This window comes from Pogoniulus pusillus, chromosome 24, assembly GCF_015220805.1.
Source record: "Pogoniulus pusillus isolate bPogPus1 chromosome 24, bPogPus1.pri, whole genome shotgun sequence".
Taxonomy (NCBI): Eukaryota; Metazoa; Chordata; class Aves; order Piciformes; family Lybiidae; genus Pogoniulus; species Pogoniulus pusillus.
In genome coordinates, this window is record NC_087287.1 from 2,640,749 (window position 1) to 2,784,407 (window position 143,659).

General features: G+C 44.6%; 2 protein-coding genes across 2 annotated transcripts; both read left to right on the top strand.

Moving 5' to 3' along the window:
- Positions 1–6,752: 6,752 nt before the first annotated feature.
- On the top strand, positions 6,753–64,755 carry ANO5 (anoctamin 5). Its single transcript, XM_064163066.1, has 22 exons — positions 6,753–7,006; positions 18,214–18,258; positions 20,005–20,075; positions 25,186–25,233; positions 31,352–31,465; positions 37,463–37,531; positions 39,072–39,356; positions 39,701–39,814; positions 43,431–43,546; positions 44,314–44,448; positions 44,689–44,794; positions 44,884–44,944; positions 47,250–47,401; positions 51,485–51,559; positions 52,230–52,452; positions 53,018–53,187; positions 53,659–53,756; positions 55,405–55,535; positions 57,196–57,401; positions 58,167–58,348; positions 59,389–59,494; positions 61,222–64,755. Exons 1-22 carry the CDS (start codon positions 6,946–6,948, stop codon positions 61,441–61,443), a joined length of 2,790 nt encoding a protein of 929 aa, XP_064019136.1. The 5' UTR covers positions 6,753–6,945; the 3' UTR covers positions 61,444–64,755.
- Positions 64,756–83,402: 18,647 nt separating this feature from the next.
- SLC17A6 (solute carrier family 17 member 6) lies at positions 83,403–117,857 on the top strand. The gene is made up of 12 exons (XM_064163067.1): positions 83,403–84,113; positions 86,984–87,236; positions 88,252–88,370; positions 105,137–105,251; positions 106,892–106,979; positions 107,077–107,163; positions 108,946–109,088; positions 111,134–111,283; positions 112,457–112,589; positions 113,018–113,128; positions 115,136–115,263; positions 115,598–117,857. The coding sequence occupies exons 1-12, from the start codon at positions 84,028–84,030 to the stop codon at positions 115,922–115,924; spliced, it is 1,740 nt and encodes a 579-aa protein (XP_064019137.1). The 5' UTR covers positions 83,403–84,027; the 3' UTR covers positions 115,925–117,857.
- The last annotated feature ends 25,802 nt before the right edge of the window (positions 117,858–143,659 follow it).

The window sequence follows — 143,659 nt, forward strand, 5'->3', positions numbered from 1 at the left end:
GGCTTCCACACATCACAGAATCATAGAACCAGAGAATGGTTTGGGTTGGAAGGGACCTCTAAAGGTCAGCCAGTCCAACCCCCTCTGCAGTCAGCAGGGACTCCACTAGAGCAGGTTGCTCAGAGCCTTGAATATCTCCAGGGGTGAGGCCTCAACTACTTCTCTGAGCAACCTGTTGCAGCGTTCCACTACCCTCATGGTGCAGAACTTGCTCCTAATATCCAAGCTAAATCTTCTCTCATTTCAAACTATTGTCCGTCATTCTATCACTGCAGGTCTTTGGAAACAGTCCCTCTTCAGCCTTCTTGTAGCTCACTTCAGCTACTGAAAGGATGCTATTAGGTCTCCCTGTAGCCTTCTCTTCTCCAGGCTGGACAATCTCAGTTCCCTCAGCCTGTGCTCATAGCCTTATTTACTCACTCTGTGATCCTGTTTACAAAAAAAACCAAACACAACACACACCCCAAAGAAAACCCCAACAACCCCAAGCCCACAACACACACACCAAAAAACCACAACACACACACACAAAAACCCACAACCAACAAAAAACTAAAAAAACCCCAACTGATATATATACATATATACAAGTATATATAAAAATAGATATAAATATATACAAGTATATATAAATATATATATACAAGTATCTATACGTAAATATATATAAATAAATGTATACAAGTATGTATATTTACATATATCATAGAATCATAGAAGTAGCCAGGTTGGAAGAGACCTCCAAGCTCATCCAGTCCAACCTAGCACCCAGCCCCAGCCAATGAACGAGACCATGACACTAAGTGTCTCATCCAGGCTTCTCTTCAACACCTCCAGGGACAGTGACTCCACCACCTCCCTGGGCAGCCCATTCCAATGCCAATCACTCTCTCTGCCAACAGCTTCCTCAAAACATCCAGCCTAGACCTCCCCTGGCACAACTTGAGACTGTGTCCCCTTGTTCTGTTGCTGCTTGCCTGGGAAAAGAGCCCAACCCCAGCTGGCTACAGCCTCCCTTCAGGTAGTTGTAGACAGCAATGAGCTCTGCCCTGAGCCTCCTCTGCTGCAGGCTGCACACCCCCAGCTCCCTCAGCCTCTCCTCACAGGGCTGTGCTCCAGGCCCCTCCCCAGCCTTGCTGCCGTTCTCCAAACACCTTCCAGTACTTCAACATCTCTCTCGAATTGAGTGCCCCAGAACTGGACACAATACTCAAGGTCAACATCAGCACCTAGGCAGTGCTGAGCACAGGAGCAGAATAACCTCCCGTGTCCTGCTGGCCAGACTGTTCCTGATGCAGACCAGGATGCCATTGGCTCTGCTTGCCAGCTGGGCACACTGCTGCCTCATCTTCAGCTCCTCTCTCCCAGCACCCCCAGGTCCCTTTCTGCCACTCTGTCCCCAGCCTGTAGTGCTGCTTGAGTTGTAGACAAAGTGCAGAACCCTACACTCGGCCTTGTTAAATCTCATCCCATTAGGCTCTGCCCACCCGCCCAGCCTGGCAAGGTCCCTCTGCAGGGCTCTCCTACCTATATATATTTATATATCTATATCTATCTATGGATTGAACTTTATTCATCCATTTTCACTCTGGGATACTCTACAGACCCCCGGTAAAAGACCCCGCAGGAAGACGAGGTTGCGCAGGGGGAAGCAGTCACCAGCAGAGGGCGCTAGGCGCTGGGAAACGGCCACGAAAGGCCACGGGAGGACATGGAGGTTGCAGCAGCCGCAGCCAGGAGCTCACAGCGATGCAGCTTCTTACCCTAACATAGTCATTTAAGTGGCAGAACTGATGAAGTGGCTTTATCCCAAACCTGCCGCACTCAATAACGGGTGCAGAAGCCATCAGGATTAAATACTGATCGTCGCTCATGCTGGGTAGGGGCAGTTTAGCGAAATGAATGAAACAAAATCCCTGGGGACGTAAGTGCGGGAGCAGAGGGTGGGATTCGTGCCCTCCACATTGCTGGGGAATACATTTTGCACATATCCAAGCAGCCGTTAAAAATGCCTGTGCAAGCAGGAAAGCAACGAATTCTCTCTTCTCCCCAAACCACACCAAAGTATTCTTTCTTGTAGCTTTGTTTTTTTTGCCCCTGTGGTTTCTTTGCATTATCTTTTTCCAGGACGGCTTTGGTGGCAGCTGTAAACCAGGCAACCCAGGCATGGGAGTGCGACTGCAAGAGTGCAGGACTAAAATGTCTGCTTGTGCTTGGAATGGGATACAGGCTTCTGGGAAGATTACCTTCATCTCTAGCAGCTGGCTCAGAAGTGCTGCTGCTCACGCAGGGGGCACGGAGCTGATGTCCCTGCCTCCGGCTTGCCTTCTCCGGCAGCCAGCACTGCTGGGACGTGGCTGAGTTTAGCTGGGACCGCACCCATGCTGTTTCCTTGCCCCGAGGACAGCTGATTTTAGTCGTGGTGTTGGAAATGTATAATAACTCTGGCCAAGAAAAAGGTTAGATGACAGTCTGCAAAGCCATCTGTTTGCTTAGCCATCGTAGGCACTGCCGCTGCAGGCAGCTGGCTGGAAAGTGACGGAGGAGACAAAAATGCAGTGAGTAATGCTGAACTCTTGCATGCTACGTTACTTCCCCTGGGAAGCACTTGCACTCTGCTGCCTTGCACCACAACCCTTCGTGACGTTGGTTTCATTTCCTGGCAGCTTGAGGGCTGTGTGGCACTGTGCAAAAGGCACCAGCTCTCTTGAGATACAAATCCAAGTGCCCATCTCATCAGAAAGTGCTGCTGGAGTGGCAGTGCCTGACTCTGCAGTGTATTCGAGCAGCTAGGTTTAGCGTTGGGAACCGCGTACAGCAAGAGGGGGAAAGCTGGATGTCAGAGTCTCTGGGGAAAATGCAGAGAGTTCAGGGGGCCCAGACTGAATCTTCAGGTAACTCTGATCTCCCTTGGGCTTTCTCCTCGGCCAGTGGCTACTACATTCCTTTCTTTACAGTGGCAACCTTCACAGAGGGCATGCAGGACATCCTCATCATCCATGTCTCCTGCCGCGCTGCTCACTCCCACCTATCCCAGCCTGCAGGCTGGTGGAGCAGCCTTACATCAGGAGAGCTGATCACTCGTGAGAATTGGCCTGTGATTTTCCATACTCGAGGAATGTGATGGAACTGTAACTGATGTTATCACCTGGGATACAGAAGCTGCGCTCCCTTGCTGGTGCATTTTAAGAAGGCAAACAAACAAAAGCCTGTGATAACTGAATGGGCTATCATAATGCTGAATTTGGGCACCTCACTTTCACCTGAGTCCCACTTTACCTTTCTAAACCTGTTTGGTGTCTGCCTCTACTGGTCTCCAAAAGAATCATTTGTTAGGATAAGTGACACCACTGCTTGTATTCTCAAGGTCTAATTCAAAGGGAAAGAACTGGATCAGCTCTTCAACCAGGAAGCCTCAGTGACCTTCAGCTGGTTGACCAAAGCACACCCCTTGCTGGGTTGATCAGAGGGCTGGAGCACCTCTCCTATGAGGTCAGACTGAGGGAGTTGGGGCTGTTCAGTCTGGAGAGGAGAAGGCTCCCAGGTGACCTTATTGTGGCCTTGCAGTATCTGAAGGGGAGCTACAAAAAAGCTGGGGAAGGACTTTTCAGGATATCAGGGAGTGGCAGGACTAGGGGTAAAGAAGCGAAGCTGGAGGTGGGGAGGTTCAGGCTGGACGTGAGGAGGAAGTTGTTGAGCATGAGAGTGGTGAAAGCCTGGAATGGATTGCCCAGGGAGGTGGTTGAGGCTCCGTCCCTGGAGGTGTTTAAGGTTAGGCTGGATAAGGCTCTGGACAGCCTGATCTAGGGTAAGGTGTCCCTGCCCATGGCAGGGGGATTGTAACTAGATGATTCTTGTGGTCCCTTTCAACCCTGACTGATTCTATGATTCCTGAAGATGTGAGAAGCAGCAACATTCATTTTTGGGATGCAACTCCTACATGCTGAAATCCCACAGTGAAGCCACTCTCGGTGGGGTTGTTCACTCATCAGAGGAGAAAGAGCAGGGTGAAGAGGCTGAAAAGGAGACACCCTGCTTCCCTTCTGCTCCTGCATCTGGCCCAGGCTTGTGCTCTCTTATTTCTAACTTGTGCTCACAGTCTGATTTGAAGGATCAGAAAATAAAATGGATCAGTCAGTTTAACAGGTTGACCTGAGTCATTTCATCACTTTCTGGTCAATCAGCAGTGAAAATGCAAGGTAGGAGAGGAAAAAGCCTGTGCTTTTTGAAGGAAGTGTGGTCATGGATCACTTAGGTGTGCTGTGAAACCCCCAAGCCAGTGTCTGCTCCCACTCTGAACATCCAAGAATCCGAATCCTCAAGGCTGGGTATTGCCAGGACCTTCTGTGCACCTCCCATGGGCAAAAGACCTTCCATACATAGTCCCTCCTGGGAAAGCAGACTTCTGTGCTGTCCTTTACACAGGCCACTGTGTAATTTACACAAATTCAGTGCCTCAGCCAACCATGAGGCCACCCAATTACAGAGATCTGCAAATGATCTTTGGCATGCTGGATGTGTTATGTACACAGCTTTAGGTATGGTTGGCACATGCTGGGTGGAGCTGGGAAGAGCAAGCGTGTAATTAGGAGGCAAAACCCAGTGATGGCCACTGCAGTTCTTGCTGTTCTGGCTCCTCTTGAATACTGTCTCTAATTGCATCTTCTATGGGCATAAAAGCACTTATCTGAGATATATAATGCTGAGAGGAAATTAAAGGCTTAGCAAATGCAGCTTTTGAACAGAACCTTGTGACCTGGGGCCTTGCGTGCAGCTACAAGCTGTTTAAAGGCATGTTTTGGTGTGTCCTGCCCATCATCTTTGTGCCCACCGTCCTGCATCGGGAGATTAAAAAGCAAACGAAACATTGCAGACTTTGGAAAGCAACCATACCCATTTTTAGGTCTTGCTCCTGACTAAAAATACACTTCTCAAAGCGGTAATGCCACACAGCACACATAAAGGTCCAATACTGCACACAGACCTGAGCAGGAGCCCAGCACCTTAACTGACTCACTTGACTTGATTACCTTTACGACTAAAGAAATTGCTGTGAGACCACTGTTGTGTTGCAACTGCCCAGTGAAAAGAAATGACAAACCTGCTACCATTTTGGGTCTATAAAATGGTTACATGGGCAGTGAAAAGCTGGATACATTAAAAAAGTCAACCTGAAGGCAGTCCTGAGATTATATTAATGAACAAAATGTAGGTAAAATATAGATGCTGAGCGAAGTCTGTTGGAAACTACCTCAGATTATTGTGGGAAGCAGTGAGGAGGTAGGACTGAGACACAGGAATGGTATCACGGCAGCAGCTCCAGGAGAAGAGACAGCAGCTGAAGTCAGAGCTGCTGGGCTCTGGTTCTAGGAGATACTCTGTGCTTCAGACATCCTGAGGGAGCCTAGACTAGATTTGGCTGGACTGAGAGAAGAATTCTTTCCTGATCCAATGCCTGGAATGAAAGTGTTTTTCACTCTTCCTCAGGATTTATTCTTATTTTCCAGATACTGCTTTAGAAGACCCTAGAATCATTAGCCAAAACAATGGTTTTGATAGCTCTGAATCTGTAACCATTACACTGAACAGTAGTATGCTTTATGGCCTGACTCTAGCTTGAACTTGCCCTGTTGGTGGGAGAGCTGTGTGCTCTTCTTAACATCCCTGAGAGTGAGAGGGTATTTGCCCTTAGCACAGACGAATCAGTGACTCTGCTGCCTTTGGCTGGGATGGAGTTAAATTTCTTCATAGCAGATTGCATGGGGCTGTGTTCAGGGTTTGTGATAAAATAGAGCTGATAACACCAGCATGCTTTAGTTCTTGCTGAGCAGTGTCTGCGTAGCCTCCAGGCTTTCTCTGCTCCTCAGACAGCTCTGGCAGCACAGGTCAGGGGTGAACAAGAAGCTGGGAGAGGACACAGCAGGGACAGCTGACCAGAGGGATATCCCATGGCGTGTGACATCATGCCCAGAAATAAACCTGGTGAGGGGGAAGGCTGGCACAGGCTGCAGTTGCTGAGACTGTCTGGGCATCAGCCAGGCTGTGGGGAGCAATTCTCTTTCGCATTCGTTTTTCCTAGGGTTTATTTTCCTGTTATTCTCTTTCCCCCTTTTTTAAGAGTAATTAAACTGTGTTTATGTCATGGAATCACTTAGGTTGGGAAATGCCTTTAAGATCAAGTCCAATAACCCAGCAGTGCCACATCCACCACTGAACCGTGTCCCCACCTTTTAAATCTCTCTAGGGATGGGGATTCAGCACCTTTATTGCCCCAGGTAGATTTCTGTTTATTATCAAACTGTCTTTATGTCAACCCGTGAGTTTTCTCAGTTTTGTCCTTCACATTCTCTGCCCATTCCACTGTGGCGAGGGCAGGGAGCAACCTGGGGACTGTGTGGGGCTTCGTCATGAGAAATGAACTACAGGCAAAGAGGGGAAAAAATAGAGAGAAACTTTGCAGTACGTAAAAACAAAGCAGTACAAAGAGGTTGTTCGTCCAAAACCTCACTAAAGGAAGTCAGATTAAATCAATTATTCACATCCTGGATCTTTTCCCAGTTCAGCTCTCACCACGTAGGAGAAAAGCAAAGGGTTTAACGGAGATACTAGCGAAGCAAGGACCTTCCTCTCCGCCCCTCAGCGGCGGAACTGAACCGCTCCCCTGCCGGGCGCGGTGCCCACTCGGGGAGGCCAGCGAGCACATACCCACCCGCGGCCCGCCCCGAGCGGCACCACGCCCGGTGATGGGGCGGCCGCCGCTCGGCGCTGCTTCAGTTTCCCGTCCCTCCTTCGTTGCCCCCCCTCCCGTTACCTCCAACTCCGCGCTCCGCCTCTGCGGGCAGTGCGCATGTATGGGGCGGCAGCCCAGCCCCTGAGTCACCCCCGGCTGCTCCCGTCAGCTCCCGGGAGGAATTCCCCCCTGGAGGAGACGGAAAGGCGGCCACCATGAATCGTTTGGGGAAGAAAGGGGACGAGACCCTTATCGAGATGGCTCTGTCTGCAGATGGTAGGAGGCAGGGGAGAGACGGGGGGAGATGGCTGTGTCTTTCCGCCTGCCCGCTGATGAGGAGGCTGCCGCGGTGCTTCTTGCCCGGCGGGGGCTGCTGAGAGCCCACTGGAGCCTGGGGTGGGTGTTTGGGGGGGTCCTGTGTCGTCTTGGAGTTCTGCAGATGGCTGAGATGACGCCTGGTGCCCCCTGCTTCTGTCTGTTATTCGCTGGCTCTCACTGAGCACAGCAAAGGAGAAGGCGTTCGGACGAGCCTAAGCGTAGTTTGGGAAGGTCTTTGTTGACCCTAAAGAAGCCCTGACAGCAGTGGGTCCTCCATCAGCACGCAGCTGGCACCCCTGCTGTGCCTACGGGGAGGAGGAAGACCCTCTTTGCAAGGAGTCCCATGGAAAAGATGAGGGACAACAGACGCGAGTTACGTCTGGGGGGTTCTGATTAGACAGGAGAGGAGTTTTTTTTTTGCAGGGATAATCAGGCATTGGATGATCTCCCCAGGGAAGTGGAGGAGTTCCCAACACTGGACACTTGTAAGGTCCAACTGGACAGGGTGCTGGACCATCTTGCTTAGACCACGCATTTACCCAGAGAAGTGGGACCAGATGATCCTCGAGGTCCTTTCCAACCTAGTGTTCTATGGGTCAGTATTGAATCCTGTTGATTCAGTGGCAGCCCTTACTTTTAAACACACATCAAGAGCAAAAGCCCCTTTGCCTAGCAGCAAACTCGCAGGCTTTCACGGAGCAGCAGCGAGGCTCAGGCTGGAGCTGGCTGCCAGTAGCTGAGCTCATTACAAGAAAGGTTAGATGGAGCCAGGTCGTCTCTCTGCGGAAGGTGGGAGCAGCCCTCCCTGCCTCGCCCCATCCGAGCTGCAGCATGGCGCTGGCGGCTCCGTGCAAGGCCTGTGAGCAGTTGCTGGCGGTGGGTTTGTGCTGGGGCCTTGCTGTTTTGGAGTAGGCAGGTTACAGTTCGCAGCTCACGTCGAGAGGCCAGCATCGGATGTGGTAAGGCGGTGACTGCCGAGGGGAGCGTGGCGCAAGTGCTGCGGTGGGTGTTCGGCAGCACCGAGCCTGGCGACGCGCAGCAGCAGTCAGGTGCAAAGCAGCCTGCTGATACTTTCAGAGAGGCTCTCTAGGTATTGCAAACCAAAAGGAGAGAGCTGGCCTAGAAACACTTCCTTCGGGGAGCTATGCCTTGCCAGAAGCACTAGGCGTGAAGACCTTAAAGCAGCAGAGCCGCTAAGAGCTCCTCTGGGCTGGCTGCTTGGGTTGGATGTTTTCTCGAGCACCAGTGTAAGATGATGATGTCAAAGCAGCTTCCTCAGTCTCGTTTCAGTGAGATAGTGCAGTAGGTGATGACCATGGACGTTATCCAAAGGAAGCTGTTCACAGTGACAGCGTGGAGCGGCGTCTGACCGTGGCAAGGCAGGAGCCCTCAGCGAGTGCCAGACAGACTCTGTGGTGTCTGAGTGGAGCTCGGTGGAGCTGGCAGGCTTGCTCAGCGCTGGACAGATGGGTGTTACAGCCTCTCGGCCAGCAATGCCTCTCCAGGCCCTGTAGGGAAGCCTGAGTCATTGCCCATCCCGCCGCCTGTGAGCGATGGAAAAGTGCTGAAGGCTGAGCTGCTCTGACCAGAGGCTGTTCTCCTGAAGTAGCTTGTGACTGAAAAATACTTACGAAATAGGCAATGGCAGTTTGGGGAATGATGTTAGGTCAGGTCTGTAAACTAAATTCCGCAGCACTCAGTTTTCCCACGAGTGTCTTGTGGGTTTTTTATAGCCGCAAGCAGTGAATATAAGGAGGTTTGAGTGGGTTCAGTGAAGGAGGATGAGTTAGGAGGACTTACACAGTTGCTCATAACTGTGATACAGAAATCTTGTGCCAGTTCTTTGGTTTTAATCAACCACTTTTCTAAACCAGAGTTAAATTGAAGGTGGTGGTGGAGTTCCTGTCCCTGGAAATGTACAAGAAAAGCCTGGATGGGTCACTTAGTGCCATGGTCTAGTTAATTGGATAGAGCTGGGTGATAGGTTGGGCTGGATGATTTTGGAGGTCTCTTCCAACCTGGTTGATTGTATGCTACAATGAATATGGGGTACAGTGAATAGACCTTTTAAAGCTGGGGTTTTTTGGTTAATTCATTGCTCAAAAATCTTTCATGGTTGGGAAAAAAAAAACAACCTACCTTAAATTGTGGCTTGGAAAAGTTAACAGCATGCTTCTATTGCCACTGGAACTTCTCTTAGATCTAAACATCTGCTTTTAAGGAAAAGATAGCCTCTTAAGGAGGCTCCAGGCTATGATGTCTGACTGCACAAGCAGGGTCTGTGTGAGTCAATAGGAAGAAAGCAGAAGGGAAAACATCTGTTGCTTATTTTCCTTTAAAGACAAGTTGGTGTTTGGGTAGTGTGTGTGCGTGTGTATTTCATTCAGGCTTACTATTGCTTTTCATTAAACTTAAATGCTGAGGAGCAGGTTGTGGGGGATGAAAAAAAAACTATTCACCAGCAGCAGCACAAAGTTTAACTTGCAGGGTCTGTGTTTAGAGATTGTGCACCAAAACTTCTACCTCGAAGGAAACCTTCTGGCTTCCTGTTGAATTACACCCACATGAGCTAATAACTTCCATTTCTGTGGTGTGATTTGTGCTTTCTGTTGGAAGATGGGAGCTGTTTGCTTCAAATATTAAAAACAAAGCAAAGGGAACTTGCAGAATTGAAGTACCAAAGGAAGTAGACCACAGTATGTTGTTAGGAATATTTCTTCCTGCCTTCACTTTCAGCATATTGTTTTTTCAGCATGAATTGCTAATGCTGCAATTAGCAGTTGGGTTGTGGGAGGTGTCCCTCAAGCCCTTGGATCTTCTGGAAAACAGGCCATTCTTTGAAATGTGCTACCTTTATACATATCTCTTATGAGGATTGGATCAGGTAGCTGGAATTGGTTAGTCTGGAGAGGAGAAGGCTGAGGGGAGACCTTGCTGGTCTCAGAACTACCTGTATGGAGGCTGTAGTGAGGTCTCTTCTCCCAGGTAACTGGTGATAGGACAAGAGGAAACGGCCTCAAGTTGTGCCAGAAGAGATTTAGATTGGGTATTAGGAAAAGAGTGATCAGACATTGGAACAGGTACCCCAAAGAGGTGGTGGAGTCACCATCCCTGGAGATGCTCAGAAAATGTCATGTCAGTGGGGAGTGTCGAGTTGATGGTTGGACTTGAGCTTAGAAGTCTTTTTCAGTCTTAGTAGATTCTATGGTTTCTCTTCCAAAACTTCCAGGAGTCTGGTTTGAAATGAGTGCTCCAAGACTGATTTAAGTTCAAACCTTGGTTGTCATCTTCCTCATGGTCCCTCTGAGAAAGGCAGCACAACACCAGGCAAAGCTAACGACTTGCAGATGTCACTTGTAGTGCTGTGATGTCACTTGTAGCGGTGTGTTGGCTTCTCATAGTGCCTCAGCATTCAGGGCCAAATGCTTGTGTTGTTTAATAGAGTGACACTTCACTGGTTAACTCCTGCTAGTACCACAAAATGCATCTCTCTCTAATTGCTGGAGCAATGCTGTAATTTCTGATCTATTTGTGGAAGCGCCGGGGGGGATATCCTATTCCCACAGGGCTAAAGCAGGGGGGTTGTTAACCCTAGATTATTATTCCTGGACAACAAAAGAAAAGCTCCAAGAAGCATAGCCGTTGTTCAGAATAGAAAAGGCAGAGGAGCAAATACTCCTTCACACCAAGCAAGGTGTAGCAGCTGAGTGGAATTTCTTTGCTGGCTTCGATGCGTCACTGCGGGGGCACAGCGTAAATACAGACTTGGTTGTTGGAAGGTAAACCTGCTTGTAATGGAAAACTCCAGTGTGCAGTAGGGAAACCTGCCTTGGGGAGCTGATCCCAACAGCTTGCATAATGTTGCTTTATATATCTTCTTTGTGTACGTGTTACGTTGCTTTTAGTGAGAAGATAAACACGAAGCTCTTCCCCCACAGCTGTTAAATGTGGATTCTTCTCCAGAGGTTGTCTCAGTTAAAGAGTAATAAAACCCAAATTGCCCTTGGGCTGGTGACTGAGACTTGCTTTCCTTCAGATAAGGACCCTGCCTGTGACGTTAAAGTCACTCTGGCTCAGCAGCCTGGCAAAGCAGAGTGGCTCCCAAGGAGGGATTAGATCTCTCAGAGCCTTCATAACCCAGTAGCAATTATGTGGGAAGTTCAGACCACACTTCAGAGAGATGGGCAACCAGTTGAATTCCCTCAGGTGAAGGATGGAGTGCCTGTCCTGCCCAGCCTAGCCAAATGGCCTTTTTGCTCACAGAATGAAAGAGCTGTTTCTCCCTTGCAGAGTTCCTGGAGGAAGGGCTTGGTTCCAGCTGGGTACACAGGTTCTGGGCTGGGAAAGCTGAGTGAGTGCTAAGGAAGCAGCTGAAGCTCTACTGCAGTGCAAGACAGGGAGATGTTATCTTGGTGTTCCCCTGTCAGGCAGTTTGCAGCCTTAGCAAAAGCAAGTGCTGTCTGGTGTGGTGTCCAGTTCTGGGCCCCTCATTTAAGAAAGATGTTGAGGTGCTGGAAGGTGTCCAGAGAAGGGCAGCAAGGCTGGTGAGGGACCTGGAGCAGAGCCTTGTGAGCAGAGGCTTGAGGGAGCTGGGGGTGTGCAGCCTGCAGCAGAGGAGGCTCAGGGCAGAGCTCATTGCTGTCTGCAGCTCCCTGAAGGGAGGCTGTAGCCAGGTGGGGTTGGGCTCTGCTGCCAGGCACCCAGAAACAGAACAAGGGGACACAGTCTCAAGCTGTGCCAGGGGAGGTCTAGGCTGGATGTTAGGAGGAAGTTGTTGTCAGAGAGAGTGATTGGCATTGGAATGGGCTGCCCAGGGAGGTGGTGGAGTCACTGTCCCTGGAGGTGTTGAAGAGAAGCCTGGCTGGGGCACTTAGTGCCATGGTTGAATTAATTAGAAAGCTTAGGTGATAATTTGGACTTGATGATCTTGGAGGTCTATTCCAACCTGGTAAGTTCTGTGGTTCTGTGTCCCATTCTGGGAGGTTAATAGGCCCAAAGCAGGCTTACAATGCATAAGGGTTTGGTTTCCTTTCTTAAAATAAAACTTTGTCTTTGGACCTGAGTAGAACTCAAGATTTTTAAAAGCATAGCTACAGCTGGAAAGTTTCCAGGCTGCTGCTGGTCCCTGAAAGTGTGCCAGAAGTACAGCGTCACACCCTGGAAGGTTTTGGAACGTGATTCTCTCTTCACAACCCAAATTGTAGTTACCAAGTGCAATAGTAGCACGTGTGGAGAACTGAAAGCTGTGCTGATATGTGAGGTTTTTGCACTCTGGACAAGCCTCTACAGAAATGTGATAATGCTATCATAAACCAGAGCGGCACTTTAACATCTGTGTACAAATGCTTAATAACTACTACGACCAAAGATAACCCTGGCATAAGACACAAGGGCAGCCCTGAAGCTGTGTTTAAAAAACTATGCCCAGAACTGCTGGCAGATATTTTGTAAACAAAAAGCCACCACACCACCCCCCAACCACAACACACAGCCAGGAAAGCCAACGGCACTGTCTTCGTATTTGGTATCTGCAGACTAATTCATGACAACAAGCACTGGCACCCAATACGTGGGGCTTGGTCTCTTCTCCAGGCAAACAGCAATAGAACAAGGGGACACAGTCTTAAGCTGTGCCAGGGGAGGTTCAGGCTGGATGTTAGGAGGAAGTTGTTGGCAGAGAGAGTGATTGGCATTGGAATGGGCTGCCCAGGGAGGTGGTGGAGTCACCATCCCTGGAGGTATTGAAGCCAAGCCTGGCTGGGGCACTTACTGCCATGGTCTGGTTGACTGGCTAGGGCTGGGTGCTAGGTTGGACTGGATAAGCTTGGAGGTCTCTTCCAACCTGGTTGATTCTATGATTCTGTGAACATTAAGAAGGTAGAAATGTGGCAAGGTAAGAAGGCAGTGAACTTTTCCGCCTGTTATTGGGGGGTTGGACTGAAGAGCAGTGTCTTTTCCAGCCTGTGCTTTGTTACCCAGCAGGCATTTCATTACATTTGGTAGCAGCTTCTTGTGTGCATGTGACAATACTTTTGTGTGCATTTGGATCACTCTCCACACCACACTAAGGCAGAACTAACCCCTCTTCTTACGTGATGTAGGCTTGCCTCTTTAGCCTGCTTCATTGCTAAGGTAGAGTTTCTGCTGTAGTTGTAACTGGTGTCCAAAAAATGGGGAGAGAAATTGTGTTGGGTCTGCTTTGCAGAGTTCTGACATGGAAGTTTCAATAGATCCTTTAAAGATTTAGGGCATTTACTACTTTTTTGTTGTTGCTTTTGTAGAGCAGGAGGCTGTTACAGGCCTGGCCATGAAGAACAGACCAATGTTTGATATTATTTGTGTTAAAAGATGTAGTTCTAAGGTACTATTTCAAATCAGACCTTTTTTTTCCAGTGCACATGGACCACACAGTTACACATAGCAGTACAGTACAGGCAACTCATTATTTCATCCTGTTGGGTTGCCTGCTGCAGTCAGAACCATTCTGCTTGGCTTCTCACTGAGGACCAGTGGAGGTGATGAAGTTCCAAATGCTGGGTTTTTAGGAAGTGGGAATGTCTTTGGGTGAAATGCAGTCATATAAATGGGAATTCCAAGTGTTCCCCCTGACTTCCCTAGCAGGCTCCCAAGGGTAAATGTGAAATCTGAGGCCTTTGGCAAGACAGCAGAACCTCAGCAAACCATGTGGGTAGAGTTCATGGTGCAGATGGCTGGCCTTTCATTTTCTCTTCTAGCCCTAAATTAGAAAGGGCTCTGTGCTTTGTTATTCAGAAGGGTTTTCTTAACTATCAGGTAGGAAATCAGAGAGTCTCTGTTTGCACAATTTATGGTGTGCTGAAAATACACCATGCTAAGGAGCAGCGATGAGCAGATGTGGTTCTGAGGCCATTGGCAAGTTGGATGCCTTTAGGCTGGTTTCAGCAGGGATCACAGTATGGCAGGAGTTGGAAGGGACCTCTAGAGATCATTCAGTCCAACCCCCACTGCCAAAAAGCAGGATCAGCTAGGGCAGGTCACACAGGAATGAGTCCAGGCAGGTTTTGGAAGTTTCCAGAGGAGGCTCCTCAAACTGAGCAGCCTGGCTCCAGGGCTCTGTCACCGTGACTGTAAAGAAGTTTATCCTCGTGTTGAGGTGGAAGGTCCTGTACTGGAGCTTGTACCCGTTGTTCCTTGGCCTATCACTGGCTACTACCACAGAGTCTAACACTTTCATCTTTACACTCACCCCTCAGGTATCTATAGACACTGGTAAGATTCCATCTCAGCCTTCCAAATTCTCTCTGCCTTTCTTCATAGGAGAGCTACACATTCATAGAAAGAACTAAAAGCTGTGGATGAAATTGGCCACCTGAGATCAAATACCCAAGTGGCATGAAACTGAGGAATAACAGTGCCAGGGTCAGTAAATGTGAGGGGCAAGGGTTTTAATATATTGCTTTTCACTTTCTTCCTGACAGTGCAAGTTAGAGGTGTTCCTGGTTCATGCTAAACCTCATGCCACCTTTCTGTCACTCTTTCCCCTTTGTTAGTTCCCCATTCATGTCTTGCTTCTCTCTTAGAGTGTCTCATAGAAGGGAAGAGTGCCCCTAGGATGACTGGCACCCTGGGCCCTGCCCTGCATGTGCCAACGTGTGTGTCTTGCCAATGCTGACAGACCTCAGAGACTGTGTTTCGTCAGGGTTCCAGCAGTGATTTTGGTGGAAGTTAGGCAGTGATGAAAAGCAGCACAGTGGTTCCCCTTTCCTCATCTTGAAGGAGCCAGGAGAGCAGCTGGCATTGTCCTGTGTCTGTGCAGGGCCATTGCCAGAGCTGTTTGTCTGCCTCTGCAGCTGAGTAGTGCTGCTGACATCTGGCCCCACACGTAAACGCAGATGAGCAGAGCAACTCAGCCATGCAGCTCCGGGAGGATGTACTTGATACACACATAAATTTAGTTAATAAGTCATCTTAAAGATGTGTTTTTCTTAGATATGGGAGTACTCACAATAGCCATTCTGAAGCTTCCTTGGAGTGAGTGACCTCGCTTTGGAGAGGTCTTTGTTCAGGATGTAGTTTTGTGAGTGACTCACAGCTTTATCAGACTGCTTATCAGGGGAGATCCTATCACAGCAGTAAGCCTTTGGTGAGCTTTTGGGGAGCAAAGGACACAGAACTTTAAAGAGCACATTGATGTACTGATAAATAATCATGGTTTGCATTGATTTCTCTTTGTCAGGCAGGCCAGGCTATTGAATAATGGCAGGGCTTCATTAAGGTAGTAACTTGAAGACCTCTAGGAAGAAAAATTTCATTCATTGCTTGTTAAGCATGAATAGCAGGGATTTTGTTTTGCAGTACAAAGTTGCCACAACTGCAGTGGGAGTCTTGGTGTTTGATTTGGGTGTTGTGTTCTGGGGGGTTTTTTGGTGATTTAGGTATGGTCTGAGGTATATTTTCTTACTACCTGCATCATCAACATTTATTTTGTGGTGCTTATTTTCTTGCAGATGGATTTAATTTTTCATTTTATAAAGTTTGCTGCAGCCATCCAGTGGAACTGGTAGGCAGGTTGTGCATTTGGGCTCCAATCCACTTACTTGCTGGAGAGCAGCCCTGAGGAAAAGGACTTGGGAGTCTGGGCTGATGAAAAGCTCAACAGGAGCCTGCAGTGTGAGTGCAGCCCAGACACAACCCTGTGCTGGGCTGCAGCAAGAGCAGTGTGGGCAGCAGGGCAAGGGAGGGGATTCTGCCCCTTGGCTCTGCTCTCCTCAGACCCCACCTGCAGTCCTGTGTGCAGTTCTGGAGCCCCCATCACAAGAAGGACATGGAAGTGTTGGAGCCAGTCCAGAGGAGGCCACCAAGATGCTCATAGCTCTGCTGTGAGGACAGGCTGAGAGAGTTGGGGCTCTGCAGCCTGGAGAAGAGAAGGCTTCAAGGAAACCTTATAATGGCCTTCCAGTATCTGAAGGTGGCTACAGAAAGGCTGGGGAGGGACTGCTGGAAAGATCTTGTAATGACAGGACAAAGAGTAAAGGGTTTAAACTGGCAGAGAGGAGATTCAAACCAGATGCTAGGAAAGGGTTCTTGGCAGTGAGGGTGGTGAGACACTGGCACAGGTTGCCCAGGGAGGTTGTGGCTGCTCCCTCCCTGGAGGTGTTCAAGGCCAGGTTGGATGAGTCTTTGAGTGACCTGTTCTAGTGGGAGGTGTCCCTGCCTATGGCAGGGGGATTGGAACTGGCTGAGCTTTGAGGTCCCTTCCAACCTAAAGCATTGGGTGACTCTACTCTCTGTTACATGCTGGCCACTCATACTTGAGCAGTCTGTGTGCTGCTTCTGTAAAGTGCATGGACAGGAAGGTGCTTGGAAAATCCTCTGTGTGTTGATGTCTAGATCCTGAAGGGGGTTTGTTTTTTTGTCATAGAATGAATAGGGGTTCCTGAAATAATCACATTGAAGCATTTCTTGTATTGCCAATGGATCAAGAGGTGAAATTAAATTCCTTTTATCTTTTCCTAAAGCATCAGTTTTGCTGTGGAGCAAAAGAGAGTGATCCAGACCCTGAGAACAAACTGTTGTAGCAATTTCATTCCACCAGAAGCCATTTCTCCTGCTTGCTACAGACACCATGACTGCACTGAAACCTACCTTTTTTGTGGAGTGATCTGCTTGAGACATGAACTCAGCCTTGATGATATTCTCCAGCCTTCAGTTCTGAATGTTGACTTCTTTGAGCTGGTTTTGGATTGCTGCTGTTGTGGTCCTCAGGGTCTGTAATTGAAATAGGAGCAGTCAGTAATTGTTAGGGGTGGCAAACTGGAGGTTTCTAAGTAGGCTGCTGTGTGGCAGGGTGTATTTTGGGACAGCATATGTTAATGCAGCAGGATTATAGGCCATGTGAAGCTTGCTGGTTTCCAGTAATGTGCAAACTCCCGAAACACATGTGGTCAGGGAGTGAACAAACAGCTGTGTGCAGAGCTGGAGGGCTGGTGGAGATGACTGTTAGGCTAGGAAAGGGTGATTTCTCTCAGTGGGTTGGGTTGGGTGTTCCCCACCCCCCAACACTTTGGAAATCACCCAGGCTAGACTCAGCAGGCTCTGGGAATTGAATGAAGCTCATATTTACAGCTAGCACAATATACAAGCAGATAGTTACAGTATATACAGTTATAGACAGAAATAGACAAGGTAAAAAGTAATACAGAAACACAGCAGCCCTCCCAGAAACCTGAGTCCCCAGGAGGGGCTCCCAACTGCCCCTTCACCTTCCCCCTACCCCTCTCACCCTTACCCCAGTCCCACAGGAGAATGGAGGTTCGGCCAGGGGGTTAGGAAGCAAAGTGGGTTAGCCAGAAATGGCAGAGAGGGGTGAGGTCAGAGATGCAGCTCAGCCAGTTCCCCAGCAGAAGTAGAAGCAAGTGCCTTATCTATGCCTGGATTTTTGGTTTTGTACATCTCAGCAAGCCTATGAGCGAGGTAGACATCAGCCTTGTCTTCCTTCCACAGCCTGTGATCTAGTTCTTCTCACCAAACCATCCTAGCTGTGCTCAAACTAGCACACTCTGCCAGGACATGTTCGTGCCCAGGAGAGGCCAAGGATTTGAGTCAATGCTCAATTCAGCTGTGCCTGAGACGGTTTGGATGAGTTTTGACACTCAGGGCATCGTTCTGCAATTAATGTTGAACAAAAAACTTGCAATGTCTGACTTTGCACAAACAGATTTTGTCTTGAAGGACCACTTAGGTGTCCTCATTTGTTGTCCTTGGTGTGCAGGCATTCCTAGGGCTCTTTACGTACAGCAAAGTGTGTGGTGTTGACGAGCAGGGCCACAGGGCTGCTGCCTTAAATCTGATGGTTTTATCAGAGTGACATTGGGTTACTCCCATCTTTAGCTACTAAGATGTCATTTCTTGATGAACTTTAAGGGTGTTTCCTTGCCTAGCAGAAACTGTTATGGTCCTCCCTGCTGCCGATATGGGCAAGTGGCATCCTTGTTTGTGTTGCAAGAAGGTGCCCGTTGGTGTTCCCAGAGAAACCTGTGCTGTGCTTTATCTCAGGACAGTCTCTGGTTTCCAGGGCTTGTCGTTGGAACTGTGACTGTATTGCAGAGGGTACAGAAGAATGATTAGATGGGTTCATGTAACAGGTGGGGTTTACTTCTGGTTCTTACTGTTTTTTCCTTTTCAAGATGACACTGCGGTTCTCACCAAGTTCACGCCATCGCAGTCCGAAGGTATTGTACTGATGGGCAGTGTGCCTCCCTCCCTCCTGCCTGCTCTCTCCTTCTTGCTCTGCCAGGAGCCTCTTGGAAGTCAGCCTTGGGTTTTGAATTGGGGAGAGCTCTTTGTTCTACAGTTAGCAAGTCAATTCTTGGTGCTCTCTGGGCAACTCTCTTGGTTAAGGACTAATTGGGCATCTCTGTTCCTGGTGCTTGTTGCAGCTATGGGTTGTGGCTCTTTCACACCTTCCTACACAGCTTGTACCCTGCTTTCTTGGACTGCTTCTGATCAGGAACCTCTCTGTTTTTCAAGCAGTGACTGTGTTAGTGTGCTGTACTTCTCAGTTTATACATGTTTTGCATTCTTTTTGCTGCCTTGTTTGCTGCTCTGGAGTGAGGTGGCTTTAGTCACCTGGATCAGGGGTGCCAGGAGGATTTCCCTCCACAGGCTGCATAAGTCATCAGCTGTGGTACTGGGAAAGCATTTAAAATGTACAACTCTGATTCATGCACATTCCTGTGCTTAAAATTCTAACAACAGGAAGGGTAATCCAGACAGCACACCAAGACTGGGATCAGTTTAAGTCCTCTCAGCAGCACAAGCAGATTGAATGTTACTGCTCCTGGGAGAAGTTGCCAGGCTGCCCCTGCCCCGGAGGCTTGTGTGAGGAAATGTTTGGCCTTTCTGCTCCTCAGTGCTGGCCTGGCTGCTTTGCCCAAAGCTGCAGCAGCCACCTGCTTCCCAGGGCTGGCTGCAGGAGAGGCTGCAGAGCTGCTGGCCATGCTTCCTTAAAACAGGCAGCAGAGCTGCTGTCCTGGGCAGCTGCTGAGTTTGCACTAGCTCAGGGCTAGCCCTGTGTGACCATAGGGCCTCTCCTCAGTAATAGTCCTGCAGAAGCAGCTTCTCACATAAGTCAGTCTGAGCACTTCAGCTGTTGGCTTTACAGTCAGGATATCTGTGTTCTTATTTCAGTACTCTCCCATAATGTGCCACTTGTTTCTCTTGAATGTTGGTGCTGTGCTGGGAGGTGACCTGAGCTGAGTTTTGTGCTGAACCTGTTTTGGAGTTCTCTTATAGGATAGCTTCAGAGCCACAATCCCAACCAACGTCCCTGTAATGTTCTGTACTTTGCCTGTAATGTTTACCTTTAAGTGTCCTTGGTCTCCTGACTGTATTTGCAGGAGTCCAATAGTGTTGTTAAAGTGAAAAGGTGTATGTTAGGGAGTTTTAAACAGGATTCTAGGTAAATTTAAGTTGATATTGCTGTTCTTGATCTTGTCTTCACATCTCCATGACATGAGCATCTGTAATCTAGAGGTTATCCACTGTTAATCCTTTAGCAACAAAAAAGCTAATTCAATTTCTAGCAAGCAACCCCAGGGATAATTGAACTTTCATAACTGAGGCAGCAAAGCTCTGGCTGAGAGACCCTGACAGAAAGTAACCTAGCAGATGTTTGAAGCAGGAAGACTCTGTGATGCTGACATGTTTTTGCTTGTCACAGTTTGAAATAGGTTTCTGTGACTGCAAGGTTACAACCAGGTAGTACAGACAGAGTATGCTGTGTCTCACAGCTTGTTTTGCCCTTCAGAGTACCATCCTTGAAGATGTTATGTGGCTGAGTTTTTTGGTTTCCAGGTTTTGCTTTTGCTTGTTCATAGTTCCATGCCTTCCAGATGCACAGATTTTTTTTTGCTACAATAACCTTTTAAACTATGGAATGTACTTATGTGAATCTGCCTTCTTTTAATGTTCCTTAGGGGAGGACTGCAATGGACCTTTATCTGAAACGGTTTCCTCTGCAGGATCAGAAGTCCCAAGCAGCTCTGAGGTAAGGTACAGTACCAATGGTGCTTAATGTACTACTAGTAGGAGTAACTACTACTGATAGGAAGAAAGAGGAAGAGTTGCAATGGAAGAGAGAATTACTTTCTGAAGCAGCATTTCTTTTAGGCTGTCATATTTTCTTCCTCTAGTGTTTTCAACAAGCAAAACCACAAATGAAACATTCAGACTCACTGAGTCTCAGAAGGAAATTAACATAGTGTTAGTGCTACAACACAGTACTAGTAGAAAATAGAGTGGACCTAGAAATGTTTCCAGCATCAGTCTGAAATGAAAATCACACAATCATGTAATGTTTTGGCAACTGGAGAAACAATGCTTCTACACAAACCAAACCCAACCCTATCCATGGTTCAGTAGGGCTATCTTCTCTAATCTGTAGAGGAGTAGAATCATAGAATCAACCAGGTTGGAAGAGACCTCCAAGATCATCGAGTCCAACCTAGCACCCAGCCCTGTCCAGTCAACCAGACCATGGCACTTAGTGCCTCATCCAGGCTTGTCTTCAACACCTCCAGGGACAGTGACTCCACCACCTCCCTGGGCAGCCCATTCCAATGCCAATCACTCTCTCTGCCAACAACTTCCTCCCAACATCCAGCCTAGACCTCCCCTGGCACAACTTGAGGCTGTGTCCCCTTGTTCTGGTGCTGCTTGCCTGGCAGCAGAGCCCAACCCCACCTGGCTACAGCCTCCCTGCAGGGAGCTGCAGGCAGCAATGAGCTCTGCCCTGAGCCTCCTCTGCTGCAGGCTGCAAACCCCCAGCTCTCTCAGCTTCTCCTCACAGGGCTGTGCTCCAGGCCCCTCACCAGCTTTGTTGCCCTTCTTTGGAATAAGTGGTTTGGACTTGAGCAACAATGCCAGTAAAGCAAAAGGGAAGGTGAAAACCAGCCTGTCAGCACACCTATAGAAGTCAGGTGAAATCCAGGACTCAAAAAGAAGTGAGTCTCCAATCAATGGTGTGTTTCTGCCCTCTAGTTTACTGCTTCTTGCCTACATTCCTCTGGTTTTATTCTGTCTGCTTCTTGTTGAGTCTCCTTAACTTGCTTTTAATCTCCCACAAGGACAAAAGAAAGAAGATCTCCTGGAGTTCAACAGCTTTTCATATTACAAGCCTTATAGCATGAATCATTTCTTGATGCTTTGTCATGCAGGGAAGCAAGGAGAGGTTTTCAACAAACAGCAGACTGGAGAGGAAAAACAAACCAAACTAAGGCTGTGATAGGGATATTTTCAGATAAGCACTGCAGTGGGGACTGCTCCAAATGATGTTGTTAAATCAGTAATTTGTAGGCAGCCACTTCTGTTAGGGACAGGCATCTGACCTAATTGAGTTTCTGTGTAGAATCTACCTGAATCAGTCTTTGTGTAGTTCCTATTCCAAGAAATACATAAATGCCCCTGAAAGGCCTTTCAAGCAAATTGGAAAATGAATGAAATAAAATGTTAGGATCTGGTTTCCCTCTGTGCTTTGTATTCATACAGAGAGAGTCCTAGGAAAACAAAAAGGCACAGTTTTGCTTTCATAGCACAGTGCATCTCTGCTCAGTGATTCGAATTAGTTGCAAAATAAATGGGGTTGAAGCCCACTGACAAAGTAGAATCATAGAATCAACCAGGTTGGAAGAGACCTCCAAGCTTATCCAGTCCAACCTAGCACCCAGCCCTAGTCAGTCAACCAGACCATGGCATTAAGTGCCCCAGCCAGGCTTGGCTTCAACACCTCCAGGAAGGGTGACTCCACCACCTCCCTGGGCAGCCCATTCCAATGCCAATCACTCTCTCTGCCAGCAACTTCCTCCTAACATCCAGCCTAGACCTGCCCTGGCACAGCTTGAGGCTGTGTCCCCTTGTTCTATTGCTGGGTGCCTGGGAGAAGAGCCCAACCCCACCTGGCTACAGCCTCCCTGCAGTGAGCTGCAGACAGCAATGAGCTCTGCCCTGAGCCTCCTCTTCTGCAGGCTAAACAAGCCCAGCTCCCTCAGCCTCTCCTCATAGGGTTTGTGTTCCAGGCCCTGCACCAGCCTTGTCGCCCTTCTCTGGACACATTCCAGCACCTCAACATCTCTCTTGAGTTGAGGGGCCCAGAACTGGACACAGCACTCAAGGTGTGGACTGACCAGTGTGGAGTGCGGGGGAAGAATAACCTCCCTTGTCCTGCTGGCCACACTGCTCCTGAGCCAGGCCAGGATGCCATTGGCTCTCTTGGCCACCTGGGCACACTGCTGCCTCATCTTCAGCCTACTATCCACCAGTACCCCCAGGTCCCTTTCTTCCTGGCTGCTCTCAGCCGCTCTGTCCCCAGCCTGTAGCGCTGCATAAGAGGAAAGAAGGTCAGTTAAATGAAGATTAGAAGAAGGGTTAAAAGATGGAATTTGTGTTAAATTTCCTGATAGCAAATTTTTTAGACCATTCAAGTGGGATAATTGTAAATGAGTACAGATTTTGTGGAAGATGGACTCACTGGTCCATAGTTTATCCACATCAGTAAGAGATGCTTGCAGAGGACTGTTGATATGTCTGCTCTTACAGTTAAGAGGTTGAAAGTAACTGAAAATGTTCACTTTGTAAGTCTGTGGACCCTGAGTTTCTCACTCTCAAAAGGCAGGTGGCTGCCATACTCAGAGTAAAGCCTCAGGGTTGTCCTGTTCCAGCTGTTGAGAGGGTAGGAATTCATTTTACACAGTTAGAGCTGAGATTTTCACCTTTGCTGCTGTTAATTTCACACCAGCAAAATGCCCACTAAAAATTCCTGTCAATTAGTATTTTCCATATTGTACCTTTGGGGGGGGATGGGGTGGGCAATCTGGGAGCAAGCTAGCTAAGCCAGCTTAGCAGAAATAAATTGGCAGAGCTCTCTCAAGTATATTAAAGCAATGCTTTTTTCTAAAATTAAGTCAGCTTTTTCGACCCTCTCTTTGAGAGCAGCAGGGGCTGCAGTTGTTCCAGCTAGACTGATTTTCTTTTCTTCCTGAACACTCTCCTCATTACTTTCTGTGCTTGTTCATTTTTCAGCTCAGACTGGTGGGTTGTCAAGTAGGGAGAAACATGAAACACTGTTATTACCAAATCAGTTCCAAACATCTAGAGGGAAATACACAAAGACTTGAGATTTCAACTCTAACTACACAAATCAGCTGGAAAGGTGGGAGAAGAATTGGCTGGAAGGGTGCCAGTTTGGACAGAGCAGTGGATGTGCAGTGGGGAGGGCAGGAGCTGTAGGGCAGCAATGAAAAGCAAGGCTGCACTTCCACTGATGTCAGATTTTCAGCATATAATGACAGAAAAACTTTTCACTGAAGTCTTTCAGCCCTCAGTACTCTGCAAAGTGTGCAGATTTTCCTGGTGACATCACTGATGTGAGGATCAAACTTCCAAACCCAGTTGAGGCTATCTTAGGATAAGAGCACAGCTATTTATACTTGTACTGTTTCTCACCTGGATTCCTTGCCAAAAACCAGATCAGCCTTTCTGTGTTTATTTCACTGAGTTCTAAAAAGGGCATTTTTTATCTTAGGTAAGCAAATACTCAGAGATAGCATCATTAAGCAAGAGTGTAAAGATGTGTGTCTGTATGGCTTACACTGTAAACAGGACTAAAACCAGTGTCTGTGTTTCAGAAAAACGATGGGAATGGATCCAAGTTGTTTCACTCAAGTCAAATTATGACAAAAGTGAGAAATGGTCATTTCTAAATTAAAAAAATAAAAAGATTGACAGTACTTTGTGAAAGTTGGGTTTGGGGAAGTGCACTGCTGGAATGGCTACAACTCCAAAAGCCAAGAAATGATGCTGCAGTAATGAAATGAAGTTAGTATTCTGCTCCTGCTGAAAGTCAGTGCAACTCCCTAGAGGACTGCCATACCTGCATAGTGTGCTTGCAGCCTTTGGGTGCACTGTTTAAAGCTGTCAGTGATTTGTTTTCAGAGGCAAAGCAAGAGTGTGAGAGATTATTGACTAATGTAAGCCATTGTTCCTTCCAGTAGCAAAGCTTGATCTCAAAATCCCTTCCTCATGCAATTACACAGCTGAGGGCAGGACTCCAGATAGAAGGGAATGGAATCATAGAATCAAGCAGATTGGAAGAGACCTCCAAGATCATCCCGTCCAACCTAGCACCCAGCCCTGTGTCCCCTCATTTTCTTGCTGACTGCCTGGGAGAAGAGCCCAACCCCACCTGGCTCCAGCCTCCCTTCGGGTCATGGTAGACAGCAATGAGGTCAACCCTGAGCCTCCTCTGCTGCAGGCTGCACACCCCCAGCTCCCTCAGCCTCTCTTCACAGGGCTGTGCTCCAGGACCCTCCCCAGCTTCATTGCCCTTCTCTGGACACTTCCAGTACCTCAAACATATAGTTCATGGACACATCCATAGCTGTGCTCTGCAGTCCACTCTGCTCTTGGTATCCCTGTCACCCAAGTGTGGAGCCTGGCCAGAGGATGTTGCAGAACCCTCCAGACCCACACAGAGGAAAATAATGAGTGCCCAGATCCTCTGTGGTGTGAATCAGGGTAGAACCTCTACAGGTGTGGATCAGAACTGGAAGCTGGGGAGCCCTGACTGCTCTCAGGCATAATAGCTACAGCTGCTGACACCAATTTGCCTTATCTACATTGAGTTCAGTGATTTGTCTCCTGACATTTGCTTTCATTCAGCATAGTGGTACCATCACAGTTTCTGTTGAAAAAATACCCAAGGGGCACCACATTTGCTCAGAGCACAAGTGCAGCCATCTATCCTCTGCACATTTGCTGTGCTATTAAAAGCAGGAAAAGTTCTGGTTAAAGGTTGCTCTCCATCAGCTTACAAATGCTAATCTGTGCCAAGTTGATTAGATGGTATATTTTGTAATGGCAATGCTGAGGATTGGTCTGCAGCTCTTAATAATGAAGTTGTTGTTAATAATTAAAACCCAATCTGTGCAATGTGAAACTCAAATGACACAGGCTGGAGCCCAGCTTGGCTGAGGAGGTTTTTCTGAGCTTCTCCAAGAGCTTAAGCCAGCAGCTACACTGTTTCTTCTGAACTAGCCTTTTATTTTAAAGCATCCTTTGCACCATTGCTAACAACATTGTTTTTCCCATGATGCCACTGGCAGGGCCTAAACAGCACTGAGACTACTTTACTCATCCCTGAACATCAAGTGGTAAGCAGTGAGCAGCATTCATGCTTCCTTGCATGAATTTGTGTGGCGTCTTCTATTACATTATGCCAAGAAGTCCCTCAGCAGAAAATTTTCCAGTTTCATGGAAGCCATCCTTCCCAAAAGAATTGCATCTTTCTGATCCAGGAAAATGAATGTGGGTTTTGCATCTCTTCTCAGTGATGGCTCAAATGAAAAGCTTCAAACAAATTGAAAGAGAAGAGACAAAAATTGGAGAGTTAAGATTGGTGGAGAAAACTGGAAAGTTTGCCTTTTTTGGGTCATTGTTTGGTTTGGTGGGCTACAGGGATGTGTTCTGACTGTGGTGGCGTTAACAAACCTGGGGTTTCTCTTTGTCCTGGTAGTCTGGAGGGCTCTGTGAGTCAGCATGATACTTGAAAATGTTTGAAAGAGCAAGAGACAAACACCAACATCATTTGAAATCATAGAATCAACCAGTTTGGAAGAGACCTCCAAGATCATCCAGTCCAACCTAGCAACCAGCCCTAGCCAGTCAACCAGACCATGGCACTAAGTGCCATGAACACCTCCAGGGATGGTGACTTCACCACCTCCCTGGGCAGCCCATTCCAAAGCCAATCACTCTCTCTGTAAAAAACTTCCTCCTAACATCCAGCCTATACTTCCCCTGGCACAGCTTGAGACTGTGTCCCCTTGTTCTATTGCTGCTTGCCTGGGAGAAGAAACCAACCCATATCCTGGCTACAACCTCCCTTCTGGTAGTTGTAGCCTTTTTTTTTTCTTCTTATTGTAGTAAGAGTGAAGGAAAAACTCAAAATATCAATGAAGAAGACAAGGCTAAATAATTATATTAACTGTCAAATATATTAAAAAAACCCATTTTTCTAATGGAGGAAAAAAATATCAAAAATGAAGCTAACCAAAGTACATGCTGAGATATAGTACAACTGTCTGCTTGCTTCCATTGGGCTCTGGTGTCTTACATTAACACATGTGCTGTCTTAACACACTTTTCATTTTCCTTTGTCCTGTTCTAGTCTATTGTGTCCTTTCATCTGGAGAGGCTTTACCTGTGTGTTCAAACTGCAGTGCAAATACCTTGGTGCCTTAAATCTGCTTTGTAGTGCATGTTTTCAAGCTTTCAGATGTTGGTGTGGTCCAGTATTGGAACACCAGCGTGGTAAAGGTGTAAAAAGAAGCTGCTGGAAGCGTGGAGGGATGGGGTGGGCTGGGGGGGGTGTGTGTGTTGGAGTGGGGAAGGTTGTAGTTTTATATGCAGCTTTGGAGCCTACCTGGCAGCTGGGATGTGTGGTGTTAGTACACTGTGAAGTGGGTAAGCACTTGAGCTACCTGGATTTCTCCAGTGAAGAATGCTGCAGAGAACTTCTGCAGAGGAGCTCTCTGGTATGATAGGAGCTGGGCTTACTGTGCATAAACCAGGAGTTTGCCTTTTTCATTTTCAGCAGAATGCCTTTCTGTTTGCTAGCTTGGGTAAAGGCATTTTTCAGGAGCTTTTGGGTTTGGAAATAAACTTTTATCAACAGCTACGTTTAGCATAGCAGCACTCAATCGGCTCATTGTTCCTATAGCTGTAAGTTTAATTCATTAAGAGGGGGGAGGGGAGAGATGCAAATATCCTGTGTCTCATTAAAAGTGATCATTTGGGCTTTAAGCCATTGGTTGTTTGCTACCCACTCAGTTTCTTGTATTTCAGCTCAGCTTTCAAGCCCTTTTATTTTTCTCTGTTTCTATACAAATTTCTCCTGAGTTCATTTAATTGCTTTGTAGTTTAATTATTTTGTTTTACATGGTCTGTAATAAAAGCTAATTTGTTTGTATGATTATCCAAGGTATGCAGTAAATAAAAGCCATTAGACTTGTAGACTGTATCTTGTAAACAAGCAAAGTATTGCAAATCCATTTTGTTTTGTAATTTCAGGCACTTTTCTTGTCTGGTAATGTAGGGCTCTGGTATATAGCAGCCAGATGTGCTCATGAGGGCCATGTTACTAACTATGTGCTGTCAGCCTAATGAAGCTCATGTCCTCGGTTCCTCCATCTCAGACTAGTGTTTGTTACTGCTTTGTTGCTGAAGCTGCTGTTCTAAACTACCCTTCCCACAAGGGGCTGTGAAAAGCAGAAGGGGGAAGGCTGCTGAAGTCTGAACCTGCAGTCCCAGGTCCCTGAGGCTGGACATGAGTGAAACCTTAAAGTTCAGGGAACTGAATCTGGGGAGGGAGTTTCTGAATGTAAGCCCTGAAGAAACCTGCGGTTTTCTGGCTGAATATTAACCTGAGAAGTATTGCCCCAAGCTAAGCTCTTCTGTTTTTGCAGTCTGGACATGGAGAAGGCTGGGATGCTGAGTAGCAAGGTGTATGTTGAGGAAGGTCCATTGCCTACAAGGAGAGGGCTGTGCTAAGCAGTCTGTGAGGGTGGAAATTCCCTTTGAGGTGAACAACCAGAAACAGAAACCCCTCTGAGACCTGTGCAAATATACCAGGTTAAAGTACTGAGGTATGATCCACAAACTACACTTGCTCTCCAGGTGCTGTGGCATCGTTAGAGCACCAGGGGCTCCCTGCCTCTGCTGACCAAGGTCAGCTGCCTGTGTTCTGGTGGTCATGGTTATCAGAGTTTGCCCCTCAGCCTCAGTCCAAAGCTGTTTCTTCTGGAGCACATTGTTAGTGTGATGTTGAGGCCACATCCAGCAGCTGGCTTTCCCCTCTCCTCTCTGCGGTGACTGCTTGTTTGATTTGGCCATAGAGGAGTGTGTCTGAGCCACCTGTGGGAGCAAAGTGGCCAGGAGCTGCTCAGCAAGCATTCAGCATTTGAATGTAGTGTGTGACCACCAGCCAGCACTTACACACTTCACCCAGAGCAGTGTGGGCAGAGCTGAAGGTGGGGTGGTGACAGCCTTGCTTCATCTTGAGCCCTGCCTTGTTTATTGCCACGCTGATGTCTTGGCTTTTCCTGCAACCTGTGCTCTTTGAGTCAGCATTTCCTTCCACAGGGCTTTAGTTTGTGTTTAACATGAGGCTGGCAAGTCTAGGCCCATGAGAGGTTATTTGAGTTGAACATGGTCCAGTGTCTTGAGCTCCACTGGGTGCCTAGACAGAAGTAACCCATGGGAGGTGACTAGAAATATGGATGCAGTTCTGTGTGGATCCAGTAAGCTTGCCCTCACGTAGGCAGGTGAAAAGAAACGTCTGCTCTTCGTGGTAGACCATTATAGCTGTCAATTAGCACAGCTGTCTGCAGGCTATGAAGTCCCTCCCTTCCTGCAGAGATAATTAGACTATTGAAGCTGGAGAGCTGCTACAGGAGGGCAGTATCTGATTTTGAACAAGTAGCTTTCAGCAGCTTGCTTTGTAGTTGATGGATTTATTCAGCTTTGGGCGAGTGCTGCTAATTACTGAAAACTCGCAGTTGAATCATTCCATGGAATGCTAAAGTGACCAGGACTGGGAGGGACCTCTGGAGGTCTCCCTGGCCAGCCTCCTACACAAGGCAAGGCTGACTCCAGTCTTAGCGCAGGTTGCTCACTCAGTGCCTTGCTTGTTCAAGCTGTGTGATCTCAGGATGGAGATTACACAGTTTCTCTGGACAACCTGTTGTACCTGTTCCTGCTCAACCACACCCTCACATCCAGTTGGAATTTCCCTTGTTGCAACTTGTGGCTGTTGCCTCTGGAGTTTTTCACCGTACACCTTGGGGCTCCATCCCTTCTGTAATTCCTCACTGGGTATCATTCAGCTATTCAGAAGCTTCTGCTTGCTCTCTGTGCTGAGTTGGGAAGTTTTAATTCAGCTCCCTGTGTTCCAGAGGGTGCATGTCACAGAATGTCTGCTGTGATGAGGTGTGGCTTCGTTCAGTAGCTGCAGGTTGTCTGAGATCAATTAATTTGAATACAGTTCTTCAAGGAGCTGTTAAGGAAGTAGAGGTACTAATGCAGACTCCTAAAATGTTAAGTGTGTTAGCCCTGGGAGTGCACAGGTATGCACAGACTGCATGAGTATGCAAGACTGATCTTGTTCTTGTGAAACCCACATGCAGCAAAATGGAGAGGGATAATTTATGGGTTTAATAAGCAGGCCTCTCACTGCCCACGACAGATAATCCTATGTGCAGAAGCAGAGGGAAGTGATAAGTAGTCTCCTTCTCAAAGCAGATGCAAAGATGACTGCTGCATCTTCGTAAATGAATAATCAGACCTTTTAATGACTGAGTAGGATCCTGATACATCTTAGTATGACTTCAGTTGCATGGAACAATCTAATTGTAATTGTGCTACCCATAGAATTTGGGAGCCTCCTTTGGCAGGAGTCTCTTGAAAAATAAATACTATTTATTGTTTCATTTTTCTTAGTGTATGAGGATTTTCTTCGTTTCCCTAAGACAAGGTCTGTGCTCATGCAATCTCTGCCTTTTTAACTTTGGAGGGATTTCATTATTAAAGTTGAGCCTGTGTGAGGATAATTTCATGTCCTGGGGTATGTGGCTATTATTACTTGTAATTTTGTCAGCCCTGGAGTTCTGTGGTTGCCATTCATCGTTCTGTGTCTCAGTGGGTCCAACCTAACAGACATGTACGTGCCCTATACATCAGCCAGTGCTTGGTGTGTTGCCTTTGCATTATGTTCAGTGAATTTTTTATTGTGTTCTTTGAAATCAGCTTAAAAGTGTTCAAATGCTGGCACTTAGCAACACCCAAGTTTAGCAGCAGAATGGGTGCCAGCACAGCTTTGCTTTTAACAAAGACATCATCATAGTCATGACACATGTGGGTGCTTTTGTTCCCCTGAGAGTTGGAGGCTTTTGCTGGCTGTAAGAACATGGATTTCTCACTGACTTCAGCTGGGATACGTGCTTGAAGTGGTTGGGTTGGGTTTTGGAGAGGACAAGAAGGCTTGCTAACTACTTGTTGGTTATTCTGACAGAGTGGAAGGAGATATAATCTGTTCCTGAAGCGACGTCTCAGGGTAAAACAGTGATGAGTGATATTGCAAGTGGCTGGAGTGGCTGCAGTAATAACTTGCTTCACTGTCTGATGCCTTCTGTTAACTGGGAGCAAGGTTCACAGCTGTAAAGTTCTCTGAGGAAGCACAGAATCCTTTTCACATGCATCATTGCATGGCTTTAGAGGGGAGAAGACAGATGCATAGCCTCTAAATTATTCTGTGTTTGTTCCAACTGTAATAAAATTAAGCCCAAATTCAGTCTTACATGAGCACAGCTTTGCTGATGGATGTGGTTTAAAGAGACCACCACCAACCTTCCTTAGCATGGAGTTCAGTTTACACCAGTGTGTGAGCTTCTTGAGAGCATTTTGTTGTGTGAGCCTCGACTTTTGTGAGCAGTTTGGTAGAGCTCAATATTGATATGATACTAAATCACATTACCTAATGTTATGTTTATTTCCCTAAGAATTAATAGTCTTTGTTTGCTTACCATTAGTTACTCTACCCCTAATGACTGGAAATGATGACTGTTGTTATTGTGACATTCTGGCATGCTGAGGATGCAAACATGGCCTCACTAGATCAGCTAGAATGCTGATTTCCCTGTGGCACTGATACATGACGTTAGGCTTCAGTTTATCTCCTCAGGAAAACAAACACTCAGCTCTCAAGTGTAACCCCTGTGTTGTTTGTGTGCATTTACCTGTGCAGTCATTGCTGTGATGTATTTCTCCATGCTAATTTGTTCAGTGAGTCTTATTATGTAGAAGAAAATGCATGGATTTTACCTTTTGCTACCTGCTCCAAGTGCCCTCGCCTGGTTTTTGTGCAGAGTGGCATTCTGGCTAAGTGCAGAGGGAGATCCTGCTGCCAGGTGACACTTGCCTTGGTCACTGATGCCACATTGAAGGCTGTGCAGTGATAGCCTTGTTCACAGGTGTTGCTACACTAGCATACAATTCTTCCTGTACCAGTTACTTACATGCAGTGTTTGTGGTTATATGAACAGTTAATTTTGCAGCTATCTTAACAGATTTAACTCTTGTAACTTGGCCAACTGTAACTTCAGCTGTGCAGGAACTGAAGCAGTGAAGCAGTTTTAGGGCACTTGTTTGTGTTCTGTTATGGCTGTGAACAGCAGCGCTCGGGTTTTTTTAATCCTGTGCCTGTGTCTTCCACAGATTGATAAAAGACATCAAAGCAAAGATTCTATTTTCTTCAGAGATGGTGTCAGGAGAATTGATTTTGTTCTCTCCTATGTGGATGATCTCAATAAGGAGTGGGAAAAAAAGTTGGTAAGTTTCTCTTTTTAAGGTTCTCTGAAGTCCTGCCAATCATAAGCTGAATATCAGTTACTAAGCCTTTCAAATCTAGCTAAAAACTTGATCACTGTGCCAAAAGCCCTTCCATGCACTGACGTTTCTGAGATTTACTGTTGTGATTAGGGCCTGATTTTGTAAGATTTGGGGGGATTCATTTACAGAATTGATCATTCTCCACTGCTTAGTCTGGTCAATAGTCAGTGCTAAGTAATCCAAATTTTGCCTTCTTCACTGCACAGCCTTATAGGTAGCTGTGGCTGTGGTTAAACTGCGTCTATAAACAGTTAAATAGAGGAAGCTTCTTTTAAACAAGCAAAACATTACAAAAATGGGATGTAGCACGTTTTTTTTCCCTATCTTTTGAGTTCAGTTAGAGCAGAAATGAATGCAAGAATCCATGAATTTTCCTTTTAGGACTTTGTGTTTTTTTTTTTCCCAAAATTATTATCCTCTGATCAAAGTAAACACAAAGATCCTCTTTAAGCCCTTCCCTGAGCTTGACTTGCTCCCTACCTATGTGTATTCATTCTGTTTAAAGTGGCTTTGATAAAAGACCTCCTGTGTAAGAGAGCATACAGGTGCCAGTCAGCAATCATCCCTGAACTTCCCAGCAAGCTGCAGTTGCCTGCATGATAGCAGTAGGTCAAACAATCAGTGAGTGACATGTAATTGCTCCTTACTCACATTGACACTTGAGCTCTAACTTGACCACTAGGTAAATGAAAGCTATTTTAAGAAATTGGGTAGTATGAGATGCAGTCAAGGTGAACAACAAATTCTATGTAAGCATAATGTTTAAAACATAATCATTCTTTCTTTAAAAACAAACCCAAACAAATCAGCAAACAACAAACCCAGCACAAAACTAAACCCCACTTCATTCTCCTGTAATTGCATTAGTCTGAAAGATAAAACTTTCTGAAGCAAGCTAATTATGCAGAGGCTTATGACAAAATCAGCATCAAAACCCGAGGTCTGTGAAGTAAAGAATGTTTCTCATCTGTAGTGTTTCATAATTAAAATGTCTTGTTTCCTTTGAACAAAACCTGCACAGTTGGGCTGCAACCAAAAAAAACCAGCTTAGATTCCTTGCTGAAGGAATTGCTGCCTCTTTTCCTTAAGGACTTAGACCACATTTGCATATGGACAGCCTAATGCAGGACACATGTTCTTGTTACTTCAAGCAGTGCTTTTCCCAGCTCAGGCACCTCACACTCTGCATTACTCAGCTAGCCATGTTCAGATTTGCTTGGGAGACTGGGTTTGTGTTGCAGCTATGGTAGCAGAGGTCAAGGCATAACTCAGTATGCCTTCTGTCAAGGCATGCTTTTGCCAAACCCACACTAACTCTTTGTCAGGCTGCAATTCCAGCTAGATTCCTCCTCCTGCTGTAAAGCAAGATGCACTTGAAAGGAGAGACCAATCAGTGTAGAGAAAACAAGCTTACCCATGCAAAATATGTGAAAGCAGCTCTCAAAATAAACTTTTCCATTAGTCATACTCAAGGAACAGGAGGGAAGAAATGGAGACTATTTAGGTAATGTTTCAAGTGGGAAGGAAAATGGGCCAGATGCTCAGTCTAGTCATTTGTATTGTGCACAGCAATTTCCTTCTCGCTGGTTTATAGATCATTAGGGGATGGCAGGACTCTTTGCCAGACCAAAGGTGATGTGTATGAGAGTCATTATTGACTGAAGGGTTCCCATGGGGAAGAACCCAAGGACTGGTAGCTAATAATGAAGTTCCTCATGGAGGTAAAAATGCACTTAGAAAGAAACATCTTTCCTGCAAAACAGTGGAAGGTCTGTATCAGCTTGTGTGGGATTTAATTCTGTCTGCTACTTGCAAAAGAGTTTGTGGCCTCATGAGGAAGGCTTTTGGTGTGTGGCCCTGTAGGTTGGCTCTGCAGACCCAGAATGGACAGGCATGAAGATACCAATGGTATGGCACAGCCTGCAAATTACAGGACAAACATCATTTTCTTCTGTCCAGCAGAGGCCTTGATGAATTGAAATTGCCTGTAAATTAATGCAGACTTCTTAGCTTAGAAGCAGTGTGTTGTTCTCTTTGGGATGAAACAGGCAGTGATGCAGTGCAGCCCTTGGGATGTGCCGGGCACGCTGCACAGTTGCCACAGGAAAGAGAAGTCAGTTTCTTGTTCTACACTGCAATCATACAGCAAAGTGTAACAGCTAAGAATAGAAATGTTCACAGGAAGAGAACAACAGTTGTGACAAATGGGTTTGTTTCCTTGTCTCAAGGAAGCAGCTTTATTCTGGGCTTCTAAGAGAGATGAATGACTGCTTTGTGTGTTCCAACATAGCCCTGATACAGCTGTGAGGGTTGCCCTGTTCATCATCCCCAACAAATGCATGAACTTCTTTGATGTTCCCAAGAAACTTTACAGCCTAAACTGTTTTGAACTTGCCCTCTAAAAGCTACATGACTACATCCTAGCCACCAAGTCTCTTAAGTAATACTTAGGGCAATGTTTTTGTGAGACAATGCTTTCTATTTTTCCTTAAAGCCTCTAGCAGATGAGAGGAAGTGTTTTACCCAGGTGTGAGTTGCATGTGAACGTGGAAGAATAAATACAGGTTTTTTAAGTACCTAGCAAACATTTATGCATGACCAGGACAGGATCTTTATTGACAGCAAGTGGTTCTTCATTCACCAGAAACTCCAGAGCATTAGGACTCAGTGCAAAATAACTATTTCCAGTAAACATAGGAACAATTATTCCCCAGTGCAGTGTGGAGTCACAGAAAGGTGTCTTATCTAATCCTGTCCAACTTCAGCTTTTCACTGGCATCAGATAGCCCAACGTTAGGGAGCCATGGGCAGCAAAAGGATGATGCTTATTGTTGCTGCTGCACCCTGAGAGAAGCTGTGTGCCCAGCTCTGCAGGAGCAGCTGAAAACGACTGAGTGCCTTTCCATGCTGCTGGGCCATCACTTGCAGAGGGAAGGTGTTTGCTGCCTCTTGCACTTCAGAGAGCACCAGGCTTTGGGGCAGTCCCTGCAGTGCTGCGCTAAGGTCAGTCCATCCACCTCCCACTCTCAGGGCTGTAGGTGCATGAGACAACCAGGAGCCTTTCCTGAACAGGCTCCATCTCACCTGGAATGTTCTTGCCAGGGAGCTGCATGGGCAGCCTGAGCTCAGACTGTGTCAGTGCTGTGGAGTGGCTTGTGTTTTGTCAGGGTACAGCTGAGAGCAGAACCCCTGTGCACTCCATGGGAGCGTGTGACTGTTCTCTATTCCTCGGTATCCTACACGTGATTGCAGTTAGAATAAGCCTGAGCATCTTGATAAGTAAAAGACTTTTGCAGGGCAAAACCAAGGAAGAAGAGCTTGTGGAATAAGTTATAAATTTAAAGTTGTTTTAATCTCCCATTTATTGATTGTTACTAGCAGTGACAGCACCGTTATCAAGAAAGAGGTTTATATCAGTTGCCTATCTTCTCTAGGTACCTGTTTATGCAGTGCTGCATGTGAGTTGGTCATGTTAGTGCTGCTGGACTTTGGATCTTGCTTCCTAAGCTTATCGAGGTGGTTCTTGGAGGCCAAGCCTATGTTAGGTGGTCAGATGCCTCTGTGCAAGTGTCCAGGATGCCCACAGCAGCATCTAAAGAGGGGAATGCTTTACTTGCCTCTCTCATTTGTAGTCCACAGCAGTCTCAGAGAACGTGGTTTTAGTCTTTTACAGATGCTTTGGAGAGGTTTAAGAACTGTACATGAGAAGTGACAGAGGGCATTAGCCTACTGCCACTGGGCTTGGCTGATGTGATGGCTTACAGTGCTTCCCTCATCCCCCTGTGACTGCAGAGTGGCACCTACAGCCAAGTCTCAAACACAAGCACCAGGTCTGTCTTTCTAGATTTGGCACAAGACAGTTTCTTACAAGAAACATCTTAAAACAGCACTGGTGCAAGGGTATGTTTGCCCACTTAAAGCCTTTGGTTGGGGACATGAGGAGCTGCAGTGTTTGGCAAGAAAAGGAGGAGCATTGTGTGTTTGCAGCAGATTGATTTCCTTTCACAGATGATGTTTCAATTGACTGCAAAGTGCAGTACATTTGCATGGGTTTCAGAGAAGGTGGCTGCTGGGAGGAGAGAAAGGTAGTAAGAAGAGCATAATTTCCATTAAAGCACTGCAGTTTGTCACACTAAGGGTATGAGTAAGGAAAGATCAGTAAGATGAGGCCAGACCCTTTGGCTCTGTTACTAAGCTGCACAACTGGAGGAGGAGCTGGCTGGTGTCTCTCTCTGGTGGCAGACGACCCCCTGAGCTGCCTCACTTGGCTCTCCTCCAGTGTTAGGATGCACACCAACGTGCTTTGTTAGGAGAAAATATAATCCAGAGTAGCACATAGCCCTGGATACCAGGCATGAATGTCTGCTTTGCTTTAGCACTTCCAAATGCAATCATAAATCACCTTGTAGTGGAATTCTCTGTTAGGTCAGTAGGTCCTGCAATGGATTCTCTGGGGTGTTTATGCAGGTTGGTGTAGGCAGGTTTGTGGGAGAGGTTAATTAGGAAATGGTGTGTGGAATTACATTTGCCCTCAGCATGTGTAGAACCTGGGAATTACCATATCTGCAAGTTTAGCTAGGCCAGTATCTAATTGAATATCTAAGAAGAGGTAGCAAAATGAGCTCTGACAGGTAAGAACCTGAGGCCACTTGCACCTCTGCATTTCAGTTCGGATTGGAGGGCCCTTAAATCTCTTCTTCACTCTGTGTCCATCTATCTGAGTAGTTCCTGCAAACTGCAGTGCAAAAAAGAGCAGCCTGCTCCTCACAGACACAAAGGAGAGAGAAACTGGATGAAAACTAAGGTGGTTTGGGGTTTTTTAAGTGGGTTTGAAAAATATTTAAGACCTTTCAGTAGAGAAGACATCACAGAGCATTTGCAGGCTGTAGCTAGAAATAAATTGCTAGTGGAGATTTGTAACACCATAGAATCATAGAATCAACCAGGTTGGAAGAGACCTCCAAGATCATCCAGTCCAACCTATCCCCCAGCCCTAGCCAGTCAACCAGACCATGGCACTAAGTGCCTCAGCTAGTGTGTTCTAAAGAGGCTAGGGCACAATATTTAGCTTCACTTGCAGGCATTATGGAATTCTTCAGCAATTTGTGTATAATTAAAAGGAAACTATTTCAGTTGCCTTAGAGAAACAAAGCTTGTACAGAGAAAGGGGGGGAAGAAGATGATCTTACCTAAAGATACCACCTAGGAACTACTTGGCAAAACACAGAGTTGAAGAGTTGTCTCAGACTCGGGAGTTCTCACAGGCACTGTATCTTGCTATAGACAGCTTTATTTATCTCTGGATGAAGTCCACGTTGACTTCATGCAAGCTAAGCATGTGTGAGCACACATGTGATGAGTTGTTAGCCTTATCTAGTTTGACAGTTCTGGTGGTTGTGAAGCAGGCTGTTAGAATTGTCTGTAATCAGTACCTGAACAGCTGGGTCAGGCACCATTCTTAAACTGGTGAACAGATAACCACTACAAGCAGTCAGTCTGCCACATGCCCCCAGAATTTTCTTTTCATCTAGTTTAAACCTTCTCTTAAATATAGCTAAACACCATCCCCCCAGTCACTTTTGTAGCCCTCCTCTGGAGGGCTCTGTCCTTGCTATGCTGAGGGCTCCAGAGCTGGACACTCCATCATTCACATGTCTGGTTAAGATTTCACACTTCAGGAGCCTGTTGCTCACAGGGAGGTTTCCCATTCCTAATCAACACAGTTCCTGATGTGTTGCCATCACTAGGCTGGCCTCCACTCAGCCGTGTCCTGGTATGCAACAACTGTTTTCTGTCTGCTTTCTTTTGCAAAGGTCACATAGCATGAAGTGGTTGTCATCAGGGCAGTTAGGAGGAGTGAAACTCACTGATGGCTTCATTAAGTGATCAATTAGTTGCTACCTTCCATCAGTTCAGAAAGTGTTTATTTCCCTTCAGGAAAGAAGAAAAGAATTTGAGAGTAATCTGCAAAAGGCTGGTCTGGAACTAGAAACTGAAGACAAGAAGGTAAGAATCAAACAGAAAAAAACCCAAACACATGAAAAGAGGTAAAAATAGGACCAAAGAAGTAGGCCTGCAGGTGATTAGTTCAGATGTAGCTCCTTGTTGCTTTGAGAAGAGTGGTAGCAAGCTTAATGGCCTTCAGCAACCTTCCCAGCTGTGCTGATAAGAACAAGCAACTTTGGTTCAAGAGGAAGCGATGGCTTTGGTTTCGTAACAGAGAAAGCAGTTCTGAAATAGCTGTGTCTTCCTTTAAACCCATGTGAAGGGGAAGTATGCTGCCAGCTACATCTGCTCCCACCTAGCTCCCAGTAGCAGGTGTGGAAGCCAGTGACTGGATTAAGGCATGCCCACCGTGTGCTGGAACAGCTTTGGTGTTCACAGATGGCATTGGGTTGGAAGGGATCCTCAGAGGTTATTTTGTCTGACCTCCCTGCAGTCAGCAAGGACATTCCCCAGCTAGATCAGGCTGCCCAGGGCCACATCGAGTCTGACCTTGAACATCTCCAGAGATGAAGCCTTAACCACATCCCTGGGTTTCAGCTCTCTTACTGTAAAGAGCATCCTGTTGAAGTCCAACCTGAATCTCCCCTCTCCAGTTTCTAACCATTGCCCCTCATTCTGTTGCCATGTTTGGATAGTGTTACTCCTCAGCTGAGTAACCAGAGAACATGGGATGGTGACACTCTTTTCTGCCAGAGGTGGAGTGGGCAATGGGGCAAAATACCTCTTGATGAAGTTCAGACTCTGTGACATCTGTAGATAGGGATTCATTGACCAGCATCTTAAAAGCACTTTCTGATCACCACTTTCTGCTGTGTAAGCAGAGGAACAGTGGAACATACACTGCAGGGCAAGGCCTGTGATAAGATTATTCCTTATCATTGCTGGGAGACTGTAACAGAGCTCAGCTCTGGTTGGTGCCTCCTTTTTGCCTGGAGTCTTGTGTGCTCTACTGCTCTAAGAAAACTACCTTCATCAGCAAGTGGAACAGCTCCAGAGTCCAGCATGGGGGCCTGAGGGATACATGGCCTGCCAAGAGGCCAGCCCTGCACAGCAACCTACAGAGAGTGTGATGAAAGTTTGCAGGTCTCAGCATACATCACTAATGTAGTTTGGAAAGTCTTTGTGAGATGTGAACACTGCAAAGGTTGCCTCTATGAGCAAACACCACTCAGACAAGCTTTTCAGTGGAAACCATAGAATGCAGCAGCTTGGGAGGGACCTCTAGAGGTCACCCAGTCCAACCCCACTGCAGTCAGCAGCACATCCTCCACTAGAGCAGGTTGCTCACAACCTTCTCCAGCCTACCCTCGAATATCTCCAGGGATGGGGCCTCCACCACCTCCCTGGCAACCTGTTCCCATGTTTCACAGATGCACGCACAAAAAGGTCTCCCTATTGTCCTTCCCCTTTTGTTGTTGCCTTTGTTTTAAACCTTTCAAAAATCTATGAAAGACAACAAATTTTGTACAACAGCTACTCCCCTAAATCATGCAACAAGCCACAGCTTCCTCTGATTTCTGGTGCAACTTCCCTGTGGCAGGAATCTGAAGACGGCAAGATTTACTTTGTGAAGATCCATGCCCCGTGGGAGGTTCTGATCACATATGCAGAAGTGCTGAACATCAAAGTTCCCATCAAGGAAAATGACATTCCCTCCACGGTGGAGAACCCCCTGGACTGTATGCTTGCCCCACTCAGGCTTCCCGAGAGCGTGATGCACCCTGAGCCAGATTACTTCACAGCACCATTCAGCAAGGACAAGCAGGAGCTGTACCTCATCAATGATGAGAACACTTTCTTCTCACCATCCATGAGAAACAGAATAGTAAGTATGTGAGTTGGCCTCTGTAGAGCTATAGATGGAGATTTACATGGTCCCATCAGAACATTCCTGCAAGGAAAGAGTGTGTACACTGTGCTGCCCAGGGGGGAAAGCCTAGGTGCCTCTGCATCTTTCTTAGGAGCCTGCAGTAGGATTTGTTGGAGTGGGCATCCCAGACGTCTGCAAGGCAAACGTGCCCACAAGGGTCTCATACAGGGCAAGGCCTTCTGAAGGAGCACTTTGTGTGTGTGTGTGTTGTGTTGAGGTTTGACAGTGCACAGTCATTGCAGGTGTCTGGAATGGCCTTCAGGCAGGAGAGGTCTGAAGTTCTGCTTTTCCAATCTCAGGTTAATTACATTCTCACCCGTTGTCCGTATGGAACAGAAGAAGGGAAGAAAAAATTTGGGATTAAGAGACTGTTAAATAATGGCACCTATTCAGCTGCATATCCTCTGCATGATGTAAGTATTGGAGCTTTCTGCTCCCTCGAGCATTTCCCAGTGCTTTTACTCTTTTGCCTACTGTGACACTTGCCATTTCCAGCAGAAATGAAGCTCTGCTCAAAGCCCTCCTTTTGTCCCAGTAGTCGAGCCTGGTTTATACCACCCAAGACACAGCTGCCAGCCCTGCTGTTTGACTTTTATGTGCTGAAATGTTGCTTCCTATGGATGAGTTTCTAGGATGTAATTCCCTGTCAGACACATCACTTGCAGGAGAGCTATTCCATAGTCTCCTTCTGTAATGAGAGCAAATTAGCAAGATGGTAGCAAGAAATGAATTAGTGTAGATGCATGCATTCAGCAGTGGGCATGTACAGGGTGTGTACATGCAGATGCTTTAGGTATACTGCAGGCCATACTCCCTGTAGCTATGCAAATAGCTGTTGTAGTTATACAAATGCTGTAGTTGTAGTTATACAAATGTTGTAGTCACACAAATGCAGTGTTGGGTTCTGAAGCCAGATGATCTGCATGAGCCCTGCAGGTAAGTGTGGGATGGTTACTTTTCCATCTCTAGCTGCAGGAAGTGTGGTAAAGAGGGTAAATACTGGTGTTTAGTTCTGCTGTAAGGTCAGTTTTTAATACAACACATAGATTTACACCTAAAATACCTCAGAGAATCATAGAATCAACCAGGTTGGAGAGACCTCCAAGATCATCCAGTCCAACCTAGCACCTAGCCCTATCCAGTCATCTAGACTATGGTTGTTGTGGCCAAAGTGCAGAACCCTGCACTTGGCCTTGTTCAATCTCATCCCTTTGGCCTCTGCCCACCCACCCAGCCTGTCCAGGTCCCTCTGCAGGGCTCTTCTACCCTCCAACAGATCCACAGCTGCTCCTAGCTTGGTGTCATCTGCAAACTTACTGATGCTGGACTCAGTCCCCTTGTCCAGATCATCAATAAAGATACTGAACAGGACTGGGCCCAGGACTGATCCTTAGGGACACCACTAGTGCCAGCTGCCAACTGGATGTGGCACCATTCACCACCACTCTCTGGGCTCTGCCATCCAGCCAGTTCTTGACCCAGCACAGAGTGAGTCTGTCCAAGCCATGAGCTACCAGCTTGGCCAGGAGCTTGTTGTGGCAGACTGTGTCAAAGGCTTTGCTGAAGTCCAGGTAGACTACATCCACAGCCTGCCCCACACAGCATCTTTATCTTGTGGATTTCTTTATAGCATTTGTTTTCCATTTGAATATTGTTTAATTAATTACTTAAATTCCCTCCTTGTTGTTATCTCAGACTTGTCACAGTGCTTTAGTTCACTTAAATTGCTTATTCCTGCCTGTGAATTCTACCACAAGGTATTTCAAATACTTTATAGAGATGTCTAATTTTTAATGTTGTAGAAGAATTTTGCTGCCCTTAGCAAATGAATTGGATGAATTGGATATTCTTAGGGGTTTTTAGGGGGAAAGTTTAGCTATTTAGCTATTAGAGTCCAGGCTGTAGAAGATTAGTCAAGGCAGGGAAATATTGTATGCTGCTGGGACTACCAAAAGCACAGATAGTAAAAGGCAGTTGGAGAAGAATCTCTTCTATTTAAGTACGACCAAGCCTGTATTCTAGCAAATCACATGAGAAAATCCCCCAAATTACAAGATGGACTCACAAATCACTGCCTAAAAGTTTACTGTTTAACCTGTTAAGCTTCACATGGATTAAACCTCTTGATTTCTGTTTTATGCTTTTCTTTGTGATAGAGAGGCATTCAGGAAAAGAAAAAAGGAAAACCAAGATCAGAAACTGAGCATTTGACACAGGCAGGTCATTCTGAAGGCAGAGTTCTGCAATGCCAGCCAAACTGACAGGAGCTGTCAGAAACTGCAGTTATTTTGTGCTGGTTCATTTCTAGGAAACTGATGAAGTTCCAAAATGTTCTTAGGCAGGTGGATGCATGATAGTGAGGAACACCACTGAAGTTAATTAGTGTCAGAATTTCATTTTGCATGTCCTTGCCTTGCAACTGGAGAAGCCACAGCACAAAGTACATTACAGTGCTATGGCTGCAGGCAGGAAACAAGTTTAATTTATAGCCCCTAGTTTACATCTCTCATTGAAATGCTTTTGGCTGTGCAATTTACAACGAGGCTGAAGTACAGGGAACAGGATTTAAATTCACATGTTTTTTCATGAAGTTGAGTGTAATAGTGGTTTTCTACACCAGGGAAGCTTGAACTTCTGCAAGTGCATCTGTCACTGCAGCGTAAAGGGACAAACCATTCACTGCAGTAGGCTACCAGTGCAAAGGAGTGTGTTGCACCAGCTGGTGTAACAACCTGCTCTGGTTCCTGTGCAGGCAAACTTAAAGGCTAAGACAGGGAAAGCAGCCCCACAGAGAAAGACTTTGGAGTCTTGGCAGACAGCAATGTGGCTTTGTAGCCAGGAGGGCAAATGGCTTCCTGGGCTGCGTCAAGAAAAGTGCATCCAGCAGGTCTAGGGAGCTTCTCCTTCTCCTCTACTCCCCAGCTGCAATACTATGTCCAGTTATGGGCTCCTCAGTTCAAGAGAATTAGAGGTCTACTGTAAAGAAACCAATGGAGAGCTACAAGGCTGACTGCAGGACTTGAACATCTCTCCTATAAGGAGAGGCTGAGAGACTTGGAGAAGAGAAGACAGAGAGGGGATCTGATCAATGTCTAAATGTCTGAGAGGTGGCTGTCAAGGTGAAGGTGCCAGCCTCTTTGTGATAGTGCCCAGTGATGGAACAAGGAACAATAGATACAAACTTGAACTCAGGAGATTCCACCTCAACATAAGGAGAAACTTCTTTGTTGTGAGGGTGACAGAGCCCTGCACTAGGCTGCCCAGAGAGGTGGTGAAGTCTCTTTCTCTGGATATCACAGAATCACAGAGGTCATCTAGTCTGGCCCCCCTGCAGTCAGCAGGGACATCTCCACTCTGCCAGGTTGCCCAGGGCCCCATCAAGTCTCCCCTTGAATGTCTCCAGGGAAGGGGCCTCAACCATCTCTCTGGGCAAGCTGTTCCAGTGCTCCACCACCCTCATAGTAATGAACTTGTTCCTAACATCCAATCTAAATCTTCTCAAGCTTGAACCCATTGCCCCTCGTCCTGTCACTGCAGGCCTTTGTAAACAGCTTCCCTCCATCCTTCCTGTAGGCCCCCTTCAGGTACTGGCAGGCTGCTCTTAGGTCTCCCCAGAGCCTCCTCTTCTCCAGGCCAAACAAGTCCAGCTCCTTCAGCCTGTCCTCACAGCAGAGGTGCTCCATCCTCTGATCATTTTTGTGGCCCTCCTCTGGACCCGCTCCAGATGTGTCTGTGGAGGTGTCTCCCAGCTGGGTGTGTTCCTGTGTGACCTTCTCTAGGTGATCCTGCTTTGGCAGTGGGTTGGACTGGATGATCTCCAGAGGTCTCTTCCAGCCCCTAGCATTCTGTGACTGAGCATCCACAGGAGGGGTTCTCTTTCACTCAAGTGCTGAAGTAGAGTGCTGTGTTTTGAATGGAGTTGGCACAATCTAAAGAACTGTTCATCATCATCATTCCTGTTTGTTTCTCTCAATGTAGTGTTTGAGACTGTCCATGAGGTGTTTTGCCTGTGCTCTGCTTTGCCCACAGTGCCAATACTGGAAGAAGGCAAACGACCCAAACTGTGACAACGAGAGGTACACACTCTACATGGAGTGGGCTCGCTTCCTGCGCTTCTACAAGGAGCAGCCTCTGGACCTCATCAGGTAAAGCTCTGCCTGGGCTCTAGGGCATGCACTTGGTTTTTCACTGTCAGATGTGTGCCTAATCATTTCTAGCTTGATCCTGCTGGAAAATGTTTACTGCTTTTACAATGTGATGAGGATTGAATGCCTAATTGGGCACTGGCCCTTCAGGGGACACAGCACAGGTTTTTACTAGTGACTGGAAAAACCATTTCTCTCAAATTGGGCATTTTTCATTCCAGACAGTGCTCCTCAGCTGTGCTACCAATAATTCAGCTGTAGAGGAACACATGCATAGAATGGCAGAGATCACAGAATCATAGAATCAAGCAGGTTGGAAGAGACCTCCAAGCTCATCCAGTCCAACCTAGCACCCAGCCCTATCCAATCAACCAGACCATGGCACTAAGTGCCTCATCCAGATGTTAGAGATCATCTACTCCAACCTCTCCTCCATGGTCACCTTTCAACTGTGCTTGGTTGCTCAAGGCCTCACACAATCCAACCTGGCCTCAAACACTCCCAGGGAGAGGGCATCCACAGCCTCCCTGGGCAGCCTATTCCAGAGTCCCACTACCCTCATACTGAGGGACGTCTTCCTAAGATCCAGTCTAACCTTACTCTCCCTCAGTTTCTAACTATTCCCCTTGTCCTGTTGCTAGACACCCTGATGAAAAGTCCCTCTCCACCTTTGCTGTGTTTCATTTTGACTCTGGTCAGTTTGCTCTGTTGCAGTTTGGAACTTTGCTTTGTATCCTTATTAATTGCATTTTCTTTTTCATACCCAGGAAGTACTACGGGGAGAAGATTGGAATCTATTTTGCCTGGCTAGGATTTTACACTGAGATGTTATTCCTTGCAGCTGTTGTTGGCTTAATCTGTTTTCTTTATGGCTTGTTTACAATGGATGATTCTATGAGCAGGTGAGTGTGATGCTGAAAATCCCCTGGGCTCATAATGGGAAAAGTTAAGCAATGTGAAGATACTGTTTGTGCAGATAAAAAAAGGAGGAAAAAGCACCAGGGAACATCTGAAGAGTTGACATCTTCCCTGTGAAGCTGCAAATGCTGAGCTTTGAACAAATGAAACTCTCCATTGTTATGGTTTTTAGCAACTCTTAAGATGTAATGAGAACAGTTAGTGTACAGTGCTTTTCTCCTCAGCAAAGAAATCTGTGACCCTGCAATTGGAGGAGAGATCATCATGTGCCCTCTTTGTGACCGAGAGTGTGAGTACTGGAGACTGAACACCACCTGTCAGTCCTCAGAGGTCTGTATCTGATTCTCCAGCCACTTGTCATATCTGGTCACACTGAAATCTGGTTTGGTACTGACCTGTTCCTCTCTATGCTGTTGCAGTATTCCCATTTGTTTGACAACGTGGCAACTCTCTTTTTTGCCATTTTCATGGGCATATGGGGTGAGTACACAGCCCAGAACTGATGTCAGGCAATCGTGAGATCTTGGCCAAACTGCTGAGAGGGACACTGGTAGTGGGCAGAAGGGGGAAAATGGCTTCTCTTTAATACTTGGCCTCAGGTACAGAAGTGATGAAAGAGTGAAAAGTAATGAGTAAAAAGTAATTTAAAGTCACAGAGAATCACAATATCAGTCAGGTTGGAAGAGACCTCCAAGCTCAGCCAGTCCAACCTAGCACCCAGCCCTACCCAATCAACCAGACCATGGCACTAAGTGCCTCATCCAGGCTTTTCCTGAGCACCTCCAGGGACAGTGACTCCACCACCTCCCTGGGCAGCCCATTCCAATGCCAATCACTGTCAAGAACCTCCTCCTAACATCCAGCCTAGACCTTCCCTGGCACAGCTTGAGGCTGTGTCCCCTTGTTCTGTTGCTGGTTGCCTGGGAAAAGCAACCAACCCCACCTGGCTACAGCCTCCATTCAGGTGGTTGTAGAGACCAATGTGGTCATCCCTGAGCCTCCTCCAGGCTGCACACCCTCAGCTCCCTCAGCCTCTCCTCACAGAGCTGTGCTCCAGGCCCCTCACCAGGAGGAATTAGACTTAAAACACACCAGACAAATTCCAGTAGCTGTCTGGGATATTGTAATCATTGGGCACTCTAACTGCTAACTCTTTCCTTTAGAGCCTAAGGCAGAGTAGTGCAACCTTACCCAGTCCCTGTAAGAGCTGTCTGCTGAGCCCTATAGAGAGCTTTTGTGACCTTTCACTGAGTGGTGGTCCCTCAGTAGCACTTCATTAGCAGCACTTCCAGGATGAGAATGAGTTGGCTTTACTACAGTGAAACTCATACATCAGAGTATATTCCCATGATGCAGAAACAGGTGCATTTCTTGACTGTCTTTAAGCATGCTTTCACACCAGGGGAGACTTATTCATACTGTCTGGAGAGCATTTCCTAAACTCTGTGAAGGTTCATAGTTGTTCTTTCTCTTGCCCTGGCTCCTGTTTCACACTGCTTGTATGAATCTAATTAAATCTTCAATTTGAAGCTAGCTGTTTCAGTAGCACGCAAAGATCTCTCTCTATGCCAATAGAAAAGCTATCAGTGAATTTGTTTTGAAGGATTTAGCTGCTGGTTTTTTTTTTCACAGAGAATTCTCATTAAAAAAAGAACTTTGACTATGATGTTGTGTGGCTTTCTACTAAACTTATCTTGTTCTTAAGCTTTTGAGTGACATGGATTAGTTATTGAGGAAGCACCAGCAAAAGGTTTTAGAACTGCAGAAGATAAGTTTTCCTGTGTCTGTGAAAACAGTAAAGCCTCTCCAGTTCAAATAAGAACAGCTGGATTACTAGAGGTTTGCATTTTAAAGCAGTTTATAGAGGGCTTTTAAAATGTTAGGCAGCATTATAGCATTTCTAGTTGTTTGCATTACATACGGAAATCACTTCCCTCTAGTGTCTTAAAAATCTCTTCAGCCAGCCTCACTCTTGATCATATGAAAAGCAGCAGACATCTACCATCTTCAAATGCTCACAGTATCAGATCATCACCAAAAAGCAACAGAAATCTTTGAGCATGCTGCTTGAAATCAGTTCTGCTTATCTGGCACAGTTGTTTGGGTGTTGCAAGTTTCTGCCCAAGGAATTAGTTGGCATTGTTGTGTTCCTGTGTTGATTCCTTGTTGCTGTCTGCACAGCACATGGAAAGCAATTGTGCTGTAATTGAACATAGTTTTTATAACCATGGAAATACCCAGCTTATATCTTGGCATCTGCCTGGTCATCCACTTCTGCAATTTAGTTGGCTGATAAATTACTTAATCCCTATCATGGTCTTAGTGGCAATCTTAGGTACTCAATAAAAACAGCTGGATTGCACTGCAAGGAGAAATAATGGACTGCAGAACAGCAGCCAGGGCAGAAATGAAGGGAGGTTGTAGCCAGGTGGGATTGGTCTCTTCTCCCAGGCAACCAGCAATAGAACAAGAGGACACAGTCTCAAGTTGTGCCAGGGCAGGTCTAGGCTGCATGTTAGGAGGAAGTTGTTGTCAGAGAGAGTGATTGGCATTGGAATGGGCTGCCCAGGGAGGTGGTGGAGTCACCATCCCTGAAAGTGTTCAAGAAAAGTCTGGCTGAGGCACTTAGTGCCCTGGTCTGGTTGACTGGCTAGGGCTGGGTGCTAGGTTGGACTGGATGAGCTTGGAGGTCTCTTCCAACCTGGTTGATTCTATGATTCTATGAAATGTTTCATGAACCAGTTTGCTTCTCCCTTAACCAGACTGCAACATTTCCAACTTGCAGTTACACTTTTCCTGGAGTTTTGGAAGAGGAGGCAAGCTAGACTGAAATACGAATGGGATCTGGTTGATTTTGAAGAGGAACAGCAGCAACTCCAGCTGAGACCTGAGTATGAGGCAAAATGTACCCAAAAGAGGAGGAATCCTGTAACTCAGGTAATGAGCCTGCTGGGTTGGCAAGTTGAGCTGTGTGCTGGACGTTTGGTAATGTGCCAGCTCTGCCTCAGGAGCAAGTCTGTGCCTTGTGGCTAAGTGCAGATTTGTTTGACACATAAGAAATGACACATTTATATTGGAGCAGGGCAAGCCCTCAGCTATTGTATCTCCACAGAGCAGAGTTTGACAGCAGGAGTTTGGCTGAAATATGTAAACATGATGCCAACCACATCCTCACTAAACACAACAGACTGCGCTGAATATCAAAGCAGAATAGGGTAGCATGTTGTTTTCTTGCTGGAGGCATCCAGTTGTGAGTGCTGAGGTTTGTGCTCTTTGACTGACTTGTATCAGAGATAAACACTTGAGCTGCTAGAAGCAGCAGAGCTGTGTTGGTGTCTAGAAACCTGGGCTCTGTCCACCCTGGCACAGGGTGTCCTGCTTTGCAGTCTCCAGTCTGACACGTGATAGATGTGCCTCATCTCTTAGGCCCTGCCACACTTCCTGCAGATGTCTTTTGTTATCCAGGCTTTTCACACAGAACAAATGAAAACACATGGGGGGTTGCCTCTGGAGTGTGCCTAACTTTCATTAGTTACCCTCTGCTGATTTTAATTTCCACAGGAAGCTGATACGTTAAATCAGGAATACAAAGGCAGAGTTGATAGCTCTCACTTGGCTAACATTATCTTGACAGTGTCCTTCGTGTTTCAAGGTAGCAGTCTCTGAATTCTCACCTTTCAGAGCAGTCCCCCTCCTCCCTACACAGCATAGAGCAAGCAGTCACCTTGATCTAAAGATACATAACTGGGACCTGCTGGGGTTTTGCTACTGGCACAGTCACTTTGTTAGGAGAACTCTAGAGAGATGAAGGTTGGTGGAGTTGTCTGAAAACTAATTAAGGTACAATTAACCACACTGTTTAACTCTGCAAAGTGCTCTGTATAAATAGTTACTAGATGTTAATTGTCTTCATTTAAATTTAATGTAGACAGGAGTTATTTGAGAAATGTAGGGATCAAATGGTTGTGCTCCAATGCAACATCCTCCACTTCAGATGTGTTTTGAAATCATCCTTCCTCAGCCTAGAAGAACTTTTTTTCACTGGTTGTAAGTATGCTGAACACAATCATCAGTGAAGAAATAGAAGCTTAGCCAGAACACAGGAAGAATCCTTGTTCTAGAAAGGGTAGCCCTGTCTCTCAGGTGTTTAATTATTAGGAAAGACATAGACTAATCTTATTTCTCCTGAAGACAGTGCTTCTGTCTCCCTGCCTTTCTGCACACACAGTGTTAATGCTGCTGTCCTTGTACCTCCAGCTTTGATAATGGCACATTATGATCTGAAGTGTAGCTCTGCTGAGGTATTGATTTCTGCATGCACAGGAAAACAGTTTCAGATAAATCAATTTTTCATTAGCCAGCTCTGCTGATTGCAAACAGATGCCAGCCTGTTGCATGTGGTTTGCTGGTTTGCATCCCTGTGTGTTCTCACGCTCAAAACCTCCACTTTGTTATGTGGCTGAGCAGTGACCAAAACCAGCTGAACCACTGTGGTTGTGCTGCAGTTAGGCAAGAGCAGGGGGAAGCCACGCAGAGGTTGTTCATTGCCTTTGTGTGCTCCACAGCAATGGGCTGCAGCAGAGGATAATGATGTAAGGACAGGGAAGTAATAGGCTGACTTGTGGGCAGCGGCTGCTACTGCATGGACCAAAGCCTGCAGTTGTTTGAGGTAGATCAGCCAATGATGACATGAGTGAGGTGCAATCCTACAGCTGTCTTGAGAGAGATCCTTCTGTCTGTGGTTTGTGCAGATCTCTTAGGTAGGATGGCTTATTTGGGTTGTGTTTTAGAAAGGGAAATGATGTCAGATGCTGCACTGCTCTGAGCTAAGTGTGCATTAACCCTTACCTGCCCCCCCCACCTTAAGAAACAGCTGGGCTCAAACTAGCACACAGTGCCATGAAAATGCCCTGACTGTACAGTCCTTGATGGCACATCAGTTTAGTACCTTGGTGGATTTTCAGAAGCCTTTCTGTGGCAGGTTTAGAAGTGATCCTTAGCAATCACAGACCTGCAATGGTTTGGGTTGGAAAGGACAGTAAAGATCATCTAGTTCCAGCCCCCTGCCATGGGCAGGGACAGGTACCTTTCATTAGGCCAAGTTGCTCAAGGCCTCATCCAGCCTGGCCTTGAACACCTTCAAGAATAAGGCATCTACAGCTTCTCTGGGAAGCTTGTTCCAGTGCCTCACCACCCTCAGATTAAAGAACTTCATCCTTAACCTCTAATCTAAGTCCACCCCTTGTCTTATCATGATAAGTCTTTGTCAAAAGTCCAACCCCAGATTTCTTACAGCCCTCCTTTAACTACTGAACATCCTGAGCATACCAGGACAGTGATTTCCAATAGCATACTTCTGCAGGCTGATAAGATGATCTGGATATGGCTTGCTTTGTTCCCTGTCTCCCAACACTGGCTTTACTTTGCTCAGATTTTATTTTCCTCCTTATTCTTGGCAGTGATTCAAAGTTCTACAAGAATTTGCCCATCTCGAGGCTTTAATTAAGGCTTCATTTGGTCACAAAGCTAAAGTGTTTTGTAGATCATAGCTAAAATCTGGTTTTGCTGATTATGATAGAATCTTAACTTACATAAGTAATGAAGAACATCAGTGAAACTTAGGCTCTGTTATTGCACACTGGTGCCTGCCTTTTGCTCTGAAGTGGAAAACTTGTTAAGTAGCTTCGGCTGCGTGAAAGATTTGGGTTTAGTACAGAATATGCATGTTATTTATTAATACACCAGAGGTGTAAAATGTTATGAGCCCATGTAAAGCTACCTGTTATCAGTGCTTGTATCTTATCTTCAGCTGTATTTTTTTAATAGCTCTGCTAATAGACTTTAACTGCTATCACCATCAAACAACTTGTTGTGACTCAGGACTGCAGTATAGATAATTGTGTTTAGTAAGTACAGTCAGGCAGGTACAGGCAGTATCTCTCCAGAGAGAACAGCACATTACCCTTCAGACAAAATCACGTTGGTGTGAGCATGCTGGCTGAAGAACATCACTGTGCTGAGGCAGCAACCCTTGCAAAACAGCAGCTGCTGCGGGGTTGTGTCAGGGGCGGCACAGCTCAGTTGTGGCTGTTGCATTCAGCAGTAGCCTGCATTGAGACCCTGCATTGAGACCCTGCCTTCACATTCTGAGCTTTTGTGCCACAGGAAATGGGCTTCCTTCAACAAGTTCTCACAGCTTCAGTACTTTGTGTTGTGTTGTGTTGTCAGAACAAGCATTGCCTTATTGATAATATACTTAGTACTGTGCTCGCCCATAGCCATTGGTGCCCCCTTCTGCAAGAGGAGAGTAGACCTCTTTGGGACAAGGCACTGTATCACGTTCAGATTGTCTCTTCCTAGATCATCTTCTGCTGGCATCAGTTCTTAAATGGCTCTTTCTTAATACATGTGACCTGATAATTGAGGGACTAGAATTGGTTGTGAGAAAGACTACTTTACATGATCATGGAGAGTTGTTCATGTGCTGTGTGGGGATGTTTGCCTGGGTAAGCCCAAGCTGCCTGATGCCTATTGACAGCTAATGAAAGTAGCCTCTTCTTCAGTGAAAAAGGAAAGACCTTGAAGGAGCAGGGGAAGCACTCCCTGGCTGTGGTACCTCTACAGAAATGGTCATTTTAAGAAAGTATTTTAAGAATTTCTTTAAAATCAGTCCAGTTTTGGACTCAGAGACCTGGCATTACAGTAACAGCTGCCCTAGTGAAGGAGCTGGTCCTTTTCCTTCAGCTCCTGACTGATTTTTGCAGAGGTTTGACCCTTCTTCCCAACTGCTCTCTTTGTTTTCCACATTTTTGGTTACACTTCTGTCCTCCTCTTCTTGGTTGGTGTTTTTTTTCTCTTGACACATGCAGAATCATGTCTTGTCTCCCCTTTAGAATTGGGGTTCTGAATGGTTTCCCTCAGATGTGGACACTTCCACACAGCTGACAGTAGCTCTGTGTGCTGCTGGGTGTTAGAGTGAGATGCTGGATTTGTGAACTGTGCTGTGCTTGCCTGTTGCAGGAGATGGAGCCTTATTTGCCAGTAACCAGCCAGGCTGTGCGATTCTGCATCTCAGGAGCCACAGTGTTGTTCTGGGTGAGCATTTGTGGAATTGTCATTTTAACAGATGTCAGAGTTGCTGATCATCACTAATCATGACCTTGACACTAGGTTTAATCATGGGACTAAACCAGGCTTTTATTATTGTCCTGCAGTTTGCCTACTGCTCTGCAAAATCCACTTCAACAGAGATTTTAAAAGGCAGGCCTTGGAAACCTGTCATTACTTAGTAATTTGGTTGGACACATTAGCATAGGGAGAACTTTTCTCTGGGTTATGTGCTGTTAACAGGCCATACTGGAAAAGCTGCAGGAAAGGCAAAAAGGGAAAGGTGTTTTTCACTGCAATGAACTATCCACATCTTCCTCTGTAGAAATAGCTGCAGAGTGAATTTCAGTGTGGGCAGCATAATCAAACTTGCCCTTTCCATCTCCGTTTGTGAGAGTCTGTATCTTTCTGCACTGTTTGTTTGGGTTTTTTGGCCTGTTGCTGTTGGATTGTCTGCTTTTCTTGTGTTTGCAAAACGATGCAGTGGAGTTAATGTAGGTAATGCAGCAAATCACTTTGCATTTCAGTGCTGCTGAACTCATACCCATCAAGAATAACATTTAAAAACGACAAAGCATAGTGATTTACATCTTACTTCTAAATAGCCTATAGCTGTGCTGAGATGTAAGTCTCTTTCCAATCTCTGTCCTTCCCATAGGTGTCTCTGATCATAGCTAGCATGATAGCTGTGATCGTGTATCGTCTGGCGGTGTACGCTGCCTTTGCCAGCCTGATGGAGAACACCCAGAGCTTAGAGCCCATCAGTGGCTTATTGACCCCTCAGCTGGCAACCTCTGTCACAGCCTCATGCCTGAATTTTGTCATCATCATGATACTGAATTTCTTCTATGAGAGAATAGCCATCTGGATCACTGATATGGGTAAGCAATGTGCTTGAAGACAAAACTTGGAAGGAATCTCCCAGCAAAATCAAAGAGAAAATCATCATCTTTTGGTCATTCTTTCGTGAAGGGCTCGAACCGATCAGCATGAAGGCTCAGCAGTGTTGTTTTGCTGCTTGCAAGTGTAGATTAGTTGCTGGAGTGTGAGCGCTGCTGTGGCTGGCAGCTGCAGAGGAGCACAGCAGTTTACTTCCAGAGTCTGCTGCCCTCCTCTGGCAGCCGGAGGCAACTGCGCCCAGCCCCGCTTGGGAACACGGCCGAGGGGTGAGGTGTGGGGTGATGCTGGCAGCAGTGTCCGTTCTGATTCTGCACTCTTGAAAAGGTTAGGCCAGATTGGTTTTCAGACGTGCAGGTGTAACCTTCCTCTGAACATCCTAAGTCTGATATAAAAGTATTTCAAGAAGGAATATCACTTGTCTGTCTACTCAAGACACTGCACTGTAAACTGAGGGATGTGAAGGCACTGAGGGTGATGAGTATTTGAGTCTGTATCCTTGTAAAAGGAATAAAGGAAAACTAAAATTACTGTTTTCTGGCTTCACAGAGATTCCAAGAACTCACATGGAGTATGAAAACAGGCTTACTATGAAGATGTTTCTGTTCCAGTTTGTCAACTACTATTCATCCTGCTTCTATGTGGCCTTCTTCAAAGGGAAGTTTGTTGGCTACCCAGGTGCTTACACATACATGTTTAATCGCTGGAGAAATGAGGAGGTAGGAGTTCTTAAGTTGGACTAAATAATAAGAACATTAACATTAGTTTAAACTCTTTACCCAACCTGTGCAGTCATAAATTTTGAGCTGCAGTTTTGTTTTAGAGTGAGCTGAGCTGGTCTGGTGTTGAGAGCTAACCGAGCACCATAGATTCATCTTTGCAGGGCTGTGGAGTGGCTGCTTCATGTAGCTCCTGCTGCCTTACTTTTGAGTATCTGCACAGTGGTCAGCCTGAGGCACCTCTGAATTACTTTGTTTGCAAGTGGTCATTAGATTTTGGGGTGTGTTTTGTCAAGCACATGAGAGTTGAAAGCCCATCTAAGAAGGTATCTCAGCTGGCAGGCCAGGTGAAAATTATTGTTCTGCAAAGTAATAAGAACTCTTTTCTTTCCTTTTTCCAGTGGCAGAACATAGTTTATCTAGGGAATGTCCATTTTCCATGTCCATTAACCCCCAGTTTGTCTCTGCCAGTGCGACCCTGCAGGCTGTTTGATAGAGTTGACGACACAGCTCACCATTGTCATGGCTGGCAAACAGATCTGGGGGAACATCCAGGAGGCCATTGTCCCGTAAGTTATCTCCTGCCCTGAGGTGCTCATGCTGCAAACAGCAAAATCTCTGAAGGAGTTATAATGAGTATTGCTATATGAAGCCAGGAAAAAACTCTGTGAGTCAAGCACGAATTACCACAGCTAGACTCATTCTGTTAGAGAGGTCTTTGGCCTCTCTTAGAATCAAACAATCAACCAGGTTGGAAGAGACCTCCAAGATCACCCAGCCCTATCCAGTCAACTAGTCCATGGCACTAAGTGCCCCATCCAGTCTTCTCTTGAACACTTCAGGGATGGTGACTCCAACACCTCCCTGGGTAGGGCAAATCACTCTAAAACTACAGGTACTACTACTAGCTGCTTAAGAGAGTCACTTCACAAGGATGATGAAGGGAATGGAACATCTCTGTTATGAGGAGAGCCTGAGGGAGCTGGGGCTGTGCTGCCTGGAGGAGGCTGAGAGGTGACCTCATCAATGGTTATAAATATGTGCAGGGTGAGTGCCAGGAGGCTGGAGCCAGGCTCTGCTGGGGGATGCCCAATAACCAGACAAGGGGCAGAGGGTGGAAGCTGAGGCATAGAAGTTTCATGTAAACATGAGGAAGAATTCTTTCCCTGGGAGGGTGACAAAACACTGAACAGGCTGCCCAGGGAGTCTTTGTGTAAGCCATGCTTGTAAAAGTATATTGCAACTAGGAGCTAGCTTAGAGAAGGGAATGCTGCTTCTGCTCCTCTCACTGTTCAGGAAGGACAGGGAACTGCTTGAAAGAGTCCAGCACAGAGCCCCGGAGATGCTGAAGGGGGTGGAACATCCCTGTTATGAGGGAGCTGGGGCTCTTTAGCTTGGAGAATAGGAGCCTGAGGGGTGAACCCATTCATGTTGATAAAGGTGTACAGGGCAGTGTGAGGAGGATAGAGCCAGCCTCTGCTCAGGAATGTCCAGTGACAGGACAAGGGGTGATGGGAGCAAGCTGGATCAGAGGAGGTTCCACATGATCTTAAAGAGAAAACGTTTTCACTGTGAGGGTAACGGAGCCCTGGAACAGGCTGCTGAGAGAGGTTGGTCAGTCTCCTCTGGAGACATTCAAAACCCACCTGGATGTGTTCACAGGCTCACAGGATGTCAGGGGATGGAAGGGACCCAATATGATCATCAGGTCCAATCCCCTGCCAGAGCAGGACCATACAATCTAGCTCAGGTCACACAGGAACACATCCAGATAGGCCTTGGAAGGCTCCAGAGAAGGAGACTCCCCAGCATCTCTGGGCAGCCTGTGCCAGGGCTCTGGGACCCTTCCAGTAAAGAAGTTCTCCTTGTGTTGAGGTGGAGCCTCCTGTGCTGCAGCTTCCATCCATTGCTCCTTGTCCTATCACAAGAAGCAAGTGAGCAGAGCCTGTCCCCTCCTCCTGACCCCCAGCCCTCAGCTATTTATAAGCATTTATTAAATCCCCTCTCAGTCTTACCTTCTCCAGACTAAGCAGCCCCAGGTCCCTCAGCCTTTCCTCACCAGGCACTGCTCCAGTCCCCTCATCATCCTTACAGCCCTCTGCTGGACCCTTTCCAAGAGAAGCCTGGTGATGCTGCCCTGGCAGGGAGGTTGGACTGAATGGTCTTTGGAGGTGCCTTCCAGGCCCTGCCATTGTGTAACTGTCTCTGCACACACAGGTGGATCTGTAACTGGTGGGGACGCCGGAAAGCCCGGAACAATCCGGAGAACTTGTACAGTCGTTGGGAGCAGGACCACGATCTGCAGACATTTGGAGCCTTAGGCCTGTTCTATGAATACCTGGAAATGGGTAAGGTTAAAAATGCACCTTTGGAACTGAGGACAAGACACTCTGTCCTGACACTGCCAATGAAAAAGAGCTGCTCAGTTAATTGCTGTGAGTTGAGGAGTTTTATCTGGTAAATAATAGATGATTAACTGCTGGACATGATTAAATAGGTCAGCCCAACTTGAAAACCAGAACTAAACCCCAAAAGAGTCAAGTCAAGAGAGCAAGGAAATTCACAGAAACACTGCAGAGTGTTTGTTTCCCTCACTTGAATGGGGAACATTATTCTGAGTGCAGCCAGCTGCTGTCTTGGTGTCTGTTCTGTTCTTGTTCCCAAGCGTGTTCCCAGCTCATGTCAGTGGAAGTGGAAAGTATGGGATGAGTGCCAAGTCTGCTGCAAGGGTGGGTTCTGCAGATACAGGGTCTAGGAGCTGCCTCAGGGAGAATCCATTTCGGCTTAGGTTTGCACGGGTTGGTGCCTCGCTGGAGTCCAGCGGACAGCAGAGGGAGCATGGGGAACAGAACAGGGCTTTCAAAGCTAGTGCCAGCAGGTCACATCGGCTTACAGAACCTGAGAACCAGAGCTAGACTCTGAAGCTGAACTAAATCTGAGAGACACTAAAAAAATCAATCAGTATTTCTCTGTTAAAAGGACAGTTTGTTGTAAAGTGCTTCTCTGTGTTTCTGCACAGAAATAATTCCTGCCTAGAGCTTTGCAGCTGTATTATTGTCACTCCATACTGTTCCTAGCGTCTCATAGAAGGCTGTGGTCCTGTGACATTCGTTGCGCTAAGAGCTATCAGTGTTGTCAGCCATGCCTGTCAGTAGATGTTCTTGCTCTTCCCGAGTCAGACCTGATACCATTACCCTCCACCTTGACCTGGGGCTGCTTAGCTAGCAGGAATTTTGTTGCTTTTCTGAGTTGAAGATTTGATTGCTGAAATCATGGCAGAGCTGATGGCTGGTGCATGGGAATTTGTTTTTATCCACTGCCTAAACCAGACAAGATGTTCTGTTTCCTGTCTTCCAAACACCATGGCAGTGTTGGCTCTGCACTGAGAGCTGTCACATTCTGTACCCAGAGACATTTAATTTTGGTAATGACTAAAGGGGTCATTTTTGTATTTTACTTGCACTTCTTGAGCTAAATGTTTCGACTTCTCCAGTGGAATCATTGCATACAGAACTGGTATTAATATTTTGGGTAAACCAAGAAGAGTAGGTGAAGGTCAGGTTGTAATAAAAATATTTCCTCTGGTTTGTTTTTTTCTTTATAAGTAACAGGCAAGTGGGCTGGCTCTGTACAAACTGCAGGAGAGGAAATCTAGTCTGCTTTTGTACTCAGAAATGAGGTGTATGACTACATTCCCATTGCCCTACAGTTAGGTTTTGTTCACCAGAGGGCTGCAGCACCATGAAAGAAACTCTGTCCAGCACTTCTGACAGCAGCACTTAGGAGGGCCTGAATGCCCTGTTCTTGAACAGAGTAGCCCTGAGAGCCTAGAGGAGCCTCAGGGCTGGGGCAGGTTGTGACTCAGCTCAGGCCAGGGCTGGAGGTGACTTGCTGTGCAGCCTGGCAGAGTTCTGCCATTTGTCTGCAGTGGCAATGTGAATGTTTTACTCTCAGCCTGAGGGTACTTGCATAGGAGCACATTTTGGCACTTTCTTTTCTCTCTTGCAGTCATTCAGTTTGGATTCATCACTCTCTTTGTGGCATCCTTTCCCCTGGCTCCACTACTTGCTCTGATGAATAATATCCTGGAGATTCGAGTCGACTCCTGGAAGTTAACCACCCAGTTCAGGAGACCTGTGGCTGCCAAAGCACACAGCATAGGAGTGTGGCAGGAAATCCTGAACGGAATGGCCATCCTGTCTGTTGTCACCAATGTAAGCATGGGAGCTCTGCTACATCAGCTCAGATTCTTCCATGCACTTGGAATTTGCTCATTTGAAAACCAGCTGAGGCTTTTTCCCCTTCAGCAGCATTGTCCATTTTGTCACATCACCCTACAGAGAGGTGGTTGGAAACACTGGGGTGCTTCAGCTCTTCTGTATGTTGGCAACAGCTCCCAGTCCACATTTCACTGCACCAGAGCTTTTTAGTCACTTGTCTGTGTTTTCCAGTGTTTTGGAATGGCATAAACCAGTCTGAAGCTTAGTCTGATGAAGCACACTGGTTGCCCAGGAGGGACCACAGGTGACAGGAGATGTGGATGAATTCTGTCAGCCAAATGACGTTTCTGTTTCGCCACTAGGAGGCCTGTTCTGTGGGAATTCTGCTCGTTACCTGCCTCTGGATGCCCCAGTGGGGACAGTAGTTCGGAGTATCATAGAATCATAGAATCAACCAGGTTGGAAGAGACCTCCAAGATCATCCAGTCCAACTCTTTGTGTACTCAGTGTTATGCTGGTCTTTCATTTCAGACTGCAAAGCAGACTGCTGAGCAAAACAGTTGCCTCTTTTTAGCACACAGGATTGAACACTGTCAGCTCTGCGAGTGTCTTAGGCAACAACCGCACTTGCAAATGTTGCCTAGTTAGCGGAATACCTGAGCACCTCAAGTGTCTCAGGGTACCAAAACCCCTTTATGCATCTGCTCACCAGTTTTGTGTGCCAATTCCTTCATTTCTTTTTTCCAATTTCTCTTTCAGGCTTTTATTGTTGCATTCACATCAGATATGATTCCTCGTTTGGTGTACTACTACGCTTACTCGGAGAGTGAGGACTCGCCTATGTCTGGATACATAAACAACAGTTTGTCAGTGTTTCTGATCTCAGATTTTGTTGACAGAAACAGGCCTAAAGGGAATCCAGAAGGCTTGGTCATATGCAGGTTGGTGTTGGTGTAATAATCAATACGTTGGCATTTTGTTTAGAGTACAGCATAAAAAGTCAGTGCTGTCGTAAGTAGTCCAGTAGATACTAAATGATGAGAGGTAATATCTAAGTTACTTCTAGGGCAGTGCTTGGGATGGTAGGAGGTCATGCAAGTGACACACAGAAAAATCAGCTTTTGGCTGTTTAGGTTCATTGCTGCTGTTTGGTTGGTTGGCTCTGATTTTTGAGTGATGCAGGAGATTATGTCCCTAAGGTTGCAAATTTCAGCCTATGTTTTCAAAGGTTTTTAGGATGCAAGGTCTAAGAGGACAAGGAAGTATTAAGGGAATGTTTAGGTTGCAAAGCTGAAAATTAGATAAGGTATTTGAAGTCAGCCTTTACCATGCCAGATACCACCAAGGATCTGAGTCATCCTGCTTTCATTACCAAATAAAACCCAGCCTTTGTTGCAAGAAGCAGCATTGGAGGCTCCAGAAGATTGGAGAGAGAACTTTGGAGAAGTCCACAGTAAAAGAAGAGTATTGGTTTGATGGGAAAACAAGAAAATCCCAAATCAAGTGAACCAAACAAAGGCCCCACAACACTTTAAGAAGATGCTGCACTTTTATGATGTTTTAGCTTTAGAGGCCCAAGAGTCTGTATCCTACTTGCACATGAGTGTAGAACACACATTCATGTCCTTCCACTGGGCCCTGTGTCTGTCCAATCCATAGTCTGCCAACATTTCTCACTCTTACACAATCCCTGCCCATGGCTGTGGTCTGTCACTCTGCCCTGTATGATTTGCCTGAAAAGAGGCAGAATTTCACTGCTCAGGCCTCTTCATCGCTGCTCTCTTGCTCTGCCTGTGAGTAAACATCAGGTAGAAACAAATTGAGAGGCAACCTTTTTTCTGCAAGAGGAAACAGACCATTTAAAACAAGGTGAAAAGGTCCCTTAAGTGACAGCTGTATTTGTCTGTAAGTGACACTGAGCTTGTAGCCTGTCTCAGGCTGGAAGTGACATTTCACCCCTGCCTGTCTTTCTACCCAACAGGTACAGAGACTATCGATATCCTCCAGATCATGAGAAGAAATATCTACACACTATGCAGTTCTGGCACATCCTTGCTGCAAAACTGGCCTTCATAATTATTATGGAGGTATGTTCCCTACTAAATGTCCTTCCCAGGCTGGTACCTTTTAGATTCTCTAGGTAATTACTAATGCCACAAAACCCAGAACTGCTCAGAGTATAAAATAGTTCCTTCCCTAAGGATTCTTGTCCTAAGTCTTCTGATGTCAGGGACTTAACCTCAGAGCAAGAGCAGTGAAAATAGCCAAGGAAGCTTCTAGATTTGATACAGATAAAGCAGCTGAATGACAGTGGTCTTCATGCAGGTGAAGAAGACATGAACTACAAGGACTAGCACTTTCAGTCCTGCTAGTTTCATTAAAGAGCTGCATGGGAGGTGGCTGGACTCAGAAATCCAGAAAACATTTGTCAGTGATGTAGATTGGCTAAAAATAGCTAAATCAGTAGTTTGGATCACTGACACTTCAGTATTAAACCACTGCCTTTCAAGTTCTGAAAGGAGAAAAGAGATGTTAGAGTGCTGTTAGCACTTTCCTACTGTATCTTATCAGTTCTCAATAGCTGAGTGTTGGCAGCACAGCTGTGTGAACTTTGTGAGAAACCACACAGAGGTACCAGAGAGGGATGCTGGCAGTTCAGAACCAGACATTTTCATCTTGGGTTTGCTAATTTAGAAATGCTTTGGAATTAAAGTTTCTGCACAAAAGAACTGTTTCAGGCTTTGTGCTGCCCAGGGAGGTGGTGGAGTTGCTGTCCCTGGAGGTGTTCAAGCAAAGCCTGGATGAGGCACTTAGTGCCATGGTCTGGTTGACTGGCTAGGGCTGGGTGCTAGGTTGGACTGGATGAGTTTGGAGGTCTCTTCCAACCTGTTTGATTCTATGATTCCATGATCTCAGGTAGACATTCATTTGCTGTAGAATCACAAAATCATCGAGTTGTTTTGGTTGGAAAAGCCTTTTGAGCTCATGGAGCCCAGCCATTCACCTAGCACCACTGCAGCCATTAAACCATGTTCCAGAGTGCCATTTCCACAGGTTTCCTGAACACCTCCAGGGATGGTGACTCCACCATCTCCCTGGGCAGCCTGTTCCAATGCATGACCACTCTTGCAGCATAGAAGTTTTTCCTAGTCTCCAACCTAAACCTCCCCTGGCACAACTTCAAGGCCATTTGCTTTCATTCCATCACCTGATACTAGGGAGAAATGCCCAGCATGCTTTTATACAACCTTCTTTCAGGACATTGTAGAGAGCAATGAAGTCTCCCTTCAGCCTTCTCTTCAGCCTTACCCTTCCAGTATCTGAAGGGGGGCTACAGGAATGCTGAGGAGAGACTATTGACAAGGTCTTGTAATGACAGGACAAGAGATAATGGGTTTAAACTGGCAGAGGAGAGATTCAAACTGAACGTTGTGGTGAGACACTGGAACAGGTTGCCCAGGGAGGTTGTGGCTGCTCCCTCCCTGGAGGTGTTCAAGGCCAGGTTGGATGAGGCCATGAGCTACCTGTTCTAGTGGGAGGTGTCTCTGCCTATGGCAGGGGTTTGGAACTGGCTGAGCTTTAAGAATCATTCCAACCTAAACCATTCTATGATTCTCCAGCCTAAACAACCCCAGTTCCCTCAGCCACTTCTCATAAGCCTCGTTCTCTAGACCCATCCCCAGCTTTTTCTGTGTTGTTGCAGGACAGCCAAAGGAAATGTGTTCTGTTTGTAAACACAAAAATCTCTCTGCTGTTTCCTTTGGCAGTGAGTTGTTAGATTTCTCCTGGCTTCCTTTCTTTTCTTTTTCCCCAGCATGTCGTATTCATCGTCAAATTCTTTGTAGCATGGATGATTCCTGATGTCCCAGCAGACGTGAAAGCCAAAATCAAACGTGAGAAGTACCTAACACAGAAAATCCTACATGAGTATGAACTTGAAAAGCTGAAGGAGAGGCTGTGCCAAGGCGATAAACGAGCCACGGAGAAGGAGTTCATTGCCACAGAAGGGAGGATGGAGTTGTCCAGGGCAATGTAGCTGCAAACACACTTGTTTGGGATTTAGTTCCTTCTGTCTGTTCGGTTTGGTCTGTGATTTGCTCAGTGTGCATCACCTTGGAAGCCATAGGACAGTTTCAACTCTTTGCTTTCAGTCCAAAGATTGTAGACTTTTCTTTAAAAGTCTCACTGAGCATTCTAGGTGTAGTAAACCTACTCAGCTGTCTGACTTCAGCACTGTTTTCTGTTTACCTGTCACTTTGAATAAGAACTGTAATCTCCTAGAATCTGGATTCCCAGTATAGGGAATGTTACCCTCAAAGGGCTCACAGGATATTTAAGGTTATTACCACAAGCCCTCCTCCTGTTGCCAACTGCAAAGTTCCAGGTTGTATCCCAGCTGATTGAAAGGGATATCCTAGAGGTCTTCTGCTGTGCAAAGGGGCTGAGTGTTATTTTTATGACATGGTTGTTTAAACAGGAGAACACTTCTGATACAAGGCTTAGAGTTTGGGGCTGGGTTTGTATCCACTATGTCTTATGAAAAATTTGTTTGCAACTTTGAACCTCTATACACTTTTTAGAAGGAATTGATTTTTAAAGCTGTATTGGCTTAATTCCACTTGGAATTATTTCTGGGCACAGAATTCAGTTAATCCATGCTAAGGAAGGAAAAAACCCTCCAGAGTATATTTCCTAAAGATATCAGCTGCCAAAGAGGTCACTCTTTAAATGCAGGTACTGTGGAATCATCTAATGACAGCAGTGTCTTGAGCAGATGGAGACAATGTGGAGAAGTACAGCTGAGTCCTCCCTCGATCTCAGAAACTGCTGTTGGAAGGGCACATTTTGGCCAGAGCTCCTCTTTCGTTTGGGTGCTCTGTGAATGCCAGCGAGGTGCTGAAGCTGTGTCCATGTAATGTGACTGCAGAGTGCAGTGGACTGGGAGCTGGAGTGCCACACTCCTTCATCCAACTGAGCGGTTTCTGGCTGGGTTTGTGTTCAGAAGAGTTTATTCAAGCGTGCCAAATAATCTGTTTACATTGCTGTTGTGATTATACATAGGAGCCTGGGGGGGGGTTGGGTTTGTTGTTGTTTTTTTTTCTTTTTAATCTTCAAACTGATTTTTTTCCCTTTTTTTGTTATGGGGCTTTTCTACAACGTTCCCAAGTTTATAAGTATGTAGTAAGTACATGTGCAAAGTAGCTACCAGCTGTTCCAGCTGTTTATGAATGTGCCCTCCCGTTAGCATTTGGAGCAGTTAGGCATTTTTAGGATGATTTTGCTGTGTGTTTAAAACATATCAACACTCCCATGCTTAGTGCCTTGTTTATTTGCATTTGGCAAAAGATGTGATTTTCATCACAGTGGGGAAATGTGTGTTCCCCAAGTGTGCCTGCAGGCATCCTGATACTGTGAACCTGCACACAGAGCTGTCCAGTGTTAGCCAAACCATGCCTGCCTTGGCACACTTCTAGTGCTGGCTGAGCTGTTCCCAGAGAGCAGTTCACACCTGGGCTGCTTAGGTAAGGCAGCACCAGACTGTTGAGTTCTCTCATGTTGTATAATACACTAGCTAGAGAGAGAAAAAAAATTACTGTATTTGCACTTTGAAAGTTATACTTCCTTGCAAGTATACAGAAAAAATCATTTAGATTTGTAGTCCATATCAGCCAGACAAGTCCTGTTTACTGCAGTTCCCATGGTTTGTTTTAGCAGGCATAGCCTATACATCCTAGAGCATCTGCCTAAGTAACCTTCGTGTCGTAACAGAGTTTTCAGTCCATGCCTTGGGTTAGCAGAAGTTGTGTAATGCTGAAGTGCCTACCTCGAGCGAGCAGCACAGGGTTTGGCTGCCAGGCAGGGGTGAAGCAGATGTACATTTCTCATTACTGTAAGTTATTCAGCTTGGCTCTGTCAGTTTGCTTGGTAAATCAAGCACGTTAGCAATCGGTGTTCACGGCGAGCTGGCCGTGTGCTTGAATATGCAGATACATTTGAAGCAATGGATTTCTTGGAGGAATGAATGTAGGAGTAAATTAGCTCTGCTGCTTAATGTACAAGCCAAAGAGGAGTATCAGTCACTGTAATTGCGTGTGTGACACCAGAATTTACACAATGCAAGCACTTTGCTGCCTCTGGCACACTGCCTGTTAACTAAACTGCTTCGTTTAGACTCCAGGGTTTTGTTACTGCTGGCAGTGCAAACAGGTGCTCCCAACAGCAAGGTGAGGAGGTGCAGAAGGCTATTCCTATGCAAAATGTGCAATCTGATTGGAAACATTCAGCGTTAAATGCACTATCCCTGCTTGGGGAGTGTTAGTTTCTTCAATAAAAAGTGTCCTCATATACAAGACTTGAAAAGATGTCAGCAAAACAACTGTTTAAAAGCAAGGTGGAGGAAAGCAAAGAAATACCTGGGGTTGGGATAGGCAGAAGCCCTGCATGCAGATGCTGGAGCTGACTTGGTGGTTTGGCCCAAACTTCCTGCTTCTGTCAAGCTTATGTTTGAGATCACTTCCTATTGAATGTTATGCAAACAGGTGTTTTGCCAGTAGAAAGTGGGGAAAATCTGAGATGATCTTCTTTTAAAAGAATCCCTTTAAAACACAGCATTGCACTTCATAGCGTTACTTCCTTGTATATAGAGCTGTTGGGAAGAGACTGCCCTGTCCTCTTCAGAGCTAGTGGCACCTGACAAGTACCACCTCTTTGCATAGTAGTTTGCCTTTTTTCTTGTTGTTAAGCAGTATTTTGACAAAGTGTTCTGAGTGTGGTTAGGCTTACAGCGGTTCACACACAGACTAAACAAGACCAATGTTGGAATGTTTGATTTTGGTGTGCTTAGTATCAATATCTAGAAGTGGCCTTTAACCAAAGCAAAGGTAGTTCTGTGTTGGAACTACTGTGGTTTGAGCTACGATTAGGGTTGGTTAGAAGAAGGAAAATTGGCCTTGAAAGTATAACACAATCAGGGACTACTTTTTTTTGTCCCAGTTGCAATTTCCTGGTTTTACCTTGGGAAGGTTTAGTGTGGTATGTTCTAAGCTGATGACTGCAAGCTAAAGAGTTTAAGACACTATACTGTTCTTTTTCTAGAAGGTTTTGTTGTTCTGCTTTTCCCTTGTTATGTAATGCTAGCTGAGACAACAAAAGGGAGTGAGAATAGGTGGACTTTCTTCTTGTTCTGTGTGTACTGCCCTGTAATCTGAGTGGCATTTTGGTCTGCTGCCTGTGTTGCTGATCTCTGATACACTAATGTTGGAATAAATTTTGTAAACATCACCTAACTTATACCTGTACGGTTCATAAGGTCTGAATCTGGCAAATAAAGCAGTGTTTATTTTTCCTATGCTGCTAGCTTGGTTTTGAAACCCCAACAACACAGAGATGAGCTGAACTATTACAAATGCCCCACGAGCCTCAGGGAGAAAAGTGTTCATAGAACAGGTGGGAAGGGAACTTAGAGATCATCTTCTCCAACCTCCCTGCTGTGGGTAGGGGCACCTCTCAACTAAACGTCGCTGCCCAAGGACTCGTCCAGCCTCGCCTTGAACACTCCCAGGAAGGAGGCATCCACAGCCTGTTCCAGAGTCTCACTACCTTTGTACTGAAGAACTTCTGCCCAAGATCCAGTCTATCCCTACTCTTCCTCAGCATAATACCATTTCCCCTTGTTCTGTCTCTAGACACCCTCATGAAAAGTCCCTCTGCCTTCCAATACCTGGAAGGATCCCACAGGAAGGCAGCATTAAGGTCTCCCTGGAACTTTCTTTTCTCTAGGCTGAACACTTCCAGCTCCCTCAGCTTGTCCTCATAGCAGAGGTACTCCAGCCCTTGGATCATCTTTGTGGCCTCCTCTAGACCTTTGTGTCCTTCTAATGCTGGGGACACCAGATCTGGATGCAGTATTCAAGGTGAAGTCTCACAAGAACAGAGTCAAGGAGCAGAATGCCCTCTATTGCCCTGCTGGCCACACTCTTGATTTCATGCAGATCTGTGCAGCTCACTGCAGGGTATTTGGGTGCTGCATATAATTGTCCTGCCATTGTAAATTACAGCTTCCTCGCTCAGATTGTTGATGAACCTCCACTTGACTGCCATCTTCCACTTGATCATCACCCTGGGTCTTCCCTCTCTTCATGTGTTTAAGAGCAAATTACCAAGGAGAACCTGCATTAAGTTGTGTGTATGATGTTGGCAATGCACATGGACTGAGGTGGCACCAGTCTGTGATGGCTGGTGAGGAAATTCAGCTTTGCAAATTCCTTACATAGGAAGGCCACAGTTGAGTGTAAGACTGATCATTTCCATCTCCCCTTCAGTGCAGTGCAGAGTGTGCTAGCACACATGCATGTGCAGCCAGCCTGCTTTTCCCTTCATTCTCTGGGTACAGTTTTATTTTTGGGATGCTGGGACCTGAGGTGACTTCTCAAGTTCTCAGTCACACATGCAGTTTTCACACACAGTGTGAGTGGTTCACATACCTGCACTTAAATAGCTTTGAGCATACACCCTGGAAAATATGGCAGAGCTAAAGCTCTTCTAAGGGTCTGGTAAAGGCTTCCTGCTCATAGGTACCTCTGCATATTTTGATCTTGCCTGAAATGAAAGAATCTTGCCTGTATTTAAAAAAACAAAGACCAAGCAAGGTGTCATTGTGTGTTCTGCTTCTCCTGTGCTGCTCACTGAGGTGGGACAGGTTACTTCATTACATATCCAAAACAAAAATAGAGTATTGAGGAAGAGGGAGAAGAAAATGGTAGCAAAAAGAAAGTGAGAAGGAAAGAGGGGGAAGGGATGAAGGCACTTTTGCCATGCAGGATACAGGGGATACTTAAGCATTTGGAGTTTCCAGGTTCATTCCAGCCTTGCTCCTGGAGGTTAAACTTTGCCTCCTGTCAGAAATGGGGAATGTAGTTTGATTAAGGGTAAGAATTAACCCAAAGAAGAAAGAGTAGCATGGTAAGGTGAGATGTCTCTAAATCTGGCCTATACCTGGCTGTCTCTATGACCAGCAATGGTAGCCACCCTTCAGGAGTCTTAATGCCTTCATTTAACTCCTGCAGTAAATGAAGAGGTGCACTAACATTGTAGTGGTTGTACTTTCTGGATAGGAAGAATAGGTAAGGCATCTAATTTTCTCCATGTCTTTGTCAACCCAGATTAAAGAGCTTCTAGAGACTCTCTTCTAGTTTCTAAAACATCTGTGTTTATTCTATGCAAAGAATAGTAGGGAGCAGTACAGCAGAAGCCTTGAACATGTCTGCCTCAGTCCAACTGGTGTAAAACACATTATCTTACAGAAGGAGAAAAATATGTAACCCACTCACTAGCAGATCAGTGGAAAAGAAAGGCAAGATGTGGAAGAAACAATACCCCAGCAGCTGAAGCCTGCACGTTTTGTGTCTGTTTCAGGCATGTGGGCTCTGTAGTGTTCCTCACAATGCTCAGCATTAAAAGAAGTGTTTCTGAAAAGAATGTCTTAAATGTGGCACTGAAAACACAGTGAGGCCAGCACAACTGGACCAGTGCAAGCTGAGAGCCCAGCTGAAAGGACTGGAAGATGTAGAATGACACACAGCTGAGAAGCAGGGTTGGGGTACCTAACGTCTGGTGTGGCAAAGAGATTGCACCAAGAGAGGGCAAAGGACTTATTTGCACATGAAAATCCTTTCATCCCTAAACAGATGGAGAGAGGTAAGGGGGAAAAAACCATGATCACTACCATATGAATGCTAAAGTAATTCCCAGGATATGTGAATTGTTTTGTAACCTCATTAAGCCGCAGCTACTCTTTCTTGTCTCTCTCCTTGCGTGCTCAGGGTGGTCACCACAACTCTGCAGCATAGCCTTGGCATCCTTGAAACAGCTAAATTAAGTCATGGTCTGGTTTTAAACAGTTGATTGTCTCTACCCAGCACTTACATCATTCAGATGCAGCTCAGGAAGTTTCTTTATATACCTGCATAAGTGTGTGTGCTGAGAGATCTGCTGGGAGCTGAGTAGGATGTGAAATTCAGCAGCCATATCAATTTTTGGAAGGCACATATGCACATTCCCCTGCACTAAGCAGTGACTATGCTTTCTCAGGCAGGAATGAGTCAGTCTGAAACATTCAGGGAGGCTGTGAGTCTTTTCAGCACTTTTTTTTTTCAGCTCCTCAACAAACCACTGCTGTTAGCTAGCCAGAAAGATGTTTGCATTTAAATTACTGACTGACCTTAGCAGTGTTCTCCACAGCCAACACCATTCAGCATTTCAGGTTTGGTACTGAAAGAGGTAAGGGAGGGACATCATAGCTATTCTGTAGTCAAGAGGCATTAAATAAATCAGCTTTTTTGTTACATTGTCCCTTTCATACCACAAACGTTTGCCATATTTAGTACATCTGAACTGTGCCATCCTTGGCAATGAAAAGCCATGGTGGAAAATTCTGTCTCAGGTGGCCTCTGCTCCCATGCACCTCCCATGCTGATGGCTTTGATTAATTCATCTTAGCTAGAGCTTGGAGTGATGTCAGAGGAAGCCAACGTTCAGGAACCACTCACTGCATGTTCACACTTTCAGAAGTCTTCAAACAGCAATAAAAATACTTCATACAGAAGGCCATAGCAGGGAAGGCTAATGGGAGGGCTGGACTCTGTCATGTTACACCCTCACCACAGCAGACAGTTCTGCTAGTGGAGTCCCCTGGATAAACCTTTCTGTTGACATTAGCCCTTCAGTAGAGTGCCAGCAAACAGCAGTGCTGCAGCTAAGGCTGTTTTCTGCTCCTGGTGTCTATATTACTCTTTAGATAAAACCCTGCCTCTGTCTACTGATGGAAATTGTATCACTTTTCAGATGTGGGCAAGATTTTTCTAGCAAAGATCCAGCTGAGAGAGATTCTGTCCATTTTAAGGTGTCTAGAGTTCATGCTGCTCTAAGCAAGCTGCCAGTGCATTGCAATCAGAATATGAGATCCCCACATTGCCTTTTCACAGAGGATTGTCTCGTGATAGCCTTTTTTGCTGCTGCAGAAGCACTATTGGAGCTAATGTGGCAGAAGTACCAAGCACTAAATCCTAAGTGCCAGGTCACACTTCCTCTCATGTGCTGACAGTGGCTTCATTGCATGAGTTTCAGTTTCTCAGCTGGAAGTGAGGCTTAGGTGCCTCCTGAATATCCCCCCAGGATGCTGCAGAGCTTGAAGGCACACATGCCAGGGAAAAGAGAACTGTGTGGGTGGAAGGACATTCACCTTGATGCCCCATTGCATGAGCATCTCAAGAAATATTCTTTGTGTCTCAGCCAAGAACTCTGTGCTGGTGATGGCACTCCTGCCACTGTGGCTCCACTGGAGCTGGCTTGCATAGGTTCAGGCCAAAGGAACAATGAGAGATTACCATGTGAAGGTGCCAGGGATGTTTCCTTGGGAACAGACAAGCATCCCAACTCTCTAAAAAAATTAAAATGGGACAGTCTGACTTATCACCATAAAAGAATTTTTTCTCACACAGATTTTGAAGTAGTAAATCTCATTTTTTCCAGGGAACAAGAGGACCCTGTGTGTTTTATAGCAGGCAGCAAGTGGTTTTTTCATTGTATTTTCCTTGCTGTGCACTCATGTGAAAATAACAAATGATTCTGTGGCTGCAACCAGCCTGTCACAATGACTTGTGTTCTAATTAGAAGGTGCCACAATATGCTGGAGTCACCATGTACCAGTGAACAACATTCAACTTTTTCATCACATGAGAATGCTCTCTCTGGGAACGGTAAAGAGATGAAGATCTTGCTAACGGGGTCACTACTATGATGGGAGCTGAAGGAGGTGACACAGGTAGAGGAAATCAAAGCAGAAAGAAACCTGCTTTGTGCTGCTATTGTATGTTCGAGTGCTAAGGTTGCCTGCTGAACTTGTGGAGGGCACTGAATTCAGCAAGGAACTGTGAACTGCTATTAATGACTTTATCTTCAGAAAGGGGTGGATAAATGGAAGTGTAAGGACTCAGGAGCTGAAGACAGAAAAACTGAGGCACCAGACAGACTTGAAGCCAGATCATGCAGAGAAACTGCTGTGGAGACCTGTTAACATTGGGATGTGTATAAGCAGCCTTGAAATGTAAATGCTGGTCTGTCAGCAAGTCTCTCCTCCCCAGGAGAGAGCAGCCAATTTTATTGGCAGTTAATGCAGGAACTGAAACGGGGCAGCTAGCAGGTTGATTCTGCAGGGAAGGCAAAGGCAGGCTGTCCTCTGCTTTTGCACCTGGAAGGGATTAAATGCAAAGAAGTAATCTGGAGCTTTCACTTCATTGTCAGTGCTAGAATGAAGTCTGCTCCCAATGCCTGCCCAGTGTAGCCAGACACCTCCTTGCACGCAGAGCAGCCTCCCCTTCTGCACACACCATGCCGTGATTCATTCGTGCGTCTGCCAGGGCAGGGACCTGACTCATTGCTGGGTACAAAGATGCTCACAGGAGCAGGCCAAAGAGCTCAGGGTGTCTGATGAGGATGGGCCAGCTGCTGAGCAAGGTAGTTGCAGCTGCTTTTGAGAAGAGAGCAGTTCCAGCTTCCTATATATGCCTACCTTGGCAAGTTCCTTTATTCTGCAATAAATCCCAGTTATTTGGCACACAAATGCATGGAATTTTCTGTCATTCTGAAACGTTAGGATTAAACCTCTATCCTGAAAAAAAGGAGTGATATTACTTAGCATATATTAAAAAGAACAGTGCTAGAGGATCACTGTCTTTGAAAACCATGCTCCTTGTTACTTTTTAAACCGGGGTGGAACAGCAGCTGGGCCTGGAGGTGTTCTGATAAGGTCAGTCCAAAGCAGTAGGTAGCAATTTTTCTGTTTTAATGCCTTTGATCAGACCCTAGTGATTAGTCAGTATAATGTCAAACACCTAAAAGCCTGAAGACACCATAAATCTCTTCTGAGAACTGGTGAAGATGACAGAGGCAAGCACAAGTTAGCTGCAGCACAGGGAGGAGACTGCCACCCCAAATGGAAGCATCATGCTTTCTGCCTCTGCATTTGGACAGAAAACAGAGTTCTGTGACAGTGCAGATGCCACCTTGGACACTGCCCCAGTGACTTTTTCTTTGTTCCATCTGTGGGACTGACTGAACATCTCTGTTATCTGGAGTTCCATGTTCCAGGGGAGATGCTGGACTCAAAGAGTATGCTGTGATTCCCTGGCACCCTGGCCTTGGCTGGAATCACATGGCTCCTAACCATTCCCCTTCTGATGCTGGACTCAATCCCCTCATATCACTTCAGTACAGCCCATGTAGTACTGAAAATGCCAGTGAAAGGAGTTAGCACATCCTGAGCCATCATTTTAGGCTTTATTTCCCAGTTGCTAAGCCAATTTTTCTGAAATCAGTCTTCTCCTTAAAAACAAGTTTCTATATGAACAGCTTGAAACAGCTTTAAAACACAGAAAAATATCTGAGTAGTTGCTGAGTATGCTCTGGGGAATATTTTGAAGTAATAAGAACAGAAGTTTGGATTATTTTTTGGTATCACTAGAGGCAAAAAGTTTTCTACTCCCTGCAATTTTCCACCTTTGCCTTGTCCTGCAAGACCAAGCTATAAAGTCCCACGCTCAAGCTGCATTTCAGCTAGGTGCATGGATAGGTTGTCATGTAGCCAGCTCACAAGTAAAGGGCCTGGGAAACATCAGGTACTCCAAGGTAATCAGGAAGAAATAACTTCTTGCACATGCTCAGTTTACTCACTCTTCCCTCCTGATGCACAGAGAACAAGAAACTCAGAGTCTGGTTTCTCCTGGAGAAGGCACAAGCACAAAAACTGATGAAGTTATGCTATGGTGGCTGAGCTGAAGTGTTTACTACAGGATCAACTGTTTGGAATTAGTTTTCTTTTGAAGGTGATCTTTTCCTCTTTATGTGCCTCTAACCCTTTGTGAAGCAAGGGTTAAACCACAAAAAAAGCTTGGAGAAGGAAGTGATTCAGCTGTGCTGTGCACTTGCAGTCCCAGTTCTGCTGATGAAGAGACATTGATTCAGACGCTGGGAACCACTGCTTCTGTGAACTGCTTGTTACTCCAAACTGGGGAATGGGGCAGGTGAGGCATGGGATGATGAGGTGTAGAGTACATAGGAGTGAAAATAAAGAAGGTTATGCCTAGTTGTGAGTCTGCTTTCAGGCTGCTAACCCGTCTGTGGCATGGGAAAGCAATTCCAGAACGTGACTTGTAGTGACATTGCTAGCAAAAATGCTAGCACTGATGAGAAAGTCCTGTTGTACTTCAGGTCAGATTCCTTTGGATTGAGTTGGAGCAGAGAAACCTGGGCTGCTTTTCATGCTATCTGACCTTCCTTGTGCCCTTGCTGGCAACAATGCTAGCACTCCTGAGGAAGTCCTGTTGTACTTAAGGTCAGATTCCTTTGGATTGAGCTGGAGCAGAGAAATCTGGGCTGCTTTTCACACTATCTGACCTCCTTGTGCCTCACATGCGCAAGAGAGAATCCTGCTCTGTCTTTTCCTCACTGGTCATATTTTACCATCTCCTTCAGGCTGTATGATTGGTCACCAATCCTTTCAGTGAAGAAGGATTGATGAGGATCATTTTGAAGTCTACTCAAAGTGCTAGAGCATACAGGGCAGCTCTTGAAAGACAAGCAATCGATCTGTGGAGCCTTCTGGAGAACACTAGTCGAGGTACAAACATGAGCCAAGGAAAGATGCCCACACAAACCAGAGAAACACGCTCTGTGTGAAGCCCTTAGGTGTAATGCTAACCAGATGTGAAAGTACCTCTCAGTGATTTATGATGTGCCCTGATGATGGAGCATGCACCATTCAGAGAGTGATTAATATTCTTGTCATAAACGGAAAGAAACTGGCAGCCTGCCAAGGAAATTTGTCTGTGAAAGCAGAGGACCAACTCTATTCACCAGGAGTGACTCAGTAACATGAGATTGATTGAACACATGGAGCCAGTGGAGATTTGTCTTACAGATAAACACACACACACACCCCCCAGGGAAAGGAGTTTCCATCAGCTATGGGGGCCTGGGAGTAAAGGAGAATTTGGAAGTGAAGAAGATGTGACTGACAGAATGGATTTGTAAGGACTATTGTAAGGCTGAGGGAGCTGGGGTTGTTTAGCCTGGAGAAGAGGAGGCTCAGGGGGGACCTCATTGCTGTCTACAACTACCTGAAGGGAGGTTGTAGCCAGGTGGGGTTGGGCTCTTCTCCCAGGCAACCAGCAATAGAGCAAGGGGACACAGTCTCAAGTTGTGCTGGGGGGAGCACAGGCTGGATGTTGTTAGGAAGTTGTTGTCAGAGAGAGTGATTGGCATTGGAATGGGCTGCCCAGGGAGGTGGTGGAGTCACCATCCCTGGGGGTGTTGAAGAAAAGCCTGGATGAAGCACTTAGTGCCATGGTCTGGTTGACTGGCTAGGGCTGGGTGCTAGGTTGGACTGGATGAGCTTGGAGGTCTCTTCCAACCTGGTTGATTCCATGATGCTATGATTCTATTTGCTTTCCAGCCATTCAGTCTGGGGATATGTAGTTATCTCAGAGTTTGGTTTACTATATGGTTACTCCTAAGAGAAAGTCAAAGCCCTGTGCATGCTGTTGTTTCAAACACCACAAAAGTCAACCTTTGTAATGCTTCTGATCTTTTTAGCCCTTCAGAAAGAAGAATGCATCCAGAAAAGTGGAATCTCTAACAACACAGTAGGTATCAACAGATCAGCAATTCCACAAGGACCACTCCGAAAAAAAAAGGTAAAAAAACCCCAACACAAAAATAGGTACAACTAACACCTTCCTTCCTGAGATACAAACTAGTCTGTCATCATAAAGGGGGTGGGGAAATGATCAGCACAGAAAGCATATGGCATGATTCCAACCACTGTAAGAAAATCTAGACCCTTTGTTCTGGAAATAGCCTCAGTGATGTTATTGGAATTATATGTGGAGTAAGACCTACAGATTGGAACTGTAGGAAAATATGAAGTGAGAGAGAACAAGAAAACAAACAACTAAATTTAACAAGTTATGTGTTGCAGAAATTAATTAGCTAGCTGCAGCCCCCAGGGTGTGATCTCAGGACATCTGGCAAACAGCAATTGAGCTGCTCTCTCAGCCTACCTTTCCTTACGTGCTTATGCACATCTCAGCCTGGATCTTTGCTGGGCTGCAGTGTAGTGAATAGGTTTTTATGGACAAACCAGGTTTAATACCTAAACAATACTTATTCCTCAACAGGCTTGGTAAAACCATTTGTGAGAAACTGGTATCACTCCTGAATGCAGACTGCAGAGGATGTGAAACTGTGTGTGGAAGGGTTCTTAGCTACAGAGAAACCACAGGTAAAATGCAGGATGCACATTAAAGTTAGTCCCATACCAAAGCCCAAATCCTGAATTCCTTGGTACTCTGCAGAGCTCTCCCTCCTGCTGAGTTAGGGTAGGGATGCAGCCCAAGCAAAGAATTTGACACTCATATTTTTCTTCTTTTAAGCTGATTTTTTTAGTGGAAAAAGACATTTGTATAGCACTGAAACAGAGAATAAGCAGCATGGCTTTGTAAGAGCTCTTCATTTACACCTCAGGGTTTGGCTTTGGCAAAGAGAAGGATGTTCATAGCTCATACACCACAGCACACAGAAGCTGCACTAACAGTAGCACTGATCACTGCTCCGCTGTGGTTAGGAAAAAGCCAGCTAGGAACCACCCATAAAACAGCATCCTTTGGGTAGAAAAGGGAAGCAGAAAATTGTTGCCACAAGGGGAGCCAGAAAGTGCCTCATCTACAGAATAGTTGTAAAGATCAACCATAGGGCAGTAAAAGCCCTGGTGAAGACTCAGCTGTTAAGCTAAGGGTTGTTGGGCTGAAAACCAAGAAACCAAAAGCTTGCCTTGGCTTTCATGATGAAAATACCAGACTGCAGAGACAGACAAGGAAATTATGAGCTTGGTAAGGGCTGAAGGTTCATAAGTCTTCTAAACTGTTTGAACTTCCAGATCCTGTAAACAGATCACTAAATATGTTCTGGGGCCCTCAATTTAAGAAAGATTTTGAGGTGCTTGAACATGTCCAGAGAAGGACACCAAGGCTGGTGAGGGGCCAGGAGCACAGCACTGTGAGGAGGGACTGAGGGAGCTGGGGGTGCTCAACCTGGAGAAGAGGAGGCTCAGGCGAGGCCTCCATTGCTGTCTACAGCTACCTGAAGAGAGGCTGTAGCCAGCTGGGGTTGGTGTCTTCTCTCAGTGACAGCCCAGGCACACAGTGACAGAAGAAGAAGACACAGTCTCAAGCTATGCCACAGGGCAGGTTTAGGCTGGACATTAGGAAGAAATTATTCACTGAAAGAGTGATTGGCAGCAGAATGAGCTGCCCAGGGAGGTGGTGGAGTCACCATCCCTGGAGGTGTTTAAAAGGAGACTGGATGAGGGACTTAGTGCCATGGTTTAGTAAATTAGAAGGGTTAGGTGATGGGTTGGACTCGATCCTAGAGGTCTTTTCCAACCTGGTTAATTCTGTGATTCTATGAATTAATATTCACTTCCCCTGTAGGAGGAACTCTGGAACAACCAACAAATCAGAAATGGTCACATAACAACCAATGGGCTGAGTTTAACCCAGGTGGAGCTGAATAATACAGAAGCATTTCTTGAAACATTTGAAATTGTAGCTAAGTACATCCAGAGGAGCCTGGGAAGGAAAGTGAAGAACAGGCTTGGAAGTGAACCAGAGCTATGCTGGTAAATGTATGGATGTGCCTATCCTTAATCTGATACACCTGTGTATAAAATTAGTGTTAAATAAGGGTCTAGAAACACTTCATCCATTTCAGTTTGTGCCAGAGCAGTGCCACTGTCGTGGAGCTGCCAAAGCCCATGACACAACTCAACAGCTTTGGAGCTCCAGCTTCCTTTAGTGAAATCGAGTCAGTAGTCCACTAGATCTGTGATGGTTTATTTATCTACAACAGTAAGAAAAAATGAATATAAAATATTTGTACTGAAAATGATATGTGCACAAAGCCTAAGCTTGAGAATGTTCCCTGTGCCATTTAGAAAAGAGATCTGAACGGAGAACTTGGTATTTTTAGTTACATTTAGAGATCACAGACACTTCAAAATAGATGGGTCAAGTGCTTTGACCCACCTCAGCCTTTCATCCTGCCCTGTGGAACACAGTGTGATCACCACTGAGCTCATTGGCAGAGCCTTAAAATAAAGCAGAGATTTTCCTGTCATCTTGAGTTATGAGAGAAGGCACATCTGTATCCCACAAACCAACACTTCTGTGCTCAGATTCCCCCCAGACCTTGCACACTCTTTGGCTTTCCTTTGTATCTTGTGGTAAGAAAAAGAGCATTTGGACTTTTCTGCCTTCAAACCCTTGGATGTGTTTGCCAAAGAAAATATCTAGCACTCCTTAATTATTTATTGCATAGAAGTGGTGAGATCTTTGTGGCTTGTAGAAGGCAAAGGAGTTGTTTCTCAAAAAGATGGAGCCCTCAGAAAGAGAACAACTGCTATAAAAGGAATATGAGATCAACAAACCCAGTGATGCTTCCTGCTGATTGTTTCAGTGCACTTCTCTAATGAAATGGACTTGCACTTTTGTGTGTGTGTCTGTGTGTCTGTGTGTGTCCATTCACCTTCCTAATCATGTGGATCCTATTTTGGTCAAATGTGCTAGAAACATAAAGAAACAAAATTAAGAGTTCCCTAAGATTTTCAGGGGGAAAAAAATTAGTTTCCTAAAGAAAAATAAAAGAACCACAATGAGAAAGAGGGAGAGAGCAGGGATGGCAAGACAGGAACTGAGGATGCTGCCAGGAAAGTATGAGGGAACATCCAGGGGAGGACTGGAGTTCTCACAGATCCTGGCCAGAGGCTGGTGTGAGGAGAGGGTAGGAGAAAGTTAGCATTATGGAAGACAAGAAACCCCAGGGAGCCAGATGCAAAATGAGCCAGATGAGGCACTTGGTGCCATGGTCTAGTTGATTGGATAGAGCTGGGTGCTAGGTTGGATTGGATGATCTTGGAGGTCTCTTCCAACCTGGTGGATTCTATGATTCTATTCTATAATTCTATTCTGATGCTTGTAGAATGAGCAATATTTGATTTTATATTGTAACTGAAATGTTGAGGATCTTTTGGTTAAAATGCTAGTCATTTGAGGGTAGCATTGCTAGCTTGGATCGCTGTTCTCTGATGCAGGTGGAAACAATGACATAAGAAACCCAAAGTCCTTATTTTCCTGGTTTGAACTCAGACTGGAGACAATTCTATTAGATAGATTCCAAGAAAAAGTATAGAAAGATGAAAGATGGTTGTGTTCAGCCTTGAGTTCCTGTGTTGATTATCAAGAGATAACTAAGGAAGGAATTAAGGGATGAATGGAAGCCTCCCTCGGTGGAAAATACAGTTCTTTCTTGGGAAGGTGTGAGGATCACTTTCTGCAGACTCCACTAACCCCAGACACCAACTAGAGACATAAGCTTCCTCCTTACTTGTTTTTGCTGCAGTTATGCACACTACCTCAATATCCTACACAGAAAAGCTATGGAACAGCAGCTGAAAACACACACATGTCCTTAGATCACTGGAACCTGTTTTGGCAGAGCTTAGTGCTGAAGGTAAAGTATGTTGGCTAGCTGAATCACTAGCAGATGCTGCTTGGTGGAGACAGAGCAGCAATTAGAGTTTTATGTCTTTGTTTCTCCTCAGAGGAACCACTTTACATGTAAAAGACACTCCCCACATTCTTCCTACACAAAATTTTAGGTATTTTGGTTTAGTGTATTGACAAATCAACATTTGTCCTAAAAATGCATTACTCCTCTTCTTTCATCACAACAACAACAAACCAAACCCTGAGGCATAGAAAAAATGAGTGACAAATTCAGGCTGTAATATCAATGCCAGACCCAACAGCGTAGTCTGAGAGTCTGCCCACAGACTCAGATCTTAGCTCCCTGTTGTACTAAGCACAGCTATTTTCCAAATGTCTCAGTTGGGTTGGGTTGGTTTTTTTTCTCCACCAGAAATAGTTTCCCCATCAAATGATGTCTCTGAAGTTACCTTTGGTATTTCTTTAACAGAGCTCCCAGCAAATGAATGTCTATAATAGATTTAAGCCCTGTTCAAATCAGTGTGACCTGAGATCTGAATCAACAGAAATTCCTCCTCAAACTTCTCTTAATACATTGAAAAATAATGTTAAGAGATGAGTCAACAGAACAGAAAGGACTGACACAGCCTCAGAAAACCTGCTTCTGGTTTTCTAATGCAAACAATAAAAGGCACCACAGTGCACTCTTAATTTGTACATTCCCCTCAAGGGTTTTCCTGCAGTGAAAAAAGACCTGACAGTCACTAAGGCCAAACTGACTCTTGAGGAAAACCTTTCCTAAGCTGTTTAAGAATCATAGGAAAACCTTTCCTAAGCTGTTTAAGAATCTTAGAATGGTTTAGGTTGGAAGAGACCTCAAGGATCATCCAGTTCAAATCCCCTACCATAGGCAGGGACTCCTTCCACTAGAACAGGCTGCTCAAGGACTCATCCAACCTGCCCTGGAACACCTCCAGGGAGGTTGTGGAGCACAGAAGAACCAAATGATCACTTTGATCACATTGGGTGCTTCTGTGCTCCACAACCTCCCTGGGCAACCTGTGCCAGTGTCTCACCACCCTCACTGCAAAGAACCCTTTCCTAACATCTGGTTTGAATCTCCCCTCTGCCGGTTCAAACCCATTCCTCCTCATCCTGTCATTACAAGACCTTGTCAACAGTCCCTCCCCAGCCTTCCTGTAGGCCTCCTTCACATACTGGAAGGCCACTATATGGTCTCCTGGAAGCCTTCTCTTCTCCAGGCTGCAGAGCCCCAACTCTCATAGCCTGTCCTCACAGCAGAGCTGCTGCAGCCCTCTCAGCATTTGGTGACCCTCCTTTTTTTTCCATTTGTGACAGACATCATTGAACAGTAAAATAATGAGAGATTAGTGAGACAAAAGATCATTAACCAGCATATTAATGAAAGAGAGGATAATATGCTGCAATCCTTGGCTTAGTATCATTGTGGGCAGCTGCATCCCACTCACCAAGTGTTGCACAGCTTTCTCCTGTACTGGGAGAATTGTTACTCCAGCTCACCCCCAGAGGCAGGGGTATTTCTGTCTATGTAACATGACAGATGGCTTGAAGTCCTTTGGGATCCTTTGCATTTAACTCATGGAGCAGCACAGGAATTTGGAGGAACAGATGTTCCTGTAATATCTGAGAAGAGGAGAAGTCTCCCCATTTAATTTGAAGACAAATATATCTGATACTGTCAAATTTCTCCAAAGATATATCAAGAAAAGAGATTCTTTTTTTATGTAGCTATCATTGTTTTCATGATTTAAAAGACATTTCTCATCCAATGGGTTTGTTATAGCTTTTTTTAAAATGAATCTAGTTTCCAATGTTAAAAAGAAATTAGATTTTAGTCAGCAAAGGGAGGACAGAGGAAACAGAATCACAGAATGGTGAGAGTTGGAAGGCTCCTCCAGAGACTGTTGAGCCCAACCTCACTGTCAGAGCAGGACCACCTATGGCAGGTCACATAGGAACACATCCAGATAGGTTTTAAAAGTCTGCAGAGGAAATGACTCCACAACCTCCCTGGGCAGCCTGCTCCAAAGGTCTGTCACCCTCACATTAAAGATTTTCCTCATGTTGAGGTGAAAGTTCCTGTGATCCAGTTTGTCTCCATTGCCCCTTGTCCTGTCACAGGATAGCACTGAAAAGAGAAGGGCACCTTTTTCTTGACACCCAGCATTCACATAGAATCACAGAATCAACCAGGTTGGAAGAGACCTCCAAGATCATCCAGTCCAACCTAGCACCCAGCCCTAGCCAGTCAACTAGACCATGGCACCAAGTGCCTCATCCAGGCTTTGCTTGAACACCTCCAGGCACAGTGACTCCACCACCCCCCTGGACAGTCCATTCCAATGCCAATCACTCTCTGCCAACAACTTCTTCCTAACATCCATAGTGGAGAGACTGCTGCTGGGCTCTTAACACAGGTAATTGGAGACAGAACAAGGGGGACTGGCCTCAAGCTGAGACTGGGGAGGTTTAGACTGGACATTAGGAAAAAGTTTTTTGCAGATGGAGTGGTCAGGCACTGGAATGAGCTGCCCAGGGAGGTGATGGAGTCACCCAGCCTGGCTGTGTTTAAGGGTGGTTTGGATGCGGTGCTTAGGGATATGGTTTGTGAATCTTGTTGAGTAGGGTTATAGGTTGGACTTGGTGGTCCTGAGGGTCTTTTTCAACCTGAACGTTTCTGTGAGTCTGTGTTATTTGCACCCCGAAATGCCCTGTACTAGCAGGACACGAGACCCAGCTGCTCTTCAGGTGCCTTCGCGGCTTTTACCGCTAGAGGGCGGCAGCCGCAGCGTCCCTCCCTGCGGACCCTGCCCTGCTCCGCCAGTCAAACACACCTCGGCTCGCCTGAAACTTCGCTAGGTGGTGTCGCCAGGGTCAACGCCACCCATTTGTGTGCTTAGAGACAAGATATTCCTTCAGACAGAAAACCGCGGCTTTCAGATACTTCTATGCGTTTCCCCTCGCCTTTTTTACGTGACCACTGTCACCTTCTCAGAAAGCAATTGCACCTTTCCCAAACACTGGCGGCTTTAGCAAGCCAACAAAGTGTTTTATAATCTCTGTTAGTGCAGAGATTTCTGGACAAATTACCCCCACATCATCTTACAACTAGAAATCACCCTGGAAAAAAAAACAGTGTTCAACCTCTGTTCTCTGCTATGCATAATTTCTTGTGCTTCTTATGCTATTGGCAAAGTGATGCAATAATGTTCTAGCATCTGAGGGGAGAGAGCTGAAAGAGAGCAGCCCATTTGTGAGATTTATGCTGCCATATATCAAAGCAGTGGAAAGCACAACTTTGCCTGACAAAATCCACAGTCAGTTTGTTTTGTCTCTGTGGCCAGCTCCCTGGCAGGTTTTCCAAATTGTCCTTTTGATTTTGGCCCAAACTTTCAGATTTATATTTCCAAGAAGCATGACCTGGCTCAGAGTCACCCTCCATGTGCATGTGCATATTCTGCCTGTATTCTTCAGCAGGTTTCAGCTCAAGGCTGTTCACTTTGGTACCCAAAACAGCAGCAAGGATAAGGTTAAAAATTAAATTGAAATAATATTTGTTCAATCACTGTTGTATCAATCCTGAAAATTTTAGCTCCAGCAAGAGAGACATTTCAAGAAATGTATATTGCTGTGTTGTGTTTGTAGTCATCTGAAAGGATGAAACTACAATTAGACTTTATTCTGAGGGTTACTGTGGAGAATTTTGAGGTTAAATATATAGAAATAAGAAAAAATGAGCTAAGACCATCTGTCATTCTTCATCTCTTTCAATTAACTTGTTGAAATAGCTCAGTTGGAAACTTGTTAAAAGGAACTACTTGTAGAAACAGGAGGGCAGATGTGTATTCAATCCTTTAGCCTTCACACAAGTAAAATAAGAAGAAACTCTTCTCAGGCACTGCTCTGTGTGAAAACCCAGACACCTGCAGCATCCTGCATCACGCCACATCATCATCCCACAGGTATTCTCGGAGCTCCCTAAGAACTGCATTTTGCACTGGGTGCTTTCTGACTGCATCTCTTTCCTTCTGGTCAATACATGAGCCTTCAACAGTGATACCTGGGCCAGCATTTTCTGAGCAACATCCTATTTTGCCTGTCACTGACACCAGTGGGAAGAACTTGCAGTGATTTCACTGGAGTTTGAACTAGTGCTTTTGTGAGAGGAGTCTGCCTGGAACAGATATTCATTATTGATGAGTTTTGATGGCATATAATGCTCTATGTTGTTTCTTCTGACAATGGCTTGCTCTACCAAGGTTAAATAGTACTCCAGAATGGTAAAAAACTGGCAAGTCTATATGTGTTTTATAGCACTAATAATATCAGATTTCTACTGCTCTCTTTAGTGCTTCATCACAGGATTACAGGATGTCAGGGGTTGGAAAGGACGCAAAGAGATCATTGAGTCCAACCTCCCTGATGGAGTAGGACCATACAATCTAGCTCAGGTCACAGAGAAACACATCCAGACAGGCCTTGAAAGTCTCCAGAGAAGGAGACTTTCATGTGAAACCAAAACAGCTGAGCTTGGTCATGACGTGTCTCACTAATCTCTGGGTATAACATAGGACAGACATGTAATTCCTACTGCAGCAGCTGAGTCACTAGAGCATTTTCCTGTACCATGGTTGTTGGCTGTTTTGCATATTTTATCCAGTCGATGACTAATTCTGCTCTGGTAAGAGCCTACACCAGGGAATCTCTTGATGCAATTCTGTGTGATGCAATAAATTATTTATCTTTCCCAAATCTATCATCATTTACTTATCACAGATTATTATTCTTCAGCTACTCTTTAGCTATTATTGCTGCTGCCAGTGCTGAGCTTCCTAAAACAAGGACCAGAGCTCCTTGTACATGGTGTGCAAATAAACAATGCAACCTTGCCCTGAAGACTTTACAGATTCACATTCCAGTTTGGAAAGAGCTCAGTACCTTTCTGAAAGTGTTCCAGAATCCAACCCTGTTTTATTACTCCTAAGCAATTTCCTGTTCCTGCTGCCCCTCAGAAAAATCTATTCATACAGGTTTCCTTTTGGCATCTGCAGTGGCACACCGAGACACCAGGAAGACTTGCTTATGTAAATGCAGCTTTACATGTGCTGGGAAAAATCCTTTGAGCAGCATAATGATAGTGAAGAGGACACAAAAACCACACTCAGTACCTACCATGATCTAGAAAACAGCTTAATGTTACGATCCTAATTAGCAACGTTTCAATTGCATTGAATGTTACGTTTGCAACTCTAGGATTAGGGCTCTGGATTTGTTTTTTTTTACAACTTCGAAAGGCAATCTTAAAATTCTAAACAGATTCGTCCTCACGGGAATCGCAAAATCAAAATCCCGAGTCTGTATTAAGGCGCTGCGCTGCTGTAGCACTTCATCAACCTTCCACCAGAGGGCGACGTCAGGGGAAAAGGTTTGCGTACACCCAGAGCGCGGCTGCTCTCGGGAGCTCTGCAGCTGCAACGCCTCCCTCCAGCAGGGAATCTCGCTTTCAAAATACATTGTTTACATGTTGTCTCCGCCTAGGCGAGTGGAGAATCTTAACAATTTCAGGTTTGTGTAAAGCACAAATTATACCTTTGGTTTCGTCGATGTTAAATGTACAAGTCTAGAGAAACTCGAATGTTAACATGAAGCCTAAGAGGAATGTAATGGTCATGACTTCAGAAATAATGCTACCTTTTGCATCTTCAATCGACTTCAAAGTGATTAAAGTCGGGAAATTATTGCTAGATTGTAAAAAGAAAAAGAATTCGGTTCATAATATGCATTCCGGTGCTGAAAATACCACATGTCAAGTCAAAATGTTATGCTATCCTGCTCAGAGGCAAGAGGAGAATGCAAAAGGCATGGAAAATGTGAAGTGCTTAAGAGAAAGCCGACACTAATGGATGCCTAATATCATATAAAATGCAAGCAAACACGGATGCCGAGATAAATATATCTGTGCAACAGACGCTATCTGTAAAGGCAGTGTTAAATGCAGTGTCAGCCCCTGTTAGGTGCAGTGAGTGCCTCGTTTCCCTAGAAGTGCGGCTGGCTACAGGAAGGACGTGTCCCTTCTCCACGCCAACAGCACAAACGGCCCCGACGTGCAGCAGAGCCTGGCCGCGGCGGGGAGGGGGCAGACGGCGCTGGGTCCCCCCCAGGCCGCGGCCGCGGCTCCCGGTGACTGCGGAGGGCGGCCCGCCCCGCCGGGCGACAGGGGCGCGGCGCTGTCCGCGGTGCTGAAGGGAGGAAGGTGGCGCGGCGCTGTCCGCGGTGCCGAAGGGAGGGGGCGCGGCTCCCGAAAGGTGCCGCTCGCCTCCACCGCCGCCTCGGGGCGCGACCTGCGCGGCCGCGCTGATCCCGGAGCTGCGCGGGTGAGCGGGCGGGCGGCGGCAGCACAGACAGGCCGGGGCTCCGCGGTCCGAGAGACTTAGCCAGCGGCTGCGGGGCGCGAGGTGCTTGGCAGCTCCCTGCCCCCGGCGGCGAATCGCACCCCTCCCCCTCCGGCTCATTTGCCGGGGACACCCGCCAGCGCCAAACCAAGATCTGCTTTGAAATGCTCCCGCAAAGGGATCTCCATCCCCTCCCAGCCGGGCATGGCACTGCCTTCACCCGCCATCACTGAAACCCGCAAGGCCCAGAAGACTTTCTGACCGTGCCTGGCAACTCCGCGCTGCCGGGAAAGCCGGGGGCTGCCTGCAGCGTTCGCAGACTCCCCGCTCGCTGCAGCACACAGGCGCGCTCCCTCGCCCTCGCCCTCTCTTCCCCCCCCCCACCCCCCCGGCTCCGCACGCCGTCTCTCCTCTCCCTCTCTCTCTCACACACACACTCACGCTATCTCTCACTCTGCCTTTACCCAGAGGTGCACTGATAGCCATTTAATGAGGGGGGAAAGTTAAGAGATTAAACCAATATGAACCATCGTCGCTCGTAGCAGTGCCCTATCCAGAGCAGAGCAGAACCCAGCGAGCACCCCTGCAGGAATGGAGTCGGTAAAACAAAGGATTTTGACCCCTGGCAAGGAAGGATTGAAGAATTTTGCTGGAAAGTCTCTTGGTCAACTCTACAGGTAAGAACAAGATCTCTTATAGGAACCTATTTCCCAGAAATAATTGGAAGCTTTTCTTAAGCAGCAGCTGTTGGAGGATGTCGGATGCTTTGGGGAGGTTAGTGATGGAGGGGCTGGGAACCGTGGAGATACTGCTGATATAAGCTGGATCCTGCAAACTAGTGCTGAAGCTTCTCAATATGGCACCTTCCTAACTTCCCTATCTGATTCGTAGATGGTGTCAGCAAATATGTAGCGAAAGATTATCCCACCTTTCCCCACAAACCCAGGACCCCATCTTGAAATCTTAATCAGGAGAAAGCAATTCCCTCTAATTTTTGCGTGTGTATGTGTGTTAATTTTGCAATGCAGTCACAGGACCTTTCTCCCTGCCCTTATCAATCATTAAATAATAATAAAAATAACCTTTGTTGGTTTCGATTAGCATTTTCCCTCGTGCAATTCAGCGTCAGAAGAAGATAAACATGGAGATGTATAAATAATTGATATCCGAACGATTTTTTTTCCTCCTGAAGCTAAAACATATAGAGGGGTGTGTTTAATTATTTAGCCACCTTCCTTGAGAAGTATCTTAGAAGTAATACACAACTGCAATGGCTAAACTCAAGATTGTCACCCAACAATATGTTTAGATGTGTACAGAACACTTCTACTTTCTTCGAACCCTGTGCACAGATAAACAAGCCCCAATTCTCGCATACCTAAAAAGTGTATGCACTCAAGTTGACACATCGTGCTCCGTCCAATCTGGCGACTTTAGTGACCTCCAGGACGTTTGAGAATAGTCTGTGAAATTCCGACGTATTTTCGATGGTCCCTTCTGCTGGAAATTCCCCCGGAGTTGTTGGGGTTTTTTTTCCGAATTAAAGATTAAAGGTAACTGCGGATTTATCTGCTATGGGCAGGTCACGTAAAAGTCTCTCTCCCTCTCTCTCTTCCCCCCCCCCCCCTCCCCCGCCATACCTATGCGGCAGTGTTGGGCACTGGCACAAGGCTTCTCCCCAGCATGAGCCACAACTTCTACTGCCATTTTCAGGAGAGGGACATATCAGTGAAGTGATAAAGACACGGTCAAGATTTCCATTTTAGCAGGAGGGGTAGGATTTTGAAATGCCAGAAGTGAAACCAAAGCCATCGACAACGCAGTGAATATCTTATAAGTTTAGGTCGTTTGGAAATAATTTTCAATGGTCAGAGGAGGGGAAAAAAAGATAATAAAACATAACTGCTTAAAATATAAGGAAGGGAATATGTTCTTTTCTTTTCTTTGTCCGTTAATGACTCTACAACATACAAACCGATCACGTTCACTGCTTTTTTTGTAGTCACACAGTGAATAAAGGAAAAACTGTTTGCATTTTCCAGCCAACCTCTGAAGCGAGTAGCAAACGAGAGATTTACTAATCTTCTTCAACGCACAGGACTAAACTATTTTGTTTCCGATGATTAGAATTAACACAGTATTCTTGCCCCTTACACACTGATTTCTCGTGTCTTTACGAAGACAAGAAACCAGTTCAGTGTGAAAATTCTTCTCCATCAGCCTTTGTTCGCAAGAACGAATTTCGAACGTAACTCCTTGATGTTCTATTTTATTCAGAACTTTAAAATAGAAATTGTTTTTTAGTGCTGCTGTCTTTAAGCATGGAAACAATTTCTCCAGAAACGAAAACAAAACCAAAACCAAAACAGGAGCATTTCAACCGAGTAATTCTTGGAGCAAATCACTCTCTTTTCTCCGAACCACGGAGAAGCTTTTGAGCCTCGTTCTGTTAATTGTTACTGTCCCATTAGCCGGATGAGTTAACTTCAAAGGGCTGTTCTTCCGAGGAAAACATTCCTAGAGAAGCGATAGGAGAGCTCGGAGTGTCGGGAGACGGTTACTCCCTCCACGAGATGATGATGGAGCTAGGTGCGAACTGTTAGGTTTTCTGTCTTTTAAACATCTCACTGACTAGCAAAAAAGGTTAAGAGCTCCAGCATGGGACGCTTGCCCGACAAACCAAATCTTTCTTGCTAGCGATACAGCATTTTAAAATCGTTTTTCATCAAAGAAGAAATAAAACGAAATGTTCTAAGTCACCTTTCGTGGATGGCAAGAGAAGACTATTTTCCGGCATTTTCCTGTTGATTTGAAGTAGCTGCAAATAAATTTTCCCTTTCACATTCCTGCACACTGTTTTCTAGAAGATGTAAAAACAGGGAGTGGGGGCAATGAGATAGAGACAAAGCTGCTCTGGGAAGGTTAAATCTGCTAAGTGATCACACGTGTAGCTGAACAGTGCTTTCCGAAAGAACACTCCGGCGATGCTGGTTCTCTAAAGACGGTCATGTTTTCTCTCCATTGCATCTGACAGCCATTTTGCAAGTCTAAAATAAGTAGCAATATCGTCCCCGCTCCCCCTTCTCTTTATAGTTCTTTTGTTTCTCCTCAAACGAGATGCACACCAAGATCTCCCTGCTCGGTGCTTTTAAAACAGCCAGAAGGGAAAAAAACCTTCTCCGAAAGATGTTTTGGATTCCATGCCATGCCTCTTGGGCTACCCAACATGGCGCCTCTGCAGTGCTTACAGATGATGTCTTCTTACTGCGTCCTACATATTTCAGCAGAAGTCTTTAATGATAGATGAGCAATTCTCAGCCAGAGCTCCTCCCTGGGCTTCTGCGGCGGGGTGGCGGGGGGAAGATGGGGATGACTAATCCTGACTCCCACAGGTCATTGCTGGAGAACAGTTGAAGGTGAATAGAAAACAAGGACTAAAACCTCAAATCAATCCAACCCAAGCCAAAGGGGCGGGGGGAGCGGTGAATTTAAGCCTTCTGTGCGCTCAGGCGGCCGGTGCTTGACTTTCTCCTGTTGTGTCGGTCAGAGTCCTAGAGAAGAGGCAGAAGCCTGGAGACACCATCGAGCTGACAGAAGATGGGAAGCCCATGGAAGTCCCCGAGAAGAAAGCGCCGTTGTGCGACTGTACCTGCTTCGGGCTGCCCCGGAGATACATCATTGCCATCATGAGCGGACTGGGATTCTGCATTTCCTTCGGGATCCGATGTAACTTGGGAGTGGCCATTGTGGATATGGTCAATAACAGCACCATACACCGAGGAGGAAAAGTTATTAAAGAGGTGGGACCCCTTCCCCCGTAAATCCCATGCTCTCCCAGTACAACTCCCAGATTAAGCTCAGATGAGACGGGCTGGGACGGTTTGATGGCACTTCCCCCGGTTCAGCCCGCTATGCTCCCGGTGCCCGGCCCCGCCGCCGCTCTTTGTAACACGGAAACCTCACAATTGCTATCGATTCTTTCCTATTTCCCTCTTCCCGACCCAAAGCTCACTTGCAGGCAGATTGTTACTGTATTTTTCCTTTTGCACACAACCTTGAAGAGCTCAGACACTTGGTAAAACACACGTAGGGGCTGGGGGAAGGAGGGTGAAGAGTGAGCGGCTGCAGGAAAGGAGACGGCTGGTTGTGCGGGCAGGTTTGAAAACATCGGGGTGAAGCAATTTGCCTTGATAAAAGGTATGAAATGACAAGACTCGTTTTAAAGGGAGTAGTAGTGAACCAAAACAGCTTAGTGGTGAGGATCCAAATCGGCTGACAACCAACCAGTATAGCGCGCTCCTTGCGCAGGCAGAGGTGGGTGCTCAGAGCCGCGGCAGGGCGGGCAGAGGACGCTTACGGCCGCCGCGGACCGCCGGGACTCTATTTCAAGCCCGACAATCCCCGGCGGAGGCGAAGTAGCAGCACCGGGGGTTGGCTCACAGGTCCCAGCCGCACTCTGGCTTTGCGCCGTCCCTGCCCCAGGGACCCTGCCCCGATCGAGGGCTATGGTCACTCCCGAGCGCCCCGGCCCCTCCACTGGGCGCCAGGAAGGCACCGACGGCCCTGTTTTATTTGCCGCTATCGAATTTGGTTTGCTGCTTATTTGTCTGGGAGGCAGAGGGAGCATTTTCTGTGCTAGGCTGTGGCAGTCAGTGTCTCTGTCCCTGTGCCCAGGCCGACGAGTGCCACCGCGGGCGTTAGAATCGCCCGCCGACTGCCCAGTACGAGTTACTGCGGATGAATGCTTTAATCTGGCACGATTACAGCCTTCCTCTTCTCTTTCTTTCCTTCTCTCCCGGTCCCTTGTGTTGGAAGAAAGCGAAGTTTAATTGGGATCCTGAAACAGTTGGCATGATCCACGGCTCTTTTTTCTGGGGGTACATAATCACCCAAATCCCCGGCGGGTATATCTCGTCCCGGCTGGCAGCTAACAGGTAACGACGGACTAAACAGCCTCGGGGGCCTCTACGAGTCTGGGCGGGAGGCAGCCGGGGAATGCGGAGCAGCGGCGGGGGGAGTCCCCGGGCTAAGAACCCCCGGGAGCAGAGCATAGCAGGACGGCCAGGCACTGGCACTGTGTCCCTCCTGGTCCCCGCCGCAGCCGCGCAGCCTCGGGTCAAAGGCAGCCGTGCTAAAGAATGAAGGAATACTTGTGTGAACTGTGGAAAGGCAGATAGGATGATGCATTGATCATCTACTTCCAACACCACCCCCACACCCCTCCCCCCGGTTTTGCGGGAGGGAAGGGGCGAGGGAGGGGAGGAGCATCTTGGGTGGGTTTCTTTTCCTTTCCTAGTCATTGAGGAGGTCGTGGTGATGATATTCACAAAGCCTGTTTCCAAAGGCAAGTCCAAAGAGTCATTATTTCATCCAGCCTTGAGAGATGTGGGGTGGGTGGTTTTGGTTTGGGTTTTTTTTCGTGGTTGAAGGAAATCATTCTCATTGTTGTTTAAAAGAAAAAGAAAACCATCAGCAGGAATTTTCCATTAACGGACAAATGAGATTTAGAATGGTGGAAAAACATGTTTCACTGAGAGGTCCGCAATGAAAAGAAAGTGCAGATGGTGCAAGGACTTAAGCACTCGTTTCTATGGTGTCTGGCGGTTTCTCAAGCACCCAGGGTGCGATTCTACCTGTTAATTAGATCCTCCGAGTATTCAAGACACATGTGGCTCTCGTATCCATGCTTAATGCCACAGGCTCCTGGTTTGCAGAAGCAGCGAAGGTCCTAGTGCCACCCTTCAAAACAATAATAACCTAAGTGCAGATGGATACTAAAATCAGCAATGCATACCTTGAATTCTCCTCAGGAGCATGCAGCATCAAAAGTGGGCCTTGGACAGGCAGAGAGGCTTTGCCTGGTGAGCAAGTACTTGTGTGTGTTTCAGAGGAGGGGTGGAGAGAGGGGAGCTACAGGGGAAATGCTTGTTCCAGGGTAAATACCTTTTAGATAGAGATTTCCATTACAAACGGTGGATATTTACTAATTGAGAGATGCTCTGTAACCGAGACAACCCTAACCCTGCCTTCTAAAGCCGCCAAACTAAACCACAGCATTTGTTCAAGTGAGGTATCCATTGCCTGCCTGTATACAAGTGCCCTCTTTCTGATGAGGACTTTGAAATGTAAAAGGCTGTTTCAAATAGCAATCAACAATTAAAAGGTTATTTTCCTTTTCTTCCTCCTTCGGCATTTTTGAATCTTTACACAGTCCGTAACTCAGACACTGAAGTCATTTGACTCAATCCACACTGAAAGTGGTGCAGCTACGACTATTTGCGAGACAATGGCAGAGGCATTCCCAGGAAAACTCAGCTGGTGTCTGTAAATTAGCCAACATTTACACAAACATTTCTATTTACACCAGCAAATGAGGACTAGTTCAAATTATTAACCTGGGTGTATTTTAGCTGGGCGATTTGCACAGATTAGTGGTTAGTTATTACCATAGTGGAAACCTGACACAAGGCAAATGTCTATGTAAAGCACAGATTTAATTAAGGTACTAGCAATGATGTATGTGCCAGTGATTGCAAATAGTAAATTATGGATAGTGGCTGAGAGTTATAGTTAGGTTTTAGACGAAAGTGTCGAGAGGATGGAGTGCTAGAGTGGTTCAATGTAGTGGTTGAAATAACAAGGTGTTGAGGTCAAATTATCTCCTGAATGTTTCAAAGGGATTTTGACATCCACACATCTAACTTGAAAAGAATAGCTACAGCATAAAGCAGCACCCAAAACAGGGCACAAGCCTTGATGTCCAGATTCTTACCAACAAACTACATGAGAACAAGTCAGACCAGTGAGTGGTCAGGTCTAGAAGCCTACAGCACCAACAGAACATGAGCCACTATTAAAGTCTGCACTGATGTAGACGTCTCAGAGTGGAGCCACAGATGGTCCCTTCACACTACAGCAACAGCCAAGTAACTTTTTTTGTTGGTCTTTTTACAAACCTGACTGCCTATCTTCCCGGTGTCAACAGCTTCCTTTGCATTCAAAGCAAGTCTGAATCTATACAGATGAGTGAGGTTCAGATGTGCCCTACATAAGAAATAACAGACTCTAGAATAGCATCACCAGATTCAAGATGATCTGTGAGGAACTCAGTCATGAGCTCATTAAATGAGAGGTATTCAAGAGAGTCATTCCCTGGAAGGGAAGGAGGTAAGGATTACAAGGAAAAGATAGCACAAATGTAAAACTAACTCTAAGCTGCTAAGAGGAAGGAAATTGGGAGGAAGGCTAAGGTGTGCTTTGTGAGTTTAATTCATTATTGACAGAACTGCTGAGTGCACAGCACTGAGTTTGCTTGGCATTAAGATTCTGTCTAGCAACCAATTAGAGAGATTGGGGTAGCATAATCTGGAAGTTTCTCTAAGGTACAACACACAGCAAAAATCACCTTCCTATACACAATGCATTACTCTCAGGCTGGGCCAAACCCCTTTGTTTTGATTCTGCCTCTGGCTTCAAATACTTGCTTCCAACCAAGAATTAGCAACCCTGAGCTCTGAACCCTCTAACATTTTATTCAGCTGTGTCTGTCAGTGGTAGCATTTTCCTGAGGTGCTTTGCTAATTGTAGGAGCCAAGGCTGCTGCTGCTGCCTCATGGCTATTCTCTCCTGCCCTGACTTACTGCTCTCATCATGCACAATACCTGACAGATCAGATTTAGTGATTTACAGATTTACAAGTAGTAAACAGAGATTCTCAGGAATTTGCACTTGATAATTTGGGTCTCCATTTATCTCCTAACACATCACTGAGAATCAGTCAGGATCGGAAGGGACAACAAGGATCATCTAGCTCCAACACCCCCTGCCATGGGTAGGGACACCTCACACTAGATCAGGCTGTCTAGAGCCTCATCCAGCCTGGCCTTAAACACCTCCATGGATGGGGCATTGGCCACCTCCCTGTGCAATACATTCCACGGTCTCACTACCCTCATGGTAAAGAACTTCTTCCTAACATGCATTCTGAATCTCCCTATTTCTGGCTTTGTTCCATTCCTCCTAGTCCTATTACTACATGACAGCCTAAGAAGTCCCTCTCCAGCTTTCTTGGAGATCCCCTTAAGGTACTGAAAGGTCACAATAAGGTCACCTCAGAGCCTTCTCCTCTCTGAACTGAATAACCCCAACTCCCTCAGTCTCTCCTCATAGGAGAGGTGCTCCATCCCTCTGATCATCCTCATGGCCCTTCTCTGGACATGTTCCAGCACATCCATATCCCTCTTGCAATTTGGGCTCCAGAATTTCCTGGTACAGAGCATTTTCAGTCCAACAGTACGAAAAATGCTTTAAAAGTGGTGTAGTTACACTGCATGGTCAAATAGAACTGAATTCAAACATTCCAGAGAACATTGAGAAATGATGCATCTCCTGAGCATTTACCACCCAGGTGGTCAGTAGAAGATGGGCTAGAATGTTACAAGGCAGTGCTCCTGAACATTTTTAACCTCTGTTGACTTCTGTAGGTACAGAAACCTTCCAATACATTACAAGACTAAACACAGGTTTTCAGAAGACACAGATTGGGCCTTAGGTGTCCCCACGTTTGCAGTCAGTGGAGCTTTAAACTAGCATCCCTTGTGTAATGTGTGAAAATAGAAGAGGATTCCCTCCTGCCCCAAGAGGCTAGAGGCCTCTTCTCCCAGAGGAGCATCTGCCTGTGGAAGGTGCTGGTGCACAAGCACTGCAACCAACCACAGCAGGCTGGGGGAACAAAGGAAGCGCAGTGCAGCGTCCCATGGGCAGGGCTTATTACAGCTCTACCTTTCCTCAGGGTTAAGTTCTCAATGAACAATGAACCTTGCCATCAATTAAGCAGGAGGCAATGACAGCAGAGAGCACTGAGCAGGTGCTAGTAGTTTAGAGAAGACATCTTGTCACATGGATGTCTTGGTTTGTGACTGACGTAGGTTACATCTCCTGCGTGAAGATACCCATAGCCTTACACTAAAAAAACATGCCCATCTGCCCAGGCTGCAGTGCACTGGCAGCAGAACTCATGGGTGCCACACAGATCCTTATATAACTACTGAGAAAAATCAGCTATGATTCAGAGCCTCTGAGACTCTGGGCCAAGAATAGCCAAGCACATTGCAGAGACAAATCCGAGAGGATGTAAATGTTAGTTGGTTACAACCCTGATTAGTAATAGCAAAGCTTGCTATTAAAAATGTGAATAAAGGCTTTTTGTTTGGTTTGGTTCGATGGGTTTGGTGGGTATTTTTTGTTTGCTTGGTTTTGTTTTTCTTGTTGGGGATTCAGTGCTGGTTTTCTCTGAATTATAGTGGATTTTGACTAGTGTGAGCAGGGGTTTCAAGAGGAAGGAACTGAGTTACTTTAGCATTGTTAAAAATTATTTTTTCCTAGGGAAAAAAGAAAGAGAGAAAGAGAGAAAGAGAGGGAGAGAGAAAGAGAGAAAGAGAGGGAGAGAGAAAGAGAGGGAGAGAGAAAGAGAGGAAGGAAGGAAGGAAGGAAGGAAGGAAGGAAGGAAGGAAGGAAGGAAGGAAGGAAGGAAGGAAGGAAGGAAGGAAGGAAGGAAGGAAGGAAAGAACAAACCAAGAAAGAATTGCTTAAAAGTATTTTTGCCCAGACAAAAACCAAGATAACATGAAAATTGAAATGTGATGCCCTAGTGCTGTGCATCCACACTATTTAATCAGCTGAGCTATTACTCATAGTGGCAGCTAATGCCATTTAAAAGCACATAAATCCCATCTGAATACTTTTAAACTACAGGTTTGATATCAGCATTGCAGAGTGGCTGTCTGTATGTGATTATGATGGAATGCAAACAGAGAGGGTATAAAACGCTGTTAGATCTCCAACGCCACCTAGTCTGAATTTCCACTTAGTCCATGGAAAGTAATTTTCCTCAGGCAAATCAGAATTCACCTAACCCTTAGGAAATTTAAAACCCAAACATCATTCTCAGTGACTGAAATCTTATTAAAAGAAAGAGAAGGAATCTCTAGTGGGGTGGTTCCTCAACTCTACTGTTCAACATTTGATTGCAATGAAATACATTGAAACATCAGTGGCTGAGATGTTTAAGTGTCCTGAAACAATGCAATATGCTGCTGTGAAATCCAGAGATGTCCTTTAACCATCATATTCCTCTCTGAAATCCAGAAATGTCCTTTAACCATCACATTCCTCTCTGAAATCCAGAAATGTCCTTTAACCATCACATTCCTCTCTGAAATCCAGAAATGTCCTTTAACCATCACATTCCTCTCTGAAATCCAGAGATGTCCTTTAACCACCACATTCCTCTCTGAAATCCAGAGATGTCCTTTAACCATCACATTTCTCTCTGAAATCCAGAAATGTCCTTTAATCATCACATTCCTCTCTGAAATCCAGAAATGTCCTTTAACCATCACATTCCTCTCTGAAATCCAGAAATGTCCTTTAACCATCACATTCCTCTCTGAAATCCAGAAATGTCCTTTAACCATCACATTCCTCTCTGAAATCCAGAGATGTCCTTTAACCACCACATTCCTCTCTGAAATCCAGAAATGTTTAACCATCACATTTCTCTCTGAAATCCAGAAATGTCCTTTAACCACCACATTCATCTCTGAAATCCAGAAATGTTTAACCACCACATTCATCTCTGAAATCCAGGAAAGTCATTTAACCATCACATTCCTTTGCAGTACCTTAACAGCTCTATTATAGACAGGTTTTGCTGTTGTGAAGCTTTGATAACAGCAAATTGGAAATTGGTGCAGGTTTTGTTGTCTTTGAGCTGCTTCAAGAAGATTTACACTGTAAAACTAAGCAATGAGCTAACAAGTACTGCACAGCTCAGGTGGATTGTGCCATTCCCAGAGTGTCTTTGTCTGCCTCTGTAGTGTAGAGGGACTCAAATACCTGTGCATTAGCCTGGGCCATCACATGATGTGAGGAAACCTTTCTCCTTCCTTTTGGGTTTTGCAAAACCAAGTGAGTACCTGCAACTGGCCTAGTGATATTTATCACACTGGGAGACTGTTGATCAACTATGTTCATGACACTTTCAAAGATTAGGATGCCATCATGCTGCCCATCAGCCCTTAAGCAAGGGCTATTGCAGAGCTGCAGCTGTCAGTGAATAAGCTACCTCCTGTGCTGTCACACAGACTGGGAACAGTTGCAATTGTACTGGTTTCTAGCCCTTTGTGTCAGGCGAATTTAAATATAACAATTTCTGATGCACTCTTTAAAAATGCTTTTAAAAACCGTATTGGAAATCTATACTAAACCCCTTGGCCTATCAAAAGCATGACCAAAATGCTGCAGCAGTTATTTCCTCACTCCTTTCTAAGTGAACAGCTTAAACACACACTGTAAATCAGGGAAGATCCTCTGAAACGAACAGATCATTGTCAGATTACATGGGATAGAGAATTCAGGTTTGGAGTTAGATGTTTTAAATAGGTTTTGACTGGGGGTGCCAAGCACTCTTTCTAAACCAGGTCTGCAATAATCACCAACTTGGTTGTGGTAAAGCAAAGCTGAGTGACCATTTGAGCTTATTTGTTTATGTTCAAACATTACTTTCTTACCCAAAGAAATGCAAAGGGCAGAGGATGATAATTCCTAGAACATTAAACCCAGCAATTCAAGGCTAATGCCATAAATTCCTCATTAGCTGTTACCCTACAAACCCTGGCACTGTGCACATCAAGAACCATCACAACATAACTATACTACATTCCTCTACAATGTAATTGTCTTTCATCTCTGTTGAATTTTCATCATTGTCACATTCTAACCTGAATGAAAATATATAAATCAACCTTTCACTTCAAATCCATCTTTGCTATTAAAGTGCCATTCATCTTTTTATTAAGGGGTAAATCCTTTCCCCCAGCAAGTAATCCAATAGGATTATTTGCATGAAGAAATGAAATGATATTTCAGGCAGCTCTACATCAGTGCTTCTCATCTCAGAGCCCAAAAAGATTTTCACTGAAACTGGGTCATTACCATGTCAGCAAAACCAGAACATTTCTCCCTAACTCAAGCTTAATGACAATTAGCATTAATAAACCTCTTTAAGGCAAAGAATTGGCTTAGAAATAGAAGAACTGCATTTCTACAAGGCAGATGTACAACTTTACATCTTTGCATTTTTTTCTGCTTTAAAAATAGTAATTATCCATTGCCCTTTAGCTGCTGGACATATTGTGTGTTTTTCTGATTGCAAACAACATCCAACTCACAGCATGAGCAGGGGATGTGTGGTTGGTTAGGCAAGAAGCAGCTTCTGAACTTCTGCAGATATAAGCTGACCTTGCACTGTAAGAGAGACCCCCCGAGGTTGTACTTGCCAACCCCACCTTTCACAGCCAGTTCAAAATCCTGCATCTTGAACTGGGCTCTGATCCCAGGCACTAGGGTTTCCAGGCAAAGAAACCAACACTGCACTAAAAGCCCAAGCTGATTTTGTCACCCTGCTGCATTGCAGGGTCTTCTAAGCAGCAGTCAGTGCAAGAAGAGGACTGAGGAAACACCTCCGAGTGGTACCACTGCTCCCTCTGCCATATGGCTCAGGGTCCTTCCATTTTTCTGTCATGAATGATGAAGCTGTTTTCACACTTTAATGATGCAACAAGGGATTTGGATTGGGGGTTTTGGTTGATAAAAGGGAGCCTCAGATGTGTGACAAAAATTAATAACACATCCAAGCCTTATTATACTGGATTAGATGGCGGGAGGTCGGCCTTTACATATTAATGCTTCTTGAAGGGCTTATAACAGGATTTAGCATTAAGGGCACACAGACACACAATCCCCTCCTTCCTTGTACACATATGAATGGAAATAACCTGGTTTATCACGTTTTCATGCAGCCAAATACAGCTGTGATAGCATGGCTTCTGGCCACAGACTATTATTAAAGGGGATAGGTTTTAAGTTGTGCTCTCATGAAGCAGGTTCAACCTAAGACTGGCACTTGGGAATAAATCTTCCTCTCAAATGTCAAAGGTAGCTTATTTGATCTGTTTTGCTGGGCAGCTGAGTTCATCAGCCACTCTGATATTCATGGCACAACCCCAGCTTTGTTAGCCTTGTGTCACTTAATGCAAATTAAAGCCCCATTCAGCAAACCCCACTATGTTGTGTCTATCATTTATAAAGCCATAAGCTGTCAGGGGGAGCGTTTCACAGGAATATGCCTACAGCAGGAGGGTCAAGAAGGTCATCAGGAAATTAGGCTGTACTAGAGAAAAGTCAGAATGCTGATGTATGTTGCAGAGTAGCAAAAGTGTCTCCCCATACTGGGGGTCATTTTCACCTAGCCCATTGCAAATACATAAAGAGGAGTTGTCCCAAGAAGGATAACCAGCATGGTTACAACAACCAGAGTAAGAGAAACATTCACAGGGTTGCTTATGTTACAAAGAAGATGCAAGTAACGTGATAGCCACATTCTTAAACACCAAAAGAGGTAATATAAATGTTCCCAACGAGTGGCTACTCACAGTTTGTGTTCCAGCTGGAACCATGGACCCACGGGGAGCATGCTGAAAAAAAAATGGGGAAAAAAAAAGGTCACCCTCTGTTACTGAGGAAAATTTATCTGTGCAGAAGTCAGTAAAAGCATTGGGTTATATTTACATTAATTGGAAGCAAGGAAACCATCATCATTGGTGCTAAAAGTTTTCACTTACAGGCAACCCTCAGGCAAGAACGTCATAGGCTGAAATATTTTCTCTGTTACTGAGAAGTCTCTCAGCTGATGAATGTGGCTTTTGGATCTGGGATGACAATGCTCCTCAGGATACTAATTGCAGAGAATTTCATTTACTCTTGATGAGTTATTTCAGGACTAAATATATAAATGTCAGAATTCAGTCCCACTGGTTCAGTTGTAATTAACAAGAGTAGCAATGTGGCTGAAATTGAGACTTCTTTCTGCATCCCATTCTCCATTGGTCCAAATCCTCTGAAATCATTACCTATGGAAATTTTGCTACACAGTCTACATGAAATTACACCAGCAAATCAAGCTGTAATGAAAATTACTATTTATTGGGGTGGTATCATCTACATACACCAATACTGTCAAATAACTTGGCTCACAGTTCCCTGCCACATCCTGAGTCTGCATGGAGCCCTACTGCATGCATGATACCTCATAACCTGAGTGCCTTTCACAGGGGAAAAGACTAATCATAGAATCAACCAGGTTGGAAGAGACCTCCAAGATCATCCAGTCCAACCTAGCACCCAGCCCTAGCCAGTCAACCAGACCATGGCACTGAGTGCCTCATTCAGGCTTTTCTTCAACACCTCCAGGGATGGTGACTCCACCACCTCCCTGGGCAGCCCATTCCAATGGCAAATCGTTCTCTCTGTGAAGAGAATCCTATCTGAAACAAATCCCACAGTTAATTCCAAGCATTCTACCCAACAGAGATCCCTAATCACCTCTACCTGTTTTGGTGCTTCACCCCAATGCAATATGTACAGCAACAAAATATTGTTTAGGTTGGTTGCATATAAACACCAATGTCACAGGCACTTTGCTCTGAAGGAGTCTGCATTTGCTCTGAGCAGTCCAGATACAACCAGACCCAACACATGGCCCCTATGTCTAAACACACTCCACAGAACAGAGGTAGCTTTCCAGACCAAGACACAGCAGCTATCCTCCCAACCAGGTCCACAAAGCATCATGAAGTTGCAGAGATTTTTCTTTTACAAGTGCATTATGTGTCTCTAAATCATCAGAGAGAGTTGAATCACAGCCTAAGCCCTGGAACTTGGTAAGGTAATTTGAATGAGCTGCTCTTGGTTTGAAACATGATCTAGTAGATTACATATTTAAAGAGCAAGCCATCCTAAAGCTAATGAGCTGAAAGCAATGAGTCAGAGTTTTATCTAGACATGTATGGATATAATGAGCTGTAAAATGAAACTGTACATCTGAGAGATTCCCCAGCTGAATTCAAGCAGGAGAGAGGGAAGGTCGGTAGGGTGACCAGCTTAATGAATAATGAAGGTGGCCTGGCTTTCTTTGTGAGGCATAAGAAAGAAGGGTAGGATTGCACTTGGGGTGAACTGCAGAGAGCAAAACAGCATGTTTCCAAAGTATCTGCTGGGTCGAGGAAGCAACAAGCCAGAAAGGCCTCCAAAATAAACAGGGCAATGCTAAATACACTTGAGATGGAACCTAATCTGCTTATGAAAGGATGATGTCATGTACTTGCTGGTAAGAGGAACTGTCAGAATTTAATGACCTGGGGGTGGTTTACATTCAGTATTGATTGCAATGATGCTGGCATCTAACAGTGCCCAAGTTCTGCATAGGATGCACAATGGTATAGCAGAAATAGCTCTGGGAGCAGTCAGAGCAAGGCACAGCCCAAGAACTATTTAGGGTCTTAGTTTGCCTTGCATGAATCAGTGCCATTTGTGTGCTTTGGGGAAGTGAGAAAGCTGATACACATTAAGTTAGTCTCTGCATGGCTCTTCTCTTTGCTGCTGGATCCTGTCCTTGTATGGTCCATTTTGCTAAAAGATTTGTGAATATTTGGGGATTTGTTTCTCTTCAAAGCTGGCAGATCAAACCACAGCAAATTCAGGTCACCAAAATGTCCAAGCTCTGTATCAAACTCTTAGAAGGTTCTCCTAACACCTGTTATACACAGATAAAGGCTCTGTAAGAGCTTTTTAAGAGCCTTTTTAACTGGTACCTGAATGCCTGATATTTCTACATATTCAGTCACAAAATTGGAGCACTCATTCAGTGATCAGACACATGGAAAACAGTGGAATTGGTCAATTATACTGAAAGATGACATAAATAGATGACATGGGGTTAGGACACCTGAGGAACCAACTCCTCCTCAAGACACCTATGAAAGTGATTTTACCTTTATAGAGGCATTGTAGCAATTTTCACTCCTAGTCACTGGAGTAAGAGGATGCTTCCAACCAGGACCCTCTACTTTCAGGCATCCTATGTGTAACCCAATATGTCACCCATCTGGCATTCAGCATTTGGCATGCATCTGTGCTCCCACTGTTCTCAGCTCACTTTCTGAGCTGGCACTTCTTCCAGCTGAGTAACAATATCTATAATGTACTTCCATGCAGAATGCTCATGTAATATGAATTGACTGGGAGAAGGGAGATGAAAAGAGTGGGGCTGCAGAGATTAGAAATGCAGAGATGAAAATAAATACATTCCTTTCTCTTTAGTTTGTCCCCAAAGAGAAAAATGAGCCAAATGGCTTGAAAGCCAAAAAAAGAGATTCATTCCTCCTGCATCCTCATTGCATTTTAAGCATTTTTCCTGAGTCTTCAGTAATTTCCTTCCTCTGCTCTCATCCCAAACATCTTAGGCAAATAAGGTTTTGCTATTATTGCTACTTGTATTACAGGAGGAGTAAGTCACAGCTCATGACCTTCACATAATGCCAATGTCAGTAAAACACTGAGGATCGATGTTAGATTCTGTCTTTTTGGGACTGAGTCTACCAAGTCTAGAAATAGAAACAGATAAGCAAAGCATAATTCTTTATTTCAGAGCTTCTTCTGGGCACTTCTGAGGAGCAAGAGTTACCTATTTTTCCCCTCTCCTTGACATAATGCTACTGTATTTATTCATTTATCTTCTTCAGTAAACAGTTATTTTATTCTATGTATATGACTTGGGGTCAGAAAAGATTTTCCCCTGCTGAAGGCATGTCAAGGCATTTTAATTCCTTCCTAATTCAAGGGCCAAGAATGATGGCAATGTCATTGGCCTCTCCAGCTTCTGTCTCAGTGGCATACAGCAGTTTTCTTGGAATTTACCTTCAGTCTGCTAAAGCTCTTCATCTGTGGCATGACACTAAAATGCTTTGTGGAGTTTGGAGTGTGACCAGCACATACCAGATGTTCAGCTATGCCTCTGTATGAAAATACAACAGCACAGCTACATGGATTTCCTAGGCTGAGCTCAACCTAAGGAGCACAATCCTCTGTTAGGAAGAATTTAGTATTTATGGAGGTGAAATAAATGCAATGAGACAAAGGAGCAAGAAGAAGAAATACCACCTCTGCTATGAGGACAGGATACAAGAGTTGAGGCTCTTCAGACTGGAGAAGAGAAGGCTTCCAGGAGACCTTAGAGTGGCCTTTCAGTATCTGAAGGGGGTCTACAGGAAGAGGGGAGGGACTATTGACAAGGTCTTGTAATGACAGGATGAGGAGGAATGGGTTTAAACTGGAAGAGGAGAGGTTCAAACCAGATGTCAGGAAAGGGTTCTTTGCCATGAGGGTAGTGAGACACTGGCACAGGTCACCCAGGGAGGTTGTGGAGCACAGAATCACCCAATGTGATCTTCGGTCACATTGGGTGATTCTGTGCTCCACAACCTCCCTGGAGGTGTTCCAGGGCAGGTTGGATGAGGCTTTGAGCAACCTGTTCTAGTGGGAGGTATCCCTGCCTATGGCAGGGGAGTTGAAAAGCTCATCCATGAGCTTTGAGGTCCCTTCCAACCTAAACCACTCTATGATTTATGGATGTGCATTGAGAGATGCAAAGCAAAGGCAGGAAGAAATATTTGCTCTTGATTAACAGTTGCAGAGGAAATGGCCTCACTGAACAGTCACATGCTAAATTCATGGTGCCACTTTTAATGTGCAGTCAAGAAAAAAAAACCATAAAAAAGCCATTTTTAACAAGAGTCAGAATTTAACTCATATTTTACCCTTAAATCTATATACATTTTTGTTTGGGGCAGGGGGTGGGAATTGCTCTATTTTTGAGAAGGCTTCTCCTATAAAGCATAGACGTGAGAGAGAATTGAATTTCAACTGACATTGTTGAATTATTTCATCATCTGCTCCTCAGGGTAACTAAATATTCACTGCTGCTCATGTGTCTAAACACAGGCAAAATTTTCATTTGGAAGATGCATGTCTCTGATCATTCCTTAAATTACATTTTCCTTCCTCTTCCCTAAGGAACAGAGTCAAGGAAACAGCTCCTCTTTAGTGAACATGAGAACAAAGGCAACTGTGGGCAACTCAGCTTTCAGCTGTGGCAAACAGAAGCTGATTCCAAATGGAGAACTGAGAACTCAGACTAAATTTTCCTACAGAAAGAGCTGCCTACTCTAACAGTTTTGTAAATCTAACCCTTGAAAAGGGATGGCATTTAAAAATATTCTGCCATAGCACGATTTTAACAGGAACAGTGACTTAGAGAGAGATGCACTGATTCATGCTAGCTAAGAACCTGTTACAGCAAGTCTGTGCACCACTAAAAAGGAAAACCTGCAGTGCAGATATTGGGCATTTTAGTAAACAGTTGTTCAGAAGAGAAACAGGAAAAGATACAAACCAAGCTCTCCTTTCTTCCTGTGTATAAGGATTTTCTTGATGAACCTTCAGAATAATTACAGCCTATTGCTCTTCAAAAATTGCTCTCAGGAACATCTAACATAGAAAGAATCTGTAAAACTCACAGGTAAAGCTTCTAGGAGCCCCCAGATCTTCTCATTAATGAATACAGAGAAAATGCAAGTGAAAACCCAATGTACCATTATGGTTTAGGTGACTATATGGAGGTATTGAATTGTAAGGAAATGAACTTCAGGAGTAGAAAATTACACATAAAGAAACTGAGATTAATGACAGAATTCAGGCCAAAAAGAGTTCACACTGCAACACAAACACTTGTGCCAGTCAGTCCCAGTATATGTATTGAGGGAGGTTGTAGCCAGGTGGGGTTGGTCTCTTCTCCCAGGCAACCAGCAACAGAACAAGGGGACACAGGCTCAAGTTGTGCCGGGGGAAGTATAGGATGGAAGTTAGGAGGAAGTTGTTGCCAGAGAGAGTGATTGGCATTGGAATGGGCTGCCCAGGGAGGTGGTGGAGTTGCTGTCCCTGGAGGTGTTCAAGAAAAGCCTGGCTGAGGTACTTAGTGCCATGGTCTAGTTGACTGGCTAGGGCTGGGGGATAGGTTGGACTGGATGAGCTTGGAGGTCTCTTCCAACCTGTTTGATTCTATGATTCTATGAATGAGCTGCCAAACAAAGCCAGAGGTGTGCTGCACAGCCAGCTAGATGCTGTTTGAGCCCAGATGGGGATCACAAGGAACACAATGAGGAGACAGATGTAGAGCTATTAAACAAAGCTTCTTTACCATGCCAAGAAGCTTATTATTATCTTTTTTTCCTGCTGCCCCTTAATAATTTGTTGAGTATAAGTGGATGTTTTCAGCTGGCTATTTAAAGATTTGTATCAGGCTCAAGATTCCAAATAACAAATTTGAAACGTAGATGTTGCTGAGGAGAAAGTTTGGCCTGGAACTCATTGTTGCTTCCTGCTTCCGCAGCCCAAGGTCTGTTTCTCACTAACTTATGGCACTGTACCAATTTCTGAAGAACACATGTTAAGGTTAAAGGCTTCTGTCAGATCAGTTCCACATCAGATACCATGATGTCATATGTTAAGACATCTCCAGGCTTTATCTTAGCATTACATAGTTTTGCATAAAGTTTCTATCATTGCTGCTGGCTTCATCCCTTTGTGTAGTTCTATAGAAAGGAAAATGGGGGGAAAGGATGATTTTCTACAATAAAGGAATGAATATTAAACACATATATATATATTTATATAAATATAGATCAATTTTTAATATATATAGGTGCTTTTTAATATATATTTATAAATTGTGTGTGTAAATATATATATTTTAGATATATAGATACAATTATATCTATTTATATATAATAGATATATAAATGAACATTTAAAAATCACATAAATGACCATTAATATATATATATATTTATATATATGTATGAATGGTGGACAAAAATCTTAGTCCCACATGGGGTAGATATTAATTGAATCCAATTCAAATTCAGTTGAAGCAGTGGAGTTTTTTTGGCATCCTGGCCTGCATCAGGAATGGTGTGGCCAGCAGGAGCAGGGAGGTCATTCTGCCCCTGTACTCTGCACTGGTTAGACCACACCTTGAATGCTGTGTTCAGTTCTGGGCCCCCCAGTTTTGGAGGGACATTGAGATGCTTGAGCGTGTCCAGAGAAGGGCGACGAGGCTGGTAAGAGACCTTGAGCACAGCCCTACGAGGAGAGGCTGAGGGAGCTGGGATTGGTTAGCCTGGAGAAGAGGAGGCTCAGGGGAGAACTTATTGCTGTCTGCAACTACCTGAGGGGTGGTTGTGGCCAGGAGGAGGTTGCTCTCTTCTCTCAGGTGGCCAGCACCAGAACGAGAGGACACAGCCTCAGGCTGTGCCAGGGGAGATTTAGGCTGGAGGTGAGGAGAAAGTTCTTCACTGAGAGAGTCATTGGACACTGGAATGGGCTGCCCGGGGAGGTGGTGGAGTCGCCGTCCCTGGAGCTGTTCAAGGCAGGATTGGACGTGGCACTTGGTGCCATGGTCTGGCCTTGAGCTGTGTGGTAAAGGGTTGGACTTGATGATCTGTGAGGTCTCTTCCAACCTTGGTGATACTGTGTGTGTGATACTGTGTGAAAATGAATCATCACACATTTACTTAGACCTTCTAAGGTGCTTTATTTGAAGCAATTCCTAAGGGGATGCTGGGATCAAAGTCAGCAATATTCACAGAACCACAGAATTAACCAGGTTGGGAAAAGACCTCTGAGAGTTCCTGGAAAAACAGTAGGAACAACAATCCCCTTGCCATGGATGTGTTGCCATATTACATCTTGTGTCCAAGAAAATCCCAGCTCTGTTTGAAATTCTTCCTGCTGCTTTGGCATTTCTGAAAGTGGATTCCCTTCTGCTTTGCCAGTAGTGAGTGCATGGTGCCACTTTCTGACAATTAAAGCACTAATGAGGATCTCTCTTTTCCTTGGCCACCTGTTTCAGCAAACTGTTTGGAGTCCTAATTTCTAATTTCTCTAGAGGGTGGCAAATTCAATCAGATTTGGTTGAAACTGATGTGAAAATTAGCTAAAGGAGAGAGTGGGGATATACAGAATCATGGAACTGTTCTGGCTGAAAAAGACCTCTAAGATCATTGAGCCCAATTGTTGACCTAACATCACCATGCCCACTAAACCATGAAGTGCCACGTCAATGCACTTTTTGAAGCCTCCAGGGATGGTGACTCCACCACCTCTCTGGACAGGCTATATCCAACCTAAATCTCTCCTGGTGAAATCTGAGGCCATTTCCTCTTGTACTGTCATCTGATGCTAGGGAAATCAGCCCCTGCCCTATTACAACACCTTTTCAGGTAGCTGTAAAGAGGTCTCCTCCCAGCCTGCTTTTCTTGAGGCTGAACAATCCCACTCTCCTCATCCACTCCTGACAAGACCTGTTCTCCAGGTCCTTCACCACCTTACTTTTCCTTCTCTGGAACTGCTCCAGCATGTCAATGTCCTTCTTGTAGTGAGGACCTGAATCTCAATGCAGTATTCCAAGTGCAGCCTCCCTATTCCTATAGCAGACCTAGACCTGTGGCTGCCTAAGCTGTATCTCCTTAGGAAATGATGCTAAGTGTTGATGCCCATGTTTGGCCTGGGTCTAATCAGGCTAGGTGGAAGTAGACTCTAATTCAGTCAAGCAGTTAGTGTATTCCCTACATAAAGAACATATGTTTGAATACATCTAGATTATCTGTAGAGCATATGTGGAATAAATCAATTGGAACAACACTGAAGTGACTTCCTTTCCTTTTTTTTCCCCCCACTTTTGCAGAGTATTTGGTGCTGCTATACTGCTGACATCCTCCCTCAACATGTTAATACCGTCTGCAGCCAGGGTGCACTATGGGTGTGTCATCTTTGTTAGGATCTTGCAGGGCCTCGTAGAGGTATGGAAAACTTCTCAAATAAGCAGTAAATGTCAGAGATATTTGTTAGCCTTTATTTAGCAGCTGTCACTTTGGGGGCAAACAAAAATTGCTTTCAGTTTGTTACTGGTTTTCAGTGTGTTACTGATTTTCAGTGCAATGGATTTCAGTGTGAGAACTGAGTTGGACTGGATGACTTTTGGAGGTCATTTCCAACCCAGACCATTCTGTCTAATTACAGCTCTTTGGTTTTTCTCCATCTATAAAATCACCTAGCAAAGAAACAAATAAGAGATGTATTTAATACTGAAGTCTCACTGAAATTCTGTCCTGCATGGAGCTTACACTGATGCTATATTCAACAATTATTTGCTGGACAGCAAATCACAGATTTGATCTATACTAAAGAATAAAGCTTCTGTCATAGGGCCAGGCCATGCTGTTGTTGAAATGAATGAGACCATGATTTAAAAGGGAAAAAAAACTGAGCCTGCCTTCCAAATTTCTTTGTTTGCTTGTTTCTTTACTGAAAGAATCATAAATGCATCATTCCTGGAAGCACTGCAAGGCAGGGGTTTAAGCCTGTGATTGCTGGTCTCTTCTTACTCAGGGCTATACATTTCTGTTGGATGAGCTGACTTTTGACTTGTGCACTTTATTGTGTAAAAAGATACTGAAAAAGGACAGAGAATGTGCCTGTAAGTTAGGTATTGTCAGCCAAGTTCTTGAAGTGTGTGTGTGCAAACCTGGATTCATCCTGAAAAGTGATCTGAATGTGCAGAGGTGTGCTGGAGTGCACAGAGGAAGGGAGCAGAAGCAAGAGGGCAATTAAAAAAGAGATAGTTGCTTTAGACCCTCTCATGTCTCTGGCATTCTTCAAAGGAACTGTGAGTGCAAAACATCTCCAACAAGTCTGTCTGAAGCAGGTTTACAATCAGTTTTGTTGAAAATTACCAAGCATTTTGTGTTCCCTTTCCTAAAATTTCAAGGCTGCAGGATGTAATTGCTTCTATTTTATAAGCTTTGCTGTTAAATTAAGGGCTGGTTTTGGAGAGAGACCTAAAAAGCAACTGGTTTAAGATCAAACCAACTAGCATAATGCAATTATTTGCTTTATGTGCTCAAGAATGTTTATTAAAGACAAAGACAATGAAAACCTTCTCTCTTAACATTATATTTTAAAGCTCTTGCTGATCTTGTTTTCTAGTTTTGGAGCACTGGAACAGTAATCTGTACCTCCTAAATTAAACTTGAAATGTTAGATCAAACAAAGTGAGGGTTGGAGAAACCAGTTCAGGATTAGAAAGGCTCCAGAGGGTTTGTGTTTTCATCCTTCCTTTGTCTCTGCTACCTGTGCATTAAGATCTTTTCTTTTTAATGATTCTCCTTTTCTGGAAGGGGGAGGGGGAACTAAAAGAAATGATTGTGTTTTGTATCAGTTTTATAAGGTCTCTTTAATGATTTGGTGTGGTGTACAAAATCCTTTGCAGCTTTAATAGAAATGGGAGGTTTTTGGATGGCTGTGCTCAGACTTTGCTATCCCAGTGCAAAGTAGTCTCCACTTCTTGTTTGTAGCAATTAAAAAAAGAATGAAATCATGCAAAGACAATGAACTGAGTGATTGATCCTCATTAGCTAACTTGTGGCACACCATTCCCCAGGGGGTCACCTACCCTGCCTGCCATGGCATTTGGAGCAAGTGGGCCCCCCCATTAGAAAGAAGTAGGTTAGCAACCACTTCCTTTTGTGGTAAGTACCTTTCTAATTTTGTCTTTCATGTGTAACATAAAAGTATTTTGAGGCTGAATTCTTCACTCTTTTCATCCCCACTTGTCTTGTTTTGTAGGTTCCTATGCAGGAGCTGTTATTGCAATGCCTTTAGCTGGAATTCTAGTGCAATATACTGGGTGGTCTTCTGTGTTCTATGTGTATGGTATGCACTTTTGCTCATCTCACTCCAATATTGTATGATCCTACTCTGCCCTTTCTAAACATTTAAAAGCTACTGTTAAGAAAAAAAAAAGAAAGAAGTAGAATTGTAAGAGAGAAGTGGGAGTGTAGAGGGTAAAGCTAAAAATACAGTCTAGAGAGAAGGACAATGAAGGAATGGCACTAAAAGGAGAGCTTTGGAAAGCAGAATCATTAGAGAATCATTAGGTGCTCAAGAAAAGCCTGGATGAGGCACTTAGTGCCATGGTCTAGTTGACTGGATAGGGCTGGGGGATAGGTTGGACTGGATGATCTTGGAGGTATCTTCCAACCTGCTTGATTCTATGATTCTATGAGAAGCCAGTTCATGGGGAAACTTTCACCAATTCTTGTACAAGTTGTGCAAACTGCCATGCAGATCTAGAGTCTTATTCCTCCACTTACACTGCTGCAGGTTTAGAGTACCTGCCCTGACTGGGATGTCCTGATTCTTAGCTGAAGGCCTCCACAACTTCATTCCCACCAGTTCTGTTACCTTAAATTACACTGATGAAAAAGTATGTCCCAAAAGAGTTCACTCTGCAGTGTAAAATGGATGTAAATTAAAGGGAAACCTTAGAGAAATTTAATGAAACTACGCAGAAAGTGCATTGCTGTGTTGAAAACAATGCTACCATCTTGGATTCTGCAGGTAAAACACTGCATCACAGGCTCACAGGATGTCAGGGGGTGGAAGGGACCCAAAGAGATCATCCAGTCCAACCTCCCTGCCAGAGCAGAACCATACAATCTAGCTCAGATCACACAGGAATGCATCCAGACAGGCCTGGAAAGGCTCCAGAGAAGGAGACTCCACAACCTCTCTGGGGAGCCTGTGCCAGAGCTCTGGGACCTGTGCTGTAGCTTACATCTATTGCTCCTTGTCCTATCCCAGGGAGCAAGTGAGCAGACCTTGTCTGCCTCCTCGACCCCTAGCCCTCAGATATACATAAACATTTATTAAATCCCCTCTCAGTCTTCTCCAGTCTAAGCAGCCCCAGGTCCCTCAGCCTCTTCTCATCAGGCACTGCTCCAGTCCCCTCATCATCCTTGCAGCCCTTTGCTGAACCCTCTCCAGCAGATCCCCATCACTCTTAAACCGGGGACCTCAAAACTGAATGCAGTATTAAAGATTAGGTCTCAACAGTGCAGGGTAGAGGGGGAGGAGAATCTCCCTTGATCTGCTGGACATACTCTAAATACACCCCAGAATCCCATTGGCCTTGTTGGCCACAAGGGCACATTACTGTCCCATAGATGTTATCCATCAGCACTCCCAGGTCCCTCTCCACAGTGCTGCTCTCCAGCAGATCACCTCTCAGCCTGTCCTGGTGCAGTTATTCCTCCCCAGGTGCAGGACTCTGCACTTGTCCTTGTTGAACTTCATGTAGTGCAGTAATCAAACAACAGTGGCTCAGAGCAAAATGGGGCTTCATTCAGTCTGGTGAAATGCAGTGGAAACTGTTGCACTGCTCTGTGTTGTACAAACTGATGACAAAATACCAGTGAACATTCACTTACTGTGAAATCACCCTCTAGATGAAACTAAGAAGATCTCACTGGTATGGCTCTGCATGTGATTTGCACAAACATGGTTTGCAGGATGCAGTTCTCTGTTAGAATGACTCAGTAGCAGAGCAGTAACAACAATTGCCACTTAGATCTCTTACAGTTATTCACAGATCTTTTTCCTTGTTTGCTGCTTTACTCTGCACTTCTTTTTAAAGTCTTTCTTTTCATCCCAAAGGGAGCTTTGGCATAGTCTGGTACATGTTTTGGCTTTTGGTTTCATATGAGAGTCCTGCAAAGCATCCTACAATCACTGATGAAGAAAGGAGATACATAGAAGAAAGCATTGGAGAGAGTGCCAACCTCCTAGGTGCAATGGAAGTAAGATTATTGCTCACACACTTATTTCACATGAGATAGTAGCAAACCACTAGAAAAACAAAGAACCAACAACAAAACAAACAAACATGAAACAAAAACTCCAACAAAACCCTAAACAAAAAAAAAAAACAAGCCACAAAGCAATAATCAAACACTCTTCTTCTTGAAGACAGAAATGCATCTTTCAAACAACTGAATGCTTTGGGGGTTGGGAGATTTGATCTGCTTATAGAATTCTGGATAAAGAGAAAACAGGTTCCAGTTCTAGCAGTTCACTCATGGAACTTATGTCTCTCTGCTTCAGAGTATAGAAAACAGCTCCAGCTATATTTGAAATTGCAGCTCTACTGACACTTGTGCAATGCTGAGCTGAAGCATTTCTTTTCCTTCCTTCCTGGAAGATTTTCCTCTTCTAGAGAAGTCAGCTGGAGGAAAAGCACTGCTTAGTGTCTCCTGAGGTCCTTGGAATTTCAGAAAAAAACAAATCTTCACTATTCTGTGTTTCATCTGCAAGAAAGACTTCAAGGAGCCACAGAACATGCTAGGAGAGCCATAGGAACATTCCCCTTTGTTGTGGCAATTGGTGGGAACACACTGGCAAGCCTCTCATTATCTGATTTGTTTGTGTACTGATTTAGTTCTCAAGAGCTCCTGAAAAAACAGCTATAAACTCAGAGAATTTTCCAGCCACTTAACACTCCTACAGTGCTAAAGAATGATCTTATTTCTCTAATCACTGAAAAGCCTGAAATAAACTCTTTCCCACTGAAGAAAAAACAGACAAATGATGGCTTAAGTCTGGTATCATCTGCTCAGATTTTTACACCACCCATTCCCAGCAGATCCTCACTACCACTCTTTGTTACATTTACTAAGTGGTCAGTCCATTGCTTCTAGATTGAGCTCTTGAACAAACCCTTTTTCTCTGAGCAAACCCCATTTGATCCAGATTAAATAGGCAACTGGAAATACTTGAGAGTCATTTCTCTGATAGTTGGCCATTCTAGGTGTTCTGGAGGCAATCTCTGGGTTGATACTCATCAACAATCCACAGTACTCATGGTTTCTTAATCTGGCACAAAATGAGATACTTCAAAGGCTCTCCATACAGTTGTGTTTTGGGCTGGATAATTTCTACTTCTTACTGTGGCTTTTTAGTTAAACATTTGCTGGAAGTGATCAGTTTGTGTCAATAGTTCCATTGCTTCTAAAATACTGAGGCTGAAATTCTTGCCATAGCACCAATTAGCTTTTCTTATTGGCTTCTCCTTAGTTAAGTCACACACTAAGTCCTTAGTTCTCACTTCACAGGTATAGAAGGCATTGCATATGTTCATCTATGGGCTGGTTTTCTCTGAAGAAAAGGCAGCATTCAAACTGACAAGAGACTAAATTCAGCCTGAAACCTTGCTGAAGCAATTTTCAAACACTCCTCTGTGTCTGGATGCTGTATTTGGATGGACACAGATGGGCAGAATCCTGGGCTCACAGAGAGACACTGGGACTCAGCAGGACTAGTTCTAGCCATCTGTCTTTCACCCTGCAATTCATTTAAAAAACACAATAAACCAAACAAAAAAATATCTATTGACCAAGAAGTTCCAGCTGAGGCTTGATAAAAAGGATTCTTCAGAATGTTGGAAGTCAGATTGAAATTCTAAAGGACAAGCTTAAAGTATTATCTGTATAAAATTGTCTACTCAGAGTGTAAAAAACTAACTGTTGCCTTAAAGCAACACTGGCTGTTAAAGACAGGTTTTGGACCTAGTTGACATGATTTAGCTAATGGCACATGTACATGCAGCTAAGTATCACTGAGTTTCTCCACTTGTGCATGCTGTAGTTTTCACTTGTGTCTGAGCTTAAATCCTGAGCATCAAGAGGTGGGGGCACATACTCTGTGACAGCTGAAGTCACTGAAATCAGATACATAAAGGTGTGCACAAATGAGCTTGTTGGAATGTAGGTAAAAGTACCAGCTAGGAAAAGGGAAGATTGAGTGGTGATGATGGAAATGGTGACTGGAGCCTCTTTCTGCATTTCAGAAATACAAAACTCCATGGAGAAAATTTTTTACATCCATGCCAGTCTATGCAATAATTGTTGCAAACTTCTGTAGAAGCTGGACTTTTTACTTGCTGCTTATTAGTCAGCCTGCTTACTTTGAGGAAGTGTTTGGATTTGAAATAAGCAAGGTATGTAAGAACAACAAAGCTTTTCTCTCAGCTGAGTAAGTATCAGAGGTCCCCCTACGGTATTTATGAGGAGGAAAGAAAAGTGTTCTGTGTCTTTATCAGGAGGTTACAAGTCTGAAATCTTATCCCTGCCAGTTTTGGTTCCCTTGACCAGCACATATCAGTGAAGTAACAACAGTGGCAAAGGCTTGCATAGGGGATGGTGAAGGCAGGGTGAGATTTGAGGATGGTCTGATTGGTGTTGTATTGCAAAAAGACCAGTTCAGTGCTTGAAACCAGACCATGAAGGGAATAGAGTGGTCTCAAGAGACCCATTACGTTTCTGTCCCTGACACCTGTGCTAGTTTGAGGCTAACTGGAATATTTTAATCAGGAAAATTAGATTACAGGCAGTGAAAAGGAAACAATGGCGATGGCTGCTTCACTCATAGGCTTGCTGAGATGTATAAAAACAAGAACAAAAATGTAGATAAGAGACAGTGTGTGTGTGTCTCTGTCAGAGCCTGTGCTTTCTCCCTGGGCTGCTTCTGTGTAACTAATCCTTCTGCTTCTAACTCCCCTTGCCAATCTTTCAAACTTGCCTTGCACATAAGGCAAACTCTGGGATAAGGTAGAGGGGTGTAAAGAAGGTGGAAGGGTGGTTGGGAGCCCCTCTTGGGGACTCTGGTTTCTGGGAGGGCTGTTGTGTTTCTGTATCACTTTCACCTTGCTCATTTCTGTCTATAGCTGTATATATTTGTGATCTATTGTGAATCTCTGCTTGTATATTGTGCTGAAAGCTTCATTCCTTAACTTCCAGGTGGCTGAGTCTAGCCTGGGTGATTTTATGAGAGTGGGGAGGCAGGTGACTCTTAAACCACCACAACACCCCAGGGGATGCAGGATCCCATCAAAACTGTAAAGAAAGCACTGAGAAGCGATGCCAACTCTCCAAGTGCATTTTAGAAAGCAGGACCACCTAGTTTCAAGAAGGACATTGAAACTCATTGTCTGGCTTTCCTTCAGAACATACAGTGACAAATTAAGATCAGGTTTATTCACTTAATAAACCAAATGAAATGTTTAGTTTTAGCACATAGCCTGAAATTGATTCGTTTCTGAGTGCTTCAGAAAATGAGGACTTCACATATTTTCTTATGGTTTCTCTTCTGCTAACTCTACTGATCATTTTAGGTGGGTATCTTGTCTGCTGTGCCACACTTAGTGATGACAATTATTGTTCCTATTGGGGGCCAAATTGCAGACTTTTTAAGAAGCAAGCAGATTCTTTCCACCACTACTGTGAGGAAGATAATGAACTGTGGAGGTAAGTCTTCCTATTTGATTTAAAATCACTCTGCACTGAGGGCCCAAACAAGTACCTGTGGTTGCACATCTGACTGCTGAGAGGTTAAAGTCACACGAGCCAAATGCTGGTTGTGATAACAGCTGCAAAATTCATAAGCAGGTTAAGTGTATATTCCCTTTAGGGTTAGCTGGAATGACCTAACCAGATCACATTTCTTTTCATCTTGCAACTGCCAGGAAGAAATTTAGCATGCAGAGAATACAGTGAGAATTATTGGAGAGAGCAAGAATGGGTGGGGGTTAGGGATGAAAGAAGCCCCTGATTATATTCCACTCAGAGGTGATGTTTTGTCTCTGTCTTCCTATGAAATATTACCATGCCCTAAGGCCTGCAATATTTGAGAGGTAATGAAATCTGATTCCTGGTTTTCTTTATGATTTCCCCAGGTTTTGGTATGGAAGCAACTCTTCTTCTCGTGGTGGGATACTCTCACAGCAAAGGAGTGGCTATTTCATTCTTAGTGCTTGCAGTAGGCTTTAGTGGATTTGCCATATCTGGTAAGATTATATTACAGCCATTAGGACCTCATTTGATCTTAAGAGATAGGACACCTATCGTACAGTGGCACCTACATTTCTATACCTACATTTAAGTAAAAGCTTTTTGCTGTTTTTTTCCCCAATCTATATTACTTAATGCTTTGTTAATATTATATATGTACTTCTTTATTACTTTGGGAACTAAATACTAGCAATTCTTTTTCTGATTTAAAATTCAGATGTCCCCTTCTCCTGCTGCTCTATCATCCCTTTCCCTTTATCTTTCCCAAACATGTCACCAGATCTTCTCTTTTTTCCCACTGTGACCTTAGTATCCTCTCCCATGTTGGCTCCTTATGTTTAAAACAGGGTCTTTCTTTGTGGCAAACATCTAAACTCTCCTTAATCAAATCTGTCACTAAACCAACAAATGCTGCAAGGTATTGTGCCTATTTTGTAGAGCTTGATAAGTGTATTACACTTTCTCTACAAGTTTTCATAGAATCATAGTATGGTTTGGGTTGGAGAGGACCTTCAAAGGTCAACAGGGACATCCTCCACTAGAGCAGCTTGCTCAGAGTCTTGTCCAGTCTGACCTTGAATATCTCCAGGGATGGCGCCTCAGCCACCTCCCTGGGCAACCTGTCCCAGTGTTCCACCAGCCTCATGGTTCAGAACTTGTTGCTAACCTCCAACCTAAATCTGTTCTTCTCTAATTTCAAATCATTGCTCTCATGCTACCACTGCAGGCCTTTGCAGGCAGCCCCTCTGCAACATGCTTGTAGCCCCCTTCAGCCACTGGCAGGCTGCTTTTAGGTCTCCCTGAAGCCCTCTCTTTTCAAGGCTGAGTAACCCCAGCTCCCTCAGCCTGTCCCCATAGCAGAGGTGTTCCAGACCCTTGATAATTGTTGTGGCACTCCTCCAGACCCATTCTGTCAGGTCCATGTCCTTAGTATGTTGAGGGCTCCAGATCTGGATGCAGTACTCCAGGTGAGGTCTCTCAAGAGCAAAGTGGCAGAGTCAGCTCTCTGAGTCTGCTGGCCATGCTTCCTTTGATATACTTTCATCCATACTACTCTGCCTTTTCCCATTCATTGCAACCAGCAACAGAACAAGGGGACATAGTCTCACGTTGTGCTGGGGGAAGCATAGGCTGGATGGTAGGAGGAAGTTCTTCACAGAGAGAGTGATTGGCATTGGAATGGGCTGCCCAGGGAGGTGGTGGAGTCACTGTCCCTGGAGGTGCTCAAGAAAAGCCTGGCTGAGGCACTTAGTGCCATGGTCTGGTTGATTGGCTAGGGCTGGGTGCTAGGTTGGACTGGATGATCTTAGAGGTCTCTTCCAACCTGGTTGATTCTATGATGATTCTATGATTATCTTTCTGGTTTGAAAGATTTGTTTTCTGATATGAGTTAAGCTCTTATTTTGGGAACAATGAGTTCTGTCACTCCAGAGAATCGTGAGTTGTTTCCTAACATTTAAATCCTTAATCCTGCAAAAATTTCACATGGAATGAAGCTGCTGAAAAGACAAGAAAAATATTTCTAATAATAATGAACATATAATTCACAGATACTACCTTTTAACTTTGTTTTACCACTCAAGAACAGAGAGGAGATCCCTTCTGCTACAAAGTGAGACCAAAAGAAAAATGTGAGCAGTAGAGAAGTGGTACAAGATGGAAGAAGAATGACATGTTATTTACAGCATGAAATGGTCATGAAGGGCACTATGAACTTTCTCCCTGCCTAAATAGCATCTGGGTTCTCTACTCCACATAGTCACTATTGGGATTTATTTTTTTTTAATGCAATCTTGGGAAGAAAATACATTTGGTATGCTTTTAGAATAGACTTTTAAAGGAAAATGAAACCTCAGAGGCTCTCTAGGAATATTTAACTCTTATAAGCCTTTCAGAGAAAAAGAAATGCCAACAAAGAGCCCAAATATGTCACAGTGAAATTGTCAAGTGATAGCATTACTTTTCAGAACTGAAGTAATGTCCTGCTGACCTTTGTATTGCAGGATTCAATGTCAACCACTTAGACATTGCCCCAAGGTATGCCAGCATCTTAATGGGGATTTCTAATGGAGTCGGGACCTTGTCTGGAATGGTTTGCCCTATAATTGTTGGAGCAATGACAAAGAACAAGGTAAATGGCAATCTGTTCACAAGCATTGCAGGTTAATAGCATTGGTTTCCATAGAAAGACCTTTCCATAGTACATCTTGCCAGGGTATTCATATTAGACTCTGGGACCTCCAGAAAGTTGCAGATTTGAAGCGTGCTTCACAATATGCTGGCCAGGTCGATGCTTTTGCAGGCTGATGGCTTTTACAGAGTAAGATGGATAGAAATAATTGGAAACCAGACATGGAAATATTTTAGCTGTGTTGACTGCCACAGCCTCAATTCCTAATTTAAATGTTTCAGCTCAGAAGAGTTAGACAAGTCTATGCCCCAGTCTGACCTATTCCTCTTTACAGACACGTGAAGAGTGGCAGTACGTCTTCCTCATTGCTGCTTTAGTTCATTACGGAGGTGTCATCTTCTATGGCATATTTGCTTCAGGAGAGAAACAACCCTGGGCAGACCCAGAACAGACAAGTGAAGAGAAATGTGGCTTTATTCATGAAGATGAACTTGCTGAAGAGACAGGGGACATTACTCAGAATTACGTAAATTATGGTACCACCAAGTCTTACGGTGCTACAACCCAGGTCAATGGTGGCTGGCCTAATGGCTGGGAGAAAAAAGAGGAATTTGTACAAGAGGAAGTACAAGACTCATACAACTACAAGGATTATTCATAACAGCCCTAAATATTGGGTATATTTTGTAGTGTTTGTGATTAAACTCATTGTGATTGTTTGCACACAGAAATAAAACGTGGTATGAACATATAAACACATATCAAACAGGAAGGTCTTACTGTAAAAAACAGCCTACATCCAAGTGCAATCTGTATGAGTTGTGACATGTCATCACTTTCATTAGCTTATATTTGTTCTATAAACATTAGAGTTTTAAGGGTTTACTGGTCAAAACTATAGAGACAATTAGATACTTGCAGTATACAAGAGCTAAAACTCATAACTAAGGACTAAAGCACAACTAAGCAACCAAGTTGGCACATCTAACGCTCTTTTTAGAAAGCCAAAATGACTTGATCGTTCCAAATGCACTTATATATTTGTTACACTGTATAGAAAGAGATTGTGTTGATACAGATGTTTACTCAGTGCAGTGTAGGAGTTGTGTGTTTAGTCTAGGACAAGAGCTTTCTTCTAGGAGGAAGGTCAAGTCCTAGGCATTTACAGAGGATTGATCCCAGTTCCTTTCGCGGTAACCTATCTAGCCTAAGGAACAAATAGGGCATATTGGATGTTTATTGTGGTTACATGCTGCAGGCTGCTCTGTGATGAATAAAGGAATTATTTAGGAGTTTTATACTGAATGTTTGGGCACAAATTCTTATTTCTATTCTTTATGGAATCTTATGAAATGATAGGCATTGCAACATTCTTCCCTGTGTTAATCAACTACGTAAAACTCAGTATGTGATGCTAAGACTGACTTTTCGTGCTGCAGACTGTCAAATCCCTTTATCAAAAACCAAGACTTATTATTCTGATTCTTTGCAGTATATTCCAACTTTGTACTGGTGTCTTTAGAGAAAGAGAAAAAAAAAAAAACAAACAAAACAGAATATAACCTAGAAAAAAATATATAGTCTTTTACAAAACTCCAAAGAGAAATTTACTATGAGTAAGTAACCCTATAAAGAAAAAAAAAATAAAAGAATTTATTTGTCTTGCAGAATATTTTCAAGCCAATAGAAGAAACAGAGAATAATTTAATCCTTGATCTTCCCTTAATAGCTTTCATATTTTTACACATTGTGCCACAGTTGTATACATAGATAGAGGTTTATTGAAGATACTGTAATTATAGAAAATGTTGCTATTTTGGAAATCCCTGAAATAATAATGAAAGAAAAAATAATGTTTGTCTTTCAATTCAATCTAATAATAATGGACACTGAATATGAGTAACATAGAAACTCACAATAAACCAAAGTGGTAACTAACTAGTGTTGGGTTGAAAGATGCCAACAAGCATCAGGCTTGTCTTTTTAGCCTAAGTCAAGGGTGACTGCAACATTAGTGTACCAAGCAATAAGTGCAATGCATTACAAAGTGCATAATCTCCTAGACTATAGAGTAACCTTCATTTAGCTTGTTGTATATACTGGGGGTTGTTGGGATGAAAGCAAACCGAACCAACTGAAATTAGCAACACCAGACCACTTCTTAATACTCTAACAACACAACGACAATGATCCATTCCTTAATTCAATCAAATGATTATTATTGTATGTAATAATCCATTCTGGATTCTTGGTCTGTTCATTGTATTGTGCTAGTGATTGGAAACCCTGCTACCGCAATATACAACTTGAGGATTGTTTCTTCTCCCCCCCCCCCCTCCCCCTTTTTTTGTTTGTTTGTTTGTTTGTTTTGGGTTTTGGGTTGGTTTTGTTTGTTTTTTTTTAATGCAAATCATACCTTAAGGGTAAAAAAAAAAAAAGAAGTATTTTGCTTTGTGCCTCAAAGTGATGTAAAATGTGACCATAGCTTTTGCTGTGTTTAATGAAAAAGATGTGGACTGTGTCACTTCTGTTGCTGCAAAAAGTGTTAATAAAATGCTCTATTTATCCTTTTATATATAAAAAAAAAAAGAGCATCACAGTTTCTTGCCATTTTTTCAGCTGCACTTTAATACAGGTGACCAACATTATAGTCACTGCAGACCAAATTCTGCTATTGACATGGAGACAAGCTGGGAGCTGTGCTGAATATTCCACATCCTACATTGTCTACTCTCTCCTCTGCTCATGCACAAGTGTGCTATGGACAAGGCAGCTACCTCTGCTCCTCCTTCCATAAAAATGGTTGGAGTAGGTGTGTGAAGGAGCAGGAGGATTGGTGTGCTGGCCAGTGCAGTGAGACTGGGAAAGACAAACTAATCTGTGTTAGCTAAAGACTGGCATGGATCAGCATTCCCTAAAGAAAAGGCAAAACATCACAGAATGCTGTTCTTGGAATTTGTTTCCTTTCTTGCTCCTGCAACAAGACTTCTTAACTGATACATGCTGCTGCTTCCTGACCATCTTTAGACAGAGCCTACAGGAATCAGTGCAGTCAAGAAATACTATATTAAAAACAAGCATTTTTCTAACAAAACTTTCTTGTGCCAAGTAGAAGAGCATAGACACATCAACCTGAACAGAAGGCTACAGAACAGTGGACTGAACTGTAACGGGCTCAGTGTTGCTCACCAGTATGCTGGTTGTGATGAGAGCCTAGAAATCAGGCTCCAGACAGCCTGATCTAGTGTGAGGTGTCCCTGCCCATGGCAGGGGCGGTGGAACTAGATGATCCTTGTGGTCCCTTCCAAGCCTGACTGATTCTATGATTCTAGAAGCTGAGCCAGGTCCCTTCCAAGCCTTACTGATTCTATGATTCTAGAAGCTGAGCCAGATCCCTTCCAAGCCTGACTGATTCTATGATTCTAGAAGCTGAGCCAGATCCCTTCCAAGCCTGACTGATTCTATGATTCTAGATACTGAGCCAGGTAACATGTAAAGTTATCTCTAACTGTTTTGATGGACTGATGTATTGTTGCCATGGAAACCTGAAAGATTCAAAAGTGGGATAAATAGGGCCTGTAAAAGTACTTTTCTGTTTACTGTGCTGTGGACAGCTCAGAAAATGAAAACTAATTAACAAAATTAAAAGCAATTCATCTTAGTTTTCAATCTAATCTTAGTTTTCAACCTAATCCCTGTATTTGGAATTGTTTCAATAATTTCCTTTAATTAAGTATAAGTTTTGTTGGTTTGGTTTTTTTTGGAGGGGGGAAGTTGGTGGTTTTGGGTTTGTGGGGTTTTTGTTTGTGTTATTTTCCCAGAACAAAGGCAATACTTTAATCCAGGCATTCGACACTCTGCTGTTCAGCCATGAACAGCTCAGTGGGAGCTCAATAGTTGCCTTTGATTTCTGCACAACTCTAGGATCCTCCACATTCTCTTTCTAGCTCTCTGCTCCTCCATTCACTACTTTACTTCCTCTTCAAATGGAAGTGAGAGGAATCTGTCCTGGGTAGGAAGAGGAGCATGACAGATTTTAAGATTTTACTTCATCACAGAGTGCTGTTCACAAATAACTACAAGAACCAATCCTTAGGAACATGCCTGAGAAAGAAGGAGGAGAGATGGAGGAAAATAAATGGGTTTGTTCAAAGGGTGATTAGGTGAAGAAGCTGGGAAAAGGGAAAGGCAGAGCTGAGGGAACAGGAGCCTTCAGCTAAAGTCCTATATTTCTTAGTAAATACCTTTCCACCCTTGCTGCTTCATTTCTAGAAGTAGATTGCTAAAATGTAGCTCTTCAGTCTTTCCTGACCCGTGCCCTTTCTGCTTAGAGATTTCTTTCTCTTCTGCACTCAGACCCACAGATGCCCTGCAGATGCATCGCACTTGTATGGAGCAGTCTTCTCATTTAGAACTCTGCAGCTCAAACCATCACTATTTATCATCAGACAAACTGTGCTTAGTCACTTGATCACTCTTTCCTGTTACCTTTGTCTGGTTTGCTCCCCTACCTGCTTTCTACCTTGAAACAAGGGAAATTAATTGTTCTGGGTTTATTTATTAGTTCATTATCACTTCGGTGAAGAACAATAAGCAAAAGTACTGGGCAGAATCTAGGCTCCTTAGAAAGGTTTTGAGCTGGGATGGGCTGGGATGTCACCTCAAATAGTCACCTTTGTGTCCTCAGTTGATTTCACAGAGATAGTACCACTCAAGCTGGCAATTTGTTAAATATTCTGATAAATACATCTGCATTGGTCAGGTCCCTTCTGTTAACACACACTCTTTGTTGCAGAGATAAAGCTATCATGAAGTGCTCTTTGCTTTCAGAAGTGATGGTGAAATTCAATGGATCAAATTTCATAAAGACACTTTTCTATGGGGGAAAAGAAAGCCTCAAGGTAAAGGTTGGATAACAGTGACAAAAGAATATCTGCAAATATGAATGAAGTCCTCTTTCAGCATGAAGCCAGGAATAGGAATGAATGTAGAAGTCAGAATAAATGTCACAGTTCAAAGCTGTACTGTTAGAAAGATAACATCACAGTCTTAGTTGCTGCCTCTGAAAGATGAAATGTTTTGTTCCTTTCAGGATAAGCTGTGAAGGAGTTTGAAGGTTAGCCTAAGTCCAGCTACTGAACAGCAGCTGCTTTTGTACTGTTTTGAATTTGTCTGTGGTTTTTGCTTGAAGAATTTTAATGGCAGATTTCTATCCAAGCCCTTTTGGGGAACCTCCAATCACTTCCAAAATTAAAGATTGACCTAACTCTAATCAGGACTTTCTTTTAAGATCATATGTGAGAGTTTATATGGACAGGCTTGAAGCCTGACATCCAGTTGGGTAGGACTATGCAAACAGCATAGGACCCCTGGAGCCCCTGTGTCATCTGCAGGGAGATGGTGTTGATCTCCTGGGGAAAAATGCTGGAGTCCATCATTTCATTTGTTGTGCCTGGCCATTTATTTACCTTGTGATTACTGGCCAAGTACAGGAAGATACATACAGATGAATTATTGATCTGCTTTTGGGCACTAATTAGACCAGGTTCACAGTTAATCTCTAACACACTCTTTAATCTTGTATGCAATAAAAAGAAAAACGAATTTAATTTGTCCTCTGCTGTTCTTGTGATTAATTGAATGCATGAGGACAAATCTGCACTACGCTCCCTACAAGGAATTTATGAATGAACATTTTGGTTTTCAGACATCATTCTCCTTATTCTGTATGTGTAGAAAGGACAGAAAGTGTCAGTAACAACTTTGAGAGGAGGCAGGGCTTGGGGTAAATTTAGCTTTGTGCTAATTTTTTGTTTGCAGTAGATAAAACATTTTGCTAAGAACACAAAGTAAAATTGGGACCCCTCACTTTTTATAGCAGTGAAATCCCAGGCTTGTATGTGATTATATACTGACAATGTCCTTCTCTTTTCCCTTTCTCCTTCCTCACCTCTGGGCCTGGGATATGACATTTATTATCATATGGCAGCAAAGCTGAAGCTCCACTGAAGGTTTCCTCTGAGGCTGTGCTGTGTTATCCATGCAGAGAGTGCTGCTGCAGTGCTGCTCCTCTTTTCCCTTTGCCATGACAAACAACAGTTGCAAAGAAGAGCTTTGGCCATAGACAGCTTTGAAAGTCTAACTGCCTGTGCTGCTAGCACAAATTTCACATCACATTTCATCATCAGGACTTGATCTCAGGTTTTGTGTCACCCATAACGGTGCCACACTTCTAGACTTCACAAAGCATCAGCTTTCAGCAGGGCCCTCTCTTACTAATTCATTTTTGCATTGTTTTTAAAGGAAACACAGTTTAGATGATCCTCCACTCTGCCATGATACAGAATACATGACATAATCTACATGTTCAGTGGAAGGAATGATTCCATAAGTCTCCAAGAAATACTAGTTCTAATTTGTTTAGCTTTGTTGCTTTTAAAGATCTCTTAAGTCTAATTAAATTCCCATTGTTTTTTGCATTCCTGTTCACAACTGCCTCACTACTTAGCAATGTTGCATTTATTATACCTTACAGGACAGAGAATCAGAAAAATCATCTCTCCTTTTCCTCTTGAGGCTTAAAAGCAGGCTTAAGTCCACAGAGAGAAGAGTAAACTTTGTCATTCCTCCTGACTTCTACTGCCTCCAGATGACGTTCAGATCCCAAACTGAGCATGATCAATACAAAAAAAGTCTTGTTCCTACTCCATATGTTTCTATGTGTGTGGTTAGAGATTGCAAAGACAAGGATTGACACTAAGGAGACAAGAGAACTAAAATGTGCATGTGCAGCCCTCAACAGCTCTTTTCCTACACACATTCTGAAACAATGCCAGAGGGATTTTCATGAGAGCTCCCTGTCACCCCATGCACAAATGGAGAACATGAGCTAATGAGCAGCTATTGAACATGTTGTTTTCTCCTGCTTGTTCAGTGTTAGCACCCCATTTAAATCCTGATTTGAAGACAGAATGATTAATTTCCCTGTTTAATCTCCAGTGTGCTACTGCTTCAGACATTGATCCACATTTCCTCAGCACCTGTGTCACATGAAGGATTTGGTGGCAAGCTGAGGTGCAGGACTAGATCAAAAAAAGAAAATGAAAACTATTTTAGAGGACACTAATTCAAGAGTTTTTAATCCTGATTTTACAGAACAATTGGTCATTGGTGATCAATAAAGCTACCTAAGTCTAGAATGCACCCTCCCACAGCAGCTGCAGTTACAAATGCTCTAAGACCATCAATTAGATGGATCATCTGACCACAATTAGAGTGTGTCACCTCACACTACTCTTCCAGAAATCACAATGCAGTTATTTAATCCCTATGAAATGCTTGATTTGTATAATAACTTGCTTGGTTTTAGTCTAAAAGTTTTGGGATATGAAAAAAGGTTCATTGGGATGGCATTCAACAGTCCCAAATCAAACATTTCCTTTTGCTATCAATTTGCTAGCAATCCTCTGCCTCAGTCACCTCACCAAAGGCCAGAGGGCCATTTGGACAGCAAAACTGCTGTGCCTGATCTACCTCTAAGGCAACCCTTTAATGCAGTCATTAAGAGAATCCTTAATGAAATCTTATTCACAGGGATTATCCATGAGCTGGGACCCCATATGGAATTTATTTGAGTGCATGCAGATAAATATTAGTGCATTCCCTGGGAAGCCCATTCCAATGCCAATCACTCTCTCTGCCAACAGCTTCCTCCTAACATCCAGCCTAGACTTCCCCCAGCACATCTTGAGACTGTGTCCCCTTGTTCTATTGGTGGTTGCCTGGATAGAATCACAGAATCAACCAGGCTGGAAGAGATAGGTTGATAGTGGCAAAGCACCAGGGATGCAATGTGACATTTTTCAGCTTTGGTGGTGTAGATGTACTGTCTGCAGATGATCCAGGACAGTTCAGTAAGAGCATCCCTAATCCATCTGCCATTCACATTTTGGAAGACTTCATTATGTGCATTTTATATGAGTTAACACAGACAAAAAAAAGTCAGGCAAAACTCTAAGGGACAAATCAGTTTGGAAGTGCTGAACTACTTTATAAAGGACTTCTGCCTTCAAGTATCTGGGTTATTTTTCACAGCTATTTACTCAAGAATCAAACCCTGTATGTACATTAAAGCAAATGGAGAAGAAAACCCTTCAACAAACAGTGAATCCTGTGCAGGAGTTGAGTCTAAAAAAGGCAACTCCACAAGGAGCCACTAGAGTATAAGAAATTTCACTTATTTGTAAGTTCATGAGAAATATGGTTAGGCAAATCTAGGCAGTGGATTCTCACTGGTTGTGAGCCAAGGGGGGTGTGTGTGAGGGGGAATTGTACATACTGTACAAGTGACAAAGGACAATTTGACATCTAAGTACTGAGAAAAATAGGGAAGAGAAAAGAAATAGCAACTGACAATATGAAAACATTATTCTGTCTCAAAGCTGCCAATCCAGTGGTGAGGTTGTCCTTTATTTACATAAAGAATGAAGTGCTAGAGGCATGAATTATGTCATCTGTCTGTCTCTGGTGTTTCTGAGTTGGCTCCCCATCTTTTAGTTAGCAGTATCTGCTTCTCTAAACAGCTGTTCTTAAAGACAAAAATAATTGTCATTGAGCTACGTTCTTGGAGCATGGAAACTCAAGCAGTGTGGCTGCTGAATTAGATAACAGCAAGAAAGAGCTGACAACACAAGGTGCCAAAGGTCAAACCTCTCCAAATGTAGCTGCATACTTCTAGCTGCTCCTGTTCTTCCACACTTCTTACATGTGACTCACATCCTTCAGTTCTGCTTCCTTAGAGATGCCAGTCTACCCACTCTGTGTCAGGCTGATCAGATACAGATCACTAAGGACAGGAGCTTGGCATGACAACTATTATGGATTTCCTTTCAGCAAGCTGAATTCCTTTCAAGGTTTTTCAGATTGCATTGGTCCAAAGAGAACTAATTGCCTAACCTCAATTTTAAACACAGTTAATTCACATCAAATGCGGCAGACGTGATGAGTCCACTTGTGTTCTCTCACAAGCACACACTCCTCCTGTGTCCTAAAAGCTTATTAAAGCAACTCCTTCTCCCTTTTCTCCATTTCAAAGTCTTACTGGCATAAAAAGATCTTGCAAATCCACTGTAACCCAATTTTTAATCTGCACCCCCAAAAATAAACATGCAGGTGTCACTTCCTCCCCCCTCTGCCCCAGGTCGTATACTCTGCTGGTAGATTCAGTGTCTGGAAGGGAAGGAATTAGCCACTGGAGCAGCAAGGGAGAACTAAGGATTCCTTGCAAAAGAAGAGCCTTCAAACCATGTGTCTGCTACTCATCACTTCCTTCATGTGAGAACTGAAAGACACTTGGGCATGGTTTCTGTTCAGCTGCCTTTTTAAAAGTGAAATGGTATTAATGGGACCTCTGTGACAGCTGCTCCATGGTGTGGAATCAGAGAATCAGAGAATCAACCAGGCTGGAAGAGACCTCCAAGATCATCCAGTCCAACCTATCTACATGGAATATGAATAGCAGTGTCAGTGGAGGCAGATAAGAGGGCAAAGAGCAGGGGAGAAGTAAAAGGTCATTAGCTTGAGATGTGTATCCAAAATGTATCTTACAGATCTTCACTGCATAGCTATGCTGGTATATTGACATTGCTTGGATGCACTTTGAGTGTGTGTGAAAATAGAGATTACACATTACACAGCCACACCATAGACCTGAAAGAGCATGCAGCAATCTTTAGAAGAGATTCTGAGTCACAATCCTAAAGAGTACATTGTGAATATTTCACCTTAGACTTGGGCAGTGTATTAGTTACATGAAAAGGAAAATCCTAGACCCATTTTTCATCTTCTTTCATATTTCCCTAAAGCATGCACTGGTTTCTAGTCATATTTTTTACTGCTGCAATGCTTTCTATCTGGGAGCAGACACTGACAGCTGCCAGTAAAAATGAGTTAATGTTATTCCATGAACAGTCTAGAACAGCCACAAGCAGGCATTGCAGCAGCATCAGCGGTGGTACAGAGAACTTGTGGAAGCAGCTATCAGACTGGGAAACAAGAAATGCTATGAGATCATAGAACTGTAGAATCCACCAGGTTGGAAGGGACCTCCAACATCATCCAGTCCAACCTAGCACCCAGCCCTATCCAATCAACCAGACCATGGCACTAAGTGACTCATCCAGGCTTGGCTTCAACACCTCCAGGGACAGTGACTCCACCACCTCCCTGGGCAGCCCATTCCAATGCCAATCACTCTCTCTGCCAACCACTTTTCTTAACATCCAGCCTAGAACTCCCCTGGCACAACTTGAGACTGTGTCCCCTTGTTCTCTTGCTGGGTGCCTGAGAGAAGAGATCAATCCCATCTGGCTACAGCCTCTCTGCAGGTATTGTAGACAGCAATGAGGTCAGCCCTGAGCCTTCTCTTCTGCAGACTGAATGCCCCCAGCTCCCTCAGCCTCTCCTCACAGGGCTGTGCTCCAGGCCCCTCACCAGCCTTGCTGCCCTTCTCTGGACACCTTCCAGCACCTCAACATCTCTCTTCAATTGAGGAGCCCAGAACTGGACACAGCACTCAAGGTGTGGCTTGACCAGTTCAGAGTACAGAGGCAGAATAACCTCCCTTGTCCTGCTGGCCACACTGCTCCTGATCCAGGCCAGGATGCCATTAGGTCTCTTGGTTACCTGGGCACACTGCTGCCTCATCTTCAGCTACTATTTACCAGCATCTCCAGTCCCTTTTTGCCTGGCGCTGCTCTCAGCCACTCTGTCCCCAGCCTGCAGTGCTGCTTGGGGTTGTTGTGGCCAAAGTGCAGAATGCTGCACTTGGCCTTGTTCAGTCTCATCCCATTGGACTCTGCCCACCCATCCAGCCTGGCCAGGTCCCTATGCAGGGCTCTCCTACCCTCTAACAGATCCACACCAAAAAATTTCTATTGTTTCACTGTCAGATGCAGCACATATGGAAAGCACTCCATGCCTCACCTCTGCAGAGCACAGTCCCTCTACTAAGAGAAAAAGCAAGCTGAGCACCTCCTTGTTTAGGCTGACCCCCCTTTTGCATGGCAGCACATGCTACCATAGAACTTCTAGTGGCAGCTATGTACTAAGGATTTACACCACTGACACCATACAAAGAGAGGCCCTCCAAAATCTCACACAACAGCATTTACTTGGCCTTTTTTCTTTTCTAGATACCTGATAGTGACTAAATATATTAAACAATTATTCCTAAAAGAGGACTTTAATTAAGCACATGACATTTGAGAAATGTAGAGTTTCAGATGCTTCTGAAATGTCAATTTGTGTATCTTTCTGCATAGGTACAGTGACATTTTCCAGGGATCATTTGACACATTTTGCACTCCTTTTGCACTCAGGGTATACACAAGGACAGCATCACTATGAGCTCTAAAGCTATTTCAACTTTTACACCTTTAAATGTTTGAAGCCCTAACTTATTTGCTATTTAAACAGCATTTGAGAACCCATCTTAGCATAAGGTTTTGTATTATTTTATACTGCTGCCCAGTAAGAGCTTTGACATCCAAAGAAATAGTTTTTTATCACTCTGAAGCTGCCAAGAGGTCCCTGCAGCACTCAGAATGATCAATATGGCAGGAAACATCAGATGTATGCAATTTCTTTCTTCTCCTTAAAGCACTCTCATACAGAGTATACAACTTGGTGCTCACAAACATCACAGCTCCTGACAATTCAGTGTCATATCTGATGACTTTCAAAAGCTCTATGAAAGGCCACTTGAGTGAGAGAAGAAAAATATTAGTAGACTAATGGTAACATCTTCTCTTCCAGATAAACCTCAGTGCCAGTTTGTAAAATGAGATGTATGCTGGCCAGTATTAGAGACACTTGAGTAAAGGCAGTTACTGTGTACAGCAGGCACTGTCAATATAACTAATTTGATCACAGGAACTAACTCAAGAGAAAACTCAGTTAATTGTCATCTTGGATAAGAAGTGATGTCAGTCCATGTCTCAGCACTGGAAAATGATGCAGTCTTGTGGGGTTTCTAAATCTGGCAGCTGGCAGACTGTGATGTTGACAAGGAGAAAGACTAGAAGCAAGAGCTATTTTATTTTTAAAGTCTGGCTTTATCTCTGATTTGATCAGGAGACATCTAATAAAACATTTCTTTGTGCTCTGCCAGGTTGGAATGCACACAGAGTCAATGGTGCTAGGTTCAGGTGTGGAACTCTGGAATCCAGGAGGTTCAAATATGGTTGTGACCGTTTTTTTGAGTTGCAGATAGAAATCTGTGATAATCCAGATACAAGACACTAGAATCATAAAATCATAGAATCAACCAGGTTGGAAGAGACCTCCAACATCATCCAGTCCAGCCTAGCACCCAGCCCTAGCCAGTCAACCAGACCATGGCACTAAGTGCCTCATCCAGGCTTTGCTTCAACACCTCCAGGAACGGTGACTCCACCACCTCCCTGGGCAGCCCATTCCAGTGCCAATCACTCTCTCTGACAACAACTTCCTCCTAACATCCAGCCTAGACCTCCCCTGGCACAGCTTGAGACTGTGTCCCCTTGTTCTCTTGCTGGTTGCCTGGCAGAAGAGACCAACCCCATCTGGCAACAACCTCCCTTCAGGTAGTTGCAGACAGCAATGAGCTCTGCCCTGAGCCTCCTCTTCTGCAGGCTGCACACCCCCAGCTCCCTCAGCCTCTCCTCACAGGGCTGTGCTCCAGGCCCCTCCCCAGCTTTGTCGCCCTTATCTGGACACCTTCCAGCACCTCAACATCTCTCTTGAATGGAGCACTCAAAGTGTGGCCTGAGCAGTGCTGAGCACAGGGGCAGAATAACCTCCCTCATCCTACTGGCCACACTGCTCCTGATCCAGACCAGGATGCCATTGGCTCTCTTGGCCACCTGGGCACACTGCTGCCTCAACTTCAGCCCACCAATACAAACACAAATCACTGTGAGTGCAGCATTTATCATATTTTTCCTCAAAGGAATAGACAAGGAAAATTTAATCCTTGTCTTTTAATACTGCATTTGGAAAAGGTTCCCTGGTCTGTGACTAGGCACACATTTTAGAGAAAGGATGTGGAATCTGCTGGGCTGAGAGACCAGCAAGGATACTGGTCCAGCAGGTCCATTCCTGTGACCACACAGAACAGCAGATTCGTTTGTCTGAGCCCATGATGGTGAGAAGAAGAGCAGAGAGCAGAGGAGAAAAATGCAGCTGAAACACAGCTAATCAAATATTTGGTTTTATAACAATGACAGCATAGCTACTGGTTGGTTATATGTTACCTAAGTGACCTCAAAGAGATCTTCAAAAAGCATTATACTGCCTTACAGGTTGGAAAAGCCAGGCATAGCAAACTGAAAGGCCATTTGCCCAGTAGACTACTGCTAAGCTAGGAACAGAAGCCAGTTCCCAGCTTTATAGTGTCATTGAACTATGCTGCCCTTTTTTTGAGAAGAAAAAGGAGACAGACACATCCAGACACACTGGGATTAATTGGGTCGGATTTTGATTAACTTCAGCACGAGGTAATTCTTGATTCTGACAGTGTAGTGACTCATCAAAGTCTGGACAACGTGGCTGAGCTGCTGGGAATGACACATAACAGTTTGGTACTCTCCTACCTGTAAATGAGACTTCTGTACATGTAAGGCACTGAAGGTGTTCAGCAACTCAAAGGATTTAAGATGAAGACATCATGTCGAGCTCTAAAGGACTTTATGGGGAAAAAGATTTCTCTGTCTCCTTTTGGAGGCTCCCTCCAAGGAATGAAAATTCTATTGTTTGCCTCAAAGCAGTGAGTTGCAAGACAATTTGACTGGGCACTTCAATAAAGCACTTTGAGCTTTTTTGGCTTTGCAGTGAATGAGTAATAAATGCTCCTTGAAGGATCAGAGCAGTTGGCGGCGAACAAGATTCCATGCCACATCCTGCTGCTGTCTACCTTGGCAGCACTAACACGTAGGAACTCTGCAGGAAGATGAATTATACTACTAGGGGCATACACATTTCTAAATGCAACCATTATCTTCTAAAACCCAGCATCTGCATTTCAGGCTCTACACATCCCAAAATGCAGCATCTCATAGCATATGCATGAGCAAGCACAATAATCCTATGTGAGGAAATTCAGCTTTCTTTTCTGCATACATATTTCTGGACGAGCTTTAAACACTGCTCATAGATTTTCCTCAAGGAATGGCAGTCTGTGAAATCCTTTCTTTCACAAATGTGTTCATTTCTGCACCAATGCTACCAAAGAGCACAGAATGCCTAATGTTTATCATTGAGATAAACGAGCAAAAGAGCTTTTTTCTTTCTCATTTCTATGCCTGAGCAAATATATTCCTCTGTGCCATAAATCACAGATATAGAATGGAATAGAATAGAATCAACCAGGTTGGAAGAGACCTCCAAGATCATCCAGGCCAACCTATCCCCCAGCCCTAGCCAGTCAACTAGACCATGGCACTAAGTGCCTCATCCAGTCCTTTCTTGTACACCCCCAGGGATGGTGACTCCACCACCTCCCTGGGCAGCCCATTCCAATGGCAAATCACCCTCTCTATGAAGAACTTCCTCCTAACATCCAGCCTATACTTTTCCAATAAAATAGGTCTCCTCTGAATTTCTGTCTAAATTCAAAGTATTCTGTCCTAAGCCAATGACAATGCTTTTATCATAGTGAGTGACTAAGCCACACAGACCACAAACAGCTGCAACTTGTGTTGCAAACAACTTCTGCAGCTTTTCTTGTCTTCACATTGTGCTGTCCAGTAAAAAATGCACACAGATGGTTGCCATGGTAATTCCTGCATCACATGAGAGTCACAAGCTGTGGCAGAGACATAGAGCATCTTCTTAAAGAAGCCTACATGGATAACAGATAATAAACTCCCTCATTCAGTACCTCTTAAATTAGACCATGTGTGAAAGCATTAGCACAGAAAAGATCCAGCCAAGACTTCCCAAGCAAGTCAACTGTAACAGTAAAAACAGGTTTCTTGCAACTAGCAAATGACTGATTAGATTTTTAAAATAGAATCACAGCATCACAGAAACATTCAGGTTGGAAAAGTCTCTTGGGATCATCAAGTCCACCTGTTGACCCTACTCTACAAAGTTCATCCCTAAACCATACCTGCGAGCACCACATGTAAGCGACCTTAGGAGAGAAGCTGGATTTACTTTCTTGTGCAGCCCAAATAGTGCTGTGTATACTTTGTAAATAATCATAACTAACCCAACTGATTATTTCCTTTGTAAAATAAAGCACTTGCCAGATATACTGAAAAGATATCTCCATGCATTAAACCCAAACCATGTAGTCACACAGAAACAGCAGACTGAGTCTGATCTTGAAAACCTGGGGGGTGGGTTATCAGATATGGGAGTAACAACATCTATTAGTTAAGTGTGTGTGTTTGGTCACAAACAAAACATCAACCCCTAAAGCAAATATCTCAGTTGCTCAAATAAGGAAAGCATTTCAAGAGGAGGATGCCTGTGCCTTAGCTTGTCCACCTACGGACAAGCTTCACAGAGAGAGTGATTGGCACTGGAATGGGCTGCCCAGGGAGGTGGTGGAGTCGCTGTGCTTGGAGGTGTTCAAGAAAAGACTGGATGAGGCACTTAGTGCCATGGTCTAGTTGACTGGCTAGGGCTGGGTGCTAGGTTGGACTGGATGAGCCTGGAGGTCTCTTCCAACCTGGTTGATTCTATGATTCTATGAGAAGAGCTATGTTTGCTTTTGCAGCAGCCTGTATTTATGCGCGAAGCAACATCTCTCTTGTCAGAAAGCTCTCTCAAGTTCTCGTTCAGACTGATCTGAAGCAGTGGCTGGTGTTTGACTAGGGAAGGACATGAAAGGATGGATGAAATACAAACTGTTTCTGTTAAAAATGTTTGCTTCCATGTGTGGGGCAGCAAGGAGAGGGGACAGAGGCAGCAGCATGCCCACAGATTTCACCACTTTTCACTAATGCGACTACCGAGTTTTTGTGCAGTCACAACACACGGAGCAGCACAGCCCATGTGGGGCAGCCTTGGCCCTGCCATCTGCACAATAGAGGCAAACAGAGCTGCCTTTTTTTCTCTTTCACAAAGATTACAGTTTGCAACAGGGATTTTGCACAGAATCTTTCTGCACATTGGGCCAGACATACAATGCAGTGTAGAGAGCTGGGCTTAGCACAAAAGCCTGGCCTCTCCCTTGCCAAGCATACAGAAACAATTCAACACAGAGAAGAAGAGATATTTCCACTGCTGCTTACCATCAGGATATATCACACATTTTAAAATACAAGAAATGGAAGCAATTTGGTGCAGATTACTCCAGATGATCCAGTGGTTGCCTTTCAGTCCCAAAGCCACTGGCTCCTCAGCCAAATAAACTAAATTTACCTCCTGGCTCTACATCTGATATTTGAATCCATCTTTAAACTCTGCATCCCAGGCATCTCAAGGTTTAGTAACAATTCTGTGGCAATTCTGAATATATTGTAACCTCACAGCAACTTTGAATATATTCTAAAAAAGGTAAATTATTAAAACTACTTTAAAAGCTAATATATCTTACACACTCCCCCCCCACAACCCTACAGATTGCAGTTGCACACTACACATGAAGCTGCTGCTGTTTCCACTACTTTTCTTACATGACATGGTTGAGAGCAATGATGGTAAGATCCCATTGCCATGAGAGCCTAGGAAAACTTTGGATTTCTGTCTGAGTGGACCCAATAGTACATAAACAGCCTGCAAGACAATGATTTAGTCGGGGCAATTAATGAGGCAGGAATTATAAAACATGTAGTTATTTTACTTCTAAAAAGCTCTGCCCACAAACTCTCTACAAAGCAGTTACATTTGGGTTCTAATTCAGTCAGGAAAATCTTCACAAGGATGCTTATGAGCAATTCATTCATTTAGGAGAATCAGAAAATTGGAAAAGATTTAGCCACAAAATGGCTTTGCCTCACTTATAAATAGGCAGCCTGGAGCCCTAGGGAAAGTCTGTGCTACTCACAGTGCTGGAGCAGGAATTTCAAGATAGTCCCTGACTCCTTTGTGGCAGTGTTGGAACAGATCAGCATCTTGATAGCCATTGAGAGGCTTCTAGATCTTCCCAGGCTCTAGCAGGGTGCTGGGAAAGAGGCAGATGATCTCTGACCTGATTCTAGTTCCTTTTGGCAGGGAGGTTTGCAGGTGTGCAGAGAGCACAATTTTGGTGGCACTTCTCACCACATTGTGAGGCACTTAATGCCTTCTCCTGGCAAACTTGAGGCACTTAAGTTTCCAGGTAGTTCAATCCCAAAACATCAGGGCTAAGCTGGTCTGAAGCACAAGGCAGAGCAGAACACATTGTCTAAGCCAAGAGAAGCAAGGCAGAGCAGAACACGTAGAGCAGAGTAGCACACACAGAGGCAGCAAGGCAGCAGCAGCACAACTGCTTGCAGCTTAGCTCAGTTTCTATCATTTGCCCGAGTGCAGTGGCTGCTTTGGCCACAGAGATTCACCAATCAGAATGGCATCTGCAAAGCTGACCACATTAGGTGACACCAGGCCTTGCTCACCCTTATTTGGGCAAGACACCAACAAGTAGCTAAACACCTGAGGGAACCTGTTTGTCACTTTGGGAGGGGACATAACAGCCCAAGCTTTTGTTTTCCTCCTGCCCTTGCTTCCCCCATCAGTAGAAGGGTAGGGCAAGCCAGGACATCTAACAGGCCTATTAGCCTGCCAGGACAGACACACTGCTTTTGACTCTTCAAGGCTCTAAGTGAAAGTTCTCATCTAGTTTTAAACCAGCACATGTCACGAAGAAGTGTAATAAGTTGAATGTGAAAGCACTGCTGAGTAACTCACTTTTCCTCAGTATCTAATTAATTTGAAGGAAAAAAATACACAGAATTGATTGTAAAGACTGCAAAGCAGTCCAGCTGAGAGTGTGTGGGCAAATTCTAACTTAAAAGCCAAGACTGGTACTCTTCAGCAAGTGAAAGTAGACAGAGAAAAATAAAACAGATCTAATCAGGGACATTTGATTCTGTACTTAAGCAGCTGTGTAAGGAAAGGAAAACTTCAGCTCCTACCAGCATCTGAAGACAAGGAGGGGTCATAAGCACTTTACAGATGCTTTTGCTAACTTTTAAAAGAGTTTTGGGTTGATTTTCTACTTTGTCTCCTTTCTGCATCAGAGCAGCCCCCATTTCTCCTGCTCATTGCCATATACTACTTTCAGTTAACAAAACTGCATCTCAGGAAAACGTCAAATGTAATGAAAAAGAAAGAGGAAAAGATATAAAAGAGAGAAAGTTGGCAAGGAGTTGTCCTGTGGGTCACATTCTCACAGCTTCAGCAAGTTCTTATGTTTCATCCACCAAAAAACAAGCTACCACCTCAGCTGCTTCTGCTGCTGCTATTGCTGCTCTGGTTTGTGTCACCAGAGTATTGTCCATAAAAAGAACACCTCCTAAAGCACCACATAATGTCAGTCCTGGTTGACAAGATGGAAAAACAACTTTACTCTTGAAAAACACACACAAAAAAAAAACCCCACTGGTTATCCCCTTTCTTTCTTTACAACGAGGCAGACTGTGAAAGAAACAGAGTATGATGACACTCAGGAAGAAAAGAATAAACTGCTTGTTATGGTAATGTGATGTGGAAGAGTAATCTGGGGAACATCAGGATATACAATGGATCAAAATCCTGGGAAGTGTCTAGAAAAGAAGGGTTTGGGGCATCTAATACAACCTTCAACCCTGACATCCCTGAAGAAAGAGGAAATGCCATAGAGTGGTCAGACAGAGTCAGTACTATAGACTTTGTTCTAGCTCATGGAAAGACAGGCGGGACGTGCCAGCATGAAAAAGGAGGTTATGATTAAACTAGGAGCCAGTGGGCAAGTGACAAAAAATAACAGAAGGCATGGCAGAAAGCTTAAAATAGTTTGAGTGAAATTGCCTGTTGCTTCTGTATGTTGATGCACCTAAAGCAAAATTAATTCTTAAGAGAATGGAAATTCACCATAGAATCATAAAACAGAATCATAGAGTCATAGAATCAAACAGGTTGGAAGAGATCAATCATCCAATTAATCTATCATCCAGCTCTTTCCAGTCAATTAGACCATGGCACTAAGTGCCTCATCCAGTCTTTGCTTCAACACCTCCATGGACTCCACCACCTCCCTGGGCAGCCCATTCCAATGCCAATCACTCTCTCTCTGACAACAACTTCCTCCTAACATCCAGCCTAGACTTCCCCTGGCACAACTTGAGACTGTGTCCCCTCATTCTGTTGCTGGTTACCTGAGAGAAGAGCCCAACCCCACCTGGCTACAGCCTCCCTTCAGGTAGTTGTAGACAGCAATAAGGACAACCCCTGAGCCTCCTCTTCTGCAGGCTGCACACCCCCAGCTTCCTCTGCCTCTCCTCACAGGGCTGTGCTCCAGGACCCTCACCAGCTCCATCACCCTTCTCTGGACACCTTCCAGCACCTCAACATCTCTCTTGAACTGAGGAGCCCAGAACTGGACTCAGCACTCAAGGTGTGACCTGACCAGTGCTGAGTACAGGGGCAGAATAACCTCCCTTGTTCTGCTGGCCACACTGTTCCTGATCCAGGCCAGGATGCCATCTCCTGGCCACCTGGGTACACTGCTGGCTATTGCTCTGGAGCTAACATATCTTCCCCTGTTTGGCTTTTAGGTCTTAACCAAGTATGGCAATAGCAGGCAGCTATTCCTAACTGCTATTCCAGACTGACAGGTACAACATTATCTGTTCATCCTTCGCCCATCTGTTTTATGGTTGTGAAAAAAGAAAAGTTTTTACTCTCTAAATAACCAAACTCATTTCCTAACTTTCAAGAGCATCAAAAAGGCTGTAAGGATCAAGATGAATCACTTGACACATATATCAATGAACATGTGGGTGGACACAGAATGTTTTACCCTTACTGCTGTTAACTTTCAAGCTACAAAACTATCAGGTATAAAAACTATGTCATTGATTCCACAGAATCTTCAGGGACAAAATCTGCCAGGTGATGAGTAAAGAATGATTCTGAGATTTGGAAGATTTAAGCAGAGCCCCATGTTGGGATATATGCTTTCTGTGTGATCTTGTGTGTGTTACTGTCATTCCAATGTGACACAGAAGAGCTGCACTTTCTGCCCTGTGCAAGGGAGTCTGTTTCCAGTTCTCTCACAGTTGCCTAGACATCAGGGAATAAGAATTGGTTTGTGCATGATCTTTTAACCCATCTATATTGCTACAGCAGTTCCACACAGAAGGAAATCCAGAACAAGAACCACAAGACCACAGCTTACTACTTTGACTCCAACAGTAAAACAAAGAGAGACCCTATGGAAGAATATAAACAAGGCAGGCAGACGCAATAATTCCCCTCTTAGTTCTCTCCCAACCTTTAAACATTTTCAGCTTGGAAAATTTCCAAAGCCTGCTGGTATTTTTCTCCTAACTATTCCTCAATGAATCTCTCTCCCAAATACTTATTAGTTCCTTCCTGACACAGTACATTTCATCATCCAAAATGTGCTGAAGCAAAGACTTTCACAACTCGCTTCTTGTTTTGTTGGGTTTGCTGGTTTGGGTTTTCTTTTTGTCAGCTCCTACTGCCCTGGCTTGGTGGCCATGATTTCTAATGCTGGAAAGGAGAAATGACAGCTTGCCAGGTTACTGGTGATTTTGAAGGCTTCTGCCTTGATTAGCTTGTCTCTATTTCCATGCTGATGAGCATTACTCTATGCAGTCATCCTCTGTGTGGAAGTCATTCCACTCTCTTGAATTCCTTCTCTGAAGCTTTTCTGATTCTAGTGTATATTTCGTGAGATAAGAGGACCAGAACTGTCCACAATATATCTGGTGCCAGCAGGCTGTGGATAGAGTAAATGGTTCAATACAGTTTTCTCCTCAGCATCTTTTCCCAATGTTTGATTTGATTTTGGACCTTTGCTGAATGCTGGGCAAAGCATGCATTTCTATACTGCAATTCCAATGCCTTGTTCCTAATAACTAACAGTCATCTTATATGTGAAGCTAGGACAATCTTCCTGATGTGCAACACTCTACACACAAAGAAACCTAAATTCTCACACACAGTTTCTATGTAAATAATTTACTCCAGAAAGGGGAATCAGAAATAGTAACACAGGAAGTGTCACATGGAAAACAGAGATCAGTTATTTCTAATACCTACTAAATAATTTAGATGTTATATTACTTATTGATTAGAAATAAGAAATATATCTTGCCTTTTCTAACTTAATGCTATCAGTAGGCTGTAGGCACTCTCCTTCATCTCAAACTTGCCTTCTCTCTCTTGCAGACCTTCATAAATATTTAATTGTTCCACAGCTTCAGGCAGAAGGGCTTGACAAGGTATTATTCTACAGTAATTTGCTGGCTGATGACTAAAACTAGAAAGAAGGGAGGGAGAGAGAAAGGAAATTAAATGAAGGGCAAGGGAGAATGGGCAAGCAAATGGGGAGAGATGGGAAAAAAGGAGAAAGAAGAGGGAGAAGAAAGGATGAAAGAAGTGAATAATTGTCAGACAAAAGAGGCAAGTCTGCAGCCCACATTAGCCCCTGTACTACTGAGTTACTGGACAAATTTTGGAACACCTGCATCTGCTTTCTTTTGGAAGAAGACTGACTTCACCTCAGAAAAAAGCTGAAATTGATGGTTCCCAGGGCAAGTTCAGAACTGAACTGACAAAAGTAACCCATCAGAATGTGCAACAGCCTTTAATTCCTGGGAAGCAGACGAGTGCAAGCTATCTTTTTATCATGGTGGTTTCTTCTTGACATTTACAGCTCCATGGTCAGTACTCTAGCCTTTGCACAGTACTTTATCACTAAGCCTGACTGTTCTGGTGGTGTGCCAGGCTTGAGGGACTTGGGCTGTGGTTCCCACACAGTGGCCAAGCAACGAGTTAGGATTTGCCAGGTGTGGCACTATGAGACCCAAGGTCCTCTTGAGCCTAAATCAAATGGGTTTAGGTTTGACAGAGTCTGAAGTCTGATCTTCAAAGTTATCAGACTCTAATGAAAGAGATATAAAATGGCTAATTATTTTTGAAGACCTTGGAGTAAATACTTTTCTTTTAAATGACATGCAAATTCCCCAGTGAGGTAGGTATTACAGCCATAATAAGGTATTTTAAGTGCATAGTACTTCGAGAGTTCCACATTGGTTTGTTGAGTTTCCCATGAGTAAAGTTAGTGTGGTAATGCTTTCAGTTATGCTTCATTTCCACATGGATTTTAGGCTTTGAGTGTATGAATTTATACTGTGTGTACAGTACCTATGTAATGGGGTCCCAGTGACAGTTATGGGACAAAGGAACTTTGGCAACACAGTGCCCACCTGTCTCATTTATAGAGAGTCTTTTTAGTCACCACTATCTACTTTTGCCCTTTCTCTATCAGGGAAAGAAAAATATTTTCCAAATGGTGGCATTTGTGATCACCACTGCTGGGCATATCCACTTAAAATATTTTTCTCCCCTAAATCTGAAGAAGAAACCCAAATGAAATCAGCAGTCCCACAAAAGGGCTTTAAAAAACCCAGGCCTTTGGGATTTGTGTGTTCATTTCCCATTTAAATCAGAAAGGAAACACTCAAATGCCCCATGCAACTGTGAAAAAGTATAGCTTATGGTTTATGACAAGATCTCCAAAGCTGAAAAGGAAATTCTGTCTCCAGAAACAATACACACATTACTGATCTCCACATTCAGCTGTATTTTCACACTTTAGCAAAGGAGAAACTATTGGCAAGCCAAGGGACTTTATTTTTGAAGTATTCTTGGTATATACAGGATTGTTTTCATTAGTGGCAAAACTACATTTGCTCAGCTATGCACTGTGCATTCTGTGCTAAGCTGTAGTACAAGCCAAAAGCTTTTGGGTATCCAAAATAGTTTATTGTTACTAACAGTTTCACACAGGCACCAGGTAGCCAAGAGAGCCAGTGGCATCCTGGCCTGGATCAGGAGCAGTGTGGCCAGCAGGACAAGGGAGGTTATTCTGCCCCTGTACTCAGCACTGGTCAGGCCACACCTTGAGTGCTGTGTCCAGTTCTGGGCCCCTCAATTCAAGAGAGATGTTGAGGTGCTGGAAGGTGTCCAGAGAAGGGCAACAAAGCTGGTGAAGGGCCTGGAATTCAAACCCTATGAGGAGAGGCTGAGGGAGCTGGGGGTGTGCAGCCTGCAGAAGAGGATGCTCAGGGGGGACCTCATTGCTGTCTACAACTACCTGAAGGGAGGCTGTAGCCAGGTGGGGTTGGACTCTTCTCCCAGGCAACCAGCAAGAGAATGAGGGGACACAGTCTCAAGTTGTGCCAGGGCAGGTCTAGGCTGGATTGTTAGGAGGAAGTTCTTCACAGAGAGAGTGATTGGCATTGGAATGGGCTGCCCAGGGAGGTGGTGGAGTCACCATCCCTGGAGGTGTTCAAGAAAAGCCTGGATGAGGCACTTAGTGCCATGGTCTGGTTGACTGGCTAGGGCTGGGTGCTAGGTTGGAGTGGATGATCTTGGAGGTCTCTTGCAACCTGCTTGATTCTATGATTCTATGATTTAGTTGAAGAAATACGGCTGGATTTAAAGGGCAGAAACCCTTCAAAGACCTAAAAATGATCAATTGTTGAGGGGGTTCTGAAACTTTCAAATATGTTCCTGCAGTACAGAGATTTGATGTGAATGATAAGAAGAAAACAGTGCCCTAGTAGCTTACAAGAATAAAGCACTCTGTCTAGGCACTTTTGAACTGAAAGTGGAGTTTTTCTTACACACAGAGTGAGAAGCAAAATAGAATGTTTCAAAGCTTTTGCATTTTTTCCCCCAGAATTTTCATTTTGGAAATCCCAAAATATAGATGTTTTTCCCTTAAATGGAGTGGGGACAACTACTGAAATCTTCATTTTGATGCAGGCTGAATTTTCTGTCCTCTGTGTAGCATTCAAAGTGTTCCACCTTGTCAGAAAGGAACAAACATCTTTGGTCTACATCCTCACTGGCCTGATGTGCTGAGACGCAACTAAAACCCTGGGCTGCTGAGCTGCAATTTCCATTGTCCTATGAGAGTGAAAAAGACAGAGTGGCACATGAAAGCAGTAATGTAGCCATGGTATGGCTTCAAATTTCCAGAAGAGTCTTGATTATGCTTTAAAAAGCACTACCACATAAAGTAGGCTTAAGATCTGTGCTATATAGTAGAATCATAGACTCATAGAACCATAGAATGAACCAGGTTGGAAGAGACCTCCGAGATCATCCAGTCCAACCTAGCACCCAGCCCTAGCCAGTCAACCAGACCATGGCACTCTTCCAAGCTGGTTGATTCTATGATTCTATGGATGGAACAAAGCTAGAAATGAGGAGATTCAGACTGGATGATAGCAAGAAGTTCTTCACCATGAGGGTGGTGAGACACCCTGGAACAGGTTGCACAGGGAAGTGGTGGAAGCCTCATCCCTGGAGGTGTTTAAGGCCAGACTGGATGAGGCTTTAGACAGCCTGATCTAGTGTGAGGTGTCCCTGCCCATGGCAGGGGGTTGGAACTAGATGATCCTTGTGGCCCCTTCCAATCCTGACTGATTCTGATTCCACAGATGTTTGTTAAAACAAGCAGCTTGTTAGACCACACCTCTGAGTTCATACTGCTTGCTGCAAATGCAAAACATAATTAAGGAGAATAAAGCTGTGCAAGTTTGTACAGACTACATGATCAGACTTCTTTTCTTCAAAATAAATGTAGACTATTCCACAAACATACTCTACAAGTTCTTAAATGATTGCAGACTTTCCACCATAGAGCCATTTCTAGGTAAGCTGTTTACCAACTGCAATAATGCTAGCAGAAAAAGGCAAATGGACATTAAACAATCAGGTTTTTGCTGCTGCTGAAAAAGAAAAGAAGTAGTTTTCTTCCATTAGGCAGAGTGATTCTGGCAGTGTTTACTTCTCCTGGTTCCTTCTTCCGTGGGGGCTGGGTAGTAGAGCCTTTAGCATTTACACTTCTAACTATGCTCATAGATGCTGGCAAGCTTTGCTCATTTGTCACAATGCTCTTTGCTCTGCTTGGTTTCCCAGTAGCTGTAAAACTGGTCTCCAAAGCCTACGCACACCACAGACATTTATGCACATAAAGGGATGGAGGCAAGGAAAAGCTTTCAAAGAGGAGGCTGGCTGTTCCCATCTGGAGCTCTAAATGAGGAGCTTTAACCCCCCTCTGCCCCACAGGGGAGATGCACACCAGTGCAATAAGGTTTCCTATACATCTTGTTAAGCCAGCATTAGATTGAAAAATGCCAGTTTTCATTCACACACCACCATCTCCTGAGCCCTCGAGCTTGTCCTCAGGTCTCATAAAATACTTGCTTCCACCTGTTTCCACCACTATCCTCTGGAGTTTACCATGAATTTAATTGCCTGCCAGTTTTTATGTCTGCTTAAACTACGAGACCTTTAAATAATTTATGTCCTAATTACTCTTCATCATTTTTTAACTAGAAGGCTCGATCCCATTCACACAAAAGGAAAATCATGGCACTCATTCTGAGGAAGTACTTTGAAGAAGCCACAGTAAAAACGGTAAGAATGATCATGGCTTTGAAAAAAATGAACTTAAGCTTTAATAAAATGTCATAAAATTATTCATCATTCCCTCCTGATATGGATCATAGTCATTTTAGCACAGCTTCTATTAAAGAAGTTCATAGTTCATGTGAGAAGTCATACCTCCTAGGAGAGCTTATTTATTGATCATCTTATTCAGGGCTACCATTCTGCTTGCAATCTATATTGCCTTCTCCCAAGCAGCAGGATTAAACCAAACTGATGTTTCAATCAATCTCAACTAACACAACCCGAGGCTATCAGATTCATTTACAATAATTCAGAGCAGAAGCCTGCAATGCCTCTGGGCCACAGTTCAGAATGAAACTTCTCCCCCTTTTTGTTTTTTGGAAAGGGAGATTGATTTTTTTTCTCTCTCTCCTCAGGACTACACTATTTTCTGGTACTAGCAAGCAAGGCTTTAAGTTGCTCCATGATTTGTGGCAGGGCATCTTAGGGAGAGAGGAAATCATTCTAACGGAGTGTTATAAGTTTCTTGAGTTCAACAAGTTAATAGAAGGCAGATGTCTGGAGTGATTTTGCTGTTAGCATTTTGTCTGAGAAATATACACAAAGGAAAAAGAGAAGATGAAGTTATAGGACAAGGGGAGACTAAAGACTTTTGAAGTTTTACTGTCGCTACCAGGAATAGCTGTAACTCTTTTACAGGGTTGTGGTATTTCTGTTAAGCATATCCTGGCCAGTGCTTTAAAAACCTGATAGTGTATCCATGCATGATTGCTTCTCTGCTTTTGTCCAACTGGGTCTAGTTAACAGAGTAGTGGCCAAAAATTCCTATGGTCTCTGCATCCAGAAGCTCCCCAAATGAATTCCTTGTGAGTGTGAAATAGACAGGATCTGGCAGGCAGAACTGAGAGTTACAGGAAACATTGGTTATCAAAATGTTTGCTTCAGAAAAGAAACCTGTTAGGTGTTGCCCATCACAGAAAACAAGAACAACAAAAAAAAAAAAGGGGGACTGCTCAGACACAATTTTTGTGTAATTTAACTTAAGTGAGTAGTGAAATATTTATGATATTTGGATGTCCAGCCTCTGGCTGTGGGCTGGAGCTGACTCATCAATGTAATCCAATGTCTGCTTTCCAATTCCTTTTTCCCAGGAAGCTCTTCGGGCACATCCTATTGTACAACCTACCAGGCCTGCAAGATGCTGAAGTGCCACATCCTTGACCAGACCATCATCAGGTGAGAACATTTTTACACCTGTACACCTGAAAATCTTCCTCAGAGGAAGGGTTCATGGGAGTTTCTTGAGGGATGCCTGAGAAACAAGTTAGGCAAACTGACCTCACTGCCTCCTGGGCCCTTTTTCTCCTCTGCACCCCACTGGTGAGCAGAGGGGGAGCCTTGAGAGAGTGACCTGTGTTAACCCAGAACACAAAGGGCTATCCCCAGAGGTGTTCAAGAAAAGTCTGGATGAGGCACTTAGTGCCATGGTCTAGTTGATGGATAGAGCTGGGTGCTAGGTTGGACTGGATGAGCTTGGAGGTCTCTTCCAACCTGGTTGATTCTATTCTATTCCCCCAGAATCCCAATTTTACATCTGCTGCCCAAGCCTGGAAGTATCCTACCTGCAAAAGGATATTGTGTGTGATTTCGACCACACAGGTTTACTGTGGCTGGATACAGAATCTCATTCTTAGTTCAATATGCTCAAATCAAATGCTCTTTCCTTCTGGCACAAGCTATAGAATCATAGAATGGTTTAGGTTGGAAGTGACCTCAAGGATCATACAGTTCCAACCCCCTGCCATAGGCAGGGACACCTCCTACTAGAACAGGTTGCTCAAGGCCTCATCCTGCCTGGCCTTGAACACCTCCAGGGAGGGAGCAGCCACAACCTTCCTGGGCAACCTGTGCCAGTGTCTCACCACCCTCACTGCAAAGAACTTTTTTCTAACATCCAGTTTGAACCTCCCCTCTTCTAGTTTAAACCCATTACTCCTTGTCCTGTCATTACAAGACCTTGTCAATTATCCCTTCCCAGCCTTCCTGTAGCTCCCTTCAGATACTGGAATGCCATTCCAAGGTCTCCTTGAAGCTTTCTCTTCTCCAGGATGCAGAGCCCCAGCTCTTGTACCCTGTCCTCATAGCAGAGCTGCTGCAGCCCTCTTAGCATCTTTGTGACCTCCTCTGGACTGGCTCCAACAGTCATGTCCTTCCATAAAGGGAAGGTGTCTCCACACAATCTGTTTAGCAATGCTAATGTTGCTTTGACAAATGTTTCATCCCAATAACCTCTGTACCAATAAGGGAAGTTCAGAAGATGTTGCTGTAATAAATTCTTTTTCCTGAGAGGGATTAGAGTCCTCCAGTGGTGCCCCATGTGTTGTAATAACCCTGGGCTACAACACTTTCATCATGCTGTGGTATCCTTTGTTGATTTATTGCTCAGCTGATGGTCTTTGGAGGGGAGACTTGCTAATAATTTTAATTTACTCCACATACAGTTCAACAGGGAAGGCATTGTGCATGTGCCATCACAGTGAGAACTTCTAACAGCCCTAAAGGCTGCCCAAGCAGCAGCTCTCATTTGCAGGGAATTAAGCAATATCTAAAGATAAAGCTGCTGTTCAGACAAAAGGACACCCTTTGGGACAGGAAGCTTGCATCTTCTAAAGAGACAGAGAGGTTAAAAACCACACAGCAGCTTTTTACAGGACACGAGATCATGCTCCACTTCTCACACAGTAGCAACAACAAAAACCTAACTACTTTAAAA

Coding starts and splice junctions, on each gene's coding strand:
- ANO5 (XM_064163066.1), top strand. CDS start 6,946: ATGAATCGTTTGGGGAAGAAAGGGGACGAGACCCTTATCGAGATGGCT. Junction 18,259..20,004: donor CACGCCATCGCAGTCCGAAG/GTATTGTACTGA, acceptor AATGTTCCTTAG/GGGAGGACTGCAATGGACCT. Junction 31,466..37,462: donor AGGAGTGGGAAAAAAAGTTG/GTAAGTTTCTCT, acceptor ATTTCCCTTCAG/GAAAGAAGAAAAGAATTTGA.
- SLC17A6 (XM_064163067.1), top strand. CDS start 84,028: ATGGAGTCGGTAAAACAAAGGATTTTGACCCCTGGCAAGGAAGGATTG. Junction 105,252..106,891: donor TCTTGCAGGGCCTCGTAGAG/GTATGGAAAACT, acceptor ACCATTCCCCAG/GGGGTCACCTACCCTGCCTG. Junction 115,264..115,597: donor GAGCAATGACAAAGAACAAG/GTAAATGGCAAT, acceptor TCCTCTTTACAG/ACACGTGAAGAGTGGCAGTA.